This window comes from Chiroxiphia lanceolata, chromosome 11 (genome assembly GCF_009829145.1).
Source record: "Chiroxiphia lanceolata isolate bChiLan1 chromosome 11, bChiLan1.pri, whole genome shotgun sequence".
In the NCBI taxonomy this organism is placed as follows: Eukaryota; Metazoa; Chordata; class Aves; order Passeriformes; family Pipridae; genus Chiroxiphia; species Chiroxiphia lanceolata.
The window spans coordinates 18178759-18300654 of record NC_045647.1 but is presented as its reverse complement, the minus strand read 5'-3'; the positions used below and the strand labels follow the sequence as shown (position 1 = coordinate 18300654).

General features: G+C 41.5%; 1 protein-coding gene and 1 non-coding gene across 3 annotated transcripts; both read right to left on the bottom strand.

Moving 5' to 3' along the window:
- Window positions 1-238: 238 nt before the first annotated feature.
- IARS1 (isoleucyl-tRNA synthetase 1) lies at window positions 239-98090 on the bottom strand. 2 transcript variants are annotated; one of them, XM_032698972.1, is made up of 35 exons: window positions 97647-98090; window positions 94678-94767; window positions 92000-92119; window positions 91364-91520; window positions 90791-90910; window positions 87335-87417; window positions 78856-78973; window positions 76020-76167; window positions 74203-74290; window positions 70447-70507; window positions 68759-68854; window positions 64111-64233; window positions 62570-62661; window positions 57743-57841; window positions 47271-47397; window positions 42228-42301; window positions 41674-41868; window positions 35943-36029; window positions 35195-35278; window positions 31670-31817; window positions 28746-28866; window positions 23763-23854; window positions 23345-23422; window positions 22844-22965; window positions 19659-19761; window positions 19449-19532; window positions 14596-14770; window positions 13560-13663; window positions 13166-13261; window positions 12149-12325; window positions 11251-11362; window positions 10157-10282; window positions 6336-6479; window positions 5225-5377; window positions 239-864 (listed from the first exon to the last, which is right to left on the bottom strand). In XM_032698972.1, exons 3-35 carry the CDS (start codon window positions 92116-92118, stop codon window positions 782-784), a joined length of 3789 nt encoding a protein of 1262 aa, XP_032554863.1. In that variant the 5' UTR covers window position 92119; window positions 94678-94767; window positions 97647-98090; the 3' UTR covers window positions 239-781. The 2 variants fall into 2 exon arrangements, with proteins under 2 accessions (XP_032554863.1, XP_032554861.1); XM_032698970.1 differs by lacking the exon at window positions 97647-98090 and adding an exon at window positions 95797-95856.
- Window positions 93994-94128, bottom strand: LOC116792561. Its single transcript, XR_004359184.1, has one exon. It is a non-coding gene; the product is annotated as a small nucleolar RNA SNORA84 (small nucleolar RNA).
- Window positions 98091-121896: the final 23806 nt, after the last annotated feature.

Genomic DNA, 121896 nt, shown 5'->3' with positions numbered 1-121896 from the left:
AGCTTTGGCTTTTATTCCTAGTGTAAAGATGAAAAACAGAGTCATGGAAAAATGTGCTCAGCAGGACTCTGCTCTTCTCACAACGTTACCACATTAATACCTGTCAGTACCACCATCTCAACAGCCCCTGGTGTTCAGCACAGACATTTTCAGATCTCAGGTGTCTCTGCGTGTTCCTGATCCTAAGTGTTGTCTTCAGAAATCCTAAGGAAGCAAAGGACTATGAATACAGGGAAAAGAGAGTTTGGAGATGAAGCGAATTTATTGTTCCAAGTGTTGAATGTAGGGAGTATTTTAAACCAACAGCCACACACTTCATGAAAATCCAGCTAGTATGAATGGACAAATCCAGGTAATCCTTAAATAAGTTACAAAGCTATTGTAGGATGGTGTATATGTATCAGAGAGCCTTGTAGGTAACCCATGGTTTAGAAAAGATGCCCTCTGCTCAAAGGACAGTCAGAGAACAGCATCATTGAGGTACTAGTCCCACTTCTCTCAGGCAAACTTCTGCATAGATATCTAAGGTTAAGGAGTTCTGACACTTTCCAAAGGGCTTTTACAGCATCATAAGGTAACATAATGAAAATACATTGTATTTGAAACCAAAGAGCAGCATATTAGACATGCACTGGTAGAAAACATCCTGTGTGCCACTAGAGATGTTAAAAGTACCATACACAACTTGGATGTTCATCTAAAAGCATATTAATTCCCTTGGACTTCGTTTTTTTTGTGGAAAAAAAAAGTCTACATGGTCTTCTCCATAAAAGTGGAATTCTCAACATTCGGCTGTGGTGGGTATGACATGAACATACAGGGTCTTCATGTTCAGGTTCTTCATGGAGATGTCCTTCGTGATCTCTGAACCAAGGAAACAAGAGAAACACCACAGTTAGTGCTCTTGCTTACAGGGAAAACTATGAAACACTTTTTTTTTTGCTTTATTCAGACAGTTCTGCTGGTTCCATTACATGGGGACTGGGACAGAAACTGCTCAGCTTAAAACTCCCTCCTGTTAAAGCCCGAAGTGCACGAAAGGAAGGGTCACCACAAGTCAGGATTGTCCCTGCAAGGGCTGAAGAGACTCTTTTATGTCACAAAGTAGAACTTTTTGAAAAAGTCTTTGTCAGCTCCCAGCTTCACATCCAGACAGAAAATTAAAATGCCACCATATTAAAACAAAATTAACAGTACAACACAACGCACTGAAAGCCAGAGTCCCTTGTAAACAGCATGGAAGGGCAGCCCTACAGAGAACCAGCTCCTCCAGCAGCCCAGCTCTGATGGAACATAAACCAAGGTCTGTGTGCAGAAGAACAAGAACAGGAACATGCAGACATTGGCTGCAGTTTATATGTAAAACAAGGATTGCAGCAGTACCTGCTGGAAAACTAACACTGGAATCTTGTCGAGAATGTCTGAAGAATTTCATTCCACACCGGATCAAATCCCTAAGTCTTTTCACAGCTACGTGCCCACAGTTTGAAACTGTAATAGGATAAAGTCTCCCTAACCAACCTCTGAAGGATAGAGCATATTTCTAACAGGCTGATTCAGGGTTTGTAATTCCCCCTGGAACACACACACACACACACACACACACACACACACACACACACACACACACACACACACAGAGTAATCGCACCTGTGGCCAGGGAAAGTCACCTGCAAAGTTTGGAGGAGTTGGAAATCTCTTTCTCTATTACACTTTCCATTTTTGCCAAGGAGTCAGGTGCTTGCTGGCTCAATGCTTCCAGCACCCATCAGCTCTACCAAACTACCCCACTGAGAGCAGAGTGTCTGGAACACTGGGAGGCACGGCCTTGGAACAAAAGTCACCTCAATAACCAGAGGCCTCTTTACTGAGAAACTTTGGAGTGGTAAGAAACTTGGAAGGTAAAAACACACTGAAACCCAAGGTAAGGAGTGCTGGGGTTATGGGGTGACCCTGTACCCTGGAAGCCCCACAGCCAACCCCAGCAAACAGAAGATAACATTCAGACTGGGCACCAGCACAAAGGAGAGATGAACAACCTCCAGACTGGCTGGGGGCTTCCAGTGCAAACCCTTTGCAGTGCCCTTCTGGGTCACAGCCCTGAGGGCTCATCCTCACACAGCCCATGTGGGAGAGGCATCTCTGGGCTACATCCACGGATATCAGGGCAGTTCAGTTTTCAGTAACGTGATGTCCAAGTGAAAACTGACTCCAGAAAAGGCAGTGAGGAGTTCTGCTTCCATGCAACAAAGGCAGGGGCCTTCTAACATTAAGGTCCCCATCTTGCTGTGAAAAACTCGACCATTTTAGACTCAGCAGATAGTCTGAACTGATGTTTAAGGCCATTTATAAATTAAAGAATTGAGAAGTCCTTATGGATCACAATGGTACTGCTTTTAAGGAATCCTCTTCCACAGAGTAATACTCTGTTTTAAGCAGCTGAATATCCATCCACAGAGCTAAAAGAATGGAGCTATAATCCAATTCAGCAATTAGGCTTTATTCCCTCACTAAACTTCCTTCTCTCCCCATGACCATGTTCCATCAGGATGTAAAAATGTTTGTATGGTCTGCAGAAGCAGCCAAACAAACTATGAACTTGGTCTCCAAGTCCCTTATTAAGTATTTCTTTTTAAGATCCCGAAAAATCAGGAATCTATTTTCAACAGTATTTAACTCAATAATTACTTTTAGAAACTGGAAACTCGATTTATCAACAAAGCATAAGGACATCCTCCTTCCCATGCCAATTCCTCCAGGGAAGGGCTTTGCAGGGAGCACATGGAAGTGTCACCATTATCCCCAAAATGACTCTGAATCAGGTACCTGGAACTTGTGTCTCAAGCTCGTGAATAAGCAACATTCACCACTCTGACATTTATTTATGGGATGTTTTTCCAATATTACAAAGGGGGAGTGAAAAACACATTTGTTTCTGAAAAACTGGCAAGTTTTTGTACAATAGACAGCAGATGCCCAACTGCCTGGACCAAAAAGGTTTATAAAAATAACCTTTTCAAAACCAATAACTCATTTTCCACCAAGTGACTGGTTTGCTTTTTATAAAACAGGCATCAGCTTTCCAATTCATGGGTTATTTTCATCAAACATTTCAAATGGTTAACAGCAAATACTTTTTTTATTTTTAGAATAAACCATAAGAAACCTCCTCAAGAGACTGAACTTTTTTGTTTTGAAGGTAGGACCTCGAATAGATGGATTAAAAGATGAATAGGGGACTACAAAGCTGCAACAATAGAGAAAAACATTAACTGACCTAATGCTTTTTAGAGGCATCAAAGTGTTTTATGAAGCACTTCTTTATCATATAAAGAGATGTGAAGATAAAGTACAGCAATTTCAGTGTTTAAACAATTAAAAAAAGTTATTAAGGGAGCTGCATGGTGAGAGTTAAATCTGAGACAGCAGAAGTGCAGCTACCTGGCACAAGCACATGTTAGCTGCACAAATAAATCTCTGGGACCAAGTTCTCTATAACCCAGAAAAGACCAAATGCTTTGGCCTTGGAAGAGTTATCAAATCTGTTATTTCCCATCACTGTGAATTGTCACTTTATACAGTTTAATTAAAGTTGAAATAGTTCTGAAGAATCCATACTGCAAATGTTACAGCAATTCAATCCATTTCCCTTTCAGGTAAAGGCATTTTTAAAATCCTTATTTAAAGTGAGCCTTAAAGGCCATGCATTTTCCTGTCCTGACAGTTACTGTCCTCTTTCAAAGCCCTAAAATTTTCTACAATAGCTATTTTAGTATCTGAACTAAATCATATAATGCTGTAACAGTGACAGGAACCCAAAAGAAACTGTGTATAACATCAAATTGCTCCTGACTGGCTGAATCCCTGAATGCCCAGTCAGCAAGGTTGTGCTTGCTGACTTTTCTTGTTTATGCAAATGAAGTGTGGTTGATTTACTTGGTTCTTGCACCTTGTGCTGTTTCTAAACACTCCAGTTCTGTCTGTTAACACCATCCAGCACATCATTTTTGGCATTAGCTCAAACTACCACTAGAAAGTCTTATCAACATTTGAGACCCGTTCTCGCCACAGAAATGGCTTTTGAATAAACAGAGTTCAGGTCACATGAAATAAGAAATAAAAACAAGTAACCAAAAATCCACAATAAAAACGCCCACATCTCCTTGCTCCCATTCTAACCCATCCTACTTGAATCCCCCAGCATTGGTGGACACCTGAGAGACCCCAGTTCTCAGCAGCTGCACTAGAGCTGCCCTTCTCCCCCTCCCCTCACCAGCTGAGAGCACCCCCTGAGGAAACCCAGCCTGTCCCATGATGGCCAGTTTAGGCAAGATGTCCAACTTCTGGACAGGTAACCCAGTGTGTGAAAGCCAAGGGGGTCATGGATCCCTCCCAGACAGCTCCTAAACCATGTCACTGATACTCTCCAGACAGAACCCTTTGCATCATTTCATTCCAAGAGTTGAATTTTCCTGAATACAGAAATACCTGGTTTGAGTTGTTTGGTTTTTTCACCATGTGGTTTCCAATTGATTCTTCCTGTCAAATGTTAAGTCCCAAATCTCTCAGGTCCAACTTCTTAGCCACAGGTGGTTACAGCTTTAGTCACACCTTTCTCGTGAATCCTCGATTTTGTTTCTCAGCCTCACCATCTGTCTGTGCTTTTGGAAGGTTCTGCAGCATTCCAGATCTGTGACTGTGTGCTAAAGCTTCCTGCTTCCCAGGTATTTGGAATGAACAGGAGCAGCTGTACCCTACTCACCTGACTCCAACATAGATCCAATACTCTTTTCCACTCACTCCAGTTCTCCAAGAGGAAGACAAGGCAACAATATGAGTGTTACAAGAACAGTTTGAACAGGTTCTTAAAATATTCACACTTGAGCCTCACTCTCTTCTAGGAGGAGGTGCACTCTGCTTAGTCACTGCAGCCTGGCACTGCCATTCCCACTCTGACTGACCTTTACTGTACAAGGAAGAAGCTTTGACAGAACTTGTCTTGGCCACTTGATAAAGGCAATACATAGGAGCTTTGAATTTCTAACTGTATATGTGTGCTTAAAGGATTTTATTTAATAAATATTGGATTACCGGACAAAATCAGAAACCAACGTGTAAACAGTGTGCATTTAGTAATTCAACTGGATCTCAGGTTACATGAGCTGCTTCTCAAGAAAAACTTCCAAGGGTCCTTGGAAAAGCAAACCAAAGGTTTGTGCTTACCATGAGTTAGTGCTTCATCCAGGAACAGTTTTAGCCTCCTGCTTCTGAGCCCAAAAACTTTTGCTGTTTCATGTAGAAGACCTTTGTATGTTAATCCATTCTGACCAACAGGATTTTCCATTAGGAGAGTTCCCACTGTTCCTTTCTGACATTCTGGACAAGACAAACAGCTGAGTCACTATTGGTGAGCAATGAGATTATTTCACTTATCTTGGTAAATTAAAATTTAGGATTTCCTCTTTCATTTCATCTCTATTTCTTCATAGTACTGAGAGCAATACCAGCCTACAGATATTCACTAAGTAAGTTCATGGATTATAGAATCAGAAGTGTGAAGTGATTATTGACAGCTTGAGGAAGAGCAAAAAGCTTTGCAGAATTCTTTACCTGGGTCCACAGGATAACACAGAGCCTGGGAAACATGAAATATTTCAACAGGACACAGAAACCACTAAGTGCAGAAGTTTTACAAGATCAAATCCCTTGTAAAAAACACATTTTTGGCCCCAGCAGGTTCCCAGTAGTGTCAATAAGATTCCACATGGACAGTGCAGAAAGGGCTCATACCAGGGCAGAGATTAAGCAAGTTACTAACAACAGAGCTGCTCCAACACGAGGTTTCAGAAAAAAAGCTACAAGATTTGCAGCCAGGAAACAGAATTACACACACACATATCTATACTCCAGATCAGGTTAATAATACAATTCATTTGGCTTTTAAATAGCACTAAGAAATGTTTCACAGGTTGTCTCCAATGTCTTGATAAAGAGTTGGTTCTTCATTCAGTTTTGGTCCATTTTAGACTCAGCCTTTTCAAATAAGCTGCACAGGGGAGCTGATGGTCAGAAACAGAAAAACAATGCCCAAGGGCTCATGTTTAACTGCTGTTCCTTATCTCAAACTGGCTGTCCTTCTTCTCTTAGGAAAAGAAGGAGAAAAGCTAAATATAAACATTGTGTTTGTCAGAAAGCAAACACTAGAAAAAAATTAAGAAAATCACCGTCTGCCAATTGAAACTTATGTACTTCTCTTCACCAGCAAGCGATGATGGCCAAAGCTTCCATCCCAGAAAGCTCAGCCTGTAACTGAGGAGATCAGTATCCCACACACCTTGTGGTGCTGCATTCATGAGCTGTAAGTTGATATACTGGCAGAGTAGGGCAGCAGGAGAGCTGATCTGGGCAGGGGCTGACCCTGCTGTCACGTGCAGAGTCTTTCCACTCAGGCCCAGCAGGTCTGTCTTGTTCACCAGCTCTGGAACAGAAAGTGAGATCAGTCAGGCCATCGTGGGGAGCTCAGCCCAGTGCCCACTCCAGGAGCTGACAACGAGTCTTTCTCACCCCATTGCAGGACTGTCTCCCTTTTCACAATTCCCTCCTCAAGAAAGAGCTTTTCTCTGGTTTGAAAAGCAGGAAATATTTTGTTTTCACACAGAGTACTTAGTTTGCTGTAGAAATCAGCTCCTACATGATACTCCTTATGCACATAACACACAACTACTTATGCAATAAAACCAGTAAAATAACTTCAAACAAGCAAGAAATTATTCACTTACTCATTTCTATCTCATTAAATGCAGACCTGTGATCTTTGCCTGCACCCGAACTCCCCCAAGCTGAAGCAGCACTGGGAATGTGCTACTATGCAACATCAGGATATTTATTAATATTGAATACATTAAACTCTCTATATTCATATATATATATAATCTTTATAAAGCTTTAAAGAAAAAGGCAAAACTTCATTGCTGCTACTCCAATTCAACTTCCAGGAGTGCAGATGTCCCGATGCCGGTGCCCACCCGGTGCCCAAACACTGCCCTGGCATGGCTGAGGTGCCAGGCACGTGCCCCAGCCCACAGGAAGGGGAGCTGCTTTTGGTTTTACTTCCAGGAAAGCAAGAAAACAACTAAATTAACAAGTGGAGAGGAATCACCAAGACCTCATCATATGGAAGAGGAGCCAGGGGCAGGTTTTTCCCAGCACAGCCCTAAAGCAGCACAATTTGTGGGGCATGGTAGGGGAGAGCACAGTGAGCAGGGTGCTGACAGAGCTACAAACACCCAGCTCCAGTAACTTCCAGTTTACCATTCCCCAGCTGCTGGGATCCATGCAGGGCAAGGAGGAATGAGCTGCAGTAACGGGGGTTTGCCCATTTAACAAATTAGCATTTGGCATTACAGGACTGCTGACATTTTCCCAGGGAAGAGCTTATGCAGAGTGCTGTCAACAGAGCCTGTTCTTAGAACTCTCTAATAAGAGCAAGAAAAAGAAAAAATGTGAGTCATTTCTTCATATATAACAACAGACTTGAAAGCAAGTAGCTATTACAAGTGCTCATCAATATTAAAATCACTTTTAAAGTCATCTCTCCCTGCAGCTGAGATTTAAGTGGTAATGTTCTGCTAAGGTGCCTTGCAGCCCCATGGCCTTTTAAAAATTAAAGACTAAGAAAATAAATCTTTATGCTCTATTGTTCAGAAAACAATGCTAAGAATAAATTTAAAAAGAATTAGCCATCTGAAGATGAAACAAGACAGGGACTGAGAAGTTCGTAGGGGGATTTTTGTTCCCTCTCCTGTTCCCCTCCCCTTGAAGCCCTACATGATTTACAGATTCATATCTTCCTACAGACATTGAAAAAATGATTTTTTTTTTTAATAGGACCTTTTCAATACGGGCTACTTCCATGAAAGACCAGTGCAAGTCTAAAAGCATTCCCAACAAGAAGTTTAGAAAGTTTTCAGCAATTCGGAGCAAAAAGAAAGTCACAGACAACTGTTTTACCATTTGACTTAAGCCCAGGTTCTTCCCTCTGAATGACTATTTTTTTTTAATGTTAAGAGACAAATTCTATTCTCAGTTTCTGAAGGTCAGTACACATCCCAGAGCCTTGCTCAGTGATTGTGCAGTTCCTCAAAATACCTTAATACACTGCTGGGAAGGAAATGTTTATCCTATTATTTCAATGCTGCACTGAAAACCAGGGACATGACATATTTGAGCCTCCCTTAATACAAGAACTGCCTGGTCCTGTGCCATTACACAAACCCTAAGTAAATCTTCATTACAATTAGAAAACAAGATAATAAATTACTGCAAGTAAAGTGGACAGCCCTAAAAACCACAGGAAGGGAAATACGGAGCCAGAAATACAGTTTTACTGGGTCACAATTTTATTAACACATATGGGAACAATTCAGGAACAACTTGTCCAGAGTGCACAACTTTCCTCTGCAGTTCCTCTCAGACAGAGCAGCTGATCCCAAGCCCTGCCTCACCTAAGGAGGCCCTGGAACCACCATAAGGCCTCACCTGCCATAACCCACACCAAGGTGGGGCAGATAAATCAAATGGATTGTATCCAAAGCAAACACCAGGAAAATTCCAGGCCTATTCTCTGACCTCTCTAAGAGGTATTTTCCTTGCACATGCTTTCCACCCTGACTCTTCAGGGAGCTGTACCTTCTGCTGATCAATACTTGTTTGACAAACTGCAACAAAAGTGAATTTGATAACCTAATCTTTCCAAGGGAATTTCCATATTGTTACTAAGTGGGCAGGGGAAAAAAAAACCTGCTCTGCCCAGACCACTTGCAAAGAGTGAAAGTTTAAAATCAGCACACCAAGATGGGAAGTCCCCAAATGATCCCTACAGAGCAAAAGTGACATGGAAAGGAAAGGAATAAAGCTTTTGTTACTACAGCAGAAAAGAACCTCTTAGGAAGAGGGTAGGTTTTCATTTTCTTTACCAGTTCCTTCAGGAATTCCACATTAATGGATTTATGCTGCTTCCTTTTTGTTCTATTAGTGACCAGATAAGGAGTTAAACTGCTCATAATCTTAATGGAATGGGAGTTTCCCAACTTTTCTTGGCCTTTTGCAGGTCATCTCTTAATATTTGTGATAGCAATGAACAATACCAGTCCATAGCCACCTCTGCAGGCACAGACCACACTGCTAGGAAGGATATCCCCACTATTTGGAAAAGGACTTCAAGGAAAACTATTTCCTCCTTTAAACACAACTGAAACTTGAGAAAGATACCGAGGGATCTCCTCTAAATCACCTATAACTGAGAGCAAAGAGTAATCCTTTTGTATGACAGGACTATTCAGTTTAGTTGAGCACAACCTGAAAGAGGTTAATCACAGTAAACAAGTTTATCACAGGTGACATCAGATGTGGAAACCCCCAAAATATCCTTCTAGAAACACTTGCAGGAGAAGTCAAGAAACTAAAGACAAAGATAGTAACAGTGACATTATGGTCACAAGTAAGACTGTTCCCCTACAGATGTCATTGGTGGACAAATTGGTGATCCTGAGCAGTGTCATGGGCACCCCAAAACAGACAATTCAAGAACCTCCCCCTGAGATGTACTTCAGAAATGTTCCTATGAAAAAATACTAAGGAAAGTTTTTGTAGCCATCCAATTACCATTTCGGCAGTATTTTTAATATTGAATCAGTTTTTCTAAAAAGAAGAAATGCAGAGAATCCTCAAGTTTTTCCAGGGTGAAAAGGCAGTATTTTTTTTTTTTCTACAGACAGCAGTGAAGTTCTCATCCTGCCCACTGAGGCATTAGGAAAAGGAAGGCATGGAAGAGCTGATGGCAGCTCGCCATCAATTCATGGCACAGCCTGGGCCTGATGGAAACCCTGAAATAAATCAGATTTTGCCCTGAAGAGAACTGCAATGGAAGGAAGATAACAGAGGAGATGAGCACCATTTAGCAGCACCTTTTGGAAACATTCTGATGTGACTATAAACACAGCCTCATAAGCTAAGTGCTACAAAATGGAATATTTCCTTACCCATTTTCCTGTCAATTTTATATAGATATAAATTATACAGTAAATAATTCTACAGTGAACAACTCCTAAATGCTGCTAGAAAGACTTCCAATTTTCCTTGTCATACTCCATTTACCTGTGTTTCCATTAAAAACTGTCAGTTTTGAATTTTTAAGACCAAAAATGCAGGAGACAGCATCTACAAGTCCAGTGAAGTTCAAAGTGTTATCTCCTTTTGGATTTTCCAGCAGCAGCACACCATCTAAAACCAAAATTAAGAAATTAAAATGCAGTTTGTGAGCAACATCCAAGTTCCAGTGATTTTCTAGTGATGTTTTCTCATCACTAAACATCACTTTCAGTGAGTTTCTAAACTGGCAAAGCTACATCTTCCTAAAATTATTTTAGTAAGAAAGGGAGAGAGGAAAGAAAACAGGGAAATGGACTGAAGTGTACTTCAGATTTAGAGTATAGAAGTTTTACTTGTTTTTACTAATAAAGCAGTCAAATTTGTATGTCACTGAAGTATAACCTGGTATTATACTGATTAAAAACTGGCAGACTCTCTGCCCTCCACGATGGTCACCAAACTTTTACAGCTGGATTCATTATCATTCAGAGAGCAGCTCTGTGACCATGTTAACACTTACTTGATATATAAACTGTCAATACATGTAGGAAAAAATTCTCTAAGTGCATTTAATTTTCCTTCTATTAATATATAATTCAACCTTGTAATATTTTTATCAATATCACTGCTCTCATCTTTTCATTATCCAAAACACATTCTATCATCTAGTTCTATTTTATAATCATATGATCACAATATAATCTATAATTAATATAATATACATATTATTCTCTAGTATTCTTTTCAGCTCTATACTTCATATCCAAGGTTTTCAAAGCATCTCCTCCACATCAAGGCATCACCTGCACTGACAGCACAACATGGAGAATTAGAGATTCTCAAGGTCCATGTTCTGAGCACACACAGAGACACAGAGTGTGCACAGCCCCAGACAGACACTCACATACAGACCCCTCTGTGCAACTCAAATAACTCCTGTGCACACCTGAGTACCTCCCCCAGAAGGCACCACGGACAATGCGTGGTTTTACTTTGAACACATCTACTTCCAAGAATTATTTCAAGCTCCTATTGGAAGGGAGGTTGCACTATCTGTCTTTCACACCACCCCTGACACACCAGGCTGGGTACATTCCTACCTTGCTCTGTCCCATTGACACAGACTTTGAGGTTGACGTAGGCACAGGCTGGACCAACAGACTGACTCACCCCCCCTCGGACAAGGGTGATTTCTAGCTCTGATCCCTTCAGCTGAAGAAAGAGAAATATGATCATGGTTTGGATATTGTTTTATTAAACCAACACAACAAAATATTTCCCTTAAATAAACAAAATGGTCCCTCCAGCCATTCTGTAAATCAAATTTTAAGTTGGATGTATCCCACGCTCTGGTCTTTCTGGTCCAGCATGACATTTATGCTGAAAAATACTTCACCCATGATTCTGCTGGGGATGTCTTTAGAGTAGAGTAAGCTTGAATAAAACCAGGGCAAGAGTGTGGTCAAATATGGCAGAAGAAGCAATCAAAGAAAACGAAGGAAACTGCTGTTCCTTTTCAACAGCACATTTGAACTATCTGTGAAACTGCACTGTCACCAAGGACAACTTCAGCAACAGGGGGCAGGGAAAAAAGCAGCCTTAAATATTAATAACTGAAGTTGGTCTTAAGAAAAATTTAGCTTTGAAGGAAGTTCCAATACAAAAGCATATTAACCTGAAGAAATCAGAGCAACAATGCTCTGGCTGTCTAAACAATGCACTAATCCAAGTACAAATAACTGTGTATTTAGCTTACACAAACAACTAATTATTCATTTATTTTGGTACCCGAGCAGTTTCATTTTCAAAAGCACTACCCATACAGAAACTAAATATTTTTCTTTTTTAAACCAAAAACACTAATATAGAAATTTACAAACACAAAACAATAACCGCTATATCCCATAAATAAACACTGACATTTTTCTGTGATTGGAGCAGTTTGTTGGGTTAAAAGCAGATAAAGTGAGCTATGCAGTCAGAGCTTTTTCCTCTTACCTGGGTTGTTTCCTGGATGAGAACTTCCTTTGGGGTAGGCACCGGGTAAGGCTTCAGCTCAGCCTTTATTGTGGCCAAAATAAAATCTGCATGTTCCTTGATAACGGTGTCCAGGTATTCCCCCTCTGGCTGGGACCTGTAGTACACTGAGATCTCATCTGTAGGAACCAGATTCCGCTGTAGGACACACAAATACACTATTACTGACAGCAAAACTACAAATTTAAAGAAGAGTACTTGTTATGTTAGAGAAAAAAAAAAATCTTTTAAGATATTTACCAGGGATTTGTCAAAAGTTTCCACAAAAGATTTAGAATAAAACAAGCCTTGTGTCACAAAGGCAAGAGCCTTGAAACATGGGAGTGTATGCCAGATTAAGTATTTTGAGATTCATTTAAGGGAAAATAAATTATGGCCTCATGTCACTAAAGAACTAAATTTAAATCATCCAACAGCATAAGAGTTTTCATGGCCACATTCCTTCCCAGCTTTATTTTGCACAAAAATAAATCCATATAAGTTTTATTTTTTATATATATGTGTGTTTATATATTAAAATGTTTATATATATAAATCTATATAGGTAGGTGTATATATATAAAATCTACACAAGTGTATATATATAAAAATCTACATAGGTATGTATATATATATGGAAATCTACATACTTATATATATTTTTAAAAATTAATACAGAAAATAGCTATTTTGGTATAAATTTGTAATTTTTCAGTCTTATGCTGAAGAAAGGTCCCTTCCAACTCAGATTATTCCATGAATCTATGATTTATGCAGCCTTAACTGCACAGATATCTTTTCCAAAAAACATGTCCCAAGAAAATTTTCTTTTTATATCCTTTGGATTCTCTTGCAAGAGCTCTAATCAGAGCTCGATCTACTCATGAGGAGTAAATGATACATAGCTTCATGTTTAATTAAAATGTTTCTGTTCCACACTGCCCAAAGATTGCTGCAAAGGAAATTAAAATGCCTTGGCCCAAACCATCCCTTCCTCACCTTTTTGCGAAGCTTCTGGATGCGATTAATGACTTCCCGGGCAACTCCTTCATCCACCATGGACTGGTCTGGGGTAACATCCAGCAGAACTAACACCTGAGGAAATGCACAGAAAGAAGAAGGATGAACAGGTGACAAACTTGAAACGAGCTCTACTCAGGCATTCAGGCTGCTTTTCTAGAGCTCCTCACTTACAAAGTATGATGGTGAAGAGAGTATTCAACAGCTCCAGAATTCAAGAGACGGGCTCCCAAAATCTGTTGAACTACCTGAATTAACAATCCCACCCCACCGTTTTCCTATTACTTTTAGAGGAAGTCTTCCCTTAATCAAAACAAAAAAAACCAACAACAAAAAAAACCCACAAACAAACAAACAAAGACCAATAAAATACCTGAGCATCGGAGTGTGCCTCAAACTGGGAGGATCCTTCTGCGATCTGATACATGAGCCGGAGATCTTCCCCATGGAGTTCGTGTCCTTCTACAATAATGGTGCCTGCACAATTGGCAGAGGAAGAGCATCTCTCACCAGAGTAGAAAACCACAATGCTAAACTCAAAAGCCTTTAAATAAGTATCAGACTTCAGACACATGCACTGCAGTACATCTGCAATACAGTGAAACAGCAGATAAGCACTAGTGAGCAGCAATGAACTACCCACATTCCCACTTTTCACACAGGCACTTCTCCAGGCAGCAGAGCTCACTCAAACACAGGCGCTTCAGCAACTGTTAGTGGGGAACCATCTGAATGGAATAAAACTTAAAAATAACCTGTGTACTCCACCAAATCCTAATTTCCATTTAAGCAGTTCACTAAACAGATATAGCTGCAAAATTCACACCCACTTGTAACTCTGGAACTGAAGGAATGCTTTTAAAATAAAAACTATTGCACAAATACTCAGTTCCAAATTGATTCAGTCTCACAGAAAATTTATTCCCTGCTTCATCTTGGCCTTACAGTAGCACTTAAAACTGTAGAATATTCTGAGTTGGAAGGGACCCACAAGGATTAAATTCAACTCCTGGCCCTGCCCAGGACACCCCAACAATCCCACCACAGGCCTGAGAGTGTTGTCCAAATGCTCCTTGAGCTCTGTCAGCCTTGGGGCCGTGCCCACTGCCCTGGGGAGCCTGGGCAGTGCCCCACCACCCTCTGGGGGAAGAACTTTTTCCTAACATCCAACCTCCACCTCCCTGGATGGGAAGAAACAGTTTAACAGGAGGATAGTTTAATATTAGTGTACACAGCCATTTCTAATCTACTGTCAGCAAAATAATAGTAAAAAATAATAAACCCAAATTTTCTCCTATTCTCCTCACAAAAAATTTCACAGGGATGATAAGAGCGAAGTAACCCCTACGCTCCCCTAAGCCCACAGCAGGATATATTGCCATTGTTCAGGGGTTTGCACCACTACAGACCTGTCTCCTGGAACTTTTCCAGCTGCTCACTCTTCAGCTCTTTGATGGCAGCCACGAGAGGTTTGAATGCCCCCTTGAGGCGCTTGCCCAGCACCATGTGGTCTGGCTCTGCCCTCAGCCGCACCCCGTACTTCTCCTTGTCCGCGGACAGCGTCACCCGGCGAACGTTGAGCTCCTGGATAAAGACACCGGGAGAGAAGTGAAGCTGAGGAACAGCCATCTCTGACAGCCATGGAAAGAAAGGGCACAGACCAGAGGCCACGGTCCCAGGGAAGGTGTAAGCCTCAAGCTGCAAACTCTGTCTGTGGTTGTCTCTGCGGTCTAAGTCACTGGTCAACACTGGAAGAGCAAATAAACCCAACCAACATGGAACTCACCCCTTCAGCAGCCCTGTCCTCACCCTCAGCCTCTAGGTACCATTTCTCTGTTATTAACAGACACCAGCCAGCTCTCAACTCAAATCAGGCCCCTATTCAACAGCCCTTTTTATTTCACCCTCACAATTGCCTGAAGGGCTAAACCCATAACCTTGGTGTGCAGTGGCTCTGGGAATGGCCTGGCAGAACTCAGGAAGGAAAATTCTGCTGAAACAGTCCTTTCAGTATGCATTGAGCCAGGAAACTATAACCAGCAATTTCATGGTTTAAGTTGTACAAAACTGCCCCATTTTGTCTCCTTCCTCACCTGTTCATTCCAGGTCCTCACTGCACAGAAAACCACCCTGGCTCAGAAAAGCTGCCATGTGTGCCCTGCAGCACAAGATCAGTGTGCTGGAGCAGCCAAAACAGCTGATAAAACTTACATGAAACTCAGGAGGGGCCCCAGACCAAAGATGGTATTTTGCCACTACAGAAGCTTATGAATGCCCATTTTTCTAAGTTACACGTGCAGTTTTTGTCCCCATGTCTGAAGGGAACATGGTGGTGCTGTGGGAAGTTTTACAGAACAACTGACTGAGAGGATGGCGTTGGTGCTACATGAGGAAAGACCAGGGCTAGAGCCTTTTGGAGAGAGGAAAGCTGAAGGGGGATATGACTGAAGTCGTAAAATGTGAGAAGGTAAAACTGCTATTCACCAAACCCCTCAAGTGAGGGAACATGCACTAGAAAGAGTGGGAGAGGGGTTAAGAAAGAGATACAAGTAGTCAACCCTTAGAACTAATGCTACCAGAGGAGCAAAGCAGGACTGTAACACCAAGTTCAAAGAGGAATTAAGCCCCTAACAGTAGGCACGTGGAAAGATGTCAAAGGGAACAGGCAGGCACGTGCCTGTAGTGTCTGTAATGCAGGTGGTGCCTATAACAGGAGTCCACTGCAAGGGGTGGCAGGTGCTGGTGCTGTCTCTGCACAGCCTCTGCACTGCAGGACACTGCACACACAAGGCAGGACTTGGTACAGCCATCTCTAGTTTCACACAGTCTCACTCTGTTCCTGGTGTAACAGACCAAGGACAGACCTTGGAAAGTTTAAACTGGCGACACGAACTCTTCTCCAGGCACAAACCTGCACGGATCTGCAGCACATTTCACTCTAATTCAGCAGGTTTGGTCTGTCAGGCTGCCCAGTGCTTGAAGCACTTACTGCTTAATGCCCACTGGAAGGGTGTTAGAACTCACATCAACATGCTACAGAATCCCCAGGTGCACCTGGCAAGCAAACTACTCCAAGGCACTTAGGAAGCACAAGTAAATGGGAGCATCAGCACAACAGGACTAGCAAGTAGCCAAACACTTAGATTGAGAAATAATGCTTAAATACAACCTCTGAGCTGCAGCCTAATTCCCTAGGAAGTCCTACTGACATGAGGAGCCAAGAACACAACTGAATCTAATTTTATTTAATACATATTTATTTAATAATTTTAGGAAATCTAATGAAAATTATGCACTTCAGAAATTCAGTTTCAATGGGGTGCTGCTGGAAACGAGCCCACGAGTGGTAAATGAGAAACTCGTGGGGGAAAAGAAATAATAATCCAAAAAATAGCACAAACTGAGAGATGACTTTGAGCCCGATTAGATAAATCACAGAGAAGCCAACTCCATCAGGACAAGTTCTCTATACTAATTAGATTAGGAAACCATTCTTCTGTACACATTATCCATTTAAAAAACCAGGAATGACTTCCAGAACCAGGCAAGTCTGTATCTTAGGTCTGTTTGTATCAGCCTCAGTGCTTTGACTTAAAACAGTTTTATCTTCCTAATTACTCAAAATTTGGTCCTTAACACATCTTTGAAGCCTCATGCAGATAAACCAAGGCAACCAGCCCTTCCCATCACCAGTGGGAAGACCTGTACATGGAATGCCTGAACATACAGGGGCCCTTCCTTGGTGCCATGTGCCCCAGCTATGCCCAGTCCTCAGAGCTGTGACAGAGAAATGCCAGTGCTGGGCATTTTCTGGGCTGGGCTCTCTAAGCAAGCAGCCTAAGAAGGAAAATAAACACTGGCTATGTAATTCTGTAATAAATGAAAGACTAAAGGCCCCCACACTGCCACAGCTCCTGTGTCAGTTCATTCAGCCCAGTCCCAGACCCAGTGGCACCACATCACCATAACACCAGTGACACATGAAACACTGACAGACCTTGGGTTTGCTGGAGAAGCCCATTTTCTCTGTTTTATAACAGCCCTACAAAGGGGTGGAGGCTGGAAGGAATACAAAGGCTGGATTAAAATAAGATTCTGACTGTGCAGAGTCAAATTTACTCAGATAAAGCCCTTCCCTAGAAGCAGTTGGGAAGAGAAGTCCTGACCCAGGCTTGTAAATGGCCTCAAATACTAATGAATAAAATGCAACTGTGTCCAGTTGCTAAAAGCCTGCTGGATGTATTTCACTTTGTGAGCGTGGCTATTTTTGCATGACAACTCTATAATCTGGACAGTTCTAATATTAAAATCCCTTTATTTAAATGACTTGCTATGTTCTGAAGATGATAGAGCAGGACTGCAGATCAAAGACTACAGCTCCCTCTGCAAAACTAATGAATGAAATTTTTGAAGAATTGACAAGTGTATTTTTCCAATTCTTTTGTCAGCAACTGCATGAAATTAAATGGTGTAATTTCTCTTACCGATTACCTCTGGCATCTGCAAATTTTCTAGAAACACACTTCTGGCAATCACTAAAGGTTCTAAAGCTCTGAATACGTAGGAGGTCGATGAACAAAGCTGCAAACACAGCTCAAGCAAAGCTATCCCAGCCTGCCTGTAATCACTGACCTCTTTAGCTCTGCACCATCCCAGTAAACAACTGGATTGATTGCCATGTAGTACAATAAAACACACACTAAGCTTCAGCATCAGCTTGTTGAATTTTAAGATACAGAATAAAGACAGGACAATAGACAGCACTTTGTGTTTGTGCTTCCACGAAGGCATCTGAGCATGTTGTAAATCACCTCTGTGTAAGACACACCTTAACAGTGTCTGCAGTAGCAAACCAAAATAAATCAAAACACACTTATGTACAATCCAATTATGTAATCATTTACAAATTGTCAGGTGCCTCTGTTATCTTTTACTAGTTGCAGAAGTTGACAACAAATTTTGTCAGCTACCTTTTTGGAAGTAATTTCAGGAAGCAAACCTTACCTCCCTTAAAATTGGATTCTCCAGAACCCACAAATCCAGCTTTCAGATAAAAAAAAAATAAAAAATGAGAGAGACACTAACCTAAATTCCACAAAATCTGCTATTGAAAAGATCCAGGTATTGAAATAATAATAATAATAATAATAATAATAATAATAATAGTAGTAGCAATTCTAAAGTCAGAGTATCATAACTGCCAAGTCTAAGAGCAATAATCAATAAGCTAACATGACAGAAAAGCCTTACAATCCCACTTGCAAATTAATCAAGACTTCTTTAATTAAAATTCCTCTAGTGTACAATTTTTAAGAATTTAAGTCCCACAGTAACTAAAAGCAAGAAGCACACATGCTGATCTAGAGGTCCTGTGCACTGAGCCATGACTCCCACAGCCAGCACTAATTCCCCCAGCAGGATTTTTAGAGGCACTCCATAGATGTATATTAGGTTTGGGGAAAGAGGGTATTGCTGGTGTAATGGATAATTACAAGTTTAAGAGAAATCATGGACTATCCAGACTTGGAAGGGACCCACAAGGATCACCAAAGTCCAACTCCTGGCCCTGCACAGGACACCTCAACATGACTAAAAGAAGAAAGTGCAACCCACTTCAGGAAGTTGAGCTCCAAAACCCATGAAGAGTTACTTTGCCTGTGGATGATGGGGCTTTTATCCAAACAAAGATTTGGCAGCAGGGCAGGTTGCATTTCTCTAATGGACACACACTCCAGAGGACTGCAGTGACAAGATGAGTGAAGAAATTGTATAGACCCACATCTTACTTATTTGAGGTTATAGTTCCTAAATGACATCCTGTAAAAATCCTCACTGGTCCCCTATTCTCCCTTCCCCTCTCCATCAACCCCTTCCACTTACTGCCAAAGTGGCTTTGATGCCCTTTAACTGAAGGAGATCACAAATTCTGTAATCCAACTCTTCGACAACGTGTAGTTGACTATTGCCTTTTCATTCAGGAAATGTTTTTACTTTTCACTGACCAAGGGAAAGAACATTTCTAAAGCCTCTTGGTCTGTTGTGGTCAGTTTGAGCTACTAAGTATTTCTCAGCACTAACTGACTTCAGCTCCTCACCCACTTCCCTGCAGTTCTGCACACAGTACCCACTGAAAACCCCTTTCATGATAATCTCTTAACTTCATTTTACCTGGTGAGTTATTAGTATCAGCAACAGGGAAGGTTGGGGGTTTGGTTGTTCAGGTAACTGACACAGACAATCTAGTTAAGCATCATATTCTTACCTCAAGTACATACTTCTCTAAAGATCTGATGTTTTCCAGAGCCTCTGGGTCCTGATGGATAACAACCACTTCTTTCAAAGGATACTGAGGAGAAGGGAAAAAAACCCAACAAAACAGAAACTTAACTACTGAATTTTCCCAGGCTTATCCCAAAGTTACAAAGCTGTTACACATTCCCAAGGTATGATAAGAGACCTTAAGAGTTCTAACCTTGACTGGGATGGTTTTTCTGTCTCTGATTACTCGCCCAAGCTCAATCACAGACTGCAAACAAGAAACGGCACTTTCAATTTTTTTGTCGATGAGATCCTCCCTGGATTGGAAAGGAAACGTTATATTGCTTCATTTTCATTGCATCTGTTTGAGCAGATTGAAAGCATCCTACCCCCTTCTCTGAAATCTCCTACAATAGACTCAGTTATGCCTTGGCTGGGGCAATTTGAAAAATGAACAAACAGGTTTTTCCTCTCTTTTTGTTGAGGAGAAGATGAGGAGGAAATAACTGGTTGAAAACAAATAGCAGAGTTATTTTTAAATCTTTCTTAGCACCTCTCACAAGGTGGAGAAGATGGATTGAGTCATACTACCTATCCTATTAACATCCAATAAAAAGTACAATTTACATTAATAATATCATAAGAAGATGCAAAAAGATATTATAAATAGGGTACTTATAAAGAAAATGAATTACCTATAATGCAACAATTCACTGGATCTCAATTTTTCATCTTTTCCAGGAGTTACAGATATTTGAGTCTGAGGTCTTAGACAGCCTTGTCATCTTTCCTGGCTTCACATTTCAATACCCTTCCATTTGGAGGCAAGTCAGGGCTGGGTGGGGGGTTTTTTTGCCCTTTGGGTTTTTTTTTTTGGGGGGTGGGGTGGGGAGAGGATTGGGCTTGAAATTTTGGCCTCTTTTTTTTTTCTGAGTGAGCTGATGTTCACATCTTGCTTCAAATGTACAAGCAGCCAAGAGTTCTGTAAACGAGGCTTTCTTGATTTCTCAAGTAGATGCATTACTTCAGCTGCTACTCTAAGATTGCACAAGTATCACATCAAGACCAGAGGTACCAGTTTAAAAGACAGATGTGAATAAAATGAAGTGAACAGAAATATTTGCTGTAACATTATTTAGCAAAAGTACTGGGATAAAAACCACGTATCCCATAAGGACTGCCCAGGAAAACAGAGCTGGTAAAGCAAAACTTACAACTGGAATATCCTCATGTTCTGCATTTGGGCTTTAAGATGTCACTACCTATTTTGAAGCTTTTGTTCTTCCAAAAGCCAGACCTTCAGGATGGTCCTCCAAAAACTTGGAAATGTGTAAGTTGCAAGAGAGAAGATTTTGCTCCCAGAAGGATTCATATAGGATTATGTGGCAGTATTTCAATACCACTTGCCATTACTTAACAACACTGCAGAGCCACAAAATGACAATATTTTTCACAGACTGAATGCACATCCACCAAATTTTTTTAATGCAAGCCATCTGTTCAGACACTAAACAACCCAGTACTACCCCAGTGGGGTTTGTAACACAGGTATTGAGTCAAGTTCAGCTGTGAAAGTGGCCAAGTCCCTCAGCTTTATCTGCACTTACCCATCATATCGTTATAATAGTGTTTTCTGTAACTGCATCCAAAAATATCCCTTATTATTAACTGACAATATTGTCCTTATGCTGTCATCAGAAAAACATTCAGGGTCAAGGCAATTATGTGCTTCACAACTCAAGGTGAAACTCAAACTCCAACATTAATCTGGTCTTGAAAACACACCTTTTTATCTGACAAGGGAACAACTGATACAGAAGGGAGCCAATAAATTACTCAGACTAGTAACAGACAAAAATACAAACAAAATGCAACACAGAGGAAAGCTGTGCAAGCCACTCAAATATCTCATGTTGGCATGATACAGCAGCAAGTCAGTCAGCACTAACTGGAGTAAAAAGTGATTAATCCACTTAAATGCTCATGTTAAGGCCATGCCTGTGAACTGAGTCTCTGTGAATAGCTCACCCCCCTTCCAGGACTCCATTCTCCAGGAGCTCAAACCCATGCATTCCTTGATTACATATTCTCCACAGCACTTTCCCAGGGAACAGAAAATCAGCACTGTCATTATGTCGATCTCCAACTGCCTGTTGCAATAACTCTCACTATTAAAGCTCTCAGGAAGACCATACACTCTCCTCAAAGGATACAGCATCCATAAAAGAAACACCATTATGGAAGGTTTAAATTTTTAAACTGGTACGTAAAGTACCAAGGTCAGATCCCCTGCCCTTGAGGGTTTTCAAACCGAGCTGCAACACTAAAGGAGAGCTCCTTCTCTTATATTCAGTGACCAAGAGAACACTGAGATGAAGGAACTAAATGCAGGGACTAACTTAATCCACTGCAATACCAGTGTGCCCCTCAGCTGGATAAAAAAAAAACAAACCTCAAAACATCAAAACTAACCCAAAAATACTTCAGTTGCAAAGTTATACCTGGGCTGAGTTGATACTAAGGATGACTCAGAGCACACATCCAGTACAGCCATCAGGGACCCAAACCTTGGGGACACATTGGCACTTAGAACAAACCTCACCCATCAGCACCCACAGAACGATCTCTCCCGCAGATGAGGGATCCTCTTACAGGCAATCCCTGGACAATGGGCTAAATTCCTGACCTGGAGCCAAAAGAACTCGCTCTGCTGGCTCCATATGTGCTCCACACAAACAACAATAACTCCAAACCTCGTGGGATCTGGAAGTAGCACTCACCAAGAAAGGCCTAGAGATGGGAGATGCACATGTTCTTGCCAATGTAGGGCCTGCAAGGAAGTTCTCTGATCCCTTAGGGCCCTTCTGTAGGTGCTACAGCTTCTAGTCAGTGCACAGTTTGAGGAGTAAAAACCATATTCCTTGCCCACCATAAGAAAATATGAGTGGAGAACAGGCATTCCTCTTAATTTTTTTCTTTCCTATCTACAATCCTTAACCTAACACAAGTGTACTGCCTCCATGTGGAGGGAAAAGAAAATTCCCAGCTAAAATTGACAGTGGAGTGTGAAGTTCACTGATAATGAAATTCTCTCCTACAGCAAAGAGACTAACATTAATCAGAGCTTAATCAAAATTTAAACATTTTTTGCTTATAAAAAGGAGCACGTTGACTAGCATCCTAAAATTTTTTTTCAGGGGCAAAGGAATATCCACTTTATTAAAGCAGTTTGTTTATCTTGTTATGCAGTTTTAAACACAAATAAAGGAGCACTGTTCCATGAAATTAAAAAAAAAAAAACACAAAAACCACACAACAAGAAAACCTTCAAAAATTAATAAAAATCCCTCTCAAAAAATGACCAAAACCCCATTTTGCCAAGTAACAACTGCCTCTTACCTGACTTGGGGGAGCATGAGGTAGTGGATGCTTTCAGTGTTCTTTTCCTGAACCGAGGCTGGATCAATAAGTGTTTTCAGATTTTGGTACATCAGCTCAGTGATAAATGGAGTATATGGTGCCTGTAATGTTAAATTCAATCATCATCTTTATTGCTTGTACATTATGAATCAATAATACCCTGAATTGCATAGGGACAGTTCAGTAAAAACCGTGCTTACAGTGTCTGCAACTGTGATGTTATTCAAAATGCAGACTGAAATAAATGATGGAATTGGTACTACTTATTTACCTCCTTCCTGACATTTACATGTTACTTTTGGGCATCACATAAGAAATCATAATGTCTCTTTATCTAGTGATATTTGCCTTCTTTTTAATACCATGGGGTAGAGAAGCCCCATGAAAAGAGGAGGTGGAAAACAAGGGGGGAGATACACGAAGATGGTTTTATATTAATTACATTAAAGTGTTACTGATAGTGGGCTGTAACTCCCTTACCATAAGTCTGCACATGGAGAACAAAACACTAAACAAGGTTTCCAAGGCCATAATGCAGTCTTCAGTCCCATTCTCACCCTATATGAAGAATTCACCAAAAAGAAAAGCAATTGCAATTTTAGGATCAGTAAGTTCACTTCAATAAACTTCAAAAATGCCCTATGTTAATGCAACACATTGGTTTTCTAAACTGTGTACATTTTGCTCAGTTCTATCAAGTGCAGCAGAATTACTGGGCATTTTGTTGGACTGGAGGGAAAAAAAAAAGTTGACTTCTCATTCCCACTACCAGGCCCGAACTGACAGCACTTAAAATCATAAAATGATTTTGTGTAACACCGTGGAGCTGCAATGCACTCCACTGACACAGACCCCAGGGTTCAGTTCCCAGTGCAAGGCTGGAGCAGCACAGCCCTACCTTCAGTCTCCTGCGGTTCATTCTGACGTACCAGTTGGTCAGAATATCAACAAACTTCACCAGCCGAGGGACCACCGTGTACAGCCTGTAAGCTGGAGGGAAAAAAATGTTTCCTGGAGTTAATATTTGCCCTCTGCATCAAGCTCCTCGCTCATAAAAACACGTTATCATTTGCAGCTCTGGTGCTGAACACGAAACTTGAGCAGCAGCTCAAAGAAGGGACCGGACACGCTGGAATGTTGCAACTGCATTTTGAAATTGCATGTCATCAGTTCTCCAAGACAAACATCCACCAGCAAATTGCTTCCCTAATCCCACACAAACACACATTATGAAAGCCTTATGCTTTTATCTGACTCGTAAAGAGGATAGTGGATAAGAGACTATTAATCGCAGAGGATTTGGCAAATCCTAGATTTGCACATGCTGCAAATACAGCCAAGTCACTGGAAGTTTAACAGAAATTACTGTAGATCCATAAAATAAAATTTCCTTAATTACTGCCAACGCTTCCTTTTTTGCTCACCAGATTTAAATGAGGCACCTACCTCAATCAATTCTCCCTGAATTAATTACAGGCTTTTATTATTTTTCTAAGGAACACAGTGAGCTACAAGAATGTAAAGCAGCAGCAAGGCTGATGAGTTAAGACATAAACAGAGCTGTATTTTCAAGTTCTATGTAACTTGAAAGCATGGAGGACTGCCAGCACCAAAGAGGTCACCACCAGCATCACTGTGTAACAGGGAAACAAATTTCAGTTGTTCATGAGAAATTAGGGGGGTGGGAATGGACCTTAAACAGGACTCAGGTTTTTTTAAGGAAAAACTTGTATATAACTTCTCTAAAAGCAAAGAGCTTCTTGATCTTTATTCTGAATCAGTGTCATTAATCAAGCAGCTACTGAATAAAATGGATCTTGGCTTTAAAAGCTCCACCACACTTTTCACTGAGTTTTCTAAACCAAAAGTGTTTTTAAAGGCAGAGCAGTGGTATTTAAACCTAAAAAGGAAATGCTCAGAAGATTCATGCCATGGTGGGGAAGACATTATTTATGTGGGAATTTGTACTCCTAAAGAATTCCAAGCTCTCCTCTAGCTAGGTATTATCGGGCCAGGAGACTGGTTAAAAGCCAATTAAAAAAAACAAACTCAAAAAACCCACCCTTCAAGTAAAGTATATCTTTAACAAGAGACTCAAGTTAGCCTGGAAACCTGCATTTCTCTTCTCAATAGCTGTAACCCCAGTTCATGAACCAAAACATGAAATCTTAATTTTTCATGATTCAAGAAAGACATGTCTGCACATGGAAACATGTGCACATATACACACACACTTTTTCACTCTGTCATCAGGAGAAAAGCTGCATTCCCAAAATAAGTGCTTGTATTGGGCACTTTGGAAGAAAAAACAGCATATTAAGGCTTACTGATTTTTAATACGGACTTTTAACCCCCCTTGAAACTCAAAGGATTGTTTGTCCTATTGCTTTCCATAATATCTTCCCAAGATCTTGCTACTTGCCCTGTTTATCAAAGAGTCCAAAAATCCCAGGATTTTCCATTATAAGGGATGAGGTTTAGTGGAGAAATTGTGCTACTGTTCCAAAGCTAATAACTCCTCTGGATAAGGGTGTCATCACGAAAGTGAAGCTACAAGAGGTCACACACACACACTTCCCCAACCTGAGGAGGGTTTTGGAGCTACTGCTCCAGTTCTGGGCACCAGAGGTACCACACAACAGCAAACCCTCTTACAAACACACGTGTGGGGTTCCAACACACATCACTTTTGACGTTTTCCATGGATAATGGAAGCGAGGCTCCTTTGGGACAAGTGGTGCCTCCTTTTCTCCAACTGCACACGTTCTCAGAAGGCAAAGCTCTCCCCATCCAGGACTGGCAGAGGGTTGTTACACCTCTCAAGTTTTTCCAGGCTCCTCTCCCAGCATCCCAAAGCTGGAGTGTGCACAGGTACGTTTCCCTTCCTCCCTCAGCCTCCTCCAGCGAGGTTAATCCTACTCTGACAGGGGCTCCACTCAGGCTGACACACTGCTGGCTCTTCAAGCTGCCAGCAGAAACTGGGGCAGAATTAACATGAGTTTTACTTCATGAAAACATTTTTTCCAGAGGCAATCAGTGTAAAATTTAGCTCCACTCTAAAATGCACTCGATGAAAGGGAAGAAGCAAAGCTCAGTTGCAGCATTTCTCTGGTTTTCCTGGTGTCTCCTCACCACTGCCACCTTCAAGCCTGTGTGCTCTTACACCCCATCACACACCCAGCTGCAGGAATTTATATTTATAGTATATTTATCTCCTTTACCTTGCATTTGAGGGTATCAGTCACCATTATAATCTTCCCTTGTCTCTTCCTGACATTTTTCCTACTTGAAGTGATATGAAGTAGAAATCTTTTAAAAAAAAAAAAAATCCCCAAATAACTTTGTAAAAGAGACTAGCACAAGACTATCATGTCACAGTACACAAATTCACTGCATCTCATTAATATCTGCCTGACTGGAGTCAGAGTTTATGCAGAAAAATAAACTGAAAAATCCTGTTTATTAATCCCTTCCAAATGAGACTGTCACTCATTTCAGGAGCACATGACGTTATCTTCATCTAACACAAGACAACAGCATTTAATACCAACACCACTCTCTTGGAAATCTTTAGATTGTCATTTTCCAGCAGAAATTCTTTTCTCCTGCTTGGAAGACCTTCTTGTTCTGTAAAGATGGCTGTTGACACATCCCTTTTTGTTATCTTCATCTTCCTCTGAGAAATCCAGAGCAGAGAATTCAAGTTTCTCCCCCCATATTCACCTTCCTGCAAATAATTCTGTTTAAGCCGTGCACTGATCCAAGATCTCAGGTTCACAAATTCACAAATTGGTTTTCCACTGTCCCTCAAGTATTTTCCTCTTTATCTGAAGCACATGAACTTGTGTAGTCCTGCATATTTCTGCTTGGCAACACATGAAACTAAACACACAGCACCATCAAATTTCAAGGACACAACTCATAGGAAGAAGCCACATTTTCGTCAGTAAGAGGCCACCTACATCATATTGCTGGGTTTGGTAGCTTGAGGATTCTTTCTTCTTTTAATGAAATGTTCTCAGATGACCTCACATGAAGTTTGATATTACCAAAATGACCTGCTTTATCTACTGTAGCAAGATAAACTCATCTTACTCATCTTGGTGAGAGTGATCAGTCTGAGAGGGGGGAACGCAAGAGATGAGAGAAGCACGGTGACTGTTCTGAGTCACGAACTCGGATCTGGCATTTAGCTGTTTTCTTATTATCTATTATCCCACTAATACCTTCCTTCTCCCCAAGCCCAAGGCTTCTAAAATTCTTCAGAGGGCAACTTAAGATCACAGGCATTGTGGGGGGTGTTACTTGTTTATTCATAAACAGGAATGACAACAGCCAAAGCCACCCTCTTTCCAATATATGGGGTTCCAGTGCCCTTAAAGGCATCACAACCTCTTCAAATCCCACTGTGACTTTATCTGCAAGTTTATAAACTTACAGCATCAGAACAGCTACTTCAGGGGGCTCTTGCAGTTCCTCCTCTTTGCAATTAATAGTGTCTTAATGTAATGTGAGCATTGAGAGGTGTGGGATGATGAAAAAGACAACAGGCAGGAAGAAAAAGCAGGGGAGTACCTTCCTACAGCTCTGCAATATCCTAGTGCTATCCATCCTGCTGCACACACTCCCAATAGGATTACAAAGAAACCCTCTCCATGGAACTACACCAGGAAAAATCTATTACCAATGCTCATATACCTCAAAAAATTATTTTATACAATTGACAAGCACTGCCCATTTTATCCTTTTTTTACAGCTTCTCCAAATTCTATTTAGCTTCCTTTTCACTGCTGTCTTTCAGTAACTATTATTATTAATTGCTCTAAGCACTGCAGAAGACGTTGTTACAGCAACAAGCTACATCACTGAGCTCACACGATCAGCTGTGACAAAAAAAGCCTCATCACTTTTTGAAATCTCATGAACAAGCATAGCAAAATCTGACTTAACACCCATGAAAGCAGCATTCCATGTATCATGGTAGCTGGTTAAAGATTTCCTTCCTTTTACCAAGTCTCCCATAGAATCTGGAAATCTCTGGATGGAATAGCGAGTTCTCTAATCAAACATAGAATCACAGAATCAGCTGGGTTGGAAGGGACCTCTGAGATCATCGAGTCCAACCCTTGATCCAACACCACTGTGGTTCCCAGACCATGGCACTGATGTCACATCCAGTCTCTTTTTAAAAATCTCCAGGGACAGAGAATCCACCACTTCCCTGGGCAGCCCATTCCAATGTCTGATCACCCTCTCTGGAAAGAAATTCTTTCTAATATCCAACCTAAACCTCCCCTGGCACAACTTGAGACCGAGCGCTCTTGTCTTGCTGAGAGTTGCCTGGGAAAAGAGACCAACCCCCCCTGGCTCCCCCCTCCTGTCAGGGAGTTGTAGAGAGTGAGGAGGTCTCCCCTGAGCCTCCTCTTCTCCAGGCTGAACAGCCCCAGCTCCCTCAGCCTCTCCTCATAGGACTTGTGCTTGAGTCCCCTCACTAGCCTAGTTGCTCTTCCCTGGACCTGCTCCAGCCCCTCAATGTCCTTCCTGAGCTGAGGGGCCCAGAGCTGGACACAGCACTCCAGGGGTGGCCTCACCAGCGCTGAGTACAGGGGAAGAATCACTGCCCTGCTCCTGCTGCCACACTGTTCCTGAGCCAGGCCAGGATCCATTGGCCTTCTTGGCCACCTGGGCACACTCTGGCTCATGTTCAGCTTCCTGTCCATCCCCACTCCCAGCTCCCTTCCTGCCTGGCTGCTCTCCAGCCCCTCTATCCCAGCCTGGAGCTGCCAGGGGTTGTTGTGGCCAAAGTGCAGGACCCGGCCCTTGGCCTTGTTGAACCTCATGAAACACCCCCACAATTCTCCCCCCCAGCAAACGTGCATACCTGCCATTTCAGCTTTGAAGAACTGAATGAGTGATTGGGTGAAAGAAAGAATCCATTTATCCATGATGTTATTGCTCTCCTTAACTGTGTTCTCATTGTAAAGGAATTCTCTTCCCTCATCCTATCATCAACATAAAAACACAAAGCACATTTTCAAGTCATAAGGGGATATATTCAAACCTCTACATTCAATTACCTGCCAGCCACCGGTATTTTGGCATCTTCACTGTGTTACACTGGTTTCCTACGAGAGAACATGAAATTCCAGACACAGGTATGTAAGAGAAAGAGCAAAGGAAAACCTGCCTCCCACTGCTGCCTCACCACAACTTTTAACTGCAGTGATTTGGGTCTGTTAAAGCAGATCAAAAGCAGGACAGCAGTATGTGGTCCTCTTTTCCCTGTGTGCAGTGTAAGCCCCAGCTTCCAGACACAGGGTAGGACCCTTAAATTTAACTAACTCCTTTCATCCAGGGGGATCTGAGGCACTTCCAAGACGTGTACTGAGAAGCTGGAATCAATTCGGGGAACGGGCACAGGAACAAGATCTTATTTTTTAAGAGCATGTGACAATTTTGACAAGTTAAAACACAGAAGAATGTAACGATTTGAGAAAACAGGTGGAATTTTTAGGCATCCAACATGCACACAGCGCATTTTGTTGCTCTCCAGAACACTGAGGTTTGCACCCATCTGAGAAATGTCATCACTTGGCTGACTCTGCAGGGCATTGCAAGCAAGACCACACACAACACATTTGTCTGTGCCCACAGTGTGACTCTTTTCCATTTAATATTCTTACAACTGGTTGAAAACAGGGGGTTTCTTTATTTTTTCTCCTCAGATTTACAAATAGTATTTAATATCTGGTTTTAAGAGTCTTTAGCTTTTCCCTTCCCTCAGAGTTCACACGAAAAGATGTTTTGATTATTTGACCCAGGAGTTATGGATCCACTCACAGAGTATAAAGGAGAAGATTCTTAGGAAAGAAATGCAGAAGAGCAGCAATCCCAACATGAGGTCAGCTATCATTTAACTACAATTACTGTGGGAATTACAGGAAGCATAAAATTATTATTAGACTTCATCCAGGACACTGGGATTTTGGTTTCTCTCTTATAGGAAGTAGAATACGATGAAGAAGTTGTTTAAGCCTGTGTAGGAAATCTAATTTAAGCACTATCACCTCCAATAGCACATTCTTTTGCCTAATTTGGTACACAGGAATGGATTCACTATCTAGAAAGACAAATTACATCTGCTGAAATACTGAAACTATCCACTTAAGCACCTGGATTTTCCACTGGGGTCTTCCAACCCCAACTGAGCTGATCTTGCAAGGTTTAATGGGATCACAGCAAAAAGCTGCAAAGCACAATTCAGACAATTCAAAGGTCAAACAGGAAAAACAAGTGTATTTTGGGGGCTATGTATAAGTTTGTCTGATGAATGCTGTCTAGGGATCCTAAAAAAAGACTTGTTAAATATTAGGATCCGGAATTAGCAGACTTTCTTCCCAAAAGAGGTTGTTAAAAAAGATAAAACCATTTGTTTAAGCTATTTACAGTACTAATTACTGAAGTCAGCTGCCTTTACTGCCTCAAATGGCAGCTCTCCACAGTGACCAGGCTGCTACTGCAACAGCACGTGTAAGCACAAGGTTTAAGACTTCGACTTTTTGTTTAGTTTCCACTCTCCCCTAAAAGTCTGCATGAACAAGGGGTAACCTTCTATCATTAATCTCAGCTGAAAGATTAAAATTGGTTTCAAAAGAAACTATACAGTATATAGATCAAATCTCCAATTTTAATGAAAAATTACTATAAGAAAAATTTTAATCTTGTCGGAAGTGTAGAAACTCATGTCAGTCATCCAGCATTTTTAGCAGACTTCAAATGTAATCTGCAAGTCTAAAGCATTATTGCTTTTGTGATTTGTCTTTCTTTCCATTCCATTTCTGAATCTTTTTTTTCTAAGATGTATTTAAATTTAACTTCTGAAAAAATAACCGTCATGTCACAGAAGGCAATCTTCATGCTGTGGCTAATGTATTCAGGATCCAGTATTCCCAAGTTAAGCATTTTAATGCAGATTCATAATTAAAGTTCCAGTAAATGAGTTTGCTCAAGGAACTGTCACAGCAGCCACTGCTGAAAATAACTTTCCTGACTTATTTGCAGTTCTGCTGGTGTTAAATCTGTGTGGTGCCAAGTACTGCTCCCAGTGCACAGGAACCTGCAGTCCATGTGCCTACTCTGACAGATCCTCCCTGTGCTGGAGCTGTCCTGGCTGCAGGACACAGGGTAACAGCAAAGAAACAGCAGCACTAGGACAGTTTTGGTGGTACCTGCTGCCTCCAGGCTGCTACAAAAACACTGATATAAAAAAACCAACCAGGTTTAGCACGGACATTTCAGGAGGATTCCCTCAAGCACACGTGGTACTGGGCTTTTAAGTGGTGTCCCCAGCAAGGTGAGGAGCAGCAGGTAATTGCTCAGAATGTTCTGACCCCACAGACACCAAGTCCCTTGCCTTGTTCTTAAGGGTATGAATGCAATGTCATCCCCCTGACCTGAAACAAGAGGGAATCAAGAGCACTCTGACCTGGGAAATGGCAGCTGTTATGTCCTGACAGTTCCCTACCTTCCACTCCTCCTTTCTGTATCATAAGCTTGGTCAAGAAGATGCAGGTGATTACAGCTTTATAAAACATGGTGCAAACACCAAATAACAAATTAACAGCAAGGATATACAACTTGAGCTAACTGTGAAGTCAAGTCTTGCTTAGGACAAGGAGGTAAAGATCAGACGACCGTCAGAGTCCAGACCTCCCTTCCAATCTAAATTTCCCTACGGTGCTAATTCACCAGCAGTGGAAGAAGCACAGAGCTTCCACTGCTTCCCAGTGCTCCAGAGATCTGTACCTTGTGCTGCAGGATCTGAACATTCTGGACCAGGAAGCGATAGGCATTGTACCAGGGCAGGAACACATCCTTCAGGATATCCCTCACTCCTTCCTCCTTAAACCTCAGATTTTCTGCTCTTACCACAGGAGAATTGATCAGGTATAACCTGCAAAATAAGAACACATTACTTCAAAGCTTAAAACTGCATCTCCTGATAGAATTTCACACTAAGAACTCTAAAGAAGAATGTATATATATAATATATTGAACAACAACAATTTACTTCTTAGTGTTACAGGATCTTTTTTAAGATACTGCATATAGAATTTGAATTCAAATTTTCTTTCTTACTCTAAAAGTTAATTGAAGTGCTAACACAAGCTCAGATGCTATCACAGGATAAAAAAAACAGAGGTTACATGGAATTAAGTATTCATTTTTAGAACAGCACCTGTTGTTTTGGTAATTTTTGAATTCTTTAACAATGACCCAGTATCTTTGTACTCAATCCAGTTCATTTCCTCAATCAGGAAAAGCTTTGAGCCTACTGCAAAGACAGAACTAAGAGCAAAGCAAAACAGGCAAATTGAGTCAGGAAGCAGAAATTAACATTTTCAGGACAGATAACCCCAAAACAGGACAAAGGATGAACCTCCCACCAATGTAAATGTGCCTCAGCTCCAGAGACAACTCTGGGGGAGCAAAGCAGGGGATCCAGGTGACACCAACTACTTATATGAGGGACAGACATATCCCCCAGCTCCCTGGGTGGCTGTGAGTTCACAAAAAATCATCCTTATACTTTATCCCATCTTCTTCCCCAAATAAACATTCTGCCTACAGAAATAAACTGGTATCTCTCAAGTTAACTCAAAGAGAAACTACTAAGGTCTTACTCAGGTATCAAAAACTCCCTTGAGATACACTTCATTTAATTTTCCAAATATGAAAAACAAACCAAACATTTATTTTCTTTCAAGATTGTAGCATTTCTAAAGAGAAACTTATTAATCCATTTTTAGACATTTTATCAACTTTTTAAATCATGATTCCAAACTAATATAACTTTAGAGGCATTTCCTTTAGAAGGCTTTAAAACCTTAATGGGGTTTGACACAGCACATTCAGGGACACCAGACCATAAATTCTTCAGGAGGGCTTCTTGCATAAAAATGAATAGATAAAAATAGAGCTATCAGAATAAATAGACAGTAATACAGCACAGAAATGGGTCTTTTCAGTACTGTATTGAAAAAAAAAATTTTTAAACATTGATTCATAGAATGGTTTGGCTTGGAAGGGACCCCAAGGATCATCCAATTGAATTAATATCTAAATTCAAATTATAAACTTACAGAAGTACAGAATAATCAAGTGTGGTAATGAACTAGTAAGTAAAATAGAATTTATAAATCTATACTTAAACCAAACCTTAAATCACAATTATTTATGTGCCTCTGTTTTGGTGGTGTTTTATGTGGGGTTTGTTTGTTTTAATATAGCACCCCTATCTTGCACTACAATATGTACATGTTAAAAGAAGAGTAATTTCCTGAGTTATTCCAATGCTAAAATATCTATTCTATGGAAAGAGAAATAAGGGACACATTAAAGGAAGAGTTCTATCAATTTAGTTACTCCAGGTGATATCACCCATTGGGCAGAAAACAAAACCTTCCTCAAATCAAGCCAAAATTACCAAGTTTTCTAGCAATGTATAAGAAGCAATAAGTAACCTCCTCTTCACCTCTCTAAACCAGCAGCCTGTGGCATTATTTCTCCTGCATTTTAAGAACAGATTGAGAGGAAAATGCAACTCATCCCCTCTAACAGCAATACTTACCTCGGGATACATGAAAGCAAAGGGCTTTTAAAGACTATGACCAGCAAATTCTTTCTGACATCGTTCAACTTTGACAGGTATCCAGCCCAAGTCAGAGGTCTCAGCAATATTGAAATAGAACTGGTTTGGCCATTCTTACACATTTCACTCAGTAATCAAGTTCCATGAAGTCTGAAGTTCGGCTGTTAAATTCACTGTGCTGTTATTTCTGCTGTTTGCCCTTTCTACTCAACTCCATATTCATTTCAACAACTTATATCTATATTTTCTGCTGATCTATTTATCAGGCTACTGCTGAGAATACTTCAAAGTTGTAGTTAAAATACACATGGTACTGCAAAAGCTAAAGTAACTCTGCAGGGAAACAGTGCCAAGGAAAAAGCCTCAGTTGTAGCTTTTGCTATAAACAGAGCACATCAAGCACTGGAGTGAATAAGCAGAGAACTGAATTGCAGAGCTCCTTCCAGAAATGAGCCCAGGCTGCAACGCTTTTTACTCTGTGTGGGTGTAGGTATAAATAAATGTGACATTAAAGAATGAGTACACAGGCAGAAAAATGAATTAGCTTTTTAGAAGTTTAAAAAAAAAAAAAAAGCCCCATAAATACTGGAAGTGTAACTTCGGGTGTTTGAGATTTTTTTGTTTGTTTATAATAAAGGCAGATTTTTTTTTTAACAGAAGTATCACCTGCAATTTAAAGATCTCCAGTATGAGTAACTCCAACCCTTTTCACTCATATTATTCCAGCTACCAATTCTCTGATATCTTGCTAACATATCTTATTTGTAAAGAACAATCTTGAACTCCACCCAACTCTTCCATTGTAAACACACACAAGAAGATCATGTACTAGCACTTGTAAATGTTAGAGCTTGCAACAATAAGGAACTTCATATTGATTTGTTAAAATTATCTAGAAGAAGCAACAACCATCTTCCCCAAATAAACAAAATCCTACACTAAGCTTTCATTCAGCCCCACTGTGTACAGCTGTAACACACAATTCAATGTGTGTGATAGTTTAAGGTTTTCTTATATATAGCAAGAATTACAGGGCTCTTGAGAAAGGCCTAACTAGGGTCCTCCTGCAGTTATTAAATGTCTTTATTGTACCTTTACCTCAAGGTACCACTTCATGCATGTATAGTTAGTGCACCGAGCCAACATACCGGGCCACTGCATAATTACTTTGTATGTCAGTGTAATTTTAATTAAACACTTGAACTGTGTTTAATCTCTATTTGACCAGGGCAATACACACATCAGGCTGCTCCACTTCTGCTCTTCTGGTTGTACTATTATTGCTGCATGTTCTATACTTACATCAACAAAACCAAAGGGCTTTCTCTCTAGGAAACATTCTGTGCATCATGCAGTAACTCTTCCCTAAAATAATGATTTAACAGTAAACTAGTTGTATTTTATTCAAATTGTCACTGGGTCCACTCAGATTATCAGTGCAATAGGAGTGCTGGCTGGAGTTGGAGCATCCTGTACAAAGAGCCTCCAGCCCTGAGGGAGACATGACCAGGGCACAGAAAGTCCAGGTACTGAAACCACTGCATAGTGGTCTGGAAGTTTCTAAAATTAAGTTTCTTCTTGCAGCTAACTGTCAAAGCCCATAAAAGCCCCCATGGTATGTGTGTGCCATGAACAGAAAGCCAACAAATCCCACTGTACATGGATCCAAGAAATCCTACCTTAGTGCATCAGCTCCATAACTATTTACAATACTCATTGGATCGGGATAATTCTTCTTCCTTTTGCTCATTTTTTGGCCATCGCTAGAAAATATCAGAATGGAGGCATCAATTCCCAGAATTCTTGTAATACATGATAAAGCAAAAAAGCCCTTCAAATCCAGCTTAATTTTTCTGTCCTATTATGTTCCTGGTAGCACAGACATAATTATATATTAGCACATCCCTTCACTATGAATGTTCAACCCACCCAGCAACTGAAAAAATCCTAAAACCCAACCCAAGAGGCTTCCAAGTTACAAAACTAAGCAGGAATCTGTCTTTGCTACCAAAGATCACGGAAGATGCACTTGTTCTGAATCAATCCCTCCAGCCCACTGGCAAAGCTTTACTTGGAAATAAAGGGAAACAAGTATAATTAACTTAAAATTACATCTAAAACTACATTTATCATCCCTTTTAGTCTGCATAACAGGCATAATTTCTTTCCTATTCTGACTTGTTGTTCATTTTCTCTCTCTCTAAGAAAGACTAATCCTGCTGGGAAGAACCAAGTGCAACAGAGAGATGGGATGTGGGAACCTCTCACTCTCAGGTGCCTCTTATCTCCTACAACACTGATATCACCCTGACAAGTCTTAACAGCTCCAAAGTCCATTTCAGATTCCATTTACAATTTGCAGGACTTATCTGAAACATTCTTTGACTAAAAATCTGCTCAGGAAAGAGCTGACTGAGACACACCAACCTGGCAAGAACGAGGCCATTCACAATGACATTCTTGAAAGGAGGCCTTCCAAAAAGAGCAGTGGAGAGCACCAGCAAAGTGTAGAACCTGAAACAAGAGATAACACAAACCTGACTTTATAAATATATCAAGCTGAAGTCTGCATGTCTTCCTTACAAATGAAATGTTTCATTATGCTGCTTTCCTGTAGTGAAGTTAAAATTTAAGTCTGTGGAACATTTATGTGGCAAAGACTCAGAAGAGGAGCTCACTTAAAGCAGATCTTCTTTGTAGCTGTTTTCTCAGCTGGGATCTACTAGTCCAAGAAGGCTGAAAAACTGTAATAGTAAGCATTAGGAAGGTATGAAGAAGAAAATTGTAGTATTTTCCCCTTTAATAATGAAAAGGGAGCTCAGTACCTGAACAAGCTTCCTGTTTATTCACTGTAAACCTCTGAACATGGGATCTGTCAGGAACAAACAGGGCAGACAGGACCAGCACACTTTTGTGTGTGTGTGTGTGTTAATTGTGTATTTTTCAGACTAGCAGATAATGGAACAACTACTCCTGGTAGTACAAAAGCAAGCTATTAAAAATGAGAAGAGCCTCCTTCCAATCAAGCCAACACTTTGACTGGAAGGTTGTGGCTACCTGGGTAAATTAACCATCACTAGAAAACAGGAGAATGTAGGTGTTCCCACAACAAAGGGCAGTAGAGGTTCCTCCCCATTTCACATTTTTTGCTTACAATCACTCTATAAACTGTCTGGGACACTTAGGAAATCAGTGCTGGAGCAAGCACAGGCACCTACTGTTCAACAGGCTGATATATAACTGAGAAATTAAGTGGAGGTGCAAGATAATGTGATAATTTCACACTCAGGAGTCAGAGCCTTCACCAAAGCAGGGATCTGTGAGCTGCTGTAACTGCACTGTTGGTAATTACTTTTAAGAAAATAACTGGATTGTGGGCCACAGCTTTCTTGGTTCAAAATGAGCATCACACTGACAACTGCTTAGCAACCTTCAAAGAGAAGGTGATTACAAAAAGCTGTAATAAGGCACAGGAGGTTATGTCTCAGAACTATGTATCTGCATGAAGATTTAGTGGAGAAACACTTCAGTGGGGGGAAAAAAATAAATCCATTTGTATATTCCAAAGTTGTTTTTATTAAAAAGCTGCCTATAATTGCAAAAGCTTTATTCTGACACTTAAAGGTCCTCTGTAAAGGTTGCTGTGTGTATTACTGCATTTATTAAGTGACTTACATGACAACTCTGATCTTACCTCAGACAGGCCTCTACCTTTCAAAATCACCTCAGCTCACACTTGAGGATACAAAATCTCTTTATTAAATTGCATTTTAATTTAATGAATTTTAACCAACACTCCTCCATCTGCACACAAACACATGCACTCAAAATCCCTGTCTTCATTTCTAACCTTCTTAAGAAAACCTCTAAACACAAATATCTGAGCATTTACTCAGATGATCAACATCTATAAGGCTACACAGTAGTACTTCCTTAGGACTTACTAAAAAGGTTCCTCATGGAAAACTCCCAGCACTTTCTGCAAAATTTCTCACCAATTCTCATATTAGAGTACCTGCATTTGCAGTTAAAAAGAAGAAAGCAGGACTAGCTAGGAGATATTGCAATACTGTTTGCATTGGGAAAACTGGACAGACGGGTCGTGGGCATCTGAGAACATTTCACAGATTTTATGTTCTTTGCATTGTCAGACCCAACGAGCCTCAGCAAGAGGTACCCTGGCTGATGACAGCTACAAGACTGTCTTTGAGAACCTGTGATCCCCTGGTTTGCACACATTCTGATGGAACTCTTCTCAGTCTTCCTCAGATGGTGTTTTTTGGAAAATTCACCTCATTCACTCTGAATATTTTAGAAGAGTGTCTCTCTGCATCTTGTTTCTTAAATACTTTGTCCACAGACACACTTGTTTCCTGAAAACTTCCTCAACTTATCTCTAGTGCTTCATCTTCCATTCACCAAATCTGTCTGTTCCTAAAGATGTCCTTGTAGATAAAGAGCTGTCAGTCAAACAACAAGCTGTCAGTAAAAACAACCTTGACAGACAAGTCCACTTCTTTGCTCTACTTCAGTCCTCTTCCATTCCCCTTAAAAGGGAGAAAAACTCCTTTTTCAAACAACTGTGGGTAAATTCATGATCTTGTGGGGTTCATGCCAAAACTCCAGCTGTGAATGCCCTGCAGGTCACCACATTCTGACTGTGACTATAAATCTTGTTGTATCTCCCTGCATAGTCAAAGACAGAGCCTTTCCTCCCAATCTGCCTGGACTAGCCAGCCTTGCAACCCAGCTATTGTAAGACTCTTTCCTGTGGCTTTAACAAATATAATTCAACTGTTTCTCTATCCATGCAAAAAGTCATCAAAAAGATCACTCTCCTGGCTCATCACCTTGGTCACATTAATTATCCCCTTGTCTCCCTTGACTTTCTTCCCTCCTCTGTGGGGTCAAACAGAAGCCACCAGACCTCCATCTCTTGAGCCTTTCACCACCTCCCAGTCCTCACTTCACGGCAGCTGCAGCCTCTGACCTGACACAAAACCAACCTCCATTCTGAATCTTCACACTTTATACACAATGTGCCAAATAAAAATCACATACTACGCTCTTAACACTTCAGAACTCACCAGCTTGTTGTTCACTTAGACCTCACATCTTAATTCCTTCTTTCTTTCACAAAACAGAAGCGCTCGACTGCGAACCACCCAACATTTGCTGTTATCAAAGCACCAGGTTATTGACAGCCAGGAGCACCGTGGCAAAGGGAGAAATTTTTTACAGAGGGAGCAATCAGACCTTGGAATGGGCTGCCCAGGGAAGTGGTGGACTTTCCATCCCTGGATGTGTTTAAGGTGAGACTGGATGTGGCATCAGTGCCATGGTCTGGGAAGCACAGCGGGGTTGGATCAAGGGTTGGGCTGGATGATCTCAGAGGTCTTTTCCAACCCGGTTGATTCTGTGATTCTGTGAAAGGCAGGAGCATCAGGGATGGAGGCAGGGGGGTTTGATACAAAGAGACAAAACAGAGCTGGGTCTGGTGAAGACTTAGAGGAACTCTTACGCCAATGTTAAAAACAATCTACCCCAGACTGAAACAAGTCTCCACTTGCACAGTGACTATACAGCACACAAATCTGAGGGCTCACACCAAGGTGTGTCCACAACCACAGTCACCTCTGGCACCAGCATCAGCCAGGACTTCTGTTATTCCAGAGCCAAACTGCAGTTGAATCAGTGAGACAGAATCACAGAATCATAGAATCAGTGAGACAGAATCACAGAACCATAGAATCAGCCGGGTTGGAAGGGACCTCTGAGATCATCAAGTCCAACCCTTGATCCACGACCGCCGTGGTTACCAGATGAGTCAGTTCAGCCTACTATGGAAAGGGAAAGAAGCTGCCTATGCATTTACTTACACTAACTACATAAACCAGAATTTTGCAGACTGAAAACACGGTAATCAGTGTATTCAGATGCTGCTACTGCGCTCAAGGTTAGATTAATATCACACCAGAAACAGGCCAACTGGTGTCAAAATTAGAAATGGATTCTCTTTAATGGCACCAGAGCTTCACTGGATGCATGAGATCAGCCTGATCCTTTCATCTGTCCCGTCTCACACATCCTTCAAAGGAGAACACTAAAACACTGCAGTAACTGTGACACACACCAACCCACTGTGACATCCCCACCTCAAACAGCTGAACCCCGAAACGAAACGTTTATCATCCCTCCAGTATTTTCACTGGAATTGTAACTACCAGGAATACACCTTGTACACATAAAAATCCCAAACCATTTTTAATTCTGCTGAACTTTTACAATCCAGTAGTTCCATTGCACAATGTAAGAACAATCATATGTGGTCGATTTTTTTAAATTTTGATTTCATTTCTTGTTATCTAAATTACAACAAATGCCCTTTGATCTTATCAAATGTAGCAGGGAGAAATTCTGTCCATGCCTTTTGCACACATTTTATGTCTTATCATGCTCTTTTGTCTCTTTTCTTTTCTAATTATTTCTCAGACAGAAAGAATAAAGAGGAAAAACTAAGCTTTTAATTGTCCTTTTGCAATCCAGCAGTACTTGGTTGTATACTAAGGACTTACATATTTTTTTTGCATCACAAGTAAGGGGTTGAAAAGCAAAGATACCTTTCACTAAAATCACGAAATTTAGTTGTATTTATATATTATGTGTTGATGTATTGCTTTGGTTGGTTGGTTTGTTTGTTGGGGGAGTAGAGGAATGGACAAAAAGAGATGTCAACTCTTTTCCACTGGAATTTATTTAACTCTAGTACCTCAAGTTACTGGATGGAAAAGTTCTACTTGGACATAGTCAAAGGTACTGATCCAGAAAACACAAAAATTCATCTTAATCTGCCAGTTTTCAGAGTCAACCTCAAACTTCAAACATAGAATAAACACTTTAAAATGCCAAAATGAACTGTATGTATCCATACAAGCAAGTATGAGAACATTGCCTATAGAAAATCTGAGATTAGAGAAAAATTTTTAATTACTTAAAAGTATTTATCCAGAGGGGAATCAAATAAGCAGATGAAGTTTACAGCTAGAATTTTTTTATTTTTTTTTTATAAACTGTAAGACCTTAACAACATAAGGTTTGATCTAATTTCGTTTCTTTCTACATTCACATGAACTCAAAATTCAAATTTAATCTAGGGGCAAAAATTCCTAGGCAAAAATTACTTCCCTACAAATTGGCTTAAAATCCTCAAAACATCAACTTCTATTTCAACTGCAGTTCTGTTTTTAATAGATAAGTGGAGTTCTGTGATAATTCAGCTGATGATATTTTTCCTTACCAGGCCAAAGATGTGCCCTATTACCTAAAGATGTTTTCCATAAAAGCTGGCAAAATTCCTTGCCAAGATTCTATTTCTGCAACTTTTTTGTCACTGAGTTTAGGACTATGTCACATTTTACTGAAAAAAAAAAGGAATCCATCCAACACTAAAGAATCATCCAGATGTTGATTCAAAGAAATCAAACTCAACAGCATGATACTGTTAAGCCAGAATTCCTTTAATCTGATGCTGGGGCAGCGTTGGGGATGATTCCTCCATAAACACTTCACTGAAACAAGGATTTCCTGAGCTTTTATACACTAACATCTCAAGTCCCTCCTTCACATTTCATTTTAATCATTTCATCAAGACATTAACATGAATCTTTAGTTAAAGGTAACATAGACTTCTTTTACTTAAACAATCTTTGAACTAGCTTCATATTTTATTGTTACATCAACATTGATCTTCAGTTACAGACAACTTAAACTTCTGCTTAAACAATCTTTGATTGATTTGGCTTCCTAGAGGGTATTTTCATATCTGATTGTTACAGAATTCACCATCCATCTTTGGTTAGAGATTAGACTTAGACTACTTTCAATTTTATATTGATTTACCTCTTTAGAGTGTAATGGTCTCAGAAACTAATTTAAACTACAGCTGCATGGGTTGCTGGCCTTCCTAATTTTTACTCTATTCTTTAGCAGTGTTTAGGCAAGGGTTTCAAAGTTACAAAATTTGGGCATAGTAAGGGCAAACTACAAAATTCTTAAGATTCTTAGGTTATAAGTGGGACCATCACGATACAGCCTCTTTCAGTGCAGTTGTGTTACAGGGCAATGACATCCCACAATAAAGTGGCTTAAAGGGAATTACCATCCTCGGGTCTGGTCGATGCCTTCAGCAATGAAGTCAGCAGGGAAAGCATCCTCCAGCTCTCTCCTGTTCTCAAAGGGGTAGTGGACCTGAGCATAGGGCATGCTGCCACTCTCAAACCAGCAGTCAAACACCTCCGGCACCCGGCGCAGGGAGCCCTTCCCGCAGCGGGAAGGGATGGTCAGGTGGTCAATGCTACGGGGAGAGAAAGATGGACAAGTTCCCAACAAAATCAGGCATTAGGACAAGTTCACATTGTGCTTTCACGTTAGAATGACAGTTTTTTAGGCATCATTTCAATGATTTTTCAAAGAGGTCAGCATTTCCTTTGACAATCTTTGTCATTTAAAGCTATTTCACGGATAAGTTTTTGTAGTAACAACATTCAAGACAGAAGAAAGCAAAATTGATATGTGCTTATCACAAATCCTCTTCCTGCTTATCTGTTTTCCCTAAACTTGTTTCCCAGGGTTTGGGCAAAGAACACCAAGGTTTTTTTATGTCTGTTTCTAGTTACTATTTCTAGTAACCAGTTAACAGTCTCTGTGACCAACCTTTCTCGATGGAGATCCGTGACTTTCACTCCACACAGCTCTTCCAATTCTGCCACTGAACCAACACAAACTACCTGCAAGAGACACTCGAAAGATTTAGCCAGTTATTTTCAAGAAATTTAGACAGTTATTTGTACAAAGTAGCAAGTTGGGGGTTTTTTTAACATCAGACAGAAGACTTGTAGGTCAGTGTCTGCCAAAGCAGACAATGGAGCTGAAAAAACAACAAAATTTTGTACAAGGTCCCCTTCTTCAACCTAACACAGTAGCAAATGAAGTTAGAGACCACTGCCCTGATTTAATACAATTCATGTTACAATAACTGGAGACTTGGAAGCAGCAGCATGTTGTCAGCTACCAAAAAAAGGTAGGACATTGTTTGGGTTTTTTCCCCAAACAACCCACAACACAACAACCCCTGAAAATTCAATGATCCCGACTTTTATACAAATCAGAGTTTCAGATCTCAGGTTCCTCTCCTGAGCTAAGGAAAGCAGCTACATTGATCACAATCCATGTAAGTTTTCCATTCCAGATACCTTGAACTGCACCTATTAAAGGCATCTTATTCAAAGTGAACAAAGTTTCACAGCTCAGAAAGGGATTGCTAAGAAAGATTTTTCTCAGTTTTGTGGCATGAACACACTATTTAAGACAAAAGCAGATTTCCACAACAGACTTGCACTGATGTCAGGAAACACTGATGAACAAATGATTCTGAGAAACTGTATGAAAGAGAGAAGGAGAAAAGCAAACCTTTATTTGCTTTAGGTTTAATCAAGCTGAACCCTCCCAGAGCCCTGTGGGCCTCTCTCATCTGGCAGGATTCATGAGCCTCAAACTGCAGTTCAGGTCTGGAGTTTGGAGATCCTGTCTCATATGCTAGCAGTCCCATTTGGAATTGCCATGGAAAAAACCAGAGTTTGACAGATCTGACAGGGAAGGAGTTAAATTTATCACCATAATGAAGCTGCAAGGAGACCACACATTTTTCACATCATTTTCTAAGTTACTCTGAGGATACAATAAATCAGAGTAGAGTCTGAGTAGTCTTAAATATATGCAGATGTATACACAGAAATTGTAAGTAACAAAAAGGATTTGGTGTATTTAATTCCAAATAACTGTCATGAATTACAGAGATGACAGAAACTCGGTTTGATTTGGTTTTTAAGACATGATTTTCCTAGTCTGATTCAACTGCTCATCTGCATTACAAATCACCATCTTCTATTGTTAAAGTATTTTTGAAATGTAATTTCTTCATTACTTATCTGTCTTTTTTTTCTGTAGGAAGTGAGGCACGACAATGGTTCTGATGGCCAAGTACAGCAGAGTGCACAGCAAACCACACCAGGGGATTGGTCCCAGGTAAAAATATATCTTTATCAACAAACTATTTTTAACTCAGATCTGCTCTTCCTTCTCTCTGTGGCCCCATAAGCATCACACAGGCTCAAGTGAGCAGCAGCAGGTGCTTAGTTCAGCACTGCTGGCAGAACAAAAGGTTTTATTAACAGCATGGGTAAAAAATACCGTTGGACACAGAGATTTATTCATCTTCCCTAACCTTTGTATTTGAACATACTTTCACATATGCTCTGGGTGAAAAGCTGCCCATTATTTGTTGCTTTTAGGCCAAGAATTTCAATATTTAAGTAAAACTCTGAATGCTGGATGCAGAAAACTGCCCCCAGAAATTACTCAAGGAAGAAATAACCCCAATTTCACATGAAAAATTCAACAACCACCAGAGGAATGCAGATATCATCCCCACACTGAATAGATGCCTCTGTCCAGGGTAGTAGGATGGAGCTACTCTGTCCCAAGGGGAGCTCATTAGATCCTTGAAAGCAAGAGAAGAATACAAGTAGATGTTAATCAAATTCGATCCCTCATTAGGCCGCACCCACTCGCTTCTGCAACAACAAACTGGCTTTATGCTCTCAAATTAAACTGCTGCTTTGGGTACATTCCTTCAAGAGCAATGCCTGCTTTAGTAGCCTGGCCCCTCTCCCTCCCAATCATGTTCTCCTCCTCTATTTTATTTTGCAGCCACATCAACTACAAAGCCAGCTACATCAACCCTTCATAGCAGGCAGCAAAGACTGAACTAAACAGGCTGGGACTGGGGGCTGCTCAACCCCATTCCAGCATCTCTGAGACCTCATGTGAAACCAGAGGTCAAGGTTAAACCCTTTAACAAAATGAACATGAGCATTTTATCTGGGATTACCCATGTAAATAGGAAGAATAAAGCCACGGAGCAGCATTCGTGATCTCGATGTTCCCGTGGCACAGCTCTGCAGCACCCAGTAAATGAAAACATTTGCTTTTTTGGTTTGCCATTTCAGCTCTGCTCAGTGCCATCATCACAGAGGGAGGAGTGCTCACAGACAGAAAAGTTCACAGCTCTATCAGTGTGCCAGCCAGACATCCTGGAATCTTTAGAAAACATTTCTTGAGTATTAAATAGTAGAACAAATGAGTGCTACAGTCAGCCAGGAGTGGCCTTAATGAAGCCCCAAAGAAGCCCAGAATCAGACCTGAAGAAATTCCTTTGCCCTTCAGGAGAGCAGAGTCAGAGTCCCCTTGTTCTTTTATGCAAGACCAAGTGCACCCAAACTACTGGAGGGTTAACATGAGGTACAAGCAATGAAACAATCAGAGAACTTCCCTAAAGTCACTAAATATTAAATACTATAATTTGTATGCAACTCCTATAAAATTAGCCCATGTCTGCTTTACCAGCTTGAGTGTTGTATTAAAAGATTTTATTATCTAACCCAATGTGTTCCTCCACTGAGGAAATCATTAAGATTAGACAGCTTAAAATGATAAACTACTTGCAAAATTGTGGTAATAAACACAAGCTTCAAAATTTAACTTCCATTATGCGTCTCTACCTGATAATTATGCTAAAAGAAAACTAAAATAAAAGCTGAAATAAAACTGTGGGAAACCAGTTATTGATTTGTAATAAAATTCACTTTAATACCAATTAATTCACCTTATTGTATATTAAATACAGAATTGTTTTTACTTTTCCAGGATTTAATATGCACAGCATAATTGTGTGCAACAAAGTGTTCTTTTGAGAGCAAGACATGAAGGTGATGTTCTGCAACCTCACACAGCACCAGGCTGCAGTAAAACTGAAGTCAGGGAATCTGGAGTGAAAATTATTTCTATATGAAAGCAGATGTCACCTATGCTTTAAGTTCCACATCAGTCACAAGGGTATTTGTTTTTCAAGCCACATCCCACATGCATAAAAAGAAAGTGATTATTAAAGAAAAACCCCTAACATGAAATTTAGCTGGGTCCAGAAGCCATACTCAGCTTTTAAAGCACGACATTCAGACTCTAGAGCAAACAGAAATGTGAAACATCGATGGATAAAAATAACAGACCTGTTGGTATTTCCATCTTTATTCCGAACACCAAGCCCTGAGCAATATTTGCAGCTAATTTCAAAGGAAAGGTCAATCTCCCAAGTTAGACATCATATTATTATTAAAACCAAACAAATCAAACCTAGAAAACAAAAAAAAAAACCTGTACACACAGGAATACAGACATGGGGAGACTGGAAAGAAAATGAAATATTATTAGAGGCAAGGAGTGGAAATAATGAAACATTTACACAATCTTTTTCAGATGTAGGATGAAGTCTTGACATACTCTGGCACAAAACTGAAAGCCTTTTTATTACCTAAAGAAAAGTTATATCAAGGGATTTAAAAATGTTGGAGAAATGTGAAAAAGTTATGTATAAATTGCCAGTCTTGAAACTCAGCTTTAAGTGTTACAGAAGAGACAGAGGCACTTGGTTTGTCAGTAATTTACAAACACACAGCATAAATAAATAGAATCCAACTGCCAAGGCTTTCTTGGATACTTAAATTGTAATTGCAAGGAGGATCTCCCTCCTTCCCCCAATATCTCCCTGCCTACCAGCAAGATTGCCAGTGAAAAGGAAATAAAAAATACTTTATGGTGCACATCTAAGCAATAGCAAGTTTAACACCATAAAATACTCCTCTAGCATATGTTTTCCTACTGGAGGTCTTCCAGGTCTAAAATGAAGAGTAAAACTTTTTTAAACCAAGAGAGATAAAAATAAAGGCTTGGGATGCTGCCATCAGTATTCACCTCCTGTGGACATCCTGACACTGGTCACCATTTCCTACTTCCAGCATGAGGAAAGGACTATCACACATGTTCTAAAGGAACCAACTCAGTACAGCAAGAAAGATAAAAAAAAGAAAGAGAAAACACCACACAACCACCCCCCCCCCCAAACTTCACCCATTTTATCTTCAGAAAGAGTTTTAAAGCTTGGTGTTTTGACACTTAGAGAGCAGCAGCCTCACAACTGTGCAAAGCAGTTTGTGTTACGCTCCCAACTGCAGGGTACCTCACACCTTGGAAAAACTCATTTCCAGCATTCCCATTATCCATATTCATCATTCCACTCGATTCACATTTTTACAGTCTGCTACATTCACATTTGCAGCACTACAAACATACACATCTTCACTGTTCTGCTGTGGTGGACTTGCTTTTTACGCCTTGAGCGACTCGTTTGGCTCGAAGTAACCGAGCACCAGAATTTCAAGAGCAGACTGAAAGGACTGAGTGAAAAATAAAAATAAAAAAAAAAAGAAAAAAAAAAAACACCAACCCTTCCTTGCCATTTTCTCACTGCATTTGTTATTTCCATTACATTTGCCATCACTGCAAATTCTTCCAGGAAAGACAAGATTAATTTTAATATAAAACCCAAGAAAAATTGCTTGCAGTTTTCAAGCACGAGCAAAAGAAAACCTGTACAGGCACACAAATGCACCCATAAATATGCATGTATCTATCACCTACTATACACATATAAATATACATAGACAGATTAGGCAGATACACTGTTAAGACATATTAACAGAACTTCAGACTGCAGCAGACAAAGAGTGTCCATCAAGAAGAGCAAACAACATGCACAGACAGGTTTTTCTGTAAGTTGGAACCTTTCATTTCCTTGCTCACCTCTTCCAAGTCATCACTGACCCACAGAGGGATGGGGGTGCCCCAGTACCGGTTCCTGGATATGGCCCAGTCTCGTGCGTCTTTAAGCCAGTTCCCAAAACGCTTCTCCCTCACAAAATCTGGAACCCTGTACCAAAAATAAGAGAAGTATTAATTTATCACTATGTTCCAAATAAAAGAAAGCTGGTGATTTTTATGTGATTTCATCCACAAAACAGGTTCAATTCATCATTTACATGACTTGGAGCATATTTATATCACGGCACTGGCTACTGCAAGGCCTATGGAGGTGCTGCCAAAAATTTAACACAATTTCTTCTGCCTTCCCTGGATATCCACCTAAACTACAGAAGTGAGAAATATAATGTTACTTTTACTATAAAGTAACTCAGAAAAACATGTGCAACATAAAATAGATTCATTAGGGATGAAATGATAGTCAAAATCCTCCGGACAGTCCAACATTGGAGGATTATAACTAAGGGTGTGTAACAACACAACTGCTTTATTTTACATACAGAAACAGAGACCACTACTGATTTTGGTGCTGAATGACATTCCAAATATTCAAAAGCCAGAAGTAATAGCATTAAAAGACACCTTGGATTATGTGTGGGCATCCAGGTATCTGCACATTACTCAGGTTGATGGATCATACAAAAAAAATCCTTTCTGAGCCATTTATCATCTCCACTTTGAATTACTCCATCAAAAAACAGAACACATCCCCAACCACAAAACCCTACCACCCCCTAAACCTCATTTAGAGTAGTAATGGGCACTGAGGATGTTAAAGATAAATTTTCATCATATGGAAGTGTCTTGGAGCTCAAAGGTTAACACCAGAACGTGATGCCCAGCAAGGTTCCTGGATATGCCAAATGGTCTGGTGGTTTGATTAAAACTATGTCTTCTCTTATGATGTGAACAAAGAATTAACTATCTGTACAATGATTACACGGAGGTAAAGAACAGCAATGGGTTTTAAGGTCAACAATATACTCCCTTGGTGCCTAAAGAGCATCAAGTGAAGCTCACAGGGAAGAATAATCTTAGGACAGTGTCCAAAACACACAGAAGTTGTGAACGAGCAGCTCACAACAATAAAGTAACTCTAGAACTGTTATGGAGTAAACCATGGCAAGTTTTACTGGGTTTGTTTTTCTAGTGTAACTAGAAGGGCCCTTCCCAAAGTCTGAGCTGGATTAGGTAACCCAGGGTTCCTAAAGGAGGAGCAGCCAAACTACAGAACACTCATGGTCTCTTCTACCTTTTCTTTTTGAAACTCTTGGTCCTCTATCAAATATTTCTTTTTGAAGAAGATTTTTAATCACAGCTCAGTCCCAAGAGTAACAAAGATGAAAGGATCCTTTAGAGGAAAAATTAAAAGAATGGATTCACATGGTCTGAGGTATGACTTGGCCCAGCAGCATGAGATGAAATAAGTGTGAACAAAAAAAAAAAAAATAATAAAAAAAATCTACTGATGAAAGTAAAAACTGCTCTCTTTTAAAAGTTTCACCCATGATGATGCCATGTGGAGATCTGAAGGCTTCTTGATGCCAATGTGGTCCCAAGTGGATAAAAACTACACTTAAAAGCCTCACTCAATATCAGCCAGAAGTTCCAAAGCTTCCCTATTTCTGGACTTGCTTTCAGCTGCAAGGTTGTATTCTGTAACACTTCTTGAACAAAAATTTAATATAAAAAAATTTGAAACTAACTGAGTGACTCATGTTTCACATGACATCTGCATCCCTGCTTTGAAATTTAGAAATGTATACAGGCTTTCCTAATTTGGTTTAGTGTGGGACTCATTACTATTAACTTTTTGTGGTGACCTTAAGAGACCCCCTCTCCAAACACAAGTGGAAACTGTACAAAGATCATTAGCATTTGCCCAACACTCCACTAATGTGGAAAACTTCTCTTTACATCACTCCTAAACTAGTTTCCATTTTTCAGAAGTTGTTAGACACTGATTAGCTGAAATTATTAGTCCCATTTAACATAGCTAGAGGCTGAGACAATCCCCCAATGACATTAAAATGCTGAGAGTTTCAACTCTGCCTCCTCAAAACACGCATGAAAAATTAATTTTATCCCCAAAGTGGACATTAACCACAAAAATGTATGTGGTGTGATCTCTCTGTCTCTGAGCTATGAAAGCATATAATTTACTTCTTCTGGTAAAATTGTCTGACCCTGCTGCCAGTTTTCAGTGGAACATAAAACACAAACCACTTCATCTACTACGAACCACATTTGCAACAATGATTTATGGCTCTTTGGAGGTACAACACAGAAATAACACTGACACAGCCATCAAATAAAATAAAAAGAGCCTGTATCTCACAAATATTTTGGGCCCATCACTCAAACAAAGTGTTACTTAAAACAACTAGTTCTTGCCACCACAGAGATGCTGCCCCTGGGTGCTGCCCAAGGGCAGACACAGCCTCCAGCTGGGAACAAGAGAAAAGCAGCAGGGAACAGCCTTGCCAGGCACAGTTCTTCAGGACTGGAGCCTATTTCTTTTACTTAGTCTCACTAGATTTAGCTACAGATATCTCAGTCTGACATTTACCTACATATCATATGGAAAAAAATTCCATCAGAGGTACCTTTTATTGAAATATTTCATTAGGTTGGGAAAACAAGACAGTATTCTCAATTATGTTGTTACTAGCACCTGATCATTATTTACACCAGCTCCAGGTTAGTGTTCCCTATAGGGTTTTTTTCAGTTTCTTTTTAACCCTTTTCTCTTAGATATTTTCTTGGTATACTTCTCCTGTTAAATTCTAATGAAGATGCCATCCTGCCACAGGTACATATTAGCTGGGGAAGAATTTTTTACTCCTCCATCTACACAAAGCAACTCAAAGGTAAATGAAAAGCCCCTCCCATATGCCAACACACATGTTTTTTTCAAGGTTAATCAGGCATCCATCACAAACCCCCTTCGGCTTGAAAGCACAAATTTCAAGTTTCTGCTGGTGACCAGAGTTTGCAGTTGGACATGACAAGAAGGTGACCAGAGCTACAGCCCACTGAGAGCAACCCCCTGCTCCTGGCACTGAACACATTCAGATCTCAAGCCCCAGCATCAAACAGTTCCACGGGACTGCAGGGGAAATCAAAGCAGCCACGTCCCTCCCGAAGCAACTGAGCTGCAGCTCCTAAGACTGAGCTGTGAGAAACAGGGTTTTTTTATTTCCCAACTGGCCTACAATCTGTGTGGGGTTTGACCTTCGCATTTCTCTGCAAAATTACACAGACAGGATTTCATACTTCTTTCTCCAGCGTTTAGCAAGGTTAAGGAGACTGCTGCCTCAGCAGGTCAAGAAGCTCTTGAATCATGACTCTGCAAGAGTGTGGGACAAACTATTTCTCCTCTTGGCACCCAGGATAATGCACTAAATAAACTTCAGGATACAGACACTGTAGCAGCTGGAAAGTTCAGGGAACTGAACTTCACAACACAAGAAATAAATACTATTTTGTCAAATCATAAATTGGAAAGATTTTGAATTGAAGTACATCAGTTCCAACCTGTTTGAATGTTTGTCTCTATCTTACTTTCCCAACATCAAAACTCCATCATACAAGTTAGAGATAGTGAGAATTATTCATTTGCTGCAAATTCCCATCATGTCCGTTGACTGTTTGTTCCTTTTTTTAAAGCAGATTTGGGGTTTTGCTAAACTCATGCACTGCTAAGTCCTCTGCACAGTCAACTTCCATATCCTTTCTTGGGAGCCACTATTTTCTTAGTGTCTAAAATTCCATTTGAAAGGCAAAGAAAAAAAAAAAAACAACATGAAGAGCAAAACAAAACTCAGTCCATTAACAACATTTATTAGCTTATTATAACAGAAACCATTTTTCTTTGCCTTCAGAGTCTCTGTACCACTCAGCATTCAAGTCACACAAGCAAATTAGTGCTCACCTTCAATCCCAGAGCAGGAATAGGCTGACCCAGTGGGTTCCCATCAGCAATAAATACTCAAGGAACAGCATCAACTAAAATTAATACATTTGCCTTCTGATTCTTATTTCCAGAAGAGGAATGTACAGGATGCCAACAAGAAATATTATAAATTATTACATTATCCAGGAAGAAACTTTTTGAAAGGATTAAGACATCTGTTCCTTTTCTGTGTATTTATTTTGAAGCATCTCTCTTGTGCTCATAACACAATTGCAAATACTGAATTCAACTTATTATTCCATTTCACAGCTCAGATGTGCTCAGCATGACTCTGAGCTGGCTCATCGTGCCCCAGCCACGGGATGCAGGATCTGTCTCAGAGCAGCTCTGTCCCTCTGTTCAGTAAACACAAAGAGCACTGCCAAAACACAGAGCTGTCAAATACTGCCACAGCACAAGCCTCATGTTTTACCATCAATTAACCATTAAAAGCTGTTGAAGATGTTATATAAAGATATACTGATCCTTTCTTGCTCTCCATCCTCTCACCAGATAATTCTATTCGTGACACTCTTTGCAAAATCACAGCAACTTTATGTACTGGATAAGATTTACTTCATAACTGCTAATTGAAGGAAGCTCTTGGCTTATCAATTATTTCAAAAACAGTCCCAGAAGAGTTAGGCTATAAAGTTGATAAACTAAACACTACCTTAAGTGGTGTAATTTAGGGAATCTAATACCAGACTAAGAAATCTAATACAGCTTTGGTTCTGAGAAGGTGGCCCCAGATCTCTCCCTTCATTTGGCAAGCTGGGAACTTTTTAAGTGACATCTGAAATCAGGAATCACTTCTAAGCCTGTAAAAGAGAAAATCATTCTTCCAAAAGACAACTGAGTTGTAACAGCACCACCAAAGGTGATTAAGTAGTTATCCTATGCCATCTAACTAAATATGTACAGATTTCTTTAAATTCACAGCATAACAGCTGGGGGGGTTGGTTATTTTAGGTGTAGAATTTGGCTTTCTTTTTAAACATTAACCAACCCTTAGAAGACAAAGCCTTAAATTCCATTATGTTAATTTACTCTAATAACAAGCCTCCTTCAACATGCCCTCAAATTGATTTTTAATGGTTTTTAATTCAAGGAGATAAAATAAGCAACTATTCATGCCCTTTTGACACTTTAATTAGCGCCAATCTATATCATGGACCTAATTAAACATGGGGGGAGGCGGGAGGGAGGAAAAGGGAAGAGAGGAAAGGTCAGATGTTTGCAAAGCACACAGAATTTCCACTGCAGCAGCCTCTCCTCCCCACTGAACGCTGCAAACCCACACACCCCACACGAGCCCGGGCTGCCTCCACCACTGCAAGAGCATTTTCTGCTTATCTGCAGCTAAATGAATAGGGCTTTCAATCATTTGGACCTGGCACTGTTTTTCTTCACTCTTTTCTCCTGGTTCCCATGGCAACAAGCACTTTGGCATGAGACTGCAATGCTGCTGCAACTGCATCATCCCCCGTCAGCAGCTGCTCCTCCCGGACAGATTGAGGGCAGCCCTGACCTCCAGTTGTGTCAGACAGCCACGTTACAAAAACCCCCATCTATTCCACTTGTATGACCCAGCCACCCTGCTAATTGCTATTCAATTCTTTATCTTCTCAACAATCCCTGCAGCCTGAAGCCAGTGAGAGATGAAGCTTTCACTCTCCTCCTGCACAGTTTCCTTTGGAATATTCCAACATCCATAGTTACAAAGTACTTTTCCAGGGTGCCACCACTCGGGATCCATTTCAATCCACACACAGAAACATGTTTGCATTCCTGGAACAGTGGCAGATATTCTACATGTCACAGATTTCCCAGCTGCCCATCGTGCTGTAAGGGCTTGGTGAGCTGGCACTTTGGGGGCTTTATTCACTCAGTTTTACTGGAACCACACAAAAAGCTGCTGGTGACCCTTCACTGGGGCTGGAATGATACCTGCTCTATTCATGGCATAATCAGCAATCTCTGCTCAAGAGGCTCAGAGAGGAAACAGCAAAATTAGGGCACAGCAGAACAAAAGTCATCAAAATCAACCGGAAGAAGACTCAAAATTCACTTCTAATCCTCAACCAATTCTGACAACAGAGAGTAATAAAACCTTCTGCCTTTCACTGCTCTAAATGAGACAAACACAAGGCCAACCCTGCAGCAATTTTTTTTCACCTCCTGCTGCAGCCAATGCCAATAATTTGGATTTTTCCTCGGGAAATGTTGCCATCTAGTGACTGCACCTCACTGTACACATCACAGTCACTACTAGAGAAGAGATCTGATTTGAATTCATGATTCCTGAGTAAGAAAAGTGTGACTGATGACTCAAAAAGGAGAGTTACAACTGCATGGTGATATCAAAGAAAAAAAAAATTTAAAAGTCTACACACACAATGTGTTTAAAACTTTTCAGATAAAATGTATTGGTTAATGTTAACAAAGAAAGAAAATAAAAGAGAAAAAAAAAGCAAAAGGAGGAAAACAAAGGACTCACTAACTAATTTTCTTCCATTGTGCTATAATTCCATTATGGCTTAAAATTCTGTTGCCCTGCTACAGACTCAGATTCTTTATCTGTGCAAAAATGATAAGTTTAGTAGAGCATTTGCCTTCTACTGCAGATGAGCTCTACAGCCTATCCCTACACTCCTGACCAGCCCTAGGGTTTAGGATACCAACAGGCATCATTCCTGATCATATCACACCTTTCAACAGCTGAGAGACAGTTTGGTGGTCGAAGATCTGAATGGTCAAGATCAAAAGTTCCTCAAAAGATTAAGGTGCTCGACTGACACATGAGGAGACCCTTGGGCTCTCCCAGGAGCTGCAGGAAGGGTGTGCAAAACTGACGTGAGTAAACCAGGAAATTCACTCTGACTAAAGTGCTCTGGGTGGTATTTTCAGCAAGAACTAACAGCTTCAGTGATGAAAGGCAAAAAAAAAAAATAATACTTTCAACTAAGGACCTATACATCAAGCTCTTTATTACAATGCCTGAATTTTTCCGTGGTGAGAAGATGCCAGAACAAAAGGTTTGGTTTCTTTGAAGTTCCTCTCTGTCTCCCATCACTGCTTTCCTTCCACTGATGCTCGTTTTTCCACTGCACCAAGTGCTGCCCATCTTATGCAAACAATGTCAGAACTGCACAACATCTCCAACGTTAGAAACTTGGCAGCAGTCAGAGGTAAATGTTTCAGGAGTTACTGAAGTAGAACTTTAACTGAGGGAGGCTTAAAAGGGGAAAAAAACCCTGATCTTTATATACAAACTACAGAGTCTACAGAATCTTTTCTACTGGCCTGCAAGTACAGAAATATTACATACCCTATCAGAAGTATGAGCTACAATAGTTTAGAAACAATTATAAATTGTACTAACTTACTCTTTACAATGACTTATAAATCTGCAGTTTAGACCAACTCTGATGACAGGAATTAGTCCTGTATTCTACAACAGAATCTAAGGTGCCATGGTTTAAGTCACTTGTCATGGTTACACTGAAAATGTTCTTTCAACAAACCATTCTACAAAATGATAGTGACAATTAAGGCTGAAACCCAGAGAGCACCTTGGTGCTGCATTTAACTCTTCTTTATCTCCTTTATCAATATCACAGGAAGCCAAGGTCTGACAGGACTGGACTGTACTGCAGCCAAATGTGCCCCTCTTCATCTGGAGTGTCACGGTTGCAGGTGTCCAAATACCAAATACAAGATACTCTTTTTGTATCATTTACAATTTCTTTTAAATAGTCTCTTTTGCCAGTTGTATGGTAGAGAACATTCAGTAAAGGAACTTGAATTAAAGACCCAAACACAGCCTCTTGCTGTTCCAATTCTGCATTTTCATCAACACCCAACACAAGTTACTTTCCACTCTGTTCAGAACAAGGTTGGGACAGAGAAAAGGGGTTTTTTTTGCTTCTGATTTCACAAAAATGCTGGCACATTGCTCATGTACCCATTCCTGAAAGCTATAGTTAATTTCAAAAAATGAAGATACTGTTGCTGGCTTTAATAAATTTTGAATGACTGTGGCTTTATCAGTTGGGTAATTCACTAAAAAACCAATTAGAAATGTAATCAGGTTGCAAAGTTTGTCCAACTATGTTTAATCTATTTCATCAGAAAGAATATCTATCAAGAGGGCAGCTATTCTTAAGGGACAATATACCTATCAGTCATTTATAGGAATAAAAAAAGCAATGCAGTCAAACTCATTTTGTAAAGGTTAATATAGTCTGAAAAGCATTATCCCAAATTTTCTCATTTTCAGGACATGCTGAAGCCCCAGAGAGTCCAAAAATAAATTTTGAAAAAGCTACATATTATTACTGTGACACTTTCCGAGATCCAGTCTCTTCAAAAGCAAAAAAGTAGGTTTTAGGAAGGATGGAGTTCCCAAAATTTAAATAAATGTATACTGAAGGCAGCTTGCAGTCTCAGTGCCAACTTAAGAAGTTACAGCCCAAACAAAACTGTGTGGAGAACACAGGAAGAAAACCTTAAAACCACTGCCTTATTCTTTTAAAAAGCTGTTTTTTGAAAGCCAACTTTATGGAACAAAGGTCACACAGTATTCAAACTGCTGTGAAATCACATACTGCAAATAGGTATAAATATTATTAATTATTCTGTGAGAACACATCTGTATTTGTAGACTATTTCCAACGAAAAGCTTCTCAGAATCCCTAAGAACCCACTGTTTTGAGAAAAGGCATGAGGAATCAGTTTTATGTTCAATTATGGAATCATGTTGAAACTCCAGAACTGCCTAAAGGACAAAGGGTTCCTTTAATTCCAAGTACACTGAATATTGCCAAACTGCTTAATTGCCTGCTCTCCTCACCCAACCTTTGGAACAGCAGCTCCTACATTTGCTTCCACTTGTGCCCCCACTACTCAGCACTTAAAAAAAACCACCACTGAAACCCCAAATATGTATGAGAGGCAGGGTTCAAACTGATCACTAACCCTTACTTATGCCTCCTGGGTGAAGGGAGGTCACTCAGCAGCTTCTCCTTGAAGCTCTGCCTCCTGGAAAAGCAAAACCACCTCACCCATTCAAACATTTCCTTAATAGGATCATTCCACTTTTCTGATGTTCATGTGAGAATTAAGTATGCAGGTCTACTGTCATCCCAACAGTGAAAGCATCTTGAGGAAGCTAATTAAAGCCAAGAACAAACACTTTCACCGCCTCTCCAGCTTATTTTTCCCCCAAAGAAGGATCACAGTATGTTCTGCTATGGAAAACAGAAAGCAACATTTACTAATCTATAAACTCTTCTTCCATATCCAGACTGGGCATGTGCTGATCAGCAAACCAACGCTGCAGCATTTTTGGACAGTCTATTATGGATCACTAACTTTCCCCACATATTTCAGTAATTACAGTGCTTGTACCACGTAAGCAGTTATGCAAAAGCTGCTCGTGGAGAATTTAATTGCTAAGTAGTGTCCAGGAAAAAAAAAAACCCACAGCCTAAGCTGTAATTGCTCACTGGAAGTTGAATCACCTTCTTTAACACTGTCAGAGGTACCTGTGGTGGAAGAGTGGGGGGATCCCAACTCTCCCCACAGCCCTCAAAAGGAAAGACTGAATGAGGTTTTAATTTCCAAGTTTTCTCCACTTGGTTTCAGCCTTCCAAGCACAAGTTATTGATGAGAGGAAGGGAAATAAAAATAAAGGTTATGAAGGTGCAAAAGGATAAGATCCTTTTGTTGCTGACACACCACAAAACCATGACTGACTCTCAAAAAGGCCACCAGCACCAAGAGTTCCCTCTGACTGCTAATTTAATGCTGCATTTTACTTAAAACTTACCTGTTGTTTTCTACACAAATTTCTCATGCATTTTTCACATTCCCTGTATACATATAAAGATGTCATTTTGGTCATCAGTGTAAAATTCTTATTTAACCCTCTGAAACCCAGTTTACTTACAACAGTTCCACAAGCAGGGGTTGGATTTTTCGCGGGTGTTCGTGAGAGAAGGGGGGGTTGGGGTTTTTTTTTTCTTCTTCAAACACACCTATGACAAAGTAATCAACCTCATCTGCAATAACTAGATGAAAAGGAAAAACTTATCTAAAAATTAGTTTATTTAGGAACAATATATACCCAGAGTTAAGCTGCCTATATTCTTCTCTCAGGTGGAGCTTTTTGGGAAGCTTGACTGTGCACTTTCCTGCTTCTGCAGTTTCTTCCATGTTGAATTGTTTAGGGTTGTATAACATGACATGAGGACAATTTTAATGATCCTGTAGTGTATTTTCACTATAAATTACAAGTAATTACTCAACCTTACTTGCTAAAACTGAGATAAAACATTGTTTAAAAGCTGGTCCCAGCCCCATTCCAGTAGCAATGGCTCAAAAGGAGAGAATGGAAATACAAAGTTAGCACACTAACAGTGAAAGAGCTTTGTAGAATTCCAGCACACACACCCAGTTCCAGGCAAAGGGAGAAGATACATGCAGGAGACATTACCAGTAGCATTGAGCATTATTCTCCAGTAGCTTCTCCACCATGTGCTCCACTCTGACAAACCAGCTTGGCACAGCTTTGTATATCAATGGAGTATCCGACCTGTAGGAAGGTGATGGGAAGGGAGTAAAACAAACAGAACCCTTTTAAGTGCTGAATTATTTATCAAGTGCTCTGTAATACGTGGTTTTATACACAACAGCCCCCTTTCCACTGACTGAATTCACTGTTCCTGATATATTAATCACAGTTACAAAGGTTGGGGTTTGTTTTGTTTTTTAAGTTACACAAACTGTTACACTTATGTGAGCTACCATTTTAAAAATCAAATCCTGAAAAAAAATAAATGTAATAACCTCCAAATGCAGTAAATCAAGGAAATTGTATAGCACCAGTAATCATGACAATGTTCAAACAGTACTCGAATTTGAAATTCGTGCTCCTACATAACACAACAACATGAACTTCAGTAACTAATGAGCCATATTTGAGTCTTCCACGTGAGCTCATTCTGCATCTTGTTTTATGTGTATACAGATCTGAAAAGCCAGGAAATATTATGATGTATTTTACTATTTGCATTTAAAATAACCATCATAAATCAAGAAGAAGTAACAGAACCCAGAGTTAACTAGAAAAAAGTCCCATCCAGAAGGAGAAAGGAACAAAGAGATCCAAATAAGCATACAAAAGAGGTTTTAAAGATGTCTTAACATATTTCTTACTTCAAAAACCAATAAACTAAAATCCATATGGGAGGAGAACAGTTTCACAACTTGGAATTGGTTAGAAATGGAGACACTACAGGCCAGAGCACAGAGACTGATAAATACATTAAATTACTTACTAAAATTAATATCTCTAAGCATCTGACTGCACTGTCTCAACCCAGTTTGATTTATCTGCTCCAGAACACAACTGCTTAAGGTCTTGATTAGCTGTTCAAGTAGCATAACATCCTTCTAAAGGATCCTGTGATCAAACAGTGGGCACAAGTCACTAGAGGAGACCTCAGACATTTCTAGTCCTTCACATCCATCCCATTATTCCGGCTCTAAGGGGGAGAGTGAACCCTAGGGGATGGAATCTTTCTATAAGTACAGAGCAGTTCCAACAACACTGGGACAAGAAGCTCATTCTCCCTTACCACCAATCCACCCCACAAAATGTTGCTTAAAAATATTACTTTTGTTTAAGTCACTTTGCTACAGAACTCAGCAATAGACTTGCTCAGCAATAACTCACACAGACCCTGAGAAACTACTGTTATCTCCTGCATGCAGTCACTACTACAAATAACCCATCTTAGAAGCTGAATTAATTTAACTTATATCCATAGGAAGGACTCGTTTGGAATGCAGAAACCACTGGAGATTATAATGCAAATTAAAATTGCTGCTGCCCAAGCACTTGTTAAAGGTGCACCTGCCTGACCAACAGAAGAAAACCTACAGCAAAGATTTTTCAAACCTTAAAACCTGGACTCGGTGCATAAAGCCCAATAATAAAACCCACACTGCTTCTCTTAATACTGTATTTCAGAAGTGATTTCCTTTTAACTACAGCCTATATGTTTCAATCTGTTCAGGTGTTAAAGTATCTATAACCTCACAGGAAATGGTAAGAGCTCAAAGTAATATTAATGTAGTCATGTCCAAGCTATTAAATGCAAATGTACTAGGTAGGATAGTTTGCTTCTCAAATTATGGCCTAACACCTAAAAAGGGGAACAGTTCAGTTCACTCCTCACACAGCAGCAAGATCACAGTAAGAAAGAAAGTATTCCCCAAGCTACAAGGTCCTCCAGAAGTATTTGAGTTTCACTGAGCATCTTGTTTCAGAAGTGCTGAAGAATGATGAATTGCCATCACAAGATCTTGAGTAACTGGAAACAAGGAGAATAAAACCTGGTAACAACATCTTCTCACGTGGTCTTAACATATTGCAGAGAGAAGGTTGGTACAACAAACTGGCACCCAACCTGTGTGAGGAGGGAGCAGCTGACAGGCTGCACACAGGCCTCAGTGCACCGAGCAGCTTCAGACCAGAGGGATCTGTGACAAAGGGACAAGCAGGACCCATTTCCCGGGCTTTCAACCTGACACTAAGTTTGTAACACCTGAGAACCATTCCAGGGCATCCACAGAGTACTGCTCCACCTACCTGATGGCAGTAAGAAAGAGGAGATGGCACAGTTTCTCTGAAGACTTTTTTATTCCATCTGTGCTGCCAAGCAGTGCCTCAGCAGGAGACAGGAGAGAACAAAACACTAAAATTTACTCAACCTTCCACATTTCTGCCCCTCATGGCTGGTGAGAAAGTTGAATTGAATCCGGATTCAATTCTTTGATGTACAATCAAACAACAAACATCCACTGCTGGGTTGTGTTTTCCATCAACACAAAGGGTAAAATCACCCAGACAGACCTTAAATCAGAGGCTGATGATTATAAAATTCCTGCCTAAACCTTCCTCCCTGTTTCAACCGAACAAAGTTTTGTTCTCCTTACAAACAGATCCTTTAGAAATATCTCAGAGTAATCACATTATAATAACTTGTGATCCTACTCCTACTCCATTTTCTTGTAATTTAGGAACCAAATGATTAGTAATTGAGCATATGCTATGAGAGATGCTTCCTGGCCTTGCCTTCTCTGGCTTGCAAGAGACAAAGCTCTGTATCTGTCACTGGTAGAGCTTCCCAAAACTGCTTCCCAATGGAATGGCAGGCAGTAGCTGTGAGGGACACTTCAGCTCTCATGCTCATTAGCTCTGCTATTCCAGTTGCTAAACTGCTGCCCAGACCATTCAGACTCAAGATCTCACATGTGAACAGAGTGGATCTGAGCAATGTTCCCCATCTTCAGCAATTCCAATAAAGGCAAATTCTAACTGAAAACCGTCTACTGTGTCCTCACCAAGTTATTGTTTCTATATTCTAAAGTTTAATTGACAGAAAAGTATTACATAACACAGTAACAAGAAAATGTAGAGAAGGACTCTAATTCCATCATATGTAAAAATAAGGCAAATTTCTCAACATACCAAGTGTTCAACAGCTGCCTGATTTCAGCAAAAAGCATGTACATTAAGAAGAAGAGTCTGATTTCAAAGTTTTCTTCCATTAATCAAAATAACTTATAACTATGTTCAAAGTTAAGAACTACTCTTCTACTTTTAGCATATTCCAATTATGGTTTGATTTGTGATGGCAGTGAAATGAGCTTTTCAAGTAGAATCCATTGTTCTGTTCTTCCCACCAGATAATTTGCTGCTAGGTGCTGCCTGCAACTTATCATCAATCAACAAAAATGTCAACAGAGTGGCAGGAATAAGGATGTTCTTCAGAATCAGCACTTCTCCATTCCTGGTTTGTCTCAGAAGGCCATGACTGGATATTTGAATTGCTACACAAGAACAACACAAATGTTGCTTGATTTGGGGCTTCCATTCCTCAAAAACTGTCCCAAATCCTCAAGGACACAACACTCAAAGAGCAACTCCCTTTCTTCCTCCAAGCAGCTCTTAGAAACAAACCAAGCCTGTTATTCAACAGCAAGCCAAGGTTATTCTTGCTGCAGATAAAAGATAAATGCACACTGTTAAAACACTTCACCTGGCAGTGTTAAAGCCAGAGAGAGAGAAGAGCTTTTATCACAATTATTTCAGTACAGATGCTGTGTGCATCAGATATGACTTAAAATCTTCAAGTCATTTCAGATAATTAGGTATTTTAAATGTGTCTTGACTTGTAGTATAAGTTTAATACAATTCTCCTGCTAACAGATTACTGATGATTCTTTTTTTCAGTCTGACATTGTTCGGTGATTTTTCCCCCCCTCCTCGGTTTTGCAACAGCAACTGTACATACAGTTCAAACCAGGGAGGATGCTAATAAAAACATGCTTCATTTCCAGATTAAATCTGCCTAGCCTGTGTTCCTCATACCCAAAACCTACATTTGCTCACTGATACTGAAGGCCCGTGGAGACTTCCACATGCAGGATTCCCACTCTGCCAGGGAAGATTCCTGACAGGCCTCTGTGCTGAACCACTCCCCTGATATTCCAGAGCTAATCTGGAACTTCTAGTCGGCAAAATCAAACATTTCCAAGAAGTCTCCAAAGGTACTGTGAACAAATCAACTGCTATTCCTGACCAGGGGAATTCTGTTCAGGAATGAGAGAGCAGAAAAGCCTATTTATGTGTTACACTCACTACCCCCTGCAGTGGTAAATGCTAACTTCCATTTTAATCAAAAATACAGATGTTTCCACTCTATAAGCAACTGGGCTCCACCAGACTCCAAAGAAAGAAGGCATTTTACAAGGTTAAAAAGAAGTAACTATAACAACTATAATTTAGCCATTTTATCCAAAACATGGAAAGCTTTAATGCAAACATCTGAACACATTCTGTGATAAACTTACTTGGACACAATACAAAGTGTACCAAAAAATCCCCTCCCACCACTCAGCTGCTTAGAAAAAAATCAGATTTTTTAGACTTTTTATAGCCATCTCCAAAAGGTAGTACATGGAACACTAAAGAACGAGACACACAAGCTACAAAAACACACCAGTAAAATCATAACAGAAAAAATTTTCAGTCTTACATTTAAATTCATCAGATTTATGGTAAAAAAAAAATTAATTTACTTGATTACTGAACCAAAATTGGAGCTCTCCTAAATCAATAATCTCAACTCATGTTACTTTTAGTCTTGTTAAAAAATTCAGCAGGTGAAGAGAGGGGTAAAAATGAGACAAACCTGACCAAGTTCTCTGTCAGAACCCTCAGCCTCAAAGTCATATGTGCCTCTGTCCTTACCTCCAGCAGAAGGGGTAGCTGTGCTTAAAACTACTGCTGTGGATCAGTCGGCCCTTCTCCTTCAGTACTTTAATGATGTTCTTATCTGCATCCTAAAATGAGAACAGAGGATTGTCCTTGGAACACAGATTTCGTTCTTTCAGTGAGCTCCTACAGGATTTGTCTCCAACACCCAAATTAATGAAAAAAACCCTGTAAGTAATCCAGCATTCACACACACGTGCACAAAAAAATCTGAAGCACTTCTGTACAATTTATACATTTACTACAGAGGCACCATAAAACACTAAATTTCCAAAGTTATTTGCTCTCCAAATACTGGTATATAGGCCTTTTTTTACCCTTAACTCTGTTTCCATATACACACAACTATGTACAAAAATCAAATTTTCTGCAGCACCAGTACAAGCCAGCACTCACATTATTTAATATCTTAAATCTTATTATTGACTCTTTTCATTTTGTGGAAGTCACATAGGGCTTCTTACATAATACTTAAACTTCGCTACACCACATTCCTCTAATGTGACTGAATTTCAGAAGTTGGTAATGTATATTTATTTATAATAAATACCTCACTAACTAACCAGGACTTACATGCTAAGCTGAAAGTGAAAGGTGTATATTAATAGTTTAAGATCATCTACTGAACAAACAAGCATCAATATGACATTAAGGGGGGGGAAAACACACACAGATTTATGATACAGCAATATCCATAAGGTAAAAATTCAGCATCATAAGAATATTTTCCAAGAGCCTTATGTTCAGATTTCTACCAGCAAGAAACCAAACATGGAGCCTCCAGTGTTCTACTTGCCTTAATATATAGCAGGAAGCAACGAGAGATGATTAAGTTCAAATGCAACACAAAATTTTTTTAGGTCTTTTTCAAGTAAATTGTGTTTACAGGAACATGCTTTTGCTATCAAACTGTAACAGCAGGACTAAACCCAAATTATTTTCTTAGGACATGGAATTTAAGAGGCACTCCCTGCTAGGGATTTGCAGTTGCAGCAATCTGGAGTTCACGTGGGTTGCTTTTACATGGATTCTCTGGCATCTATTGGCAAGTAAATTCACATTGCAACACATCCCACAAGAGGGGAAAATGACTGGATTTCTCTCTTCTAACAGGTCACGTAACATTAACTGGCTGGTAGAAACTGAATGATGATGTGTGTAAATTCAGAGTCATCCAGAGGTGAGGGAGGCACATGTGCCTACAGACTGTGTGCATGACATTTCCAAAAGGAAGAAGGCAAGTGTGAGGCTCTTTCTGCAGTGGATGCAAACAGGAGACACACCTTTCCCCTCTCACCACAGATACACAACATTACTTACACTTCAAATTCTTTATTTCTCAGCTACTGTAATAAACAAATCCAACCTTGCTGCAAACGTTAAAACACATTTTAATTTATCCACATACCAGGCACACACTGCAGACAAACCTACTTGGAGAAAGACAGGAACATTTCTACTATACATAAAATTTATCTTGAATAAAGTGGTAATTTACTTTCTCCAAGACCACTGACCTTCACATACTGCCCAGCAAAGTCAGCCACTTCTGCTGTGAAGCAGCCAGATGCATCAACAGGGCACACGGGCACAGAATCCTTCTGAATGATATTAAAATCCATGCAGACTCTGTAATCATCCTACAAGAGACAAGCAGCAAGTTGTAGGAATACAAAGCACTGGTTAAAATATCCGTTCCCAAAACAAGAATTTAAACATTGAATAGAAAACGTGATGACTGGGCAAGAACAGCAAAACACTCAGCCTTCACTAATCCCAAATGTGCAAGGAAAAGACTCTGTAGGATTGCAGTTTTATTCATGAGAAAAAACTACGATTTCTTCAGACTATAGGGTCTCTCACCTAGTAGAGGGGATATGTGCATGGTTTTTTAGGTACCTAAATGCATATATACACACACATGTATTTTATGTGTGTAAATACACACACACATGCAGTGAACAGCTTCAGGCTCCCACTGCATAGCAAAGAACCTGCCAACCACTACATCATCCTCTGTCCCAGCCAGAGCTCTGATCAGCTCACCAGCCCACACAGCATTTTTTAGAAGGCAGGTTGTTTTAATCAATCTAATTCTGGCACTTCACACAAGAAATCCCATTTTCTGAACGTCTTAAAAGATCCAAAGCCTTTAAATCTGTGTTTCTCAAACTCTGTTGGCCCAGAGGCAAAGCTACTACTGACCAAGAACCACACATGGACATCGTTGGTTTTTTCCTTCCTGGCCAGTCTCCATTTAAATTTTTAATTTCCTGTACAAGTAAGAAGTAAAAAAAAAAAAAAAAAAGGAAAGAAAAAAAAAAGAGGGTCACTCCAGACTTTCCTGAACATCATTAAACAATAATGATATCGTAGAAAAGATTAAAACAAAATTAGTACTGGGACAGAAAGGTTCAGATTTTAACTTAAAGTCTGAAGTCACAGTAAATCCACATCTTAACCAATTATCACCCAGATGACCCAATTTCTCACCCTAAGGCAAGAGAACATTATTGGGAGTGGGAGGAGAAGGGAGTAGGGAACAGTTGCAGACCAACACACTCCTCAAATCACTTCATTTTCCTCAAATGAGAAGGCCCTGCCTAAGCTGCATCCAGGCTTTTTGGAGTCTCAGAGGTTCCTCTATCATTGCTCTGACAAAATAAAGGAAACCACAGACTCCAAGGCCAAAACCTGAAGGTCTGTGCAGTGTCAAACAGAAGCTGCAGTGACCCCACCTGCCACAACTGGCAGCAGCTGCACTGTTCCCTCCTCTGTGCTGACAGCTCATTTACCTGGCACTAAACACAGCAGCTCTTTCCCAGGACTTGCACTCTAAAGCAACCTGTGCACCTTGGTCAAGGAAACCACACCAGCAGCAAGTGTGTAAATAAGGATTCAACAGGCCAGTGCTCCACAGCTCCCTGAACTGCCCAGATCAAACCAACACAGGTGAGGAGCCAGGTTTGAGTGCCAGGGCAGGGCTTCCAGACCCCTTCAGTGGCCCTCACCCTGTACCTCCCACCCTACCCACTAGTCCCTGTGGCCACCAGCTCTCTCAAGCCAGATCTGCCAGATGCTGCTCTTACAGATGAAACTCATACACAGAGACAGGGAAGTTGGTCCATTGATGCACCAAGGCATTACACACAGAAACAACCAAGCCCTTCAGCTGCAGCACTCCTTTGCACCAGAGCACAGCCTCTGCCCCCTCTCCAGGAGCTTTATTCAGCCATCCCCATTATTCTGCCTCCACTTGATCACCCAGCCCCTTCAGCCAACAGAGCTGAGCTAAGCCCTTCCCTCAGCTGTCACTGCTGAGGTACTGCGAGCAGGGTTGCAAATACAGGCCAAATGACAGGGCACACATCAGCCCTGCCTGGGCAGGGCATTGTTAGAGACTCTGAACAAGCAGCCAGCACAGACCACAAAGCCTGGCACGCTCACAACCCTGCCCAGACATCAAAACAAACCTGCCACCTCACAGGACCCCAGCCAAGAGGTGCCTCAGGTCCATTTGCATCACTAGTGCACCCAGTGACAGAGAAAGGGCTTTGTTGTTCTGGCTTTCTACAGTTAGTTCCTTTCTTTTGAAGAGCTTGAATGGAAAAGTTCTTCAGATTGACCTGCCACTTGATTTAATGAAGATCTGCTTCAGTAACCACAACACATACAGAAATCCACAAGTGATGGACTCAAATAAAAGCTAAAACAAATATCAATTCTTTCTAGGATAGAAGACATAGTGTTCACTTTTGTACCCCTGCCATGATTAAATCTCTCAAAAGATTACATACAAAAGTTGTAATACACAAAATGAATGAAGTAGAAGCTATCAAACAGCTCACTGATGAGAAATCAAAATCTTTTTCATCTGAAATTTTAACAAAACAACAAAAATGTGAAGCCAAAAGGTTCACCTTCAGCACCTCAACAAAAAACAGGCACACTTTTGCAGTGCACTAAAAGTGCATCAGTAGAAGATCTATGAAAATTGTGTGACTCAGTCTGAACACACATTAGAAGTACTGCAAATTAAAAATCTGTCTGTGAATTAAAATGGTACCGAAGCTTTTTCAGTTGACTGCAGGTACATCTACATATGATGAAATGCCTGAGCAGCTGAATTTTAGTGTCATGTTAATCTGGAGGTACAATGAGTTTACCGAGTTTTTAATACAGGTTTGTCTTGTTCTGTGAGCTTTAATTTTGATGCCTTTTGAAATGAAATAATAGAGTGTTCTGATATTGTGTGGTAGCTTGTATTTGGCAAATGCATCACACAAGGCAATGAAACTACATATCCTGGAACTAAATGAAGGTGAATTTTTACTTTTTATTTTGTTGGAGAAGGATACATTTCTAAGCTATCAGCAATACAGAATATGAGTCAGTAAGTAGGATTAAAGAAAAAAAAAAACAACTTACTGTCGATCTCCATTTATCAAAGGGACTTATTTATAGTGATGATGGAAAGGAATAGAGACAAGCTATGAGGCTTCCTGTGAAGGACTGTGCTCTATTTCTTCTCCTCTGACCCTTTCCTCCTGCTCCACTTACCCCTTTCCTATTCACCTTCAACACAACAGCACAGGAAGGTGCAGAGGAGCCAATTAATCAGGAAGACAGTCCTGTGTGCCATCATGAACTATGTCCCTTTCATCTGAGCTTGTCTAAAGGCCAACATATAATGCCAACTCTGTAACACTCTATTCTACACAGAGCCTACTGTACACTGAATTACTGCACCCAAACCAGGACCCTCTGTGAGCCTTTCATGTTATTTTAATGAAAAGGTTTTAAAAGTAATTGCTAACTTTCAAGGAGAGAGAGGGAAGGAGAGAGAGAAAAGGGTTTTTTTCCCCTCTGTTTAAAAACCTCAGTGGGCTTATAACACAACCAAATAAAAGAGTGCAGATAATCCTTGCTCTGACTGGACAGTCATCCTTTCCAACAACTTCACTGTATTGTGCAAACACACAAACCACCAACAGAGCAGCCAAGGGAAAGGTTCTTCCACAGCTCTTGCTCTACTGGCAGCTTCTTCCCTTCCTTCACCTCCTACAGCAAGAGCTCCTGACTCAAAACCATGTCTGCTCCCTCACCCTCTGGCAAATCCAAGGTTTAGCTATAGGGAAGAGTCTGAGGATCAGCAGTGGGATAGGCTTTACACTCCCTAAGACACTTCCCCAGTTACCATTAATTTCTTTATAACTGCTAACACAGCCCAGTCTAATTTCCTTTATTCACAGCTATATTAAGCTGGCATATCTTTTCACATCAGTGTTCATCTTGACAAGGGAAACACCACCACAATGGATGTACCCTTCAGAAAAATGCAGGGGAAAAAGGACAGAAAAGGATGGGCTATTTCACATGAATACAAAGAGGTCTGTTCCTAATGCCAACAGCTTCTGGAAATTATGAGAGAGCTCATGGTCCAAGCATTGGTAATTGCTAGGCACTGGCAGCTCTACTGCAAGTTTTTTGAGGGCATCTCTGGATAATGGCTGAAGACAGGACATGATACAAAAAGGACAATAAGCCTAAAGTAGTGCATTTAATTCATGTGTCTAAAAACTGGAATGATTAAATCCATGAAAAATTATTCCTCTCAACCTTGAAAAGAACAGACTGAGGGAAAGGACAATAAAGGCAGAAAAAAAAAAAAAGAATGGAGTGCAACAAAATCCTTTCACGCCAAGGGATGAAGTCTCAGGACAAAAGCAGTGAAAGCATTTTCTCATTCTCTAAAAGCTCAGCGAGTAATGACATTGAAACGCTGAAGAGGGGCAGTGTGCTGAGCAGAACTGCTGTTACCATCCTAAATTATCACTTAGCAAAGCCACTTTGGACTATCAGTGCCACAGATCAGTCCTTCTTCAAGCTCTAACTTTAGACTTTGAGAAAAGCTGAGATCAGTGACCCTCAGAAGATACAACGGTGAGTTCATACCCCACAACAAAAACCAAAATCAAGGGACACAAGAGCCTCGCCAGGAGAGCTCGTTAGAATACAGTGCTACGTGGCATTCTTACACTTGTAAGGAGCAAATGGGAAGACTGTTTAACATCAATCACCCTGACAGACAGTCCCCAGGAGCTGGAAAGCCAAGATATGCCTGTGGAACAAAATTAACGTGGCAGTTGTGTAGTTCATACTCACAGCACCAAAATAGGGAGCCTGATGTACAACACCTGTGCCTTCCTCCTCCTTCACATAACCATCTACCACCACAGAAAAGGCACCTTTATCCTTGCACTGTAACACAAAAAGATGGTTTTCATATATATATATACACACACACATACATACACAGCAAAACAGAATTCTTAAGAACCCCGGGGTGCCACAAGCCACACATAAGACCAAAGAGCTGCACTGAAAATAAGTGACACAGTAAAATGTGACATTCCTGACATTTAACGATTTCCTATAGCCCAGACACCCAGGCTGTATCCTCCATTTGAACAGTGTCAAATGTGATTAAATCCAACACCTCTCTAGAAGGCCTTAAAGTCAATTACTCTTCAAGCCACAGATCTTCACACACTTCTGTGCTTAACAGACTGTGAACAATACACTCCTGAACTTGAGGATACAACCAAGAAAGGTGCAGGATGCTCCTTGCATTTTTTATGCCCACTATACCTCTTAACTTTAAAAAAAAAAAAAAGTTTGCTCTTATAGTCTACAGTCTTATAGTTTGCTCTTACACATTTTCCTTATATCCCTCACAGAATAAGAGGGTGGTAAATACCAAACAAAAATAAAAGAATATCCAGAAAAAATTGCCAAGAAAAGATTTGACAATTTTCAGCGTGCTCAGGACATAGCTAATGAAAAATAAAAGAGCTATTTTCTATTCCTTAATCCAAAAATAGTAAAAAAACATTACTGCAGTCACAGCTGAACCAAATATGCTACAAAATATTAGATTTGGCTTGTTCTGACGAGAAATATTTTGAGATAAGACCTCTGCTCTAAATAAAAAATGGTAAGATGCCCATCTGCTCCTTACAAGTACAGCAGGACTCACAAGATGTGTCCACTCCAAACCTTTACATCCACAGTGCAATTTTTCAGATTCAGCTGTGTTCGACTTTTCACTGGAAGTATCAGACCCTGCTCCCTACAGAGGTTTTCTCACCCTGACTCCTGCACAGGCTTCAGGACAGATGGTGTCACAAGTGACCAAATCCCTTACATGAGTTACCAGCTGCTTGGCCAGCAGTGCTGTAAATCCACTTCTTCTCTTGGAAGAATTGAATCCATTTTTAATCAGATTGTTTAAAAAAAAATATAAAAATTCTCTACCCCCCTCTCCTATTGCTACATATTCTACTATCTGTAGTGCCATTAACCACACCAGACTTAATGCAGTGTTTAAATGCTGTATCCATATAAATCTGATCTGTCAGTAGGTTTTCCAACAAAGGCTTTTAACTCTTCAATGAAACCATCACATGTCTATGACTTATTCACAGCCAAAGTCACTCTCTTGTGAAGACAGAACTTGTGGACTTAATAGGCTGACAAGAGCAGCTCAACAGATGAGAAGCTGAGAGAATACTGCCTATTTATTAATTTGGATTGAAAGTTTCTCTGCAATCTGAAATCAAACTTCTATTTATCACTGAATTCTTACTCCGTGTGTATTTAAAACTTAAAGGAAAAAAATACAGAAAAAAGCACTCTGTTTTTCAACCTTTAACTAGGATTTAAAGTACTTCAGTACAACCTGGAGTTTATTATTAGGACACAAGATTTCTTTATATAAACAAGGAATACTGAGAATGGGGTTTATTTTTATCTTTGCATCCTGTAACAAACACCAAACTTGTTCATCTTACCTGAATAAAATATTCAAAGAGTGGCTTATATTTCTTGCCTTTAAGAGCAATACCAGGAAACCTGAGGAAAAAGATTTACATGGAAACAAATTAACAACTCGAAAATTGCTTTTTTCCTATTTACTTTTTCCCCATCCCTGAGAGAATTTCATTTCATAAAGTGAAGAAAAATTATTCCCTCAATATTTGCTTCCCTTTTCTATGCCACTTTGGCAATTTGGACTTGGACCAAAAAATCAATGTCTCTCAGTGCATCTCTGCTAATAGTCATCAGGTACACTTCTATCAGATAGACTTTAATCAAGCAATCAATGTAAATTAATAGATGAATTAAGCATTAATGACAATTTTTTTCTGGTAAAGCTGGGCAAGAAGCCTCTGGATAAAACACAGTATTCATAAGAATGAAGCTCTTCAGCCCAGCATGTCCAACAGAACTGAATAAGCCCTGACCCAAAGCAGCTGAGGTGATGTGCACAGAAGGTTGTGAAACAGGGCACTGCAGTCTTTAAAGCTCAGATGCCTCATTCCTTAGGCTAAAACTGGGCATCCAAACTCTCCACGGGCATCTCAGAGAACGATCCAACACAGACAGGGACAACTGAGGGACCAACTGAGCCAGACAAGCAATGTAAGACACAGACAGAGCCTGTAGATGTGGCTCCCTTCAGGCTCCTGACAAGAGCTGGCAAAGACAGTGATTAGGCTGGGATTCACAGCTCAGAACTCTCCTGAAAGTACTTAAATTGTCCAACTTGGGGAAAAAAGAATCTACCTAAAACATAACTTAAATCTAACAGATGGGATAACTAACAGTGTCACAGCTGTGGTCCTTCCCTATGCTCTTGATCTATAACTTCCCAAACAATGGTCAAACCATAAAACACTTGACTACTTCAAAGTAGGGAACTCTTCAAAGCTGTTTCATGGCACAGAAAGCACCTCCAGCACTATCTAATGCCAAGTTAAAGAGCATGACTCCTCAGCTCAGCACACACAATATCCTCTAGGAAGAGGGGAGACTTCTATTTTAAGCCACAGCTCTGCAGATGGTTTATATATTTTATATTACAAACAGCCTTAGGAATGTTTGAGGTGCTTAATCGGGATCAGATGAGGGAAAAGCATCCTAGTGCTCAGCCACACAGATATGGGAATGCTCAGATGCAGATTGTGAAGCACTAGAACTGGCTAAAAAAAAAAAAAGGGCAGTTAAATTCTTATTTAACAGAAAGTCAGTGAAAGGCAAAGGTGGTGGATCACAGTCCTGGTTTTCATTTTGTTTATTGAAGTCCTGGACTTCAAGCTGAAGATTTATACAGTGCTGCTTTCTTGTGACCTAAGTTACACTAATAAGACTCATTTAACAGCACTATAGTAATTCTTCACTGTTGAGAGACCAAAAATCTCTAGTTTGGATAGTCCAGAATTCAAATTTTCCAGAATCCAAAGAGAGACAACAGTGGAAAACAGTGTAAAGAAATTAAATGTTTGATATGCAAAAGGACTGAAATGCAATGCAAGGGGAGGAAAATGCTCAGTCATTTCTTATCTACCCCTGCTAAACAAAACAAGCCACTCCCTGGCCAAAACTGGGGTAATACACCCAGACCAATCCATTTGTGCAAAGCAGCTGAAAGTATCCTGACCAAGGTGGAAGCCACCTCATCAGTGAAACAGGGAAATAAATTCCCACTCTAAAGCCTGGGAGGAAAAGGCAGAGCAAAGTCAGGCCTGAGGGAGGGTGGGAAGTCTGAGAGCACTCAGGAAGTTCAGATTATTTCCGACACAACATTTTCTATCAGATCATCCCCTGACCTCAGCCTGGCACTTGGTGCAGTTGCATGAATTTCTCCCTCAAGGGCCTGACTGCTTGAGAACTTGGAAATGAGTTAAAGAAAGCAAAAAGTTCAAAGTAGAAATGGGAAAGTTCATTTCCATGAATTTATATACTCATAGATGTAAATCTTTCAAAGATCCATTCAACTACCAGCTACCTTCTAATTGTCTCACAATTCATATTTGAGAGAACTAATTTATTATATAACAAAGAGGGGAAAAAAAATCAGCTTAAGAAGACTGTAGCACTGATACAGAAAGAAGAAAAATATTCTGCTCTGCAAGGAGAATAAAAATTGCCAGGAGCCTTTTGGATAGGCAGAGGTAAAAAAAATGACATGTTTAAAAAATAATCAAAGACTGGAGAGAGTGTGTTAGAAACACAACTAACCAGAGACACAAGCAACAACATCTGAAATGTGTATGATGGCCTCAGAGAGCAGGTTCTTCACAGTTCTGACAAAAATACCACACCAAAAAAGGCCAAAATTATTCAGTGCTTTCCTGGATACAGAATAACTGCAACCAGACCGAAGGTAAATTGGTTGTATTCCATTAAAAGAATGATTTGGAATCAAAAGACAACAGATCAACAAATTTAATACAGCCAGCTTGCCCTTTTTTTGGTGGGGTTTTTTTTTGGGTTTTTTTGGTTTTTTTGTTTGTTTTTTTTTTGTTTAAGTCTAAAGGAAATGCATTAAAAAGCATTTAAGAAAAAAGACTGGGTTTGGTAGAAGGCTCAGTCATTAGACACCCTAAAGAGGCTTCAAAAGCCTGGAAAAGAATACAATACCTCTCTTTCATGATGGAATTGCAGTAATGACGGAGCTAAAAACCAGGCAGACTAACAACCACCTTCAACTTTAGGTGATTAAAAAGTGAAGTGCTAAAGAACACACAATATGAACTTGTCAAGAATAAGCCACAACAAACCAAATTTTCTTAGGCAGACTAACCACCCTAGATAGTAGGCAAGCAGGTAAGATTTAAATCTGAATGTTAGTAAGAGTTCTGACATTTTGACATCTCATTCTGACCCACACAAACACCTGAACTGGTGGATACATCATCACTTCCAGAGAAAAAGTTGTTAATTCAGTATCAGACCAAAAGAAAACTTCCAGTGGTATCCTGGCAGGATTATCATAACACTGACACTATTCAATGGTTTTACTGATGACTCAGAAAGGAGGAAAAAAAAATATGGAAACGGGAAATTCAGCCAATTCTGAAGAATGAGAGCACTGAAAATCATCTTTATAAACTGAGTACAGCTTAAATTGTTACAGAGGAAGTGAGAGATCAAGAGCATTCAGTTGGGGTGAAAGAAATCAATGCAGAATTATAAAATAATCATTATTCAACTATCACAATATAAGCCAGTTCTTTATTTCCCTAATTCAATGACTACATGCAATTGTTTAGCTGAAGTAAGACATAATCTCCTTTTTTAAATGCAAAGCTTTCAATTGCTTCTTAAAAAAAAAAAAGATAAAGATAAAAATAGCTAATGCCAGTGAAGAAATGGTGTTATTCTCAAAATTTTCTAGTCTACAATTCTTTTTTATTGTGGTTTTGTGTTGTGTGGGGTTTTGTTGGGGTTGGTTTGTTTGCCTACTGCATAGGACTGAATAAAGAGAGCAAATAAATATATGTTGTATTTTACCTCTTTAACAGGGTGATGTTTTATACAAAAGGTTTAAGAGAAGCCAATATATGTATTTTGTCAAAGAGAGCTAAGGAAACTTTTATCCTATTTGTAGCTTCACACACAAAACTCTTTGTGCCAGTAAATTTCAATATCTTATAGATTTTTGCAAGAAACACACATGCAGGGAAATCCATCTTCTTGAAATGTTTAACTTTTGATCTAGGAAAACACTGCAAGTTAGCAAGTGTAATAGTTTATGGACTTGCCTGTCAAGTATCTCATATTCACTGTCAGATTTGTACAGTGCTATCAGCCTGGATTCCATCAGAACATAAATCTTCCCTGTGGCATTATCTAGAATATAAAATAAAACAAAGAGTTACACAAATCTCAGTTTAATCCCCTCATTGCATCATTATGAAACCTTTCAACATATGCAAGATGGTGTCAGTGTAGCTATAAAATTGCCCAGAATAATCCTGCTGATCAACCATTACTTTCCAGATACTCCTTTCCCCATTCAGTGACTTTAAAAAGCACTTTCCAAAAGTTAGGCTTAAACAGAAGCCACAGGATGAAAACCAGTCCACTGATTTTCAGTGTGTTTTGCTGTTCCAGAGACAGAAATACCCCATCTTGTCTACTGTCATTGAACCAAACAAAAGAGCAATTGAAAAGTTCCAATATTTGTAGCTGAAACAGAGGGAAACAACTGCAAGATAGACAATTACTACATAAAATCAATATTATTAAGTGGACATTGGGTGTAACAATTGCATTCCATGCTGCCTTTCTGAGATCTGCTCTTCCAGTTAATTACATGATTGGATTTCTTTACAGAGGAAGTAAAGGACAAAAAAAAATTAAATTTTATGAAAGAAACTCATTTTCTACTCAAAAAAAAACCCTGATTTTTTAACTTCAATGACAAATTTTATTCAGACTGCTACCCTGCCAATTTAATCAGGGTCACTGTCCCACAGCAGTGGCCACAGACATCTAAACCCAAGAACTCAGCATCTCAGGCAGGTGCTGGTGCTATTTCTCAAACTACTCAGCAATTCTTTGTAAGATGACCACAGTTACATTAAAACCTTTGAAAACTGACATATATTTAGTTCTCTTAGAAGAAAGAAAATCCAAACACATGGAGTTCACTGTAAAGGCCTGCACAACTTCATGTTTAATATCACCTTAGGCACACACTAGATACACATGGTTATGTTGGAACTGGAAATTCCTACCTAGTATTTTATTTAAATTAAAAAAAAAGGGAGGTGTGTTTGTAGATGACAGTATCATTAAAGACAACTGCATTTCAAGGATAAAATCTATTCCTTTGCAAAGTGAAAAGGAAGGCACATCATAACATACTCCACTGCCAACTGGAAAAAAATGGAACTGCAAATGCTGGAAAACTCCTTGAAGCAGTAACAAGAAAAGCAACAGCCTATATTGTTGAGGCACCTTAAATGGTCCTTGTACACAGTTCCTGAAGTGCTGGTGCTCTCCTGAAGGAGATCACCTCCCTGTACAACCTGTTCAGCCAGGCACAACCACCTGGGCCACGAGTGAGCCGAGGCACTCAGTCAAATGTACTCGAATATTGGAAAGCACAGAACACACCTTGCCTTACATTTGTGCTAAAAACAGACATTCCAGTCAGGTTGAGACCAGGATGTGCCATCTTGGGTCTGTTATGGGTAAAGAGTACAGAGATGTTCAGTTACTGCAACTCAGCTGCCACAGAGCAGCAAGTTGTTCATGAGTCTGAGCCCCAAGAAAGGAAGAGAGAAAAAAAGCTTTGGACATCCAGTCACACCTCCCTGTCTCTCTCATTCTTTATTCCACCTATCAGTATTTTTTAGGGAGCAGTCCTCACAGTGCCTGTAAAATAACAAGGGCACAGCAGCCAGAAATCAGCCACATATGAAATAAATCTCATCCTTCAAACTAACACTGATTCAGCCCCAAAGTGCTACCAATTTAGCATAAAACAGTCCACAATACAAAACATAAGTACATATTGGCAGGCACTGAAGGAAGAAGTGTTTATTCTTTGTCACCTTCAGCTAACACTTGCCTCTCACTTTTACATACTGCAGTTCTGGATTAACACAAAGGGCCAAATTGCTGGGCAAGGTCCAGGGAGTAGTGGTCCAAGCAACCAGACAAACATTGGCATCTTCTTCCAGTGGGAAGCTCACAGTCACTGAAGGATCTTGGACATCCTGAAAAACAAGATAAAGCCAAAGGGTCAAAAAGAGAGGGAGGCAAAAAAGGCTGACTGCCTGTATTAGTGAAAAAATGCAAATCTAAGACATATTAACTACTACTGCCATCCACCCACAGCCATCCTGCAACTGGCCTCATTCATCACTGTAGTGGGAGAGGGTGAAGTAGCAGCATCAGAAAGCCAGAAGAGAGCAGCAGTCAGAGTTCCTCTGTTACACCAGTGCAGACTGTCAGTCCAACAAGGCTACAGGGTTAAAAACTCAAGATTAGCAGCGAGATTTTGGGAATTCGCTGCCAAAACACCCAAGAGAACTGAGTGCCAGTTCCCTCAGGTACCTCTTATAATCCCTTTTAAAAAGTTTAGAATCAATCTCAAGTGTCAGGAAAATCAGCAGTTTCTTGGATACTGCTACACAAAGCCTTTCCCACATTTTCCTCTACAGTCAGTGATTAGGAAGAACAGACATCACATAAAATGACTCATTGCTGTTAACAAGGGGGGAAAAAAGTCTGAGGTACTTAAAAACAAGAGTATATCGATATTTAGGAGTAAAAGAAATCTCAGGGAAGGAGACCTTTGTCAGCTACTCTATAAAACTTCACCTTCAAATGAGTCAAAACAATGCCCTGAAAACAAGTTTTTCTTTCAGCCGAGTACAACCCTATTCAGTCACTTCACATTTCACCTATTATGAAAAGCTGATGGTAAGAGCGAGCCTCATCCTGCAAATGTGAAATTTTCACTATTCATTTTAAATGCCAAACAGAAAGAGGGTGCCATGCACACAGGCCCTGCCCACACCAAGAGGTCCTGTCGCCTCAGCACGTCTCGTGCGAGGAGCTCTGGTTTCCATCCAGCATCATGGAACAGTTAATGGCATCATGGGACAGGCAGCTATTTATGTCTGAGCTAAGGGCTGCTCCAGAGGGAATTTTCTGTGAACATCTGGTGCAGTCAACAGTAAAACATAAATATTACATAACCCACGGACTGTGCTCAATACCAGGCAAAGATCGAGCTCTCAGCACAGCCCCGTCTGCTCAGCAGCACTGAGGGCCACTCACTTCATTTTCTGAACACAGAGTTGATCAGGCAGATGAAAACAATGGGCAAAGCATAAAAAAATAGCATCCAGGCTGCCAGGTAAGGGCACTGTATAGTGTTTTATCTGTTACAAATCTACCTAAGACACCACTTCTTCAGTTAAAGGTAACACGAGCTGCTGACACGCTTTACTCGAATGTACATTAGACACCTAACTCTGTTTCTAAACACGTTTCTTGTGTCCCATTGCTGCTGACCCATGTTCAAATTCCCAGAGGACCAATAAGCAGAAGCTAAAGGCTGATTTCCACAGTGACAAAGCCAACAGATGCCTTACACCCCAAAAAGACTGTGCTCAGCAAGAACAAATCCTGCCAGCTCACGGCCCTCAGCATTTCAGCCCACAAACGCCACTTCTAGCAGACAAGAAGGATAATTTTTGCATGAAGTGGCAGAGCAGCACCCCCACCACACACTCTACTGGTTCTAGAGTAAGAAACAGCATCTAAATATTTCATTAAGACTCAAGAAAAGAGAAGAGTTTTGGCTCTATGGAAAAGGGGCACATACATTAAAAAAAAAAAAAATAGTCTTTGTTCTAACCACACCTCATTAATCTGAGCCCATATGAAATGTCAGTTAATAGGGACAAGCAAAATAATTACTTCATTTATCAGACAGTCACAAATACCAAGATATCTTTGCAAATCTCACTTTCATAAATCACAAACCCTTTATTCTTCAGTACAAATACCCCTCAGCAATACTGAAAGCTCCATTATCTGTGGGCTGCATTGTACTACAACTCTATTTAAACATTTGTTTTAAAAATACTATTTTTGGCCAGCACACTGGCCTTGTTTTTAGGCAAGATGTAAAAGAAACCAGATGTACAATCTGTGCTAGTTCTCTGCTGCAACAACAGAAGTGAAGGATTTATGACAGAAGGATAAGGAGGCCTGGGTCAGGACTGGAAGGGATGCAAAACCTTTATCCACAAACTAACATGAAATTTGGACAACCAAGACACAAGTTGTGCCTTCACATATGTGAACATGAGTAACTTCAAACAAGAAGCTGCACTTACTTTATCTAGTCATTCACTTTTAAAGGAATATTTTATAAATCCCAGTGAATCGTGCATTACATTGGGTAAAACATTGCCTGGAATTTCCTAGTCTAAATTAATAGAGAGCCATTATCCTACTGCTACACAGTCTTTGACATCACTTATTAATCCCCTCACAGAAGATCTCAACTCCCTCCTCTTTTCAGATCTGCACAGACAGGGACAGTTGCAGCTCTCCTCTAAAAATTCAGCATAAAACCCAACACAGTGTAACACTCACCCTGAGAGCCCAGTGAGGGAGTAATTTCCCAGAATAAAACAAAGTGTGTACTTTAAACATCTGTAAGTTGTAATTGAGACCAGGCAAAAAGGCTCAGATCAAGTGATCCAAACAAATCCAGCAAAACATGATAAAAACTAACCCATTTACCTGGATTTTTACTAACAATTTGGAGTGTAATGACATCCTTAGGTACTACCAAGCAATCAGTATTAAAGCTTTTCAAATCCAAACTGAACACAATAGAGAAATATGATTACAACATATAACATACACATATACTGACTCACCTTGTAATTCTGATGGGACTCAAAGTTGGACAGTGGGGTGTTGCAGGCAGTTGAGAAAGGCATGACCTTAACACCTCTATACACCAGTCCTTTGTCATACAGCTGCTTGAAAACCCACCTGGAGGGACACAAAGGACAAGGAATAGCACTTGGTGTTCCACATTTAATAAATAAACTGCAAAACGGGGTTGCTGCTCTAGCTGCACTTTCCTTATACATGACAGCTTCTTTAAACAATCAATCATCAACTCAAGACAGTATTTGCAACTCAAAAGGAAAGAGATAATTGCAACTGTATTTCTGGCACATTTTTAGCTTTAGCTGATTCTAGAAGCTTGGTATTCCATGCACTGGCTGCATAGCACACAGTATTTAGATGAGACACAAATCCACATCGCTGACTAATCTTTCTCAGATTCCTTCAGCACAAAGATCACCTGAAATCTAAACTATTAACAAGGCTGAAATCAGTTATAATTTAAGAACAGATGTGTAGTGACATGGCTGCTCACTTATCACATGATCTTAAGCATCTACTACAGCAACCAGTGCTAGAGAAGAGAGGCAGATACAGGTCAAAGACACCTGCAACCCACCCTGAGTAAATCCTGACAACCAGAAGAGCATTTTTCACAAGGGGGCACGGATAACCATGAAAAACAATGAACTCAGTTTTATGGTCTCACAATTTAATATTCTCCTCTGGACTCAGTTCCTCTCCAAGATCACAGTCTCACATTAAGCTTTAACTCTGTTTAAGAAATCTTCAATACAGCCTGTGGCTTATTTGGATCCTTATGTCTCCTTGAAATAATCAAGGCAGCACTTAATATTACAATATGACAAATTGAGGCAATGCTGAAGATGGACAGAAGCTGGAAGAGAAACATACTTCACACAGCAACTCCTCAAATGTCCATGTGGCAGACAAAACTTTAATACTGCAGGGTTTACTAAAGCATCACCAACATTTATCAGCTTATCAGGTCTCACTGACTTGCACACTTAGTGGTACAGGCTGCAGGCTCTAAGGTAGGAGAGGGCAAGCCTTAAATAACCACACCAAACCCAACTCACAAACCAGAACTTCTGCAGAGTCTTGTCATTTAAAACTCCATCCAAATCGTTAAAACTCTGCTGACTTTAAAAGCTCCTTTATTCCAACTATGTTTTCAAACCACTCTGATCCCTTTTCTGGGTCCCTTTGCAGATAAAAAGCTCATTGCTAAGCAACCAACCCCATCCTGGCAAGCAGCACTTTTTCCTGCAGGCTGTCATTCTGCGCTTGAGAATCTGGACCCGTATTTTCAGTCAGTGTCTTGCCTCCTATGTTTGAAATTATAACCTTCAACAAAAAACACAAGTAGACTATTGCACTGATTTTATCTGTAGCCTAAAATAAGAATATCAAAAGACATGCCCTGGCTTGCTGACATGGAAGTCATACGCTGCCTTAATCAGAATAATTATTACTCTGCAGATTAGGCAGCTGAAGAAAATACAGACTGTTCTATGGAAAAGATGTGCAATGCACTCAGATTCATCCATGGGCCTCCAGTAAAAGCCCAAAGTTCCCCTCGAGCGGTCACTAACATCAGAAAAATTGCATAATCTGACGTCTGAGATGGAAAAGGCCTCAGAGACCCTCTGCCAAAGAAGAGCCAAACCCAGAGGTCTCCCAGGGCTGTGCACTCCCAAGGTGCCTGACCTTACACACACAACTCCAAAGTCACCTTGTCCAAGTAAGAAACGTCACCCACAGGCAAGTTATGGCTGCCTGACCCTCACCCAACTCTGGAACACAGCAGTGAGATCTATTTTACAACTGAGATTTTAAGTTTATCAACTTGACCGTTCATAAATATAAATCACAAAAATCATCTCAACACAGTTTCATCAGCTTTGAGCATATATATTTGAGCTGGCTAACTGTAGAAGTCTTTGTGGGAGTTAAAGAAATAAGTTTAAATGTATGCTTACCACCTCAGAGCATAATTAATGCACACTGTGACAAGTGACAGCATTCCTACTGAAGGTGTTCTATTTGCCTTTCAAAAACAGTGACTAAAATACCTATAGAAAAAAGCTCCACTATACTTTCTATAGAGCACTGCCTACTAACAGCATCGAAGAAAACTACTCAGAGCAACACTGAATACTTAATTCAGCTGTAAATATAACTAATCTCAGGGAGGTGTTCAGCAAAGGTGAGCACTTCATGGAGCTGCCAAGCTCCCAATCCAGGCCAGCATCTCCCTCCTGTGGCAATCCCATCCCATTGCAAACCGAGGGCTCCACCTGTGCACTGCAGAGCAGGGATGGGCTTCCAAACCTCTCCAGAGCTCCTCACAGGTCAGAACTAACACTCATTTGTAGCCTGTTATAACCTCTCCCCTCAGAAAGCCATTCCAATGGAATAAAAGAATTATGATTGAGGCCAGACTGCTGCTCGATGCCATGGTCTTCATTATCATTACAAAAAAAGCTGTTCTGTTATCTCAAAAAAACATCTAATTGCTTTCCTTAACAAAAGAACTTCTGAGAGCTCTTGGTGTGTGACCATCAGACCTGCACAGGAGATGATTCCCAAAGGGCTCCCTGCAGCACTGCCCACCTAAAACACAGCACCTGCTAAAGAGGAACCTGATTCTAATAATAAGAGTCACATTTTGCTTAAAAATTCAACATGATATTTTAGACAATAACCTATCAAAACATGTTTTAACCCTGATGTTTGCAAAATGTTGGCACTTTGCAAGAAAGAGGCACCAGGTTTGCAATTCAAAATTGAAACTGCAGTGCTTTCTAAAAAACCAGTAACTTAAGGAAACCACAGAGCTCCTTTCTAGTGAGAGAGAAAATGTTTACTGACAAAAGTGAGAAATCAAACCCTATTCCTCTAAATCTGCTGAATTTCTCAAATGTAAATAAATTTAATTGCATCCTCTTGGCTGTGGGAGCAGCACTGACACACTTCTTTACTGAAAAATGCACTTTGGGGAAAGGTGAACTCAAGATGCACATTTCAGCCTCTTGTTGATAGAGAATCTGGTCCCCAAAGATGCAAGGAACGTTTAACTTCCAAAAGGAATGACACAAATTGGAAACAGTTTGTTTTTACTGAAGTGCCAGGAGGGGATGATGCAACTGGTTCCAAGACTGAGTTCCTCTCTCCACAGGAATAACATCCAAGAAACTTGAACCTTGCTACAATATTTGTTCATCCAAGTCACACACACACCAGGCAAACACCACATGGACACAATAAAACTCCTACAGAGGGAGATTTTGCTTCCAAAAGATACTGAATCAGTCAATGCAACACTCAAAACAGCCCTGGCAACCCACACAAAATCCAACATCTCTCAGCTTCCTCCAGCAGATGCCAAAGCAAGTTGCATTTCTCAAACACGTGTGTTCACATCAAAGAGAAAGATTTGATCTTAGAGCCTCACAAGTGATTAATGCCATTCCTTTGGGGGATCAGGTGACTCCAAGGGATCAGCTGGCTCTGTTTGCAGTGATCAGTATCTAAGGGTTTTCTAAAGGCTTGAGAACTCTCAGCTTTTCAGAAAACTGAAGTACTCCTTACTAACACTGACCAATTATTTTCAAGAACATAAAGTGCTTTTCTCCCTTTTTTCCTTTTTAAAGAAAAACACCCAGGAGCTGTAAGCTCAGTTACTGACAAAGACTGAAAGTAAGGTGGGCAGAGCATGATGACAGCTGGATGTAGAGGTGTATGATTTCAACATATCCATGGTACTACAGATAAATGAACAAAATTATTGCTGTGCCACCTCACATCAGCTCAATAGCAAGATAAAAGGACAATTTTATAGCCTCTATAGACTTCCCAAATAAACCCATCCACAAGCACCTCCCTATGGAAGAAGCCCTGTCACCTACACAGTTCAGCAAGCTGGCTCCATCCTAACAGCACCAAAAGCAGCAGAGTTTTTGAGGAACAAGGTTTTTCTGGGACTAGTGAAAAATACTTTAAAGACAAGATGAAATCAAAAAGGAAGCAACCATCAAAAACAGATGCTTGGGAACAAAAAAAAAAAAAAAAAAAAAAAACCACAAACCAAAAAAAGTACTCAAAAAACACTGGAGATGAGTCAAAAAAGCATAAGTGGAACATGAATTCCAATAACAAACATAGCCTATCCTTAAATAGTATCTTCAAAAGACACCTTCTTAAGAAGGTCAGGGAAAGCAGTTATTCCAAGGCCCAGGAATTCTTAAGTACAGAACTTGTCAAATTTCAGGTTCAACTACCAGTGAAAGCTTTAGTGCACATAGAGATCATCCTGCTCCAGGTCTAAACTCCAAGCTGTAATCTTTGGATCAGTGCAATGAAAGATTATGAATCAAGCCAACAGTGCAAAATACCTGCATAGAGAAAATTTGAATATATAAAACTGTTGCTAGACTTATCCCAAAGATCATCCACAGGAGTTCAGTGTATTCCTCCTTCAAAAGAGAGGTAAGGAGATAAAACAACAGGGACTGGAACAGTGAGAAGGTAACAAGGGGACTACAGCACTCAATGCACCAAGAAAATACAAGAAAGGGGAAAAAATGCAGGTAGCTAGTAGAAAAATGGACAAAACAGATTTCTTATGACCAGTATCTCTCTAGAGAATGAATTATAGACTCTAGGGAATAGAGACATGGAATACACAAAATGCCTTGGTGATTTCTATTAGGACCCAGAGAGTTTTTGTTCTGAAATCATTCTGGTTCAGTGCTGAATAAACTCCACATGCAGGAAAAACAACTGTTTTACTGCTTACACAGAAAAGAAAAAAATCTTTGACCTTTACACCAACCCAGTCCTCTCAGTGGGGTGTCCCCATTCATCCTCTCACTGAGAAGGGCTAAGGCACTGAATTTACTGACAGAGCTTATCTGGAGAACGTGGACCATGAACAAAACCAAAGCTACACAAAGGGAGTCAGGCAACCCAAGGCAAATGTTCCTGTTTCAGGAGCTACCTACAACCTCTTCAGGTGCCTTAGAAGTGGCACCCTGAGCCTGTTGCTACCAAAAAAAAAAAAAAAAAATCAAGGACAGCACTACGAGTCCAAAGGGTGAGGAAGTGCCCTCTTAATAACCTCCCTAAAAGGAAAACTAAAGCTGGAACAATGAAATGAGTTCAGTGGAGGGAACAAACAAAAAGCCCCATCACCAAAGAACACTCCATACTGGCTGTGTTTCCACAGTAAAAGCACAGAGTTTTCAGTGCACAGCCATGATACAAAGTTCTTACCACACAAAAGGACTCAAGTGTATCTTCTTCAGGTACAGAAGTACTTAAGAAGTGATTCTACTGTGCTTTCACACCATGCAAGTCATAGAATCACTGGATGGTTTATGTTGAAAAAGATTCTTAAGATCAGAGTCCACCCTTAACTGCCCAGGCCACCACTAACACATGTCCCCAAGTGCCACATCCACACATCTTAAATCCCTCCAGGGATGGTGGCTCAGCCACTTCTCTTGGAGCTTCTTCCAGTGCTCAACAAACCCTACAGTGATAGAATATTACCAAAAAAAAAAAAAATTACCTAAACCTCCCCTGGTGCAACTTGAGGCCATTTCCTCTTGTCCTATTGCTTGTTCCCTGGGAGAAGAGACTGCCTCATCCCCAGTGACACCTCACTGCTCCATGAATCATCATCCTCATTGTTCAGCTGCACTGCAGAGCCTCACACCTATTGCAAAAGGCACTTGGGAGGGTGAGGCAGCCAGAGAACAGGCACATCTGCTGTTCCAGGCAGGAACTTGTCATTGTTCCATATCCCTTTACTCAACGTGTTCAGTAAGACGGAGAGAGGAGAGGGAATCCTCCCCATCATGTGCCCTGTGTGCCTGTTGGGCCTGGCTCAGGGAAGGCAGGGTGTGATTCCAGAGGTCCAGCTCTCCCCTCACACTCCCTGGTACCTCCTCCCAGGGCTCTGTCCCTCAGTGGAGCTGACAACTGTCTTTAAAACAGAATTAAGCTCAGCCCGCAATTGCTAATTCGGGCACTAGATGGTGACAGGAATCTGATCAACCAACCCTTCAGCTGTGCAGGGGAGCAAAGTCAAAGCCCTGGGCATCACCCCCAGGCTCAGTCTCAGCTCTCACAGCACAGCCATCCCCTCATCTCCTCAGCATTCCACGGGCTGTTCCCCAGCACCCAGGGAAAACTGCTCCCGAGGGGTAAACTCACTGTGTAACAAGCCAGCAGTGAAGACAATAACTTACTAGTTGTTCTTCTTCCCAAAGCCCGTGTGTTTCTTTCTGACCAACTGCAGATCAGATCAGTAACAAGTTTAAGCTCACACTAAACTGCTCAAATTCACTGTATGTGTCTCATGAGCTGTACAAAACAAATAATTAAGAATATATTGTATGTTTGTTCCAGGCCAGCTCAAGAACATCATTCTCGCTGCAGTGTTTCAGTAAAGGACACATTTTCATTGAGATCTGAGCAGGATGAAGGGTCAGAGACACACATTCTACAGAATTAGAACTTAAAAAGTTCTTTTTAAGTTATTGAATATGTGAACAGTTGACTACATCTTTACATGAGAAACCACTGCAGTATCACCTGCTAATGACACCAACCTTTAACGCTGAAATATTCTGCCAATTTTATGGATGGATGTTTTGTTGTAAGTCAAAATTTAGCAGGCTGAAAATTCAGTCTACTCAGCCATCATATGACATAGCACCAAAATGCTTACAAAGCAGTCATTTCCAAGAAACCCATTATAAAAGATGAAAAAGAATCAATTAGAAGAGAAGCATGCTAGAAGCTACAGCTCAAAGGAACACTCCTCATGGATATACAAAGTAACTTCAGCAACACATTCTCAGTCTGATGATTGTCTAGGAAACCATCTGATTTATTTTCTTCTATTTTTCAGAAATTGTGCATTACCCTGTCAAAAGCACGGCTGCAATTACATTTACAGGGCTTTCTTTAAGCATTATCCCCCTTACTCCTGAAACAGGCATCCCACATTTCTTTCCCATTCCCCTCCTCCATCCACTCTGCAAACACCAGTGGTTTCACCTCCTCTTCTGCTCGAGACCAAACTGGCAGTGCCATCACGTGTCCCTCCACGTCTTAGAGACTCTCCAAAAACCCAAATCTTTACAAAAAAAAAAGACTCTCAAAAATTTATTTCATTACATGATTAAATGGAAACTTAACAGCAACAGGAAGAAAAAAAAAAACCTACAAAATTAAGAGCTTGTCTGCCTACATACTTCCTGAAATCTCGTACCTTTGAGGCTTCAGATCCAAAATTTATACCCTAAAGTCTGTATCAAAGCAATTATTAGAAGAGGTAGCCTCTGTAACACAAGTGAAAGACTAGAAATTTTCTTTCAAAAGTGGAAAAGAAAAAAAAAAGAAAAAAAAAAGGCTTGGGCTGGTGAGAGAGACCCTGCAGCTTGCAAAAGTCAGGTTTGTTTCTTTAAGATGCTTGTTAAACAGGATTTGAGGTACCACTAAGTATTTTTATAACTTACAAAATAAGGGTTTCTTGTTAGTTTTTGCTTTGTAATTATGCTGGGTTTCTTCAGCTAAGTTAGTCAAACATCTGCTGCCTTCCCACCATCCTTTCAATGCTCACTGAAAATTCCCTGGCACTTCTGCCCTTTCCAATGGCTCCAGGGACATCTAGAAGGTCTGTCAATCCTTTATCTAACTATATGCAACTAACTACACAATTAAAGGTTATTAGTAAAACTAATACTAAAGAATAGGCATATAAATACTTTAATATGCATAGAATTTGATTTTCAATAGCTTTTTGTCAGCACATACTCTGCAATTCACCTTGTAGTTCCATCACCCAAAGGACTCAAAGTTGCCATTTCTTCACTGTGTTGGGCCAACCTGATTCTCCTTAACCTGTAATACTGTCCTTGTCTTTTGAAATTCCAACAGGCACCCTGAATACACTGCCAAAACACCCAAACTTCACTAAGCTCTGCACCAGGAGTCCAAGACAGTTGCCAAACTGTGCTGCCAAGGAAAAGGTAACAGCAGATTCACAGCCTCTACATTCAGGCTGGAAGATGAGGTTTGGAGGTAAACTGAGCTTGGACAGTTTGCCCATTTGCAGGTGACAGTGTGAAGAACATCAAGAATGTAGAGATATAATGTAATTTCCTAAACCAAGTAAGGAACATTATTAATAGCTCTTCAGAATTGCTTTGAAGTCGACAGGGAGCAGGAAGATTTCAGGGCTCACTAAAATCAGTATTGGTGTACTTTAATTTGGAAAAACCCTGCTATCCTGAAGAAGAAAAAAAAAGTAGGACAGTAAATTCCCTCCCTTTGACATCAATACATTTCAGATTGCCTGATGTTTATCTGCATTTGGCACATTTCAGAACAGTTCTAATGATAAATGGACCAACACATGTTTGCAATCTTCTTAACATTTCAAAGCATACAATGCATGTAACTTACCACACAGACTCCATGAACTCGGGATACAGAGTTTTATAATCATTTTCAAAATCAATCCACCGTCCTAATCTGGTAACACTGAACTGTTAAAAGACACAAACACAGAGATTGAAAGGCACCTCAACATCCAAGATCATGGCACATTACCAACATTTATTCTCTAAAACAGATGGATTTTCAAGTGCAGTGTTTGTCCCATATTAACGAAACACATCTAAGAAATATTTCAGCCTGATAATAGTTCCAAACAGTGTATTTAAACAAGCAAAAATAAGGAACAAATGAAACCATCATTGTTTAGAACCAAGGTCACACAACAGGCAAATGTGTTCAACACAGCAGAAATGGTAGATCATGAGGATCATTCATCAAACAGAAATGGTGGATCATTCAAGGTTCAGCCAAGGTTCAAATGCCTGAAAACCGCTTTTCATTACAGTGGCCTCACTTCTATTTTTAAAACTACTTGTTGCAGAGACAGTCAAAACCCAGAACACGTAGTCTATCAGCTTTCAGTTACATGACAACCTGATGTAACTTGAAGACAAAGAAATGCTGAAAGAAATCGATACGTGACAAGTTATTAAACTATTCCAGGGCCAACTGCCTTCTTGGACTTCCCAAAGCCAGGGGAGGGCTGCCAAGGGCCACAGGGCTGACAGGTGTTGGTCCCTGTCTCAGCACAGACTGTGCTCACGGGCACAGAGGATGGGCTGTAATAAGCCAGCTCTGGGATTCACTTGGAATGTGGGACTCTGCTGATTTCACAGCTCTCCAGAGCCCTGCTCTGCCATCAGCCAACCCAGAGACACCTGTCCTGAGCCCCTCAGGCACAGCCCACTCTGACCATCACACCAGCCAAGTGAGCACAAGGCAGATTCATTCGCTCACTTCTGCATTTTCACATAACACCTGAGCTCCTGAAATGTATCAGTTTGGATTCTGACCTTCAAGCCACTCTGACATTCCACTAATAAGATCTAAAGCCTAGGACTGATTACCACAAGCATCCACAAAGCTGGAGAGTTCTGTTTGGTCTCAGCACTGAAAGACCTTACACAGCCAAGGAACCTTTTATATTTTTTCCACAAGCCTCAAGCATTTGCTAGACACTCCAGACAGAAAATAAACACTGTATGTTGGCAATTCCTCTCCTAGCAATATTCCAATACATTTGAATTTATTACAAGTCAAAAGATGTTTAAACAAATTTCATTATTTTTATTAATAATCTAAAATATACACCTATACATGGAAATTTACGAATTTATGAACAAAACAAGATACAAAATCCATTCATCATGCAAAAGACTGATCAGCACTGCAAAAACACCACCTTCTGAAGACACAGCAAGTCCAAAGGAACAACTGTGGAAAACAAAACACAAAATGTTCTGGGTTTGGCTGGGATAGAGTTAATTTTCCTCCTCACAGCTGATACAGTGTGGGAATAACGTTGGTAACACACCACTGGTTTAGTTGCTGAGTAGTGCTTACTCCAAGCAAGGAATTCTCAGTGTCCCATTGTGCCAGGGAGGAACTGCACAGGGAGCTGGGTGGGAGCACAGCCAGGACAGCTGATCCAAACTGGCCAAAGGGAGACTCCATAGCCCAAAATGTCATGCCCAGGACAGAAATCAGGGGGACTTGGCCAGGAACCCCCAACCACTGGGCAGAGACAGGCTGGGAGTGGGTCAGCAACTGTACCGAGCATCACTTCCTTTCTTTGGGGTTTATTCCTCCCTCTCCTTTTCATTGCAATTATTATTACCAGCAGCATTGTTATAATATTTTATTTTGTTTCAATTAAGCTGCTCTTATCTCCACCCAAGAGTTTCCCTTGTTTTTCCAATTCTCTTCCCCTTTGAGCCAGGAGGGAGTGAGTGACTGTGTGCTACTGGGCTGCCAGCTGGGGTTAAACCAGGACAAGGAACCAGAAGGAATCTTGTTACTTTTATTTCCAGAAGCAACAAAGAATCATTAACGATGGTTTTAAAATACAAAATTTCAGAGCGTAGATTCAAGATTTTTTTTTTTTTTTTCAAATGTACAATCCCTGTGCTTTTCATCCAGCCACTTGCCAAGACTCAGGCCACAGCTCTTCTACCAAATACAGCTCTAGTGTCTCCAGATACTGGCTATAACCTCAAAATGCTCCCCAGGTGCAAGAGGCAAGTGATACTCAAATAAGGAGTTGCTATTTTGATGAAAAGAAGGACATCAGGACTAGAAAACATACAGAGGAGTGTGATGAGGTAGAACAGCTTCTGCAGGAAGAAAAACTAAATAATTAGGGCTGTTCTGCCTAGAAAAAGGAAAAAACTGCTGGTGAAGATAAACATTTATTGGAAAGCATATTAAAGAACTACAGTTCTTCAAATTGCATATAAGAATGCCTTGATACAGACTCTTCAGAGGCCATCAGCATATCTAGACTCAAAATGTAAACAGATAGAAGTCCTAGAGGAATAAAAAAATGCCTGAGATTATAAATTAGGGGGAAAAAAATAAAAATTCTTTGGCTTAAGAAGGCCTTGTGGCATAAAGGCTGAAAAAACACGGCCTGTTCTTCCATCCTTCCTTTGGCACTTGTTACTGCAGGCTGGCACTGTAAAACAGGCACAGCCAGGAAAGCACCTGGGCACTCCTCAGCTCCAGAAAACCAGGGGAAAAAAGAGTCATCACTTCACACACACATCCCACTGACAGCAAATACAGAGTTCTGGGCTAAATGTCCTTTATTCTGGGCACACTGCTAAGGACAAAAATAAGGAGCATCAAGTTCTATGCACAGGATGAATATTATTCTAAATTAGAAAAAAAACAACTGTGCATTTCTTTAAAAAATATCTAACCCCTCTACTTCAAACAGCTCTCCAACCACAAGAGTCTGCATAGAACAATGTTCTCCCTAAATTCATGGGAGGCAAAATATTCTCTGGGAAGACTGAGGGTTTACCCACACCTATTGTGACAGAAAAATCAGATGCTAGAACTTCTGTTCTTCCAAAAGCACGAGCTACTCCCTACACTCTGCCAATGAAATGACTGGGGAAAGGGAGAGCAGAAAAGCAGGGAGGTTAATGTGCTTTTTCTTTATTGTTCCACTTGAAAACCAAAGCCAGATCTTTCAATTTTCTACAGAAGGAAAGGCACAAAGAAAGAGACAATGCTCAAGGTATCTGTTATTTGTTCAGTGTATCTCATTAGACTCTTTGAGCTCCAGGTAACCTGCAAATCACCTTCCTCTGACACCAGAGCAGTCTCTGTTCTGAGCCACAACGGCGCTCTTCGTGTTCCCCTTTCCGGATCACGAGTGAGGAACACACAGAAGCTTAAAGATATGAGATTTATGTTCAGAATCAAATAAAAGGATGAAGTTCACCCTTACTGAAAAACTTCTGCACGCATCCATTTAGAAACATCCAGCAGAACGTGGGCTGTGCCTTCACTTACCTCCCATTCCTTGGCGTATCTCATCACAATCCCCCTGCACTGGTTGTTGTAGGATTCAATCCCCATCTTTGCCACATCCTCCGGCCCTTTGATGCCCAAGGTCTTGTCAATCTCATACTCCTGGGAGCATTGAAACAATGTTAGCAAAAGCTTTCAGGATTTCTCTGGATAATTTATGTTCTGTGCATTCTGCTGAGGCTAAAGGGCCTGCTTTACCCTCTTGAGATGCTTTCGTGAGTACTGCACCTGAACTAGGCAGGGATTTCAAAGGCTTGCCCTGGTGCAACTGTTTCTGTGCTATCTTTAGAAAAATGAACAAAAAAAAAAAAAAACAATTTCTGAAAAATGTACCAAATAAATACATGTTTATAGCAATGAACCAAGTGCAGGTGACCAGGAGGAAGCTCCTGAAATCACCACACACAAACCCCAGAGCAAACACAGTGGCCACAGAACTTGCATTTCTCTTTTAAAAAATCTGCAAGGGCAACAGAAACGTTGCTGATAAGCAGGTATGACAACATGGAAAGAGCAACCAACAGACACATCTGTGGGCAAATTTATGACACGTACCACAGGTAAGCCATGGCAATCCCAGCCAAACCTTCTGTCAACGTGAAAACCACTCTGATGAGCAAATCTGGTCACAATGTCTTTGATGGTTCCTGCCAGGATGTGGCCATAGTGGGGGAGCCCAGTAGCAAAGGGGGGGCCGTCGTAGAAGTTAAACCTGCAACACAGAACAGTCTTAATTGAAGCAAACACTTGCCTTCAAACAGGGTAAGTCTAAAAGGAGCTTTTGATTCTTATGTCTTACTAGGACAGCATCAGTTTCTTCCTCTTCCATTGTCAGGTGTCACACTGGCAGGCGGACTAGAGGCAACGTTGCAATTCAGTTCCTCCTGACTGCCAGTTCTACCAAGATTCCTACAGCTCCACAGCTGGCACACCTGGCAAAGAGCTGGCCTTGCTTACCTGCACATGTCTTTTATAAACCCACCAAGCAGGAAGTTACAGGTTTATTACCACTGTTTGAACATTGCTGATGCTTCACAAAGTGAAATCTAAGGGGCAGTGGCAGGACAGCAGCACGAGCCAGGGGCAAAGGGAGCAGCTGCTGCTCACAGAGCCAAGGCAAAGGAAAGAATTACAGGCAAGTCAACCCTGCACTGTCACACACAGCTGCTACAGCTTTGAACAGATCCTTACCTGGGTCTGTTCTTCGATTGCTTCAGGCATTCTTGGAAACAATTCAGATTTCTCCAGAGCTTCAATATCTTCTCTTCCTCGTTTGGAAAACTTATGTTTTCTGGAACTTGCTGAACCATCCTTTCCCAGCAACGTCCAAGGAGAGAAAAGAAAATACATATTGAACAGAAGGGAGAAAAAGTAACTTCTCAAATACAACTTAATGTCTTACAAATCCATACCACCAAACCACAGCTCAGTTTTCTGAAGAGCTTCATGCAGTGCAGACATGGAAGCAACCACCTTAATCTAAAAAAAGCCTAATTTTGACCAAAGTTTTGGAACAGGAAAAGGATTCTCCATTCATTCAACTACAGTTGTTCACTTTTTATTATGCTTTTATTTCGGTTTCCTGCAGAAAGGGCAAATTATTTTTTGGTTACAAGTTTGGGGTTTTTTTCTTTTGGAAAAGTTTCCAAGTTCAAACTGACCCTCCAGCAGCAGCCTTAGTTTAAGTGCAGGAATTAAGACTACTGAAGAGATTCCTTTCCATTGTACATCTACTCCCAGCATTTAAGTGTTTAAAGCAGCACTTTTCCATCAGGCCAGGCCACCATTCTCACATGCCCCTGAAAGCAGTCAGACTGCAAATAGCACATTTGAGAAAGATGAACATGTGGAAAGAATTCAAACAGATGAGGAAAAACCTCCAAGACCTCAGCTGTGAATCTTCAGAAGCTCTAACTTACAGATAAGAAGGGACTGGAAAGAGATTGTGGTTTTGCTGGTTTTTCCCTTTAGTTTTGTAAGTATATCAGACCTAAGCCACAGTGGACTACCTCTTGCTGGCCATTTCCTGAAAGTCTTTTTTTCTTTAGTGGGTTTTGCCCACCAGAGCCCAAAGCCATTCTCAAATTCTGAAGAATGCCAAGTCAATGAAAAATCACTACAAGCAAAATAACGTACAAGCAACACAGGGAGGAGAATTCTCAACATGATAAGGAACTCACAACAGAGCTGTCTGCTGTTCCAGACCTGCTGCAACATTCAAAGGGCTCAGATTTCAAGAAAATGCACAGCAAGCACGAAGCAAAAGCTGTGGGGAATAAGGATAGTTAAGAGAGGGGTTCCCTAAGACAAGAAAACTGGTTATGGAGATTGTAAGAGATGACTGCACAGAATAAACAGGTTCTCCCACCTCTGACTCCAGTGCTGCTGCTCCTGAGCACTCACAGCAGAAGGAACTGAGCACTCAAGCTCCACTCAGCACTGCAGAATTACACACGATGGCATAAGGACTGAGTCTTCTGATTTACTCAGATTTGTAAACACTAACCATGAGCAGCAACAAATGTAAATGCATGAAGACAATACTTCCAGTTACAGCTGACAGGCTGCCTCAATTCCAAAAGATTTACTTAAATGAAACCCAGATCACCACAGAAACTGCCAGCTCAATGCACTGAGCCCAGGTGAAAAAAATGTGCCCCAAAATGAAACCTCCAGACCAACTCCATCACTCAACCTTTTTGTATTAATGACAGATCCACTAAGGAAACCTGATTCATCATTATCATATTATTATTATTGAGGATCCCCCAACCTGGTGCACAGGTGACACAGGAGCTGGAGGAGAAGTCATGGGCTGCCAAGGAACATGTGGACACGGCCTGGACATGTTCTTAAAACGATAAGAACCTCTTAAAAAGGTAACAACCAGCCTTAGCACAGTGAGTTACACTGTGCAGGAGAGTTTTCATCATCCTTCCTTGGAACACTAATTAGGCCATGTCATTCCTCAGTAATGTGATCACAGAGACAATGGAGATGATAAAAGAATGCAGCCTTAAAGCTTCTCCCCTCCAAGCCCACTGATCTGAGGGCCGAGGATCTGCAGGTTTTACTCAGATCAAGCTCAGCCCTCCCAGTTCAGTGATAACTGCAGAGGTTTGGGAGACTGGCCCAGCTGCCAAATGCAGGTGATCTCTACCACATGAAGGCAGGGTGGAGGTTTGGGGTGTGACTGTGACCGGGCTGTGGAAGCTGCTCACAGGTCACAGATTCCACGCAAAACTCACAGTGTCACTGTTGGCCCACTGCTACCCCCTGGGGCACTGCACGGGCAGAGCAGTGCCCAGGAACCACAGGGCACACCTTCACACACACTCTGAGCAATGCCAAAAGCTTATTGCATCAGAATCATGAGGGGGGGAAAAGTGACTGATGAGAATTCCTGTGTAAACATCACTGCAGGGAGGGTTTTTTTTCAAGCTACCAAGCAGAATTTTAAACAGACTGACTTCAAAGACAAAAACCACATTGAAAATCTGTCTATGGCTCAAGCTCAGCGGAGCAAAAAAGCCAAGATTTAACTATCAGTTTATAGACAGAGGCATAAATATCTGTGTGCCTACAGTAAAAAATGCTCATTACTATAAGCAACTTACGTATTTTAAATCAGAAAAAAACCAAGGATAACTGATAACTCTGAACACAGACTGAGCAAAAACACCACAAATGATGTTACAGAGGTTATTATACAAATGTATCTAACAAAACACCACTCTGGACGACACTCTAAATTTACAGAGAAGTTAATAAATACAAGGGAGGTTTCTCTATTCATTTTCTTCTGACAAAAAGTGTTAAACTTTAAGACAATACATCACCAAAGAGGCTTTTTTTTTAAACACACTCACTTTTCTAGAAGATAACAACATTCACTAGGAAAGGTGTCAAATTCTGGAGATTGTACTACAGCAGTCTCAGACTTGTGCTGGGCTCCTTATCTAGAAGAAAAAATTAACAAGCATTAAAATCATAAGAGCAAGTTAGAATGTGCTTTTTTAAATACTAATTTTTTTAAAATAAAAAAATAAATCCATGAAAACACCACTATGGATGAAATGAACAAATATTTCAAAAATTTTTTGGACTTATCATACAGCTAGATAGATACAGATAAGTCAGTTTTACCCTGTATCTCATGAGGTCTTAAGAAATTTTTGTCATCATCATAATGCCTTAATTAAAAATGAAGCATTTGTCACTATAAAAAAAAAAAGAGAAATCTAGGTTATTTGGAAATAACTTTGAACTACATAGTTTTATTTAAAAAAACTCAGCAGTGGCAGCTGAGTTAGCAAAGCAGCTGTCATGTGACAATTAAATTCTGCTATTACCTGACAGCTGCTTCCTAAGCATGGGGGGAAAAAAAAAAAAAAGCTTTCTGCAGTTTCCAGAAGGCTCCGAGGAGTGGGGAAGCCAATATGTGCTGGAGATACCAAATACACCACAGCTGCAGCAATTTCCTCAAAAATCCCCCTCTAGTTAAAGGATGCTGAAGGGAAAGTTGAAGACATCTTACATATTGAAAGGCACATGAAGTTCTTTGTAAAAATAATTAATAAAATTAAGATTTGATAAGTATTAAGGCTCTGCAATAAGACCTTTAGCAAACACCTGGTTTAAGCCTAAATTCCAGGAAAAAAAAGCCAAGAATCTGTACAGTACCCAGGGAGTAAAACGCACATAAACGTGACGTTGTACACACAAGACACACGAGCTGTAACGCCCGAAAAGGCGCTGATAACATCAAACCCCCGCAGAGGAGCTGCCGGCCCGGCCGGACCCCGTTACTGCGCTCCGGCCAGTGACAGCACCGGCACCTGCTGGGCCGGGTTTATGGGACACCCTACAGGTGCCGCCCGGCCCGCACAGTCCGTCCCGCCTGCGGGGTCGGCCCCGCACCCCTGGGGCCGGCGGGGAGCCCCGGCCCCGCACCCCTGGGGCCGGCGGGGGGCCCCGGCCCCGCTCACCTCCGTCCCGCCATGATGGGACCGCGCCCGGCGCCGCATGGCCGGAACCGCCGCCGCCGCACCGCCCAATCCGCTCGCCGCTCTCTCCGCCCGCACCCAGCCCGCTTTCTAAGGCGGTCGCCCATTGGGCGTGGGCTCTGCCGGGAGCGTTGCGTCACAGCGGCGCGAGGCAGCCCGGGAAACCCTTCCCGCGTGCCCGCCCCGCAGCTCCTCATTGGTCGGGGCGGGCGGGGGGCGGGGCCTGAGGGAGGAGCCGGAGGGGCCGCGGGGGGGGCGGGTCAGTCCCTCCCGGACCGCGACGGGGGGCGGGTCTCCACAAACTAAAATGGCTTTTTAAATTGATAAACGGTATTTCGTGGGCTGCGGGCCCTTTCCCCTTGGAGACCTGCGGGCCTGAGCGTGGGACAGAGTGAAAAGATTCCCCCGCCACAGGATTTCCCCTCACAGACACGAAAAAGGAAACAGTGAGAGCCTAAGAGTGAAACGAACTTGACCTTTGGGTTGAGGCCCCGGCGGGAGCAGTGCCGGGTGTCGTGGATAACCCCATCCGGCTCTATCCCAGCCAAACCAGGACACTGGGCTTCTCCCAGTAACTGGACACCAAGGGCATCCGAGGGACTCCACCAAACACCTCTCAGGAGCTTGACCTTCCCTCCACTGAAGGGATACTGTTAAATATCTAGAGATACCAATTCTTAAGGCTGTAACTACAATACAAGCCCCTCCTCTGCTGCTACACTCCAGCTTAAAAAAAAAAAAAAACAACACCTAAACTTGTAGGTGGGTTCCTACATGTCAAAGGAAAGGTAGTAAAGATTTGAAAAAATGTTACCTCTGGCTGGCAACCACTGTCAAATAACAAAACATTCAGTTGGCTAAATCCCAACCACAACAGGTCATGGGGAATGAAGGTCAAGTCAATAATGGCACAAACAGTTCAGCTGCCTCCATGTCATGATTTCCTATTGCTCTAAAAACTCTGGAACTAATACAAATGTAGGTATCAATAAAATGTTTCAATAATGGCTTTGGATTTTGATTTGCAGGACTGGGTACGGGATGAGCTCGTTGGTCTGTCCAGGGCAATGTCTCAGTCTGTGGATCAGGGACAATCCTGATGTGAAGGGAGCCACGTTAGCTGGAATTCTTGCCTGCATAAAGAAGCATGAGATTGTTTTCTACACAGAATTTTGTACATCCCTCTAGAACAGCTAAAAGGTGGGCTCAATCTGCACCACAACCAGAGAAGCAGAAAATGAGAACCAAGGCCAGACTAAGCAGGGTTGACCAACAGGAGACAGGGAGAGACTGAGTGCATGTGCTTGCCAGGGCAGAGTCTCCTGTACAAACACAGAGATCCAGGATGATCTGTATCCTGGAGGAAAGCTTGGAGTGGCAGAAGTTTATTTCAACACATGCTGCTGTCTAATGCATCTGGGAAAAATCCTGTGACAACTCAGGACCAAAGGGAGGAGGGCTTGGGTTCTACCACAGCATGTGGCATTTCTTTATAAACATCTTTATATACTCTGGAAGCGCTGCAGCCTCTCCCTGCTCTCACATTCCCTCAGATTTCAGAGGCTGCAGGTTTTTAAACAGCTGTGACTGGTGCTTGCTCCAGTGCCAGCTCCTTCCACTTTGGCATTTAGTTTGTAAAACATACAGGTGATAAGGCCAGCTGACTTTAAAATATCATATAACTCCTGAATGGAATTTAAAAGAAATGAAATACAAATGTCAGCAACTTGTTGTTAGCAATGTTGATCACAAATCCATTTCACCTTGTTCTTCCCTGTACATTTTGTACTTCTTTGCCCCTCACTATCAAATAATAATAAAGTGTTACTTACATGGGAGTTGCTGCCCTTGTTCAGGCACAGCCTTTACTTGGAACCATTTGGGCAACGCTGAGCTCATTTTTTATAAAGAAATTGGCCATGAAGGGGTGAACAGGGAAGTCACTGTCAGATTTGTTATATACAGGGCCAAAAAAAAAAAAAAACAAACCAAAGCCGGTTTGAAAACCAGGGGAAATTTGTAGCAGAGGGACCAAGGCCCAGCACGAGTAACTGGGGCAGTCCCCAAACTACAAGAATGAATGTCTCTGTTCAAATTTTTCACTATACTGATGAAAAAGCACCGATTCCGCTGGAAAGGCTAAAGGGAATTTAAAAAACATCCTGAAGGTTCAAGAAGAGACTGCCCCGGCGTGGGGCCGCTGAGGGGGCAGGCGCTGTCGCTGAGGCGCGGGCACCATTTTGTGGGACCCGCGGGAAGGTCACCACTCCCCGCCCGCACCGCCGGCCCCAGCCTGGAGCTATGGGGGAAGGGCGGCAGCAGGCGCTGGCAGAGAGACCCGGCGCTTTTCCAGTGCCCGGTGACGGCCCCAGGCCACCCCTTCTCCCTCCCCACTTCCCCCGCGGCCATTTCATCACCCCCCACACACACCCCCCAGCGCCCCTCACGGTGTGCGCAGTTTGCGTAGTGCCTCTGTAAGGGTCGGGTGCCGTGCGCAGTTTGCGCAGCGGCTCTTTAAGGGTCGGGTGCCGTGCGCAGTTTGCGTAGTGCCTCTGTAAGGGTCGGGTCCCGTGCGCAGTGGCTCTGTAAGGGTCGGGTGCCGTGCGCAGTTTGCGTAGTGCCTCAGTAAGGGGAGGGGGCCGTACGCAGTTTGCGTAGCGGCTCCGTAAGGGTCGGGTGCCGTGCGCAGTTTGCGTAGTGCCTCCGTAAGGGGCGGGTGCCGTACGCACTCTGCGTAGCGCTGCTGCAAAGACGGGCGGGCAACGGCGCTTGCGCGGGGAGCTGAGCGCAAACTGCGTTCGTGAATAGGGGATGAACAAACACTGCGGCCGCAGCGCTGGGCCGAGCCAAGGCGCGCCTCGGGGGAAAGATCCCGGGATAACGCGGGATAACGCGGGAGACGCGAGCTGGCGCGCAGTGGTAGCGCAGAGCGGCCGCGCTCCCCGGGCGCGGAGGGCGAGGTTTGCCGGGGGCAGGCTGGCTGAGGAGCGGCCGTGCTCCCCTTGCGTCCCCCCCCGCGGCGCGGCGGCGGTTGGATTGCGCCGGAGCTGATAAATAGGGGGTGCTCGGGAGCGCGCCGGCAGTGGGCGCGGGGCGGCGGGCGGTGTGGGCCCTCCGTGTACGGTCCCTGTGCCTCGGCGCCCTCCCCTCCCCTCGCTAGCTGCGCTCCCGGGCCCTGCCCCGGCCCGCCGTGCCCGGCGCAGCGCTGACAGCCCAGCGGCGCCCGGCCGGGGGAGTAGGCGAGACCATCTCCGAAGCGGCGGCTTGGAGCCCGTCAAGCTGCCGCGCAGCCCGCAGCCCTTCAGCCAGGCTATGCGCTGCCAACGGGCTCCGCTCAAGAAAAAAACAGAGCGGATCGTGAAAAGGTAGAGGCACCCGCAGAGGCCCCTGCAGGGCTCTTGGGGAAGCGGCCGCTGAGCCCGGAGAGAAGCAGAGGACGCGCCGGGGAGGCGGCGGCGCTGGAGCGGCGCGGCGGGGGCGTCCCGGCGGTGCGGAGCATGTGAGAGGCCGGGGGGCCGCGATGCTGCGACGCGCGGGGCTCGCCGTGTGCCCGCCCTGGGAGCCCGCCCGCGGCCAGGGGCTGCCGGGGGACTCCTCCCCGCCGCCGCTGAAAGGCGCCGAGCCCCGGCGGGGCGGCAGCCGGTCCCGCTGGCCGCCCGGGCGGCGCGGGAGGGCCCCCGGCGGGGCGCGGAAGCTGCTGGGCAGCCGCACGCACAGCCACTTCCAGCACCAGCAGCTGCAGCAGCAGCACTGCCGCGCCTTCCGCCGCTGCCACCGCCCGGCGCGGCCGCGGGTGCTGCTGTCCTTGCGGCCCGTCAACGTGCTGGGCCAGCGGGCGCCGGGGATGCGGGCGCCCCGCAACACCAACCAGTTCCTGATGCGGGAGAAGTACCAGCTCATGCACCTGCGCTCGGACTCGGTGGGCACCGAGAGCGGCGGGTCGGACTGCGAGATGGACCCGCTGGACATGGACTCGTACCTGGGGGTGCTGGAGAACGCCCGCGGGGCGCTCATGGAGTGCGCGGGGGAGCCCGGACCCGCCGCCCGCTCCCCGCCCGCCCGGGCCGGGCCCGCGGGGTCCCCGCAGGAGGAGAGCCAGCCGTACTTCCCCTCCGAGGACGATGTGATCGAGAGCGAGCTCTTCATGGAGAGGGACTTCCACGAGTTCTGCAGCAGGATCGCCTGAGCCCCTTTGGCCGCGGAGCTTTATTTTTTTTTTTTTTTTTTTTGCGCCTCGGGCGGTGGGAGAGGTTTATTTATTTCTCAGCCGCTCCTTTGCGTTTTTGTCAGGGGGGCTGGCTAATTTTACAAACGCGTCTGTGTAAGCAGGGGGGACCCCCCCCGGCACTCCCCTTGTAAATAAAGCGAACTTTTCTGAAGGCGAGATCGGAGCGGGTCGCGCTTTGTTGGGAGCGGGCGGGGGGGATCCAGGGACAGTCGCTGTCCCGGTCGGGGACCCTGTAGGGGCCGGCAGGGAGGGAGGGCACGGGGAATGACGGGGGCGGGGGCGGCCGCTCACGGCCAAAGCCGCGGCGGAAAAGTTTTCACGCCTTCCTGGCTCTCGCCCCTGTTTCTGGTTTACTACGGAAAAGGCATTTAATTGGCGCTGGAAGCGGAGGGCGGCCGAGGAACGGCCCTGGACGCAGCGACACGGAGGGGTCGGGAGGAGCCGGGGAGCGACAGCAACGGGAAAAACGAGGGGTCCGGGGGTGGGAGCCCGGCCAGGCTCGGTGCGGGCACAGCGGGGAAGGGAAGCACCGAAGCCATTGATCTGCAGCTGTTTGTTCCCTGTTCCCTCGCTGGGAATGCGATCAAAGCCGGGGGCACTTCGGCCGGGAGCTCCTGCCCGCAGCCCCCGGGAACGGGAGCGCTTTCGTGGCTGGCCCGTGTTTGACAGCAGGTTTACTCCTGTTTTACCAACCACAGCAGGGGGAGAAATGTCTAGAAAGGGAATTTAAAGGGCCACCGACAAAGGCAGATGCCACCAGCTGAACCACCTTCTCCAGAGCCAGTCAGGGGTAACTTTGGTGTTCCAGACGCCCCGTGCAGGGAGCAAATCCCATCAACGGGAAACTCCAAAGCCCCGAATAGGGAACGAGGAGGCATCAATCCCCACTGCTGGGAGATTGGCTTGAAATACTTAAAAATTACAACAGGTAACACATTCCTGGAACTTGTTGCCACAGGTGAAGAGAGGAACAAATTGTTCTAACAGGAGATAACAGGGTCTTTGGATCATTTGTCATCTTTGGATCGTTTCTTGTGGTGCCTCCTGTTCCCTCAGCTCCCCCAGGGCTGTCCCGTGCCCTGAGCTTTCCCCCACACAGAGACGTGGTTGGTGGGTGAAGTTTGTCCTTGGGGCAGTCGCTGCCCCTCCTCTCATGTGCTGTGAAACCAGAGTGCTCCTGTGTCAGAAGGACCAATGGAAGGTGTGATGATGATCTGCACATAAAGTTGTTCCTGCCCGTGGCAGGGGGTTAGAAGGGGATCTTTAAGGTCCCTTCCAACCTAAACCATTCTGGGATTGTGTGGGATGGTCCTACAATGCCCTTTGCAATTACAGAGACAGGAGTTACTTGTTATCCTTACCAAAAAAAAAACATATTTAAGACAAAATGCTTGAAATTTCTAGTACCTCAGTTGCAGTCTTATGAATTACAATGTCCAAAGACACCATTTTCTTCACCTTTCCTAAGAAACAAAGCTGCTGAACGCATTAAGACTAATATTGTGTTTATTTTCTTTGGAAATTAGCCATGTGGTCTATACATAGAAACTTCAGTGTGTTAGAGGCAAAACACAGCTCCTACTGGCCACAGCAGGTTTATATTAGAGCTGTGCTCATACTGGGAATTTTATTCAATGGGAAGCTGTTCTGGAGGAGAAGTACAGGGATAAATAAACCTCTCATAAAGGTAAGTAAAGTTTGCACCCAGAAAAACTGCAACTTTGTATTTTATTAATGAATCTAGATCTGTACTAACATGTTAAATTAATGGTTTCAATGCATGTTTTCTTTCTTTTTCCCCTGACTTGTGATTTGAACAGGTATGACAAAAACTCACTTACAAACACTTACTTGGAACTTGGCCTTTGTGGTGCTGGTAAATTTGCATCATAATATGGGTCTGCTTGAATACAAGCAAAGAAAAGCTGGAGTGTAAATTAATAGAAGAGCATAGGGACATAATTACAGGTCACACAGAACTCTGCCTGACAGAATTACAGAGCCCTTCCATTTGGAAAGTGTGTTCTCACCACCAGACAGAGTGACTTGCCACCAACAGTCCATTTCTGTTGAAGCCCTGGATGTACATCGTGGTTCCCAGCCTTGCCCCCTCACAGAGGGAATTCTCTTGCACACCTTTCCTTGGTGTGTTACTTTTTTTACTTAGATCTGGCTTAACTGTATTTTTTTTTCCCGTTTCCTTCCTTCATCACTTGAATTAGGAATTTCCTAAGTGTCTGGCAAGTCCCTGCCTTGTAATGGATGCAACCACAAATAACACCTGACTGTTAAGTTTGAAAGCACTTTACAAAGCTGAAATTCAAAATGTAACCAAGTTACTCAACATCAAAGCTGGGAAAAGAAACCAAGAGCTGCTGCTTGCAGAAGGTCACTGATCAATCCACTGGCCAACAAACTTCCTCACCTCTCAAACTCCACAGTGGCAAGTTTTCTGTGTGCATCATCTGCTTCTACATATTTCCTGTGTTGCTGTCCCAAATGTGCTCCATACAGAGAGGTGTAGAAACAGACCACAAAACTCCAGTAATAGTTTTCAGGCTGATCAAGGCTCTCTTTGGACCCAATCTAATTCATGTTTTGAATCCTTAGAGCCCACATTTTGCTTTGGTAAATTACTGGTGTGATTGCCATTGTAATCATTACAATGACAAACTCAACACCAGCACTTGTGGAAGGAGAGGGAGGTGAGGAATCTTATCAGTCAGGAGACATGTGCCTGTGCCCCAAGTCACCCCATAATTGTTGTATGGCCATGATAAAATACTGAGTGTAAGCCTGTAAAAACTGCAGCATTCGTAGTTATTTTTATTTTGAAGTAGCTTCACCAGAATAGGATTTTTCTTTCACAGGTCAATTTTATAAACTTAAAAGTTTAAACAAATTTGATGATCAGAACCTTATAGATCAAGTCTTTACATCCCTGTATTTTTTTTTTCAGAAGTACAGCTGGAAGGCAGTTTTAAATATGTGCAAACTACTTGGAAGTCCAAGGCAAACGGGAGGAAGGGCTAAGGCCCCAGCTGACACAACACAAAGGGTTCTGTTGTAACCTGTGTAAGTTGGTTTTAGGGCCAGTCTGGGCACATGATGACTTAGGATTTGGTAAACTTACCTGGAAAAAAAAAGGTTTGGTAATATTATGAAGGAGGCAGAAGCACTTAGTAGGCATTATTAACATTTGAGCACACAGCTGAGCAGGTGGATAAGCAGTTTGTGTGGCTACATAATTGCTTGAAATCTCCAGCACAGCAGAAGTGCTGCTTTTCATTGAGGAACAGGTGATGCTGCACAATTCATGGAAGGCTTTCAAACACATTCCTAGAAGAAAATTAACCATGATTGGAAGAAAACTGTCAGCCAGTCACCTCTCATCCAGCACTGCATTTGTCACAGCTCTGAGGATGTTCAATTCAAATGTGGAGTGATAAAAAGAACCTTGTTTTAACTGTCTGCTGTGATATGAGTGGCCATTTTGCTGCCATATGTTCCAATTACATTCAGACGGCTCTGGTTAATTTTTCTTAGCTCTTGTATTCTTTTCCAGACAAAAACTGATGGCTACTAACATTCACATTTGGCCTATTTTATTTTTGCTGGATCAGGAGACTCTTTTTCACCATGCAGACAAAAAACTTCAATCAAACTGGGTGCAACTCACCACCACTCAGGGCCATAGTGCTGCTTCATCATACCCAGGTCACTTTTAGCTGTGAGACAAGAAAAGGAAAATATCATGCAAAGAGAAGCTTCCATCTCATGCTCAACAAACACTTCTGCATTTCATATTATCTTTAATGTTAATGATCCTTCTATCCTGAAATTTTATAGGAAAAAAGATCAAATGTTTTATGCAATTCAGAACAAGGCAATTAGTTCAGAATAAAATTTTGATTTATGTACCCCTCCTCCCTGGAAGAGGAACCCAAAGCCTAGCAGCAACAGATTTAAACTGAAATAAATAAATACACTGTCTAGCAGGATTATTCCCAGCCAGTTAAAAGTCTTTTCCAGATGATGAATATTTTATTTAATAGCAACAATTTAACCAAAAGTTGATTAAAAATAATTACAATTCAAGCTCCAGAATAGTTCTTTTAAATATAAGCCAGCAACTTATGCCAAGAAAAATAAGGAGCTTCCGTCTGGCATTCAGTCAGGTTAAGGAGTTTCAAACAGGAAAGTGCTACAGAAGCTCTGTCCTACCAGTATGCCTTCAGAACCTAGTCCAACTGGGAGCTGAGTCAATGATCTTTCCTTCAGTAAGAGTAGAAGGCCCCAAAATATCATGGCAATGTGCTAATTTTGCTATTTCAAGGGTTCTTGCAGGAGTGAAGTCAGGGGTAAAAAATGTAACAGTCATTGATCCTTAGGGAGTGAGTCAGGGCAGCAGAGCTGTTCTGTGCCAAGTGAAGGGCAAAGTAGAGTTTCCTCTTTGTTACTACCACAGAGACTTGCCCAGGCCAGCATTTCCTAATTATCTTGCTCAACCCCCTCTCCCTCCACAGATGAACTCTGCCGTTTGGTTCCTGTCCCTACCAGCCCCAAAAGCAGGAACCAGGCAGGCAAAGTGTGCTGCTTCCAACCCTAGAGCTGCTCCCATGCCCTTTCCAAATACCTCTTGTGCCATTTCCAGAGAACTGTGCCTGCTTCCCACTTTGGGGAACATTGGAGAGAACATTCTTTGCCTCCTGAGTTTATACAACTCGTTCCCACAGGATTCTTAGTGCAGGTTTGGATGGAGCAGGGTCACTTCTTTGTAGAAGTGACTCAAGTCTGTTATTTCAGTCCCACTGCCAGATCAGTCAGATATTCTGCCATGCTCCTGCCAGGCTCAGTGAAGTCATCCTCCTCATCCTCTACCTGTCCACAGTGCCCACACTTGGCCATGGAATCTGTCAGTGGAAGCAGGAGGATGGATGGTTACAGCCCAGGTGTGTGACACCTACTTTGTCTCACTGTGTTTACTGTGGTTCAAATGTCCATCGGTCTTTCTGCACAGCAAAACCAACAAAACCAGACTCAAAATCTACTCCAAGGTCACATCCTTCCTTATTTACCAAATCAGGCTGTCAAGTGCAAAACTGAGATCAGTCAAGTCAGACCAAGAGCTGGGCTACACACTGCACCATTGCAGAGAGACTGCAGGAAAGAGGAAAGGACAAGGCACAGATTACAAATACACAGCACTTTGTCTAAATCTGCTTCCAAACTGAGACTTTTTTTCATCTCGGGGAACCTGCTGGGTCAGATGTGGCTCCCTGCACAGAGCAGTCCTCAGCATATTTCTGTTCCATATAACACTTCACTCTCTCAAAGCAAGGAGACTTTAATATCCATATGGAAATGAGCTTCCCAGGTTTACCTTGCATTTCATCATGTACACGTCCTGAATCTGTTAGGCTTGTGCAAGGTCTCCAAAGTTCTTGTATTAGAAGAGGTGCTGAACAGCCAGTCTTTATCTAATCTCACTAATGGTTTCGTAACCTCTGTTGCATTCCAGGTTGTCTCTTTTCTGAACTAAAGGCTTCTGGCCTAATCATCTCCTCCTCACACTGATCAGCCCTGTGATGCTCACAGAATTATTGCAAGGGTTGCATCTCCTCTCACAGACTTTCTCTGGATGAGTCAGTGATGCTATCTCAAAATTTATTATCTACAAATACACTGTTTGTGCTTTGCCTTGTAAAATTACAGGTGACTTGTACTTGAAAATGTCCTGCTCCTAGAAAGGTCATCTTCTGTAACTGAGATCACTTCATTGCAACCAAAAGTTATTTGGTTTTTAAATTAGCTTTACCACAGATCAATTGCAATGAACTCAACATTTCTCTTTTTTAATGTAAGAGTTGCCAAGAAGATGTCTCTAAAGAAAATGCAACTAAATGCAATTTTAAATAGAATTTGGGTTCAGTGTCAGGAAGGAAGGAATATTTTGTATGTTGCAGTGCTTGCCAGGTGAAAAATGTCTTGTGGTTAACTGAATGTAGGTGTCGAGTTAGATTTACCATTTTTTATGTGACAACATAAAACTGAATCCAGCAGTTTGTAAACAAACACAAAGTACTTACTTCCAAAAAAAGCAGGAGGGAAAATAAGATTATGACTACTCTCTGGTATTCCTTATCAATACACACTAGAGAGAGAAAATCTGTTTATAATGATTTGACAAGGCAGGGAGGGGGAGTGGGGAGGAGGGAGGGTGACACTGCCCTGCCGTGCTTTTGTGAGTTCTTTGATGCACAGGTTGAGCTCACGTTGCATTCTTTAATGCAGCATCTCTCTGGGTGTTTTTCCCTCTTCAGAACAGAAATGATTGCTGTGTCCTACCTTTGAGATCTCTACATTGGCTCTGCCAGTTATTGTAAGGGACAGATAATAGGACACGTGGAACAACATGATCCTTATGAGACAAAGCTAGAAAAGAAAAAATAATCAATAATATATATTTTAAAACGTCTGAACAAGTGTTATTATTCTGTGGCTTGCATTAAAGTACTTCCAGTGTTCAGCTTTACAGGCACACACAGGAAGGTGCCATCCCCACTGAAAACTGTGTTAATACAATGTTAGTGGTCATGTGGTTCAGTAAATAGATCATGGGAGACTTGAGCTTATTCCCTTTTCTCAGAAAAGTTGGGAGATAGATGCATCTATGACTGATATTAAAATATATTTGAAGAATTTAATATTTAAACTGAAAATGTTACCAATTTTGTGTACAATTAAGAAGATTATGATTATTGTGATGATTATAACATTGAGTTTGGGATTCTACTTGAGTTTCTGTTGCTGCCACAGTTTTCCTAAGGGGAAAAACCCCAAAACACACACATCCTAAGCTGTTTATAACCACTGACATTAACAGGGACCACTAGCAGCTACTAAACTTCAGAGATAGGAACTACCTCACTTTCCTCTTAGTAAAAATACATCCCAAGATGGCCTCAAAGTGAGTTATCCAGCTGCTCACCTGCTTATTACCTGGATTATATCCTTGTTTAGTCCTGATCCATCTACACTAAGCACTCAGTACCAGACAAGCTGCACGGGCACAGGGGCACACACACATGAGTAAAGGAACAGTTTGAGTGGTTCTCACAAATACCAAGGAAATATTGGATTAAAAAAGATCCTTTTTCTCTGACTGCTCCTTACTTCAGTTCTTCTGCATCCCTATTCCACTAACCCATGTAAGGAGAAAAGGCAAACCTCACGTTTCCAGACTTGCTTCAATCCATCTCACAGATAAGAAAAGCCACGTTACACATTTCAGACCATCGAGGAACTCCCTCTGTGCACGAGAGAACACATTTTTTCCCTTCCTGTAACCAATTACTGCAAAATTTGGAAAGTATCAGATACCTACCTAAGGATGTCTACATAAGAGGAGCAGGGAAAAGCACTGAGCCCTCCAGAACATCAGAAAGCCTCACACAGAGGTTTGATGTTTCCCCTTTTTGTTCAGAGAGGAGAAGTGAGTCAGGCACACTAGAATCTGGGTTGCCTTTGGATCTCAGACATGTACTACTTAATTATCATTAAAATCATACAAGCATGAAAGAAGCAATGAGCATGCATGGATTATTTCTTTGCTAAAACTCACATGAGGGAAGCTGCTCCTAAAGGGCTCAGAAAAGAGAAGGCAGAGATTTACTCTACCTTTGCCACTCAAACAGTGCAAGTGTTGCTGTCTGAGCTGATCCTTTCATAGGCCAGTATCCAGTGCATCAAGGCAAAATTCTGTTAATTACAAAAAAATGAACTGGACAGTCCCAAAATCAGAATATTTGCTTTTATTACTGACTTAATACTTGTTGATTATTTTGGGTTTCATTTGAGGAGGAAGCTTAGGAGGAGACTTCCCCCCTGCAAGGGTCTATAGCTTTTGAGGGGAAAACTGCCAGGATCCCAAATATGTGCCACTGTAGGGGTACAAATCAGCCTTTAAAAATTCAAGCAAGCCTTCTCACTAGTAATCAGAAGGTATTCCTCACATCTCTGTTTTCTGGAAATCCTTTCTTGTGTTCATGTTACTCCATTTGCTTTAGCATCCTCCTGCTCCAGCTTTCTCCTTTCCTTTCTGTTCCCAGAGATCCCCTGTTTCTCCCCTTTCCTTCACAGTATCTTGTTCTCTTTACAGCTCCTACACACCAAAACTTACTCAGAGTTGGACTGTAAGAGAAGGTGATCAGCAAAACAAGGAACTGCTTCCCTTTCCCACTGTCTGGATACGATGATAATAATCACAAGATTAAGAACACCAGAAATATGTTATTGGTCAGAGTGGTCCTTCCAGCTCAGGGTTTGACTCCAAGAGGAAAGCACACATCTGTCTGCTTCCTACTGCTTGTCCCCCTCATGTTCCCCCAACATCTACATTGTTATGCCAACTGCTCCCATTAGTTTATGGATCTGTCATCACAAATTTGTCTAATCCCTGATTAGACCAACTGATGCAATCTGTCCCCACACTCTCTTACTGGGGCAAGGACGAGTCTGTGTGTAAAGTACTTTCTTTAAACTAGTTTAAATTTAAGCCCCCTCTTTCTTCTGCTGTTTTGTGGTTTAACACACACCACATATTTCATACAGGAAGCACCGGAAACATTTAACAATTGTCAAAAATATGGAGCTATTCTCGTTTTCCCACAGTCCCTTAGGACAAAAAAAGCTTTAGCACTGTTTTGCAGGGCAAGGCAGGTCTACACTGGTGCTACAAGAGCCTTACACCAACACTTTGGAGCTTGTTCAGCTCTGACTGAGTGAGGCAAAGGCAGCAGGAGCTGTGTCTGTGCTTGTCAGGACTGAGGCTGTCCCTGTATTCCTACAGCTCTCCATCTTCTGCTTTTAGTCCTCCAAAATTCACTGGGTTTTTGGCAGGGACCAGGAGGTGAGACCTTGTCACTGGGTCTATCAGCCACGGCTTTGGAAACAAACACCAGTGCAGAGCATTAGTTGCTCAAAGAATATACAACTAACTTCTGCCAGATATTTTTTTCCCCTCTTTTTAAAAATAAATCCATACTTGCACTACACTCCCAGCCCCTCAGGTTCTACTTCAACATGTTTTACATCGCTCCCATATTCAGGAAATATAAAAACTGACAAAAGTAAGAGCTTAATTGTGAAACAGTAAAACAGGAAAGGAAAGAAGAGTTAGAGGTCTACATTTGACCACTTTCACCGGTGGAAGAAAACTGGCAGAAAAACTGCTGAGCCAACAATATGCTCCTCTGAAAATCTTCTGAGCCAACACTATGCTCCTCTGAAAATCTTCTTTAAACCAAAATCCTTGCACAAATGAGTTTCTTCACTTATAATAGATTAGCAAATCTGTATTTATATTAGTTGATATCTGTTAATACTAGTTAGAATTACAGAAGAAGTCAACTCAAATCACTTTTTGGAGTAATCTCTGTTTATCTCCAAACTACTTCTCTGCTTTGCCTTCATAAATAAAGTGGCCAAACCCCAGACAAGCTAAAGGTTTCACCCATCAAAATATAACCTCTCCAAAACATACCTTAAATGCACAAGTTTACATTGTCTGGGGAAGAGAAGGAGAGAGTGGAGCAGGAGCTGTTACAAGCACTTCCCCAGTTGTAGTTCTGCATGATGCCCAGTGCTGAGTGCAGAGAAGTGGAGCAGTGGGACACTGAGGGCAGCGTTTGCCTGGTGCAGGATTTGTCCCTCTGCAAACACACCAGCCCCACACAGCACATCCTTGCCTCCTCACAGCAGTGACTGCCTGTGTCACAACTCACTCTCAGGCCAGAATCAATTCTTACTTGGGGAAACAACATTTCTGTAACACAAACTAAAGACCAACACAGCCTCTAATTTTAGGCAGTGGCTTGCGTGGGATCTGCACACGCTTCCGAGAGGTGACCTGCTTTTTATTCACTGCATCAGTGTTTCCCGATCGGCTGGATGTTATTTTGAAGAGTTTGAAGAGACACTAAACCGAGCTGGGAGAACGCAGGCGGCAGTGAGGCACTAGGACCCAGCAGAGCTGAGGAGTGGGAAGGGGGGGCAGTTTTCTCACCCAAAAGCCTGCAATTCTGTCCCCACCCCCTGCTGACCCACATCCTTCAGCCTTCACTGCTGGGGAAAAGGAAGAGGGGGGAAAAAAATCAACACTACTTCAACTTATGTTAAAATATAACTTTAACTGAATCTAGTTAAAGACGGGCAAGAAACAGTTAAGTTTGAATGGAAAAAAAAAACAAAACAAAACAAAACAAACAACAACTGGCTTCTGATCAGAAGGAGGAGTTTGGCTTTCAGCGATTTTTGAATCAGAAGTAAATACAGACTACAGTGAAGCTTCCTGCCCGAGCTGGGGTGCCTCAGAGGTTCCCTCAGCACCCCAGGGTGGCTCCCAGCACCCTTCTTCAGCAGCCAGCACCCTTCATTTCCATGTCCAGGGTGGGAACACAGCCACAGAGAGCCAGCTGCCCCCCCCCCAGGGGTCCTCCCGCTGCCACAGGCGGAGTCACATTTTTAAGTCATTCCGGGTTTGATCACTAATTTCACTTGCGTAAATTGTGAGTGGATTGTCTGTGCTGTAAAAGGTGGCCAGGGGAGCCCACATAGAGGGTCCCCAAGTTTGCTAAAGCCACGTTCCCGGGATGTCATTTTGTGAGATATGTAATGACCACACTTTTTGAAGAGTCCCTTCAGTACACGAGGTCCCCAAGGGCCTCTGCATTACAGGTTCATAGACTCACTGGGGGAGGAAAAGACCTCTGAGGTCATGGAGTCCAACCATTTAACCCCTGCAGACACGAACCCAAGGAACTTCAGTTGCAGAAGTTGGGTCCTGAGCCTTGACACTGGGAGGAGCAGCACCAGGGCTGAGCAAAGGCTGCTCTTGCTGAGTTAAAATCCTCCCGTAGGGACTCCTGCCGAGATGCCCATTTGTCCCACACACAAAATGCCAGAAGAGCTCAGTGCTATACACCAGTTAACCTCCTGACTCGCTGCCTCTGCCCTCACACCAGTGTGACCAGACTCGTTAATGTTTGGAGGGTGTTTTTTCTATGAATAACTGCTGTTACTGCTGACCAGTGTTACCCTTTGGACACCTTCCTTCGCAGTCTGTAACCTCCATGTTTTCCACTTTGACATCTTCATTCCTTTTCCCTTTTTGATTTTTCAGCCATTAGTCTCTCCACTGGGTTGTTCTTTCGGTTTTGGTTTCTTTTCTTTTTTTTTTCTCTTGTGATTTTATGAGGAAATGACAGCTAACACATGAGAGGTTTACAGTAGAAATGGCTTAACAACTTCGATCTGATTTTTTTTTTTCTGATTTTAGTGGAAAAAAAGGCAAGACAGGACACAGACCCAGGGAGGTCACAGGGAGGAGGATGCTCATCAGCTGAGACACAACAGAGGAGGGTTATACTTACTCAGACCTGAGCTTTAACTTTCTGAAGTATTGGGAAGTGCTCTCCAGCACTAACTTTCTATTGCCTGTTTATTGCTGAATCAGACTCCCATTGTGTCCTTGATTACTTCAATTTCCCCATTATTCAATAATCCACAGTTCCTCTCTTTGCATTAGCCTGGATTCTACTTCAAAAAAAATCCCTGTGGATATCAGAAAAAAAATTTGCCTGGAAATAAGTATTAAAATTTAGGTTGGGCAAATGTCTGAATGCTTCAGGAAACATTTTCTTTCTGGTGAAAGCAAAAACAAAAAGCACATAAAGAAAAAGATTTTCTGCTTGCTTCTCTGGCTTAAGGTTTATTTTCTATTTCTCCCAGATTTCCAAGATTCCAGTAGCCCTGAAGGGTTCAGCAGTACAGCTCTGTCCACTCTGTCTTACCCACACAGAAAGGCCATCGTGGCCTCCCAGTACCTGAAGGGAGCCAACAAGAAAGATGAAGGGAGACTATTTAGAAGGGCCTGGAGTGACCAGACAAGGGGGAATGGCTTCAAACTGAAAGAGAGTAGGGTTAGATATTAGGAAGAAATTCTTCCCCGTGAGGGTGGGGAGGCCCTGGCACAGGTTGCCCAGAGAAAGTGTGGCTGCCTTATTCCTGGAAGTGTCCAAGGCCAGGTTGGATGGGGCTTGGAGCAGCCTGGGCTAGTGGAAGGTGTCCCTGCCCATGGCAGGGTGTGGAACAAGATGATCTTTAAGGTCCCTTCCAACCCAGGCAGTTCTAGGATTCCATGATTCTGTGCTGGCTGTGAAGAGATCCTTCATGCCCGTGAATCCCTCCACGCTCTCACAGCACAACCCACAGCCAGGTTGTGTTCAAGAACACCACAGAGAGGAGCAGCCCTTCTTTAGCTGCACAGTGTTTGCACAGCAAGGGGTATTTTTATAGGCCTCAGGGCTGCTGCACATCTGTCACCCCTGTGGTGTCCCTGACGTGGAGCCCGGTGCTCCCGGATGGAATTGCTGCACGTGTGGCACTCCTGCTTCAGGATGGGCAGCACAGCCAGCTCCTTCCAGAGCCACCACCCTGCTGCTCACGCCTCACACAGCTCTTCTGTTCACCCTCCTACAAATTCTGGGCTGCAGTAGAAAAGGGCTGTGTTCAGAAAGCATCAAAAGAAAGATTTTGCCACTAACAGTGCAAACGATTCGGTAACAAATGGCATCAAATTCAGCGTGTTGTAAGAAATCAGAATCCCATATTCTCAGGTGTTCTGGACTGGACAGCAAAGCACAAGCATTCCCTCTCATCTAGACCACATTCAAAGGCTGACAGACAGCTGTTTCCATGTCTGCACCTTGTTTTCATACATTCTGTCCACAGTAGGAGTCACAAAAATCTCACTTGGACGTTTGTCTCTCTTCACTAAGGAGATGTGTCTGAACAGGGCCCCAGGAACCTTGAAGTAATGAATATTTTACAGTCACATTTTAAGGACTTGCACATAAATAAGAGGCATACCTAACTGATATTTACCTACAGCTGCTGCCATAATAGGAAACCAAATTAATTAAAAACATCAGCAACTACAGCTGACAGGGGAAGAAGTGTATTAGATAAATACAAAATGCACCCAACTGTTACTTTCACTGTGACAGAGAAGCACTAGTTTTCCAGAGCTGGCAGCTTCACATTTTCATGTGGATTAACTTACCTATCACTAAAAATAAAATTAATTTACTACATTGTGCACTACTTGGCTGTTGGGTCACATTGATCAAAACCCAAACCAAAACCCTGTTATAGTTCAAATCAGGATGGCCCTGTAGCTCACTGGCAGAGGAATGAAGGCCATTATTCCAATTTGGTTAGAAACTGGAGTTACGTGAGACAATTTATATTACTAGTGTTGCTTCAGACTGTATTTGTGACCCTTAAGCAGCTCACCATGGAGGAGGTTATTTCTGAGGAAGCAACACTTTCCTGAGCTGCAATCTCTGCATGATTATCTGTGAAATGCTTTTGTTTTCCTGATAGGTTTTGATTAAAGCTATGTTCACAGTACAATATTTTTTACTCACACACACCAATTCAGTGCACCTATTAAACAAGCTTGGAAAATGCCCTCAGAATCACAGAAAGAATTGCAGTACAGTAATTTGTAACACAGCTAAAAAAAATTATCAGATGACAAAAGAAGGGGAAAATAGGGAAAACTCAGCTTCTCTGCCTCAGCCCCCACCCTCAGCTTTCCCCTGGAGAACCATGTCCAAGGTGTTTTCCCTCACTGACCACGTGACAGACCTTGTTACTACAGACCTGCTTCCTAGAACAGCCACTATAAATATGACATCACATTAATTAACCTTTCTTTTATTCCTCTGCAGGAGTGATATTACAGTGGAAAGTCCAGATAACATGCTCATTAACTTTTCCATTCTTTGAACCAGTAAGCTGACAAATTCAAGCAAAAGTATTTGAAATAAGCTTAATTTGTCTCATTTTTTACTCGGTTATCTGCTCAGCCTAAGAGACAACTTGTTTCTGATGCATGAAGCAGCAATTTTGTACCTGGTACTAGCCTGAAATGTTCTCTTCTGTACCTATTTCACCCTAAAGTGGCTCATTCAATCAAGGGAGGCTTTTAAGCAGATATTGGAGCTGCAGCCGTGACTCAGTGACAATAATGAGACCAGACAGCTTAAAACCTTGATATTGTTTCTGCTTCATACCCAAGCTGACACCCCACTGAGATCCTTCCACATTTGCCTCCCTTTATGATACTGCAAAAGGCACAGCTCATCACAAACAACAACATTAATGAGATTTCTATTGGGATTGCAATACATTTTTCTACTGGGACCATTTGGACACTACTATTTGCCTACTTATTCCTCTCCTAATTAATTCTACTGGCAGTTGCAGATCTTCAGTTGCATAAATACTCTCCTGTGTTTGCTCAATTAAGTGGAAAGATTCCTGTAACCTAACATGTTAACATTAGGATAAAAACAGCTGCATAACCTCCACCTAATACAGAAAATCCTGGAACTTTCTAAAGGAAAAGCCTTTCAAAGCTCCTTAGACCTCTATTTTTTCCCCAGTTGTTCATTTTAATTTTCAAAAGTATATTACAAATATTTTTTCCACCTTTCAGAGCTGGTGAGTGTACCAGATTACCAGTGAGTACAAAACAGCATTTCTTTGGATAACTACATGACAAGGAGCTTTACTACAACTTTACTACACCGAATGATACCACTGAAGTTATTAAAGGTTTAGGGAACAGAAGAGTTCAGGACTCTGCTGCATCATCCAGCACCCACCCACACAGCTATGGATGACAACAAAAGTCCTGATGTGTCAGGGGATGGCTTTTGTCTTCCTGGTTCCATTCCAGTAGAGGGAGAGAGAACTCATTTACCCAACTCTTTGGAGGAGCCTTCAGCACTGCCAGTGCCAACCTTGGCTCAGGAAGTCTGGCCAGAATCCACTTCTAGGAGACCCAAAGAAAAATGGATTTCTCCCAGCAGGAAAAAGAATGTCATTGTTCAAAAGGACAGAACTCTGTCCAAGTGCCCTCACAGCCCATGTCAGTGTTACCTCACTGTTCCAGCTTCTGTGCTGAGAGGCCATTTCCTATCCCAAGCATTCCTCCCTGGATCACCCCTTCCACCCAGGAGATGAGTTTCAAGGTGCTTCAGACTTGCACCTTTGTTTAACAATAATAAACAAAGCAGATGAACATCTTCAGTCACTCCACGTCACCAGTTCCATACTCCCTAATGTGTGCACAGCAGCCTGTTTGCTTTGATTTATGACTAGGAATTTGCCTAAAAAAATTCCCTTTTGAGGCATCAATGATATGCCAGCTTTCATGAAACTACAATCCCAAATTTCAGGACCTATTTAGGACTAGTAGCTCCTTGTCATTCCGTCCTGGGTTACACGGAGTGTCTCAGGAGGCCAGGTGGTGGCTGTAATTCAGTTATATCATGGATTTGATATCTAAATGTTCTCATCAAGAAAGTCTGCCACTTCAGCAAGGCAAAAGTAGAACAAGTGTTTTAACTCCATTGCATTTTGACAGTTTCCATGATTACTGCACTTTTAAAACCAACACCTTATGGCCCATGTCCAGTCTGCTCACAATGTCCCTATTGGCTCTCCCTTATCACAGATTATTTAAGTTTCCAGTTGGAAACAATCAGCTTGGAGAGAGTTGGTTAAGTACTTTAATGAGGTGCTGGCTTACAGCCCTGATTTTAATACTCAAAAGGAATAACAGTTGATAACTCCCAGCCTCCAAGGCTACATGACACACATTACTTTTTAAGACTATAAACAGGATTATTTTGTGTTACAAAACAGAATTAAACTTTTCACTGTCTAGGACTGTAAAATTATTTCAATATGGATTAGCTCTAGGTTTTCCAAACATTATCAACTTTATCAATGCTATTCAGTGCAGGAACTTCCAGCTGTGTCAGTTAAGACTGCAATTAAGAAAAAATCGTGCCAATTAACCAAAGAGCCTCACAAGATAAATATAACACTAACTTTTTTCTGAAGGCACATCCCACTTAGTAGAAAATTCCTGTTCAGCAATGAAGTGCTTCCTATTACTTGGCATTCCTGCTTATTTGGAGTTGTACAAACAGAACTGCCCTGCAGGTTAGGCGTGGATTTGACATTAGTAAAAAACATATATCAAACCTCAACTATGGATGCAGCTAATTATGCACACAATCAAAAAAAAAAAAAAAAAGAAACATTTGAATTTTTATCTCAACAGTTATGAAGCAGGAGAAAATATTGACAGGAAAAGTATCCATAATGATCAGATCCTTACAACCAGATGGCTTCCTCTTGCAGTGAAAATAAATGGTTCCGAATGTCCTTTGGCCTGTCTTCACCACAAAGTTGTAATCTTAGTTCCTGAATCCAGATGTAGACACTTCTTTCCCCCAAGCCTAATTTAATCCCTGGTATTTAGGACACCAAAAGAATTTTCTGCAGGGCTTTTCCACACCTATTAACTTCTACAACCATGTTTTTCCGTTCCTCATGTTTCGAATACAGCACTTTTCAAACACAATGCAGAGCACAGGCCTGCTGCCCTCCCTCCCAGAACACACCCTCTTGAACCTCTCCCCTGCACCCAGATCAGCACACAATCCTCCAAACACATTTCAGCAGGAATGACAAACCTCAACCTGAGCTATAAATTTTGAAATAGAGGACTTCTTGCAGATACAACCATCTTGCCCCTATTCCACAGGCTGTGCTTTCCTCTGACTGCCTATGGAGATGGTGGGTTTACTCCCTTTTTTTGCCAGCCTGATCTGTGTTCCTGAGATAGTCTGACTGGTATAAATCTAATTAAACTCTGAGCTCAACATGGATTTGATCTGAACTATTACTTAACTTCTAAGTATGACAGAGGTCATGGGTTGGAAGGGACTTTAAAGATCACCCCATGGGCAGGGACACCTTCCACTAGCCCAGGTTGCTCCAAGCCCCGTCCAGCCTGGTCTTGGACACTCCCAGGGATGGGGCAGCCACAGCTTCTCTGGGCAACCTGTGCCAGGGCCTCCCCACCCCCACAGGGAAGAATTTCTTCCTAATATCTAACCCTACTCTCTTCCAGTTTGAAACCATTCCCTTGTCCTGTCACCCCAGGCTCTTGTAAATAGTCTCCTTCCGTCTCTCATGTAGCTCCCTTCAGATACTGGAAGGCCACAATTAGGTGACCCCAAAGCTTCCCTTCTCCAGGCTGAAGTACACTGATTTTGTTTAAGACTTTAAAGGTTTGATGGAGTTAAAGGTGAGGAGACACTAGAATGTTTTTCTAATGATATCAGTTGATTTTTTTAAAAAAAGACATAACTCTATTTTTAGAAAATGATGTGTCTCTCCAATACATGTGCTGCACGTGCATTCAGTGAGTAAATAAGTACCTGAACTTGCTTCATTCATTTCTGAGGCAGAGGAGGCAAGAATCTTCTGTTGTGCTGTAAAACCTGAACCTCAAAACTGCAATTTTGGTGCAGTTCTCCTTCCTTAAAGACAAAAGAAGAAAGAAGAAAAATCATTCACCTGGTGAATGAAAGAGACCAGCAATTCGTGCTGGGCCAAAGCCAGTATAAAACATTCAGATGTAGATCATCTTCCTGAATTGTAGCTCCTGCTGTCCCACTGGTCAAAATGAAAATCTACATGTTCCCAGAAGTGCACAAACCCCAAAATATGTCCTGTCCCAGTCCCTCACCTCCAATGAACAGAGCCTAATCAGTGGTTAAAACAATGATGGGTAGGGTAGCAGCACTGCTGTAAAACAAGCTTTAGCGAGGTATAAAGGCCTGGTAGTAAATTTGATGTAAAACAAGATGTAAGAATAGCCCTTGTCCTAAAAACACTGGAGCAAGTAGATCTGTATCTTTTACAAAGTTAGGCTGAATTAGAGGCTGAATTAACACCCACCTCCACTGCAGAGCCATCAGACAAGCACTGTCTAATCATTCAGAGGTTCAGACAAGTTAGCTCAGATCACCAATTTAAATCACAAAGCTTATCTAATTTTGCCCGAAGCGGGTACAGGACACTCACTTCATCCCTCTGGCTGCCTTGCAAGAGGCAGCAGTTACCAGTGGTGACAGGATTAGGAGAAGCTGCAAGTCAGGGGGAGACAAACATCCAGTTACAGTTTATTGTATTAAATGAACATTTCCATGGCAACCACTGACTCAATCAGCCCGATTTTCAGGGTGAAGTTTTACTTAATTAAGAAAGGAAGCATAAAATCTTAATTTGAGCCTGTTACAAAAGGTAAGTACTTTGCCTGTTTCAACAAACTGATAGGCCATGAATTAAATGAAGAATGCTAAACAGATTAAAGCGTTGGATTTTGTGCATTTCTGTTGATGTTTTGGGGCTATCCATTCACTGGTTACTCCGGGTAAGAAATGAAGATGAATTCTATCCTGATCAGTTCAAATACCTCTGCACTCCAAATTAAAATAAAAAAGTTGAATTTTAACTAAAAAGAGTAATAATAATGCAAAAGTAACAATTAATTATCTTTAAAAAAACCCCAGACCTGATGAATTTTGTAAGCATTTGTTCTCTCTAATGTTTCAAGGTTTGTTATTATTATGCATCAGGAATGACAGTGCTCCATAAAGTTACAAAGATACTAGGGGTTGGACAAGATGATTTCCAGAGGTCCCTTCCAACCATTTTCTCAACAGCTAAAGGACAGATTCACTGGTTTCTATCTTGTCCAGCTGTTTGTTAATTAAAATACATACTAATAATAATATATAAACCAAACTTCTATTGTCACATACTTCAGTAATCATCATTAAAACGAGTAATTGACACATTTAACTTTTAAACACTGCAGGGTCATAGAATTTAATGGCGACCCAAGTACTACAAAGACATATATTCAAAGAACTATAAATGATGAGAGCAAAGCAAACTGTACAGGTCAGAAACCACCACTAGCAACTGTTAGGTATTTAATTTTTGGTATCTCACCTTTTATCAGCAGCACAAAAGCCAACATTTCAACAAATACTGTATTTTACTGTCTGAAATATAGCTTTAGAAACTATTTCAGGGGAATGATGGCTGTTTGCTGTGTTCAGAGAGCCACATCTAGAGCAACTGGTATTCCACAGAATCCTTGAAAGCATCTGGAATAAGTGGTTAATGAACACTTCAGCTGAAGGCTTTATAGGACATTTTAAAGCTTTCCCATCCCTCAGAAGAGAACTTGAACTCTGAAATGTACCATGACAGTATTTACATCTGTCTGTGTAGGAGGGATTACCTTCTCTAAATATTTTCGGTGATTTCTCCGTGTCAATGCCTCTTAACTCACCAGCAGTCATCAGGTTCAATGGATCAAAATTGAGTCCGTTTATTTATGAAATAAGCACTTAGAAAGCCCTTCCTGTTTCAGATCACTACTTCAATAATAACGTGCTCATAAAAAAAAAATGAATCTGCTCATTTTCATTATTTGCTCATTTTCTGGGCAGTCATTGTTACCTGTGGCTCATCACTCTGGCCTGGGATGGCAGGACAAGCAGCAAACTGACTCAGCGTCCTGTGTTTAAAAGAAGCTCTTACCAAACCAAACTTAAATGGGGGGGGGGAGGCCCGGCGTGAAATAGTTGCAGCACTTGTGAAAAATGAACAAAAGGGCAAACTTCACATTGTCTTTTAAAGAGGCACCTTCGCTGCTTGTACAGTACAATTTGCACTTTCTGATATAATAATAACAACAATAATAATAATAATAATAAACCCAGAGGAATAAGATAGAAATCAGGGGCTTCAGATTGCCCAGGATGGATCAGATAATCCTAATAATTATTTTCTAGAACTAAACGATAGAAACGGGTCTTTTTGTTTTTTTTTCCTTAACAGTACACATTAGGAAAAAAAGAAATGGAAAAAAAAAAAAGGAAAGGAAAGAAGAGAAACCAAGAAGGGCAGCTGAGTACCAAAGTCTGCAAGAGACAGGCACCTCATTTTTATTTGTATCCTTAAAATCTCCTCCTGCTGCCAAGGCTGCCGTGTTGATCTGCCCTATTTACAGCCCCGAGAAGCCAGAGCTGAGCCCAGTCGCGGCACTGCCAGACCTGGAGATGAAGGCACCGCTCTGTTAGTGGCATTCCCATGCCTGAATCCTCAGTAAACACAGAAAATCACCAATGGCAACTAACCCTGAATAAACACAAAGCACATTTAAATGACCATCTGAAGTGCCCCATTAACCACCCTCACACTCATCCTCAGGACAGACCCCAGACAGTTTTGTGTCCACATTTGACGGTTCTTCCCTTGAATGTTGTTTGGCTTGTTAAAGCTCAGCAGCCTAAAATAACAGTGCCCAGTGAAGTTATTAAACCCCAAAATAGCCCTGTGACAATTGTTTGATTTATTTCCCACTGTCATGTATCGAGACTTTTATCTTAGGTCAGAACAAAAGAATTCCAGACTCCTGTCTGTGTTAGATACAGAGAGATTTTGAGATGACATAAGGACAACAACAATTATATGTTGGGAGGTTATTTATGAAGAGCAGGAAGTTCGGAGGAGGAGGGAGGGTGAAAGAAGTCAAATTGCTTTCCAAGAATAAGAAGAAAGACGTTTTTAAAGCTGCTAAACTTTGCTATTTTGTCTTTGCTTCTCTCCCAAGACCAAAGGCAAAGATCCTGCATTTTGACTGTATCACAAAAAGGCTGTTTTTATGTCTAGAAAATTAGAATGTCATTATGCTCAAAATTATGAAAATACAAAATCTAAAATTAAAAAAAAAACAAAACAAAACAAAACAAAACAAAAAAACAAACCCGAAACAACCCAAGTATCTGTCAATTCAACTGCAAGATACATAAAAAGCTACCTGCCAGCATCGGTTGGTTGTTATCCCAGGATAACAAGGCTCACAAACAAGCATGACATGCTTGAAAGGTTCCTTTAATAGATTCACCACAGCGGAGAAGTTGAGCAGCACGTGAGCAAATACAGCGATCACCGTTTCAGAAATCAGATAAAGAAACCAACTCCTTCAAAGCTCTGTGCTACAATTGCAGTTAATTATCTACTAGAAGAAGAAAATAAAATAGACCTTTAAGGCAGCCCATCAAACCAACACTGGAGTTTTCAAGAATGAGTCATTTTACCTACTATATGGGACTGGGCTTAAGCAGAAGATCCCCCCCAGCACAAATAAAGAAGGGGCAAATCCACCCTGTCAGAGAGAGGAGCTGCTCTTTCCACTGCTGCCATACATAGCAGGTCACACAGTTCATCTTTTGCAGGCTGGGAGGTTGGAAATGATCATGTATAAATTGTTGTTGGTAAATTACAGTTCTAACTCATTTAGGAGCTTTAGATATTGTTTCATTACAAGCTATTTTTATTACATCTCCTCTATAATATAAAAACTCTTGTCTTTAAAATCAAGATCAAAGCACTACTCCAATATAGAAGAAAGGGTTTTTTTTAATTATCTATCTATACCCCAGAGCTCAAATAAGGTTATGTAAACAGACACGCATTTGTTAGCATACAGAAACTAGGAAGTCTTTTGTCTCAGTTATTTTCTGATTTTATTTTGTAAAATGCTGACACATGTGGTAGGTACCAACAGGTTGAGTAATCTAAAAGTCAGCTCTCATTTCACTGGTTACCATTACCTTCATATAATGAAAACTGTCTTTTGTCAAAGATAAACGAGGCTATTCCATGTGACAACACATTTTGCCTCACTAAATCCAACAGCTGTAACCTCATAACAACAACAACAACAAAAAAGTGAATTGACAAGTCAACCCCACAAATTTTTATTCATTCAGAATTTAAAACAGTGACTGCACCACATAATCTTATTTCTTATGCTTTGCTCTTTCTCTTTAACAGTACAA

Bases quoted from the DNA above. Each gene is read 5' to 3' on its own strand.
- IARS1 (XM_032698972.1), bottom strand. From the start codon at position 92,118: ATGGTTCAGCAAGTTCCAGAAAACATAAGTTTTCCAAACGAGGAAGAG. The intron at 78,974-87,334 runs GTAAGTTACATG...GTGTCCCTCCAG, and splicing joins GAGTTCATGGAGTCTGTGTG to GTGGGTTTTCAAGCAGCTGT. The intron at 13,664-14,595 runs GTCTGTAGTGGT...CCAATTGTGCAG, and splicing joins GGAAAAGTTCCAGGAGACAG to GCACCATTATTGTAGAAGGA.